General features: G+C 37.6%; 1 protein-coding gene across 9 annotated transcripts; it reads left to right on the top strand.

Moving 5' to 3' along the window:
- Positions 1-25,491: 25,491 nt before the first annotated feature.
- Positions 25,492-139,473, top strand: LOC149792377 (uncharacterized). 9 transcript variants are annotated; one of them, XM_089970960.1, is made up of 16 exons: positions 25,492-25,586; positions 26,280-26,377; positions 51,420-51,517; positions 57,437-57,535; positions 62,675-62,832; positions 63,415-63,453; positions 64,224-64,330; positions 65,759-65,897; positions 70,088-70,225; positions 71,025-71,213; positions 73,419-73,691; positions 84,438-84,509; positions 93,534-93,606; positions 100,182-100,232; positions 112,471-112,651; positions 138,528-138,590. In XM_089970960.1, exons 5-15 carry the CDS (start codon positions 62,781-62,783, stop codon positions 112,610-112,612), a joined length of 1,275 nt encoding a protein of 424 aa, XP_089827086.1. In that variant the 5' UTR covers positions 25,492-25,586; positions 26,280-26,377; positions 51,420-51,517; positions 57,437-57,535; positions 62,675-62,780; the 3' UTR covers positions 112,613-112,651; positions 138,528-138,590. The 9 variants fall into 9 exon arrangements, with proteins under 9 accessions (XP_089827086.1, XP_089827090.1, XP_089827085.1 ...); XM_089970959.1 differs by lacking the exon at positions 25,492-25,586 and having other exon boundaries at positions 26,124-26,377; XM_089970962.1 differs by lacking the exons at positions 25,492-25,586; positions 26,280-26,377 and adding an exon at positions 26,413-26,528.
- Positions 139,474-144,179: the final 4,706 nt, after the last annotated feature.

The raw sequence follows: 144,179 nt of genomic DNA, 5'->3' as shown, positions 1-144,179 counted from the left end.
GACACTCCTCAGAGATGCTCCCGAACAGCTGTACAAGAGACAGGCGAAGAAATCTAAGATGTAGTCAATGACTTGATTTTTTATAGGTAGGCTATTACAGTTGACCTTTTACTATTGGAATGCATTTCGTTATGTAAACATTAATTTCTTGCAGATTACAAAAAAACTAGAGCCAATTTTGCAATTTGACTGTCATATTCGTGTTCAGCACATAAAAATTGATAAGAATTGACTAATTTTATTTCAGTAACATGACTTTTGTAAAAATTTGTTGTCCAGTGTAATCTGTTTATACACTGTCAGAATGGGCTATTTTCAGACATAGATTATAAGCGTATATATGGTATTACGGTACCAATTGTTTTTCCATATACCTCAATGTTAATGTTTTGTGAAATAAATATACTTTCTATCCTACCTCAGCATGCATGTCACACACTGTCATAGCGAACAGCGCTAGATTGTCAGTTTGACAAGGACAAAACCAGGTACTCCATTGCATTTAAGAGAGATAACCCTGCTGGAACTAGACAGGGGTAAGAGTTATCTAGTCACAACAGACACAGTTTCAGCCAAGTGTACCACATTTTAAAAGAATCATTAAAAATACAAAATATGACGTAGATAGGAATTAACATAATCTCACATGTGGCCAAGAGGCTGAACCTTCTTCAAGCCTAACAGAAAGTACAACTCTTACATAATGAACCAATCACAGCTAGTGTTGTTCTTCATTTCTGAATGCAATGTTCCTTACACGTTAAGCTCCGCCCACCTGGACTTGCGCATTTGGTACCGTTATACCATATGTATGTCTTCACATGTCTAGGTCGCAAGTGGCAAGTAGACGAAATGGATTTCACAGCCGTCGATAATTCGAGTACATGTGGGCTATCGCTTTATGTCGCTGATGAAATGCAAGGCTTAAGTTTATGACTCATGTATGGGTACTAAAGACAAAAGGTGAATATTACAACCGATGCGCGTGCTTAGCTGTTACTGAACATGAACAGTCATCAACTCAGAAAAATCAAAGTTGAACAGGAATTAAAGTCATGAACAAGGATCTCAGTATAAATACATTCTAACAGTTGTTCATTATTATCAACTAATATTTACAATAAATAATAACCTTAAATTACACTGCATTATATTTTTAAAACATGTTGATTAAATAGTGCTGGTCAAATAGAATTCTTGCTGACTTGTATCTGATAAAGATAACCACAAGTTTATAAATGTCTTATTAGAGACAGTTAAAGCTAAATAAAATACTGCATTAGAACGTTAGAAAGGTTAGACATTTTTTGTTTAATGTTGTTTCATCTATATACACGTGTACAAATAGAATTCAGTTCTAGAATAATCTAAATACTGTAATTATGGGATACAATCGATTCTAAAACAATCATGATCCATCTAACGCATTCAGTTTTAGAATCAAAACAATCCATCTAATTACGGTAGTTATTTAACGCATTCAGTTTTAGAATCAAAACAATCTATCTAATTAAGGTAATTAAGTGACGCATTCAGTTTTAGAATCACAACAATCCGTTTAATTACGTTAATTTTTGGATGCATTCAGTTTCATAAATCATTATAATCAGTGGAAGTACGGTAATTATGAGAAGCATAGAATAAAATTAAGGTTTTTTCTTCATTCAAAGAGCATTTCTGAATTTAACGTTGTGAGATAGAAATGTCCTACTCTTCCTTAATCTACGAAATTATAAAGAGTCAGATAATAAGATAGTCATTGACGCCCTTTGGCAGCAGACAAAATAGACATATTTTTTTACCTCTGAAACAAACTGAATTTATTAAAGCGCTGAACATATATTTTAGTAATTTCCATATTTACTTTATTGTTTTCAAACATTGTCAGCATGAAGAAGTTACCATAATTTAACTGTGCGATTTTCTTGTCAATAACGGTTAAACTCAGATTCATATTTTATTCTATAAATTAATCTTTTTAATCATTTTCATGCAATAGCCTCAAAAAATATCGCTCAGAAACTAATTTCGATTGGTGTGTAACAGTGGTGTATATTGTGGTATGAAGGCGATTGATTTCGACAGACCCTTGAGGCTGTTTGCCAGGTAAACAAACTCAGTTTATTCTAATTCTCATCGAAAAAGATACCAATTATGCAGGAACAAAATTATATAAGACAAGGTACGTTCATAACTAAAACTGTATTTTCAAATCAACAATAATAAGACAATTAAATAGGAAACCCGATGTCAGCCTATTATGCTTGGTTCTTGGTTACCACACCACAAATACTTTCTAGACAAAAACAATAGGTCTTTTCGTTTTTCTCGCGGTGCAAACCACAAACAGATGTCACAGTCCAAAAATAGCAGATTTACCTTTCTAATTCAAATTCAAAGTCATGATTTCAAATGGTTTTACTTCTTTTACAAAATAGTACGAAAGAAAACTTTTTTGTTTGCTTCATTCGTAATGATGACTTAGGACGACGAGTTCGAGTAGATCAATTGAACAGACAGACGGGACATTAAACTGGAATGGAAAGGGGTTGTATAATTATACTCCTTCTCATTGGCATTTCAACGTATGGTAAGTGATTTTTCTTCTATAAAAAAAATACAAATATGTATTTTGTGAGATCTAATTTCGCCGTGTTCTCGTTACTTGAGCAGTATAGGTAACTTGCACGCGCACGCTTAAGTGATGCTTGCTCCAGGGTGAAGTCCAACAAACTAACACCACTCTACCTAATGCGTCATAGTTTGGGTGACTTCAGAGACCTGGACTAGCGACGACGTTTACTAAATTCATAATCTTGGTTCACTTGGACTAACAGTTTACACTGACACCGGGTGAGATTCAAAAGCTGCAATCGGCATCAAAGAAAAATCATGGGGCAAAAATACCTCTGAAATCGGCAGCGTTAACAGGCCAAAATAACTTGTCGTTGATTGAACGTCAGCTCAAACACTATCTTGACGCAAAGAAATCAAAAACTAGCGTGCAACTTGATCTTTCCGTGAATGCGATCAACAGCACAGCCAAGACCGGTAGAATATTTTCCCTGCTAACGGCGATACCAGCGTTGATTGCCGCCTCAGCTCTATCTGTCCCAAACGCGGTTGGATTTGGTACCGTTCGAACAGCTGCCGGTATGACGCTGACAAAGAAGTGAAACTGGATTTATAGGTCTTTTCTCTGATAGACGAAAATTGGGAAATATAAGCGACAGTAGCATATTCTTGTCTACAATTGTGAAACACATTGATACGAAATGTCAATAAATCGGTATTGGTAAGTTTTAAATCGCTGAATAAATTCGCATGGAGTGGCTTTACGCCGTAGACATAATTTAGCCAAAGAATACATTTATACTACAATATGTCATAAAATATGTCTTTACTTCATGCTAGATAGCATTTAGGTATGTATGTATGTATGTATCTTCTATCTATCTATCTAAGCATGGTGCGTCTTCAAGCATTCATACACTTGTGTGATCGTATTGTATGCTTGCGTGAGAGTATAGCATGAATATAAACACTCATAGATAGCAGGGGGTGGGGGTGGATAGTATACAAGCAAATTTTAACATTACATTTCCCATACAGCTCTAAAACTTTTCAATATACAAGCGACCTTTACCAATCCCTAAGGTAACATAAGATGTTCCCTCTGGCTCTCAATTAATATACAAATGTTAAATATTTCGATACTTTTAACATAGGATTTCACGTTTGGATCTCAATTTGCCATATTTTGATGTCAGCTATTGCATTTTTATCATACAATCCCATTTGAAGTCCACCACATTCTAACAATGCTGCCGTTCATCCTCGATATTAAACCTATGAACAATTTTAACCTAGGAAGCAGCCGAGAGGGTGAGCAGACCTATTGCTAAAACGTCATTTTCGAAACAATAACAAAATGAAAAATATAAACGTAATAACGCTAAACGGAAGCCTCTAACTTACATAGATTTTCTCTAATTGGGTTAGACCTTTTGTTACTTTATCGTATGTCGTTCGTGTTTTTTCGGTTCGAGTCTCAAATTCAGCCAGTGTGGGTATGTTAGAAAGCTTGCCGGTAGCTTCTCGTGGGTCGGTGGTTCTTTCTAGGGGTTTCCCGGGATCTTCCTCCACCATTAATACTGGCCGCCATGTATAGCCAACCGTGTGCTGAAAAATGCCGTTAAAACCCAACAACAACAACAACAACAAAAGTATGCGCGTTTTCGTTTACCTCCCGGACGTTTCACTGAGGTCGCACCTTCTCTACTGCTATAGTTAAATCATTATTATATCAATAATGACACAGGGTATGGAATCTTATACAGCTAGATTCGCTAGACAAAGATTACAATCAATCAAAATGTTTTACCTGTTCATGATTCTCTTAGAAAAAAAACTTAAGGAATGCTAAGAAGCACAAGTTGAATATATAGAAGGTACAGAAAATTATCTAAACCTATTACGAAGGTCACTGAAAGAGTCGCAGAAACTACTGAAACACTTATTCCAGCAGTAAAACAAACTGTTGAGCAAACTGAAAAAATTCCAAGAACATCTAAACAAACAAAACGAATTTTAAGAGATCTTCCAGCTGAAATAGCTGCTGTTCAGCCTGCTCCTCAATTTGACAAAGAACTTGAAGGTGCTGTTGGAGTAAAAACAAAAACGAAAAACAGAAACAATTGAACTATCTGATAAATTTAATGAAGGAACTGTTAAAGTAGTAAAATAAAGGGGAAACCATCAGCAGATTTATTTGCTGTTACGGGTTTTAGTAATATAAATACAATTTTGAAACCTGTATATGTTGATAAACCGGTTTCAAGAGATACTTTGGAAAATTTGATATTTTGATTCTACAAAGGAAGTAAGCAGGCTAGGGCAGGTGATTTTTGTATATATAAACGAAATAGGAAAAATATCATCCTTTGGACAACAACTTAAAAAATATTCTAGACCATGTCCTGTAATTGATCTTCAAAATGTTCGAAAACAGATTTTAATTCTATTGCGAATGCTAAAGCAGAAGAAGTTTATGGTATTGCTTTAAAATATAAAAGTAGGGGTAAATATGTGAGATCGAAATATGTTGATTCTTTGACAGCAGATGATTGGGTTAGAAATGTAAGTCTCATTTCCACTGGACAAAGTTCTCTCAAGGCTGGTGACAATAATTTTCAAAGATTTAAAAAAGAATTAAATGAAAAGGAACCATCTGGACAATTACAACAAATTATAACTGAAGATCGACCAATTCCTCCACGGAAAAAAGTATTAATTGAACCTGAGTCTCAACCTCCACAACCTCATCCACTTCTTCCACAAAGAAGAAAATTATCAGTTAAACCTGAATCTCAACAACGACTTATTGGTACTGAAATTGAATTTGGTCTTAAAAGTAAATTTACAGATAAAGTATGTAGAAATCTCAAAGCTATAGAAAATGATAAAATATTAGAATTTGCTGCTTATTATGATCAAAGAGATAAATATTTAAAACCTGAATATAAATCTTTAACAAAAGCAGAATAGATTGATGAAATAGGTTCAATTGCACGTGTTCATAGATATAAAGATAAAACGCTGCGTCAATCATTTCATAATTATCCAAAGTAGTGAAGTAATCAATGTATTAAATGATGTTTCAAGATCTGATCTTCCTCCAAAAGAAATTGTTAATTTGTACACTAGCAGTAGATATAATGATTGATATTTACGGAAGAATTTCTTCTGTCTAGGACAATAAAAAAGGTGATATTGATTTATCAAATTACGCGACTAAAGAAGAACTTGCCGATATTATGAACTTCTCTGGAGTTGACCGAGATGAAGTGGCTATTTTTCATTATAAATACCGTGTTTTAAAGACGAGTAATATCAAATGAAAAGACATAGATATTTGAGTTATCGGTGCTACTACGGATAATATTCCAGTATTTACTGACGGCGGTAGAATCAATGAAATTGCCGAGGAATTCTTTGGAAGTCCGTCAGCTGTTGACGTAAAACTCTGAAATTAACACAAAACTCGGCGATATTAAAACAGCTATTCAGACATTGAAACCGATATTTTTTTTTTCTGGAACCGTGTCTATTATGTTAAAGGAGACGAAGAAAGATTTATGCTGGAATCATTTGATAAAAAATTAACCGCAGCGTCTTACTGGTGGAGTCTGGAATTTGTCGCTGAAACACCTCGATTTAATACTAAATAAAATATAATGAGTATTTCGATCAACGTTCAATATTTTAAATACAATTAAGCACGTGAAAGGCAAAAAAAACTAAAAAATATCGTTGACAAATATACAGTAAATGTAAAAAATATCGCAAAAATGTAGTTGTCGTTGACATAATTGTTTATTCAGCGTCTGATGTTATTGCTTGAACCGGTGTATTATTATCAACAATAACACCATCGCTAGGGATGGTATCAGCAGTTGTACAATGTTTGTTTCAACTGCGACAAAAATTGCCGGTATTCTTAATATCATTGCAAAGAATATGCACGTGTACAAACACAAAATTGCATGCTTATATAATAAAATTACATACAGCGACGTTAGCATACACAAATTATCCTCTTTATTATCAACAAGTCTTAGTGATGGAAAAATATCCGATTTTGAGTTCACGGAGATGATGAAAATCTACAAAGAAGCAATGACTGTGATAGAATTCACGCCCGATTTAAAAAATAATACTAATGATAATGTCAACTCCGAACTAATTACTAGAATAGAATGTCGTTAACAAAAGTCTGTCAAAAACAAAGCTGATATCGGCAAGCTCACCTAATCCAGAATTTAGAGTTAACTTTCCAACTGCAATTTCAGTGATAGATATCGCACTAACGCAATTACGAGCATATTACAACTGGCCAAATATCAGATCAAGATCATTTGGTGGATTACAGGCGAATGATTCGCTTGAATTTGCAAATAAAAATAAAGATGAGCAATTTCAGATGGATATCCATGGCGTTTAGAGTTCACGGAGACAATTACATTCTACAAGTAGGTAATGACTTCGATAGAAACAACGCCCGATTTAGAAAATCAGGATTTAAATAATAATCCCAACATCCAAACTAATTACTGCAACAGATTGTCGTTAATACAACACCTTCAAAAACTACGATGATATCGGTAAGCTCAAGTAGTCCTGAAAATAATATTAATTTTCCAACTGCAATTCCAGCAAAAGAAATAGCGCTGGCTCAATTACTAGTAAACCATAGTTGGCCAAATATCAGATCAAAATTATTCGGTGGATTACCAGCAAATAATTAGCTTGTATTTGCAAATAAAAATAAAGATGGCAAGCTATCGGAATTCCAACAGGCAATTGTCAAGTCGTACAAATCAATGATGAATGCCAGCGCAGAATAAAATCTATGATGAAACGAGAATCTAAAATAGCTATTACAGTTCATGAGCCAACCTTATCATGTGCAATTGAAATAAATTATCCAGATTACGTTTATCAATCAACCAAATCCGTTTAATCAATAGGTATTATATAACGTACCAACCAACATGTGAGAGTTTTCACACACGACAAAGAGGTAGATGAAAACGCCACCAAAACAATAAGGACAACACCCTCAGTCAATACAGAACAATTTAGTGTTAATATAATTATTGACGAATACGACAATGAAAAATGTTTATTGACGCAGGAACAATTAAATAAACTGCAGCAGGAACATATTAGTATGATTACATGCGATAGTGATCAGGTTATGAATCTACATTCTTGTACTGAATTAGATCAGCTCAAAATATTCTCTAATTCTTCAGATTGATGGGTATATTACAATAAACTAAGACAAAAACAATTGTACAAGTCAAGTGAAAATTTTTTTAATTATTTCTCAGTTAGAAAAAAGTCAGAGGATAATTCACCATGACATTGCCGAAATTTTCATTTTCATCAGTGACATTGTTATTAAAACTTTCATTTTCACAGTCCTCTTTACTACTTTCACTTTCGTCACTACATTCCAAATCTTCTTTATAATTTTCATTTTCATGATCAAACTATACACATTTTAAACTCCTCACACGTGTGTTAATAATTTTCTTCGTTTCGTATTCGTGAGCTAAATATGATTAAATTTATTCGATCACGCGTGAGATACAAATGTTATCTTTCACAGTAGCCCAAGATTGGAACATAGCTTGGTGGATAATCTTTATGAATCCGTACTCTGCTGGTAGGGTATATCTCTCTTCAAATTTACTCGTTTACAGTAATTCAAAATCACAAATAATTTTTCTTGATCAAGTTGAATTTGCATGGCTCGTTTAAAAATATTTAATTGCAAAAATGATATTAATATTTTCGTAATTCATTATATAGATATAGATATATATATATAGATATCTATATATATATATAGACATATATATATATATATATAGTTATCTATATATATCTATATATATATATATATATATATATATATATATATATATATATATATATATATATATATATATATATATATATATATATATATATATCTATATATATCTATATATATATGTATATATATATATATATATATATATATATATATATATATATATATATATATATATATATATATATATATATATATATATATATATATATATATATATATATATATATATTCAAACTATATTTATCAACCAAGATGGTACAATACAGTTGTGTAATATAGCGCAAACACATCCTCTAAATTGGGGTCCCCGAGTGGGCGAGTGGTCTAAAGCGCTCTCCGTTACGGATCACTGCCACCTCACCTCTGTCTGCGTGGGTTCGAGTCTAGGATTCGGCTAATGTGGGTATGTGAGAAATCTTGCAGTAACTTCTCGTGGGTCGGTGGTTCTTCCTGGCGTTTTCCCGGGTTCTTCCTCCACCGTTAATACTGGCCGCCATGCATAGCCTATCGTGTGCTGAAAAATGGCGTTAAACCCCACAACAACAACAACAACAAATCCTCTAAATTCCTAAATAAATATTTCACTATTACCCTCTTAGAGATACCTGTGACTGACTGAAATAATGTTTTTTTTTAATTAGTATTGATCATGAGATAACCAGTATTAGTGGCATTACCAACTGTGTTTTTTTAGTAGCCGTTCCTGATTACACCATCAAGGGATATTTTCATAATACTTAATGATAGGTTGTCTAACAAATTCCTTTTTCTATTTGTATAACAATATGATTTGTTTAAATAATTATTTGTCTAAATTTTTATTTTAAAAATATAGCAAGATAGTCTTCAGCGTTTCTTATAACTTTATCATTATTATCAGTAATATTTTTTATCATGATATCTGTTGAGCTCTCTGTATTCTTTGATACAACATTGCACACATAACTGTATTTTTCCTTTGACTCCAACACCATACTTCAGACACGGTTTTAGTCCATAATTCTTTTACACAAACTTTGTCACAATGACCTATCATAAGCAATCTGCATTTGTTCTTTGTTTGAATCATTATATATAATCTATCAATTTAAATATATAGTTGCCTTACTTATATCATGAACGAATTGATATAGATTACAATTAAGAATTCTAAGTTTAATCTTGACAGAATATCCCCTAGCTTACAGATGCAAGATCTGGTTGATCCGACGAACAAAAGTTTGATTAATACTATTCGTGACGCCAAGAAAGAATTTCACAAAGATGGTGCATCTCATATGTGGTCGACGTTCAATATCATACGCAACACCGATAGTGTCGACAAAGTCGTCGATGCTACAATGAACGACAAACGAGCGGCAACGATTTTTAATTATCTCGACGATCAAATATGTTTTTTCAGAGTACAATTTATTGTATTAGCAGAAACAAATACTAATACTTGGATTATCGGTGTCCTTCATAATGAAAAAGTTGCTGTATTAAAGAACAATTAAAAACCAGGAATTTTGAATGATATTGACAAACCGTATTATGAAAGAGCGTATCCTGTAACCGCGGTTATTTATTGAACATATCCGATAAATGATAAACCCAGCGTCAATGATCTTAAGCCGATAACATTTTCAAAAATAAATTGTGTAGCCGAACGAGTAGCGGAATATTTTACAAAAGCGATATGTGGAAATGGTTTAACGGATAAAAGATATAAAATAGGAAACGAGTGGGGATAAATAGTTAAAGATACCGGAGCATCTGTCAATGACGTCGCTGAGCTAGGAAGGAAATTAAAATTGCCGATAACGGATAAGAACAATAACCGGAGAGATTTATACGAATCAAAGAATAATTCGAAACGAGCTTCGATTGAAATTATTGATCATAATGTTCATGCGTACACTAATTTAGAAACAATATTTCCACGAAATCGAACTGTTAAATTTTTCCAAGGAGATATATTTGATTTATTAACGGAATAAGTAAAAATAATCATGTATCCGTTAGGATGTTTCAAAGTTCAGATAATCTAAGTTATGATCAGTTTGTACGGCCTAATGGAGATATTTATCGAACAGAATCTCTCCATGAAGAAATGAAAAGTCTTGGGTTAAAGTATACCCATGTCGATGCTGAACAATTACTGAGTAATTGTTTACTGTTCCGTCAGTTGCTGCTCATTTTGCTAGAGAAACAAATTCGTGGATACCAGCATGATTGGATTTTCTTGAAGAAATACAACACAGTTGTGTCGAATACGGACCCGGTGGATTATGGAATACTAAATACGATTATAAGGATGTTGATATGGTTGCATGTTATCCGGGAAGGTCTCATGGTATGACAGAGTGTTCTAAGTATTTTGAGCGATTTGGACATCCCAAACACGATGACCAGAATATCGATAGATGGACCATCAACGGATTTTGATTAGACTGGATTTGCTCGTATCGAGCCGTTTAAGGTTGCTGAAAATCTTCATCCGATTTGTTATGTCTGGTTTGGAAAACATCTATTTTCAGAAACTATGTGGGCACCAAAAGTATTATTACGGTATATGCTCGACGTAAAATACTATTTTTGTTCATTGTAAGTGAAGCAATTATATCATATCGTCCGCAGAAATTAGTTTTGTTACCGCTTGAAAACAGATTCCGATGATATAAAATCCTGATATATCTGAGTCTGAGAACAAAATCACAAAAGATCTTGGCAGAAAAATAATCTGTAAATTCACCCAAGGAGGATCATATGACATTGTACAAGATTGATTATAGATGATGCTGTACTAGATTTTATAACTGCTGATACAACGAATATAAACATTTATAAGTCAAAGTAATGCTTATTTATTAGGCTGAACTAAATTAGGTACAATTGTGAGTTATATTGATGGTAAGTCACCACAACAAACTCATTTAAGATCTTCAATGCTCGCGTATGCTTCGATGCATCTATTATCGATGATAAACAGAGTTTCTAAGTTTGTTGTTTATTATTGTTGTTAATCCACTTGTGAATGTGAATGTTCCACATCGAACGCAATATAGATCTATATTATTTATTATATTTCAACAACATGGATGTCATTGATTTCTCAGGGACACGAAAACAAAAGCCAGTAAAACATATTTCAGCATTACTGGATTCTATCAGAATCATGATAATAGGTCCATCTCGGTCTGGTAAAACGCAATTATTACTTTCTTTGATAACGAGATGGCTCAAATGGGATACCTTATGTGTGGTTGCGTCAGTTGATGATCAGAGATCTTAGGATGTACTTAAAGATTTTAATGAAAATGCAAAGTTATTAAATGAAGATGGCGATGACATTATTAATTTTATTACGTATATTAATAAAGCACCATCCGTAGATGAATGAGTCGGACTTATATGAATAATTTAGTTGTGCATGATGAGGTTGTGCATGACAAACAAACAAATCCAGCAAGAATATTTTCCAGTGGAAGGCATAAAAATACGGATATTATTTATGTTGCCCAGAGATATGTACAAATACCTAACGTGATAATTGATAACTGTAATATTTTAGATGTGTTTAATGAAGTCGATACACATACAATAAGAACTATTCATCAGACTTGGTGTAGTGTGGATATGGACATGACTAGGTTCAAAAGCCTCTTTTCAAAAGCACAATCTACTCCACAAGGATTCATAATACTACATTTACACGATCCCAGATATCGTATAGGGCTTGATCACATATTTGGTTGTTATAATAATGATCTAATTATAGCAGCAGACAGGGTGCGACCTCAATGAAACGTCGGGTGGGTAAACAAAACCCACATGCAAATTTAGAAAAACACGAACGATAACGATAAAGTAACAACAAACAAAACTAACCCAATTAGAGCATCTCTCGGTCAGTTAGAGGCTTCGATTTGGCGTTATTACGCTTATATTTTTCATTTTCGTAAGAAGCTTTATTTTTTCAAAAATGACGTTTCAGCGAAAGGTCTGTTCGCCCTCTCTGCTGCTTAGGATTTCCCGTTTGAGTAGTATATGTGGTGTATCACATATCGTGAACCTACGGGCTAATGTTAATTCCAGTTTAGATCCAGGCTTCCCCATATAACTATTGCAAGTCATGTCGTCTGCCAAGTTATGTAAATTCAGTCAAATGTACCCGTGTTGGCATCTGTACTATTTTTAGGTTCTTTCCTATTACTGGCGGAAAGACCTGCTGATCAGTTATTAATTACCACTAAAGGCGGATTTTAACAGTAGTTTTCTTCAACCCTATCGTCTGCTAACGGATAATTTCTTCTCAATAATAAACGCCAGTTTTATACAAAGGAATATAACTTGATGTTACATTCTCCTCTCCACCATCTTCTCAATTTCTTCAATCCTATCGTCTGCAAATAAACTTTAGCTATATACGAAGGAATGTAATTTAATGTTAAATTGTTCCCCACCATCTTCTTCATTTAAACAAGATGTGTTGTTTCCATCGACATGGATAGAATATAGTGGAGAAAATAAATAGCAAAAGGATGAGACCAAGTATAGCTGTTAAAAGTTTTAATGACTACTTTTGAGTAATTTGATTGATGAGTACGTCACACTAACGTTGATGATAAATATTTCAGCGGTCTCAAATAGTCATGTGTTTGATATGATTTGCTCAGCTAATACTGGTATATTTGTACTGGAACACGCTGTGACAAGCTTTTCAAACCTGATTCAGCTGAGAACGACGTCTCAGCCGTTAGAGTTTATTTTGTATCAGTGTTGTGTCTTTTCCAGTAGAGCTTCATCCTAGTTTTAACAAGGGTGCTAGGTATATATAAAAGTTTCTTTACTTAACAACACTGAATTATAGTTATAATATCATCCACTAAGACTCACTTTATAGGTAACATCTTTTGCTGGCCTAATTGTTTCATCAGGGAGGATTGCTGGTGTTGTCAGGTACTCCATTTGAAACTGGTAGCATCAACGTTGAATTAATAACTTTACGCCTGCCTCAAATCCCATGTTTGTATAGGAACCTACTGACATCATTGACTTCATTTAGAGGATGTTGTAAGTATTGTAATCGGTTCCTTTCACGTTGCATAATAATCAGTGATAATAGTATGTGTCTCACTTATTTATATAAACGTTCGCAATACGTCTGCTATGTGATTTGTCTTTTGCTTTGTCACAGAAGCATCAACAGGTTCGGCAAAAGAGACATATGGGATGTACATGAGCACAACAGTGAAACGATTACTCTTACCACCTACTAGAAAATACAGTCTTCTTGAACTTTGTGCTTTATGGGCCTGGCAAGCTGATGCAGTTCAAATATAAAAAGCGCTCTTTTCACCGCCGCTGAGCGAATCTGAAGAATCGTACCTTTCATTACCGATGGTGGACGGTGTCTCTCGTCGCCTTTTGGGCAGCTATAAGACTAGCCTCGCCAGTTGAGACGAGGGCCGCTGCCATGTTAGTGGTCTAGATACCCCGCGACATTGGCAAAAATCGGCCTGGAAGGTAGATGGACCAATAGTGAAAACATGCCACTTTTATTGGCTTTGGGGCCGCAACGGAAATATTAAAGTCGACGTACTTTTGTCTTGCAAACCGCTCGGTGTCACTTGGCCATGGCAGCCGTTACGTTTGTAACATTAACATATGGCACTCTCGGGTGCCGATTCATAACCTGGCACCGCAATGGGTTCTCTGGGACGTGAAAAACATATCCAGTTGCATCCAGATTTGGGATGAAACGTGTGACAACGAATCATTATATGGAGATGCCTTGAGCTTTAACTTCGTATGATCCTGACAAGCTGAAGATGGTCGTGCCAACACTGACATGACCTAGGCAAACCTACAACTGAGGTTTGACAATGAGGTAATCGGCGATATAAACCAGTGTCACAGTACCATTATAGACGGGAGTTACATTGTCAGCCACAGAGTAGGCGGATTTGTCCTCCTTCGAGGTCAATCCCACGACCTCGGCGTGGAGGAAGTAGATAGACGCGTTCTGTACCAGCTATTCCGACAGGCCACTTTCTCTTGGGATCGCGGGTAACATAGGAATAGTATTGCAGATCACGTAAGCTACGGTTGTTAGTAGTGTCCCTATACCGATGATTGGATTCCTGAATGTCCTGAAACGATGACATTGTGTACGTTGACCTTGTATTGACTCTACTTAGTAGAGAAGCCTGTGGAGCCCATGGCTAGGTTAGCGACAAGGGCTTTGCGTGCCCTCTTGGCCTCTGGGTCTGCGACCGTTTGTCCATCCACCTCATTGACTATGTCACGCACACTATGCGCCGTGCTATCGCCAAGACCCTTACCACTATATTGTTGCGCCCTTGGCAGCGAGAACCCTTCCTTTAGAGCTACTATCTTGATGGTGTCGAAAGCGCTAAATCACGGCCTTAGCTATCATGGCTGTTGTCCATGATGCCCCAGTGCTGGACATCACTATAAACTGTCACACTGCAGACATCGTAGCGATATCAATGGAAAAATGTTTTAGCTACGTGAAAAATCTTAATCACACACACACACACACACACACACACACACACACAGTTCTTTAATATTTTTAAGAATGCAACATCGGCAACTAAAACTATACGACCGAGTCGACAGCTATTTAATGTATGTATGTATGTATGTATGTATGTATGTATGTATGTATGTATGTATGTATGTATGTATGTATGTATGTATGTTGAAACAATTTAAGCGTATTAAGAACAGATAGGTAACAAGCTGTCGACTTGGATTAGCAGGCATGCATACACGCGCAAATACATATAGGTACGTATGTTTGTCTTTGTGTAAACTTGCTTGTTGTATAACAACTTCAAACATATATGCCTCGTCTCCTACGCAAAATTCTAATCCTCTGATGGAAGGTACCCATCCTATAACGATACATACGAATGAATCTATTAATCATTCATCACGTGATTGCTCTTCTGCCATCATTTGACCTTGATATGCCTGCATAGTATATCTTGACTTGGGCATTCTTTCACAATAATCTAGATGACACATTCATTTTAGTTCTAAAACAAATAGTGTTTGTAGTTAGTGGCCTATAAAGAGGATATTTCCAGTGACCGACCTAGCTACATGTATTCCTCGTTCGAGGCGAAACAGCCATTACTTTGACTGTTGATGTTGCTCATGTTTTTTATCATTTTTTCATTCTTGTTCTGACTGCTAACTCCTTTCAAGATCCATTGTGAAATGATGACAATGTCATTATGTATTGATTGTCTCAATTAATCTTTCGGATAAAATTAGACTTGATTATTTAACCTGTTCGCATCTGTATCATTTCTCAAGTTACCTGCATATACATTTCGGATCCTTATTGTCATTAGCGGTCTCAAAGAGTATCCTTTATACGATAGCGTGTTATACGATAGCGTGTTGTTTTTGTCACACTTAATTTATTTTAATTTATTTGGGTAAATCTATATTTTTACAATGAACATTTCAAAGGTTGTTTTTCCGTTTGATCACGCTGTTTTGACTTCGACCCTTATTTTCGTTCAGAAATGCTATGAAATCATTAATTAGGCGTCGGTGTTGCACAGACAAATTTCACTCTTAGGATTAGAATGTATCCATTATTTATAATTTTCAGGTATGTGGGCGGATCTTTCTTTTTGAAATAATAAGTGACTTTCAGGCAGCATACCCATCAGTCTGAAACAGACTCGTACTTTGATAATTAAATACACGTGTATTTTGTAAACTACCTGATGTTTTATTCTGGATATCGTTGTATAAAAATGGTTGGGGTAAGTTCGAATTCCAATTAACCTTACATGTACGTTTTAACTTTCGTTACATAATACAGTGTGTAGTAAATATATAAAGACTTGAGCAATAATAATGGTAAGGCATTTAATTCGCTATTAAAATGTTAATAATCTGACGGAAAGGATTCAGGTTTTACAAAAATATCATGATATTGGCATCATAAGAAACTCACCACCATATCCATTTTAATCTCGTAAATATGAACATTTGATAAGTCACATCCGAATATAGGCGAAGATATTATATTTTACTTAACATTATAAGTGTGCGTGTGTGTGTGTGTGAGTAGGTGGGTCACCAAAAAAGTGGTGACCCATTTTTTCGGAGGGGGAGCATCGTGTCACCCATTTTGCTTTACAAAAAATTATGTTCTCGCCAGGTGACGTTGACTCATTAAACTATCCAAACGCCAATCCGAGACCTGTATAAAAGACCCCCCAAAGAAATACTCAACCGACCTGGAGAGGGACCCCGTCTTCAATGCCCCGGGGGCTAACAAATGCTGCCTTTAGCCAAGCAGCATTGACTGATTCAGGCTGGTATCGACCCTACAAAAATGGCGTCGACCTTGGCCTCTCCATCTCAGTCAGAGCCCTGTACGACAATGACAAAAGGAAATGATTGCGACCAGGTTGAACGACGTTGAATATCTATTTTTTGGGGTAATTGTTTTATATTTTGGTTCGTGAATAAGCACTCCTGGCGAATCGCTAAGTCTAAGTGCGAAACGAAATTATATAACTAAATATTACAAATTCAGAGGGCTGTCCAGGATAAATTTTTCAAATTCCTTAATCAAGCACACACACACACACACACACACACACACACAGATACACACACACAGCGAACCCCGGTACTATAAAATGAACACCGTTATTTGGGTTCTGGAGAGGACCAGGCAAGGGCACCTGTTTTTAGTTTTACAATTACTCATTCAAATGAATTTCATCTGTATTATTCGTCTCAGGCACCATAACCCCACCCCACCCCCACTTGTAAATAATTGTTCTTTCTTCAACACCGACAATATGTCAAGTCGCGCTCTGGGACTGAACATGAGGTAAGTTTCCACATGTCGATCGAGATTGTCCCTACACGCTACCACTACACCACAATCTGTGTTAAGAATATACGGCTGAATTAATTTACACGAACCATGCCAACCCGTTGATCCGCACTCTTTGAACAGACAGACATTCCGATAGATCAGAAGTAAACGCGTACACCCATTTATTTAACACTGAGCAGATGACTAAAATGTATAATGCCTGCCGTATAATCGTTACAGGTTTGCCTGAGAGAACCGTCCTGTTTATTATTAGCGGCTTAGCGCGTCACAAGTGGTTTCAGCAACTTGCCCAGGGCAATGAGCAAATTGCGTATCGAATTGTAATCCCGGCATTAGTTGAGGCTAAAAAATACGTTACTGATAGACGGAAATCTTTTATGTCAACTGACTAGTGATCTGTAACTAAATCGTCGTTGTAACAATTATAATGAGTTATTCTGTGCTAACTACGGAATCTCGTACAGTTAAATTAGCAAGAGAATGACTGCAGACAACCAAGAAATATCTTCCAGTCGTGATTCTATAAAACAGCAGCTGCAACAACACCAGGAAGCTCGTGTGGAATTTGCTAAGGGCACAGAACAGTTATTTAAACCAACTGTGGAACCAACCGAAAAATTCATGCAGCCAATGAGGCAACAAGAAAACTCTTGAGACATTATCTGCTTATATTGCAGGCCCTCTTCAACCACTTACACCACCATAAGTTCAACTACCATTACCGGAAGTTAAAACCAGCATGATAGAAAAATTTATCGAGAAAAGTATTGTCGCTATCATGGATAAAACCAAAATATTTCATACTGCCGCATTTGGGTCGGATGAAAGGAAAAATATATGAAACCTGGGAACGTTAGTGGCGTAAAAAGTCGTACTGGTTGACTTAAATATACATATCGCATTTTCTCGGTGCTAAGCAGCTAAAAACTGATAATGTAGATCTAAAAAATATTTAACAGGCAAGGAGATATCCATGCCGATAGAGTAAATGAAGAAATGAGACAGTCACAATAAACAATTGAGAGTCAGCTTGTAAAAGCGAGAGAAGAAAGAAGATCAGGTGTAAAAACAACAAGGAGAAAGAGAACATCTGTGTCAGAGACACTCTAGCGGCGCTCTCCAGATCCGAAACCAGAATCACCGAATCAGCAACCGAAAGTATCTTGCCACTCAAGTAAATAACAAACCTCGCCGATGATTCAGAATAAACTTTGTCCAAATAATATCCTCGCTGATGTTGATCTACTGGAAATTCTGATTGGTAGAAGAGGAACCGGCAATAATTCCCACGAACTCATCAATGAATAATTTGATATTTCCCAGCGTTTAAAGACCTGTGGCATTATTGACAGCAGCGTTAATCGGGCAGCTATAGATGCAATTACCGAAGATTACTAAAGTGAGTGGTCAAGTAGATCGGCGATAACAAAATAGCGTGATTATATGCAATACCCAATGTGGACCTGAATTAGTCAGGGTGATAAATTCACGATTACCTGTTTACATATTACTGACCATCCTGACAATACATGGTATGACATAAGACTACCAAGAAACTTCACTGACGCGACGTAGCATCTGTAGTCCATGGTGCTAATCCAGAATTTAACCTGGGATTTGCAGCCCGAAGGTCTCAAATTGATGCTCAAGGAAGATTAATCTGTGTGATACTTCTGTCACATATCTTTGGATTCTGCAGACATCTTAGGAACCTTATTCTTGGGGCCAAACATACGGCTGAGCTAGTTCGAAAATCCACTGACAGCAATGGAATCTGGCGAGATAATTCTGTAGATGCTAGTAAAGTAATACTAACAAAACTTGAGCTGTGATGCCAACATTAATTCCATCAGTAACAACAGAAGTGCGGTTGTTATATGTAATGGATAGTGGTGGTAATTTAACGTTGTCGTGGGTGACAATGACCACAGAATCAGTTACAAGCCCATCAAATTTATTTACACAGCAGATAGCATCACAACAGGGAATTTCAGCACCAAGGCATATATCCGTTCCGTTTCAATATAACACAAGATAAGAAAATCAAGAAAGAAACCCAATGGTGTTTGACAGATTTGCAATGTCTGCAATTGCACTCAGAATACGTGGACATCACAAGAGATAATACTGACTTTCGAACAAAACAGCGTAACGTATGCGCATCACAGTTTGGAGAGATTCATGGGGCGTTATCAGAATGTTGATTCTGGTTTTCAGATAATTCAGCGGGATTTCTAAACGCTGTATTCAATCTATTATTTTTCAGTGGAAAATCTTCAAAGAATCTATCCATGATATACATGTGCGAGCTACTGTGAACGATATACCGGCTGGTCTCGGTGGTTACAGAGCAATCGATTCCATAAAGTCAGACAATACAATGATGATTGAAGGTGTTGGCTGGCGAATGAGAGTCGTTGATGCGCCAGTATAAGATATGTAATTAGATCATTCATGATATTATGTCATATCATCACGTCAACGTTACACTGACACCCGGTGAGATTAAAAAGCTGCAATCGGCATCAAAGAAGAATTCTGAGGCAAAACTATCTCTGAAATCGGCAGCGTTGCAAAGCCCCAATAACGTATCAGCTCAAATACTACCATGACTCAAAGAAATCAAAAACTAGTGTGTGACTTGGTGTTTCCGCGACTGCAATCAGCAACACAGCAAAGACCGGTGCCATATTTCCCCTGTTAGAGGCGATACCAGCGCTGATTGCCGCCGAAGTTCTGTCTGTTAAGAAAGTGGCTGTACTTGATGCCGTTGAAACAGCTACCGGCATGGCGCTAAAAAAGTAGTGAAACTTGATTTATAGTGATTTTCTTCTCAGTCTAGAATTGGGAAATGTAAGTGACATAGCATATTCTTGGCTACAATTATGAAATAAATTGGTACGAAATGTCAATAAATCGGTGTTGGTAAATTATAAATCGTTGAGTAAATTTGCGCGTGGCGTTTGAGTGGCATCACGCCAGAGTCATAATTTAGCCAATGAATAAATTCATACTTCAATATATCATAAAACACTGCTCATGTTGTCTTTCCTTCATTATAGATAGTATGTATGTATGTATGTATGTATGCATGTATGTATGTATGTATGTATGTATGTATGTATGTATGTATGTATGTATGTATGTATGTATGCATGTATGTAAGTATGTATGTATGTACGTATGTATGTATGTGTGTGTGCATGTATGTATGTGTGTATGTATGTACGTATGCATGCACGTCGATACCTACCTACCTATATATCTCTCTATCAACCTATCTATCTGATATCTAAGCATAGTGCGTCTTCAAGCATTCATACACTTGTGTGATCATATTGGATGCTTACGTGAGAGTATAGCATGTATATAAACACTCATATATATCAAGGGTGGTGGTTGGATTGTTTACCAGCAAATTTTGACATTACATTTCCCATACAGCTCTAAAACGTTTCAATATAGACGCGTCCCATATCAATTCCTAAGGTAACATAACATGTTCCCTCTGGCTCTCAATTAATATCCAAATGTTAAACATTGTGATACTTTCAACATAGGATTTCCCGTTTGGCTCTCAATTTGCCATATTTTGATGGCAGCTCTAGCATTTTTTATCATACAATCCCATTTAAGGTCCACCACTTCTAACAATGCTGCAGTTCATCCTCGATATTAAACCTATTTACAATTTTAATATAGGATTTTTCTGTTTGAGAAGTGTATTTGGTGTATCACATAATGTAAAACTAGGTTACAGTTAATTCACGTTTAGCACCAGGTTACACCATATAACTACTGCAAGTCATGCCTTCTGTCAAGTTATACAGATTCGGTCAAATGTACCCGTGTTGGCATCTGTACTATTTCTTATTACTGGCGGAAAGACTGTTTATAAGTTATTAAAGGTGGATTTTAACAGTAGTGTTCTTCAATCCTATCGTCTGCTAATGGAAAATATGAAATTTTCTTTTCAATAATAAACGCCAGTTTATGCAAAAGAATGTAACAATGTTACATTCTCCCCTCCACCATCTTCTCAATTTAAACAACATACGTTGTTTCCATCGACATGGATAGAATATGCTGGAGACAAGAAATAAATATGGGATGAGTAAAATTATGGCGGTTTAAATGTTTAATGATAACATTTGAGTAATTTGATTGATGGGTACGTCACACTAACGTTGCTAATAAATATTTCATCGGTCTCAAATAGTCATGTGTTTGATACGATTTACTCCGCTAATACTGGTATATTTGCACTGGAACACATTGTGACAAGACAAGAGAACCTCATCTCAGCCATTAGTGAGTCTGCAGCTTTTATTCCACCAACACACAAATGAAACCGCAAACCTTTAATCTGATTAGTTTATCTCTATGTTTTATCAGTTTGACGTACATAAGGAATGAACGGTATCAGTTGTGATCAGGGGTGATTCTAGGAAAGGAAGTCAGTTTCAAGAAAGGTGGTTGGTTGGAGTTGTTTATCAGGTAAGCCATCTTCGAAATTTCGTGTTATCGTCCAGAGTAGTAATTATGCAAGAATATAATATCAATACACACTAGAAAATATCCAAGCAATAATCTAAAACCATCAGTTAAAGTTTTGGAAAGGTTTAAAGTGGAAAGAATGAAGTCAGCGTACAAAGATTGCATATGGTTTATTTATGATGAATAGTGTTGATTATTAATATACAAATATCAAGAACACTTTATAGTTTTTCCAATTTTTATCAGATATACACAATATTTCAACCTTTTCCTATCATGTATAAACCTAACAGGTCATCAAACAAAAATCAAAAGCATCCCAACCTTTTCTTTAACCTCTGATGCCACCGAGTGAGGTTTTAAAAAGCAATAATTATTTTACAAACAATTTCATTCCAAACTGGCGTAATTATATCACAAGGACATTTGTAACAAGTATTTTGAGTGTTTAACGTTAGATCAGTAACAAAGATGATATAAGAAGCATACTTTTGATAGAGAGCTCTTAAATGAAAAAGCTTGATTTTTTAAATTAAAACCTCTCTAATCATCATCATCATCATCATCATCATCATCATCATCATCTCTCTTCCTCTTCTTCTTCTTCTATATCGATAGCTCTTTCTCTTTCAATCTATAGAACAGGCCATTCAATATGAACTTCCACCTCGCCCCATTTTTTGCTAAAATAATAATTGGCAAGTGAACAAGTTCACGTCTAAGGAAAGCCTGCGTTTGTTGAAAGAATAACTAACAATTTTCAAGAATTAATGATGCTATGTATATTTTATATGCATTGTTTGTTAGTTCTTTTTCCAATTTTGTTTCATTTATTTCATTATATAGTATTGTAATGTTAAATTGTATGTTGAACTTGCCTTTGCCTAAAATTAAGTTCATTTTTATTTATTATTAATTTTGCTTTTGTAACAAATACGTATATCTCATTCTGTGAATTGAACTTTGGAAATTCCTTCTCAAATACCAGGTCTACTTGTTGCTTACTACACATTTTATATCACAAATGTATTAACAGACTGATAGTTATAGCTAACGTTTTATTTTGTAAACTTTAAGGACTGTGCAGGAGTTTATTTTCCATTACATAATGTGGTTTTGTAAAAATAAAGAGCTAATTGTGACCTGAGGTCAAGTAGAAGAATATATAATCTTGTTACTGGAACAAATATTCATTCGTGATTAAAATTTAGCAGAATCAATTTGAATTATTGTTGTGTCCAAAGGATATTTAGGGTTGAAATTGATTTCTTTAAATTATTCAATTCAAGTGATTTTTCTCTGGAAAATACAAAAGTGCTCGAATAACACTCTTGAAAATAGAGACTTGGATGTATAGTGAAATACGAACCAAAGGACGTATTCTTGGATTCTATTTATATGATCCAACAAAAAACTGTTGGCACTTCAGCATTATACAGGTCATCACAGACACATCAACAATTACAGCGTTGGGCTTAAATTGGATATATACAAAGGTTGATTCAGAAATTTAAATTAGTAGGACTTGTGTCTGTAATTCTATGATTATTTTGAGATTTAGTTCGCAATAGCTTAGTTCTTCTTTATTTTCACTTTGTGTTCTAGGGAAATAAAAAGTTATTTGTTGAATTTTACACAGGTCTTGGCTTTTCACTATTTTCTGTCACTTTTTTAGGAGTGTATAAAAGTAACAGAAAGTTTGGGGCTCGTCCTTGGGAAACGAATTTATCTAAAATATTTCACAAAGCTTTGTTTTTGAAATTTACATTCACCTTGATTTAGAATATTCTAAGTCTCATGTATTATTTCACATTTTGGAAATCTTTAGCGCAACCAACAAGCTTTTACAATATTGTCTAAAGTGGAAATCTTTATTTCAAATTCTACCCAGGAACAGTTATACTCCTTGAAAAAGAATGAATTGATCCTGCTTGACAGCATATGTGATCTTTCTGAGGCAAATATTTCTTTTGCAAAGCAAGAAATAACAATAACCTGGTCCAATATTCGGTGGAAAATACATTTTTGGTTAAGGCGTTTTGCTCAGTCAGGCTCTAACTTACAAGTTATGGAATTTAAACTAAAATACAAAAATAAAACTGAGTTGGAAAGCTTGAACTTTAAGGAATACAATTGCAGCTACAGAAGCAGAAAGAGGAGACTTAAATCAAATTAGAGAGAGAAAGGGAAAGGGAAAGAAAAAGAGAAAATTAAGATAGGGAATTTGAATGTCGAGCAAACGAATTATAGCTGGCAAGTGGAAAGCACATTCCCACTTTACATACATACTCGAGTTGTTTTTCAGCACAAGATAGGCTATACATGGCGGCCAGTATAATTGGTGGAGGAAGAACCCTGGAAAACCCCGGGAAGAACCACCGACCCACGAGAAGCTACTGGCAAGCTTTCTCACGTACCCACGTTAGCCAAGCTTGAGACTCGAACTCACGAAGACAGAGGTGAGATGGCAGTGATCCGTAACGGTGAGCGCTTTAGACCACTCGGCCACTCGGGGCCCCTGAGTAACATTATATACAATAGGGTCTGGAAAATGGAGAGAATATGAACTAGAATAATGAAAAAAGTAAGATTTTGGCGTGGAGCAGTCATATTTCCTAAATCACTTGTCCTGTACAAGTGGATGGAATAAGGACTGTACAGACCTATTCCGCCCTTATTATCAAAACAATATATCTCTGTAATTTATTTCACAATTTTTCTTGTCATGAATATAATTATTAGCTTTACGAAAAATTACAAAATAATCCCTGTATAGTAAAGACCTACTTAGCACGTATACTGAAATGAAGAGACTTCAGATTTCAGATTTAGTATGCAAAACAAACATCTATAGTAGAATAGAATTATTTAACATGGAAATTATTTAACACGGAAATGTTGGGATCGTTTCTTGTGGCTGCTCAACTTGGTGCCGTTTTTCAACAGGAGCATGATCTGTTGATGCTCCTTTTTGTTTATTTCGTCGATCTCGTTTTCATGGGAGATATCAGCTTTGATTTAATAGTTTCTATGGGCATTTCCGTAACATCACCGATATAGCATTGGTCTCTCACTCTGTCCTTACAGAGCCGTTTTTGGCACAGGTGATATACCTTAGAGGCTTCAAACGCAGCGATGTTGTCTGGTGTCATCACCAAAGGACTGGCTAGAATGGTCTGATTACACTCGGAGACATATCATCGATTTCTCAAAGGTTTCACTCAGCTGGATTCCTGCGTACATTCCTCTATATATCACAGGATATATGGTTATACCATCATATCCATTGATGATATGATTCGCATGAGGGCTGGTTGTAGGTGTTATAGGTATCTCTGTAGGTGGACTCAGCCTGTCTCTTTTCATAAACACGTTAAGGACTCAAGATCAGCATAGATAAAGAAGGCTACGGCCATCGGACGAAAGAGATACTTAAAATAAAGCTTGTTCTTTATTGACTTTGGAATTAAGGTCAACTGCGGTTTTAAGCCAATATCCTGAGAATTTGTGGCGTGATATACGAAGGTGGGTAATGGTTATAGACAAGCAGGAACTTGGCGAGGATCCTTTGGTTCATTGGATGCCTTTCGCCTGACCTGTCGTTGGACTGATTTAGATAGCCTCGCTGTATATGTGGTTATCTATCTAGAGCTGGTATGGATCGTTGCAAAGATGTTGACTGTAACCGCCTCGGAACCCACGTTTATGGCTGCCTTGGAGCCGGTGCCTAGGTACCTTTTCTGACTGCCACGAGAGGTAGGTGACGTCGTGACGTATGAAATATGACCTCATATTTTATGTTACGCCTCACGATCCACAGAACCAATACCATGATTTGTGTGTATTAAATTTCGTGTAAGATCCTCCCATTAATGACACCAATTCTCTGAATCTAACTTCAAAGAAATGTTTTCTGCATTACATATAGCGCCTAAAGTGTTAATATCCCCCAGATACGTTCTTGATTCTCAGTAAAGGTGGATTTTAACTGAAAATTAGTCTTATTTGTACAAATATGGAATATCTTCAATCGTACCCATTTGGTAGCAGGAAAATCATACTTGCAGCAGAGTAATGTATTTTAAGAATTATTTACCCTATTAATTGTACGTTTTATGAAAGTCATGTTATTTCCGTCGTCATGGAGATAATGTGGCGGAGACCAGATTAAATATGGGGGTTTAAATGTTTAATTACTACTGAATGCGTCACTTTAGACTTACTGATAAAGATGTTGTCAATCGTGTCTCCCCTTTCGCAAATAGGTTTGTGCTTGATACGGATTGCTATGGTTATACATGTACATTGCATTGGTACATCCTGTGACATGACAAATTATTTTAAGCAGAAAACATCGTTTCATTCTTCCATTCTGTAGAGTGCCAAGAAATTGTTAGTATGTTGGTTTAAACCTCACATAACAGAAACCTTATATCTTTGTCTTATCAGATTCACTACGCGTAAGGACTGGTCGATATTAGTTTTAGGTGTGGAGATTCGATGAAGGGAGCTAAATTTGATCAGCTGCAGTTGGTGTACTTTATCAGGTGAGCAATCTTGAAAATATCTTTTTCGATCCACCATTCTAAATATGTTACAATGAGAAATAAAGGAGATCTGTGTCATTTCTCCTCTGAGAGGTAGGTGGGGCCACAACACTAATTTCTTCTAATCAAAACTGTGAGAGATTATATAAAGGTAAGAAATACATCTTTCTGAGATGCAAGATACGAGCAGATATCGAAATCCGAATAGATTGTTAAATTTTTAAACAGTCACGTTCATATTTAATAACTGGAATTGCTCGTATACATAAATATGTTGTCAAATGGGACCACCTGTCACACAACATCGCATTTTGTATTTATATTTAATATGATTTCTGAGACAGTCACGCTGACATATACGTCTTTCAAATTGATAATCCGTCATAATAAACATGGTCAAGACATTATTATAAGTGCCTTCTATGTCAATTGTAATGTTGATACGACCGAGGCCGAATGAGAGGGTTGAATATAAAGGCCACCAAGATCTCGTTCGATGAACCAAAAGCCTCCAGTATTTCATGTATAAAATCATACACGTTTTATGAAATTCAAACTTTATGCAGAACTCTGGCACAAATTTGGAAATTAATGACCAATCGAAAGAGCAAAGATATACTCTCACGTGGTTTTGTAAGGCTTAAACGTTTAAGTGATTTCACTGTATGACAATTATTCTTAGATATTCGAATATCTTTACCATTTATTTCCTCAAAACACTTCGGACTTTATTGTGTTTACTGTTATTCCTGTGTTTTGTTTGTTTGTTTGTGTATTGGTTTGTTTGTTGGTGTCTTATTTTTCTTTTTCTTTTTGTGGCTTTGTTTTTAAAATTATCGTTTAGCTAGAATCATATAAAACAATCACTGTAGTTAAAGAAAATATTATGAAATATTTTTAACTATATTTAGATTGATGGTTACTTCCCAAATAACGAAAAGGAAGAAACTGATGTAGGTCAAACATTTGAAAATCAACTGGACTGAAGTTATACAAGTCTGAGCTTCAGATTCAGTTTCACCGTAAAATTCAATTTCGGAAATCAAGTTTAACACAAAATCCCAAGCTCAGAAGTTTTATGACTTCCAGGCCCGTATCTACAATGAGTTTGGCACGGCTATGTTACAAAGGTAAATTGCATCAAGGCATCAGAGGATCGCCGAATGGTCCCTTGAATCGAGTGGTTGGATTCTGTTCAATAATTTAGTATGTGTAATATAATAAGCATATTCTTCGAGACAAAATTCCTCCGAAATGAAATAATTTGAGTACACTAAAGCTTGAGATATATGTTGCTGTAAATTTAGTTGTGCTTTGCTTGCTCACGAGTACTTACGTTTCAGACGATTTTCGACCCGAGTAAATTTTAAAGACTAGTATGTGATTGTAGAACTAAACTATCACATGAAAACAGATAAATTATTTCATCTAGCTACCCCATCTCTCTCTCTCTCTCTCTCTCTCTCTCTCTCTCTCTCTCTCTCTCAGAATCAAGGGCTTAACTGAGTCCCAGCAAAGTCGAGAATTTGACAAACTGTGTATTATTTCTTGTGACTATAAATTAATGGCAAAAAAATAGTATTCTGGTAAACTGATATTCGGAATCGATGATTTCAATTTCATTTCCGTCTGGTCCAACGTGTATCGAGTACTGTGCATGTTTGAGATGATCCTTCATATGTAAGGCTATACCAAAACTATACTAATCATGAAACATTGATATACCAAAACTATACTAATCATGAAACATCGATATACCAAAACTATACTAATCATGAAACATCGATATACCAAAACTATACTAATCATGAAACATTGATATACCAAAACTATACTAATCATGAAACATCGATATACAAAAACTATACTAATAAAAAAACATTGAGATTTAACACCAACTAATATGATAACTTCAGACTTTTAAAACAATATAGAACTGACTAGGAAATGTATGAATAATGCCTTTAACATACACAGATTATTCATGGGAACGTTTCGTGAATTTTTCTCCTATTTGCCAAGGTGTTTCAAAACACCATCATTGACAAGATATTCGGCCTTAAGTACTAGCCGTTGAAATAAATAATTCATTGGAATATTAAGATCTAATGCACCGTCACCTATGTGACCTTTACCATATATCTAATGCACCGCCACCTATGTGGCCTTCACCACATATATAATGCACCGCAACCTATATGGCCTTTACCATATGTCACAAACAATGTAAAATGGTCAAACAGCTTTTTTAACATCTTTACTCGAAGTTTTCGTGTATATGTTTAACGTTCATGTAACCTTTAATTCGGGATCAATGTCAAACTTCTATTTTTAAAATGTCCTGCTGACGACTGGACTTGGTTATCTGGGCCCTGACTTTGGGTCTTTTATATACATGAATACGTGTTAGTTTGAAATGGATGGGGAGGAATTTCTCCTTGCACAAGTTAATTGTGGAGATAAGTGGTTTGCATGAATACATGTAAGATTATCAAATTTGCTATCCTGGCTTAAGTGTTCTGATCTAACATTTTAGAAACGTCTAAAAAAAATACTTTGTGATCCGTCTTAGATTGTATAGTAACTGTATATTATTTTATTGTTTTCATTTTCCAGCAAGAATTGCCAAAAGATACTTATAGCTCAACTATCATTATTTATATTATTTTATGCGTACCATTTATATTAAAAAATACACTTAGAATTTTTTTTTTACTGAATCATTCTTCCTGTACAAAGTTCTTTGACCGCTCGGGTGACCTAGTGGTTAGAGCGTCCGCCTCGGAAGCGGCAGGTCGTGGGTTCGACCCCTGGCCGAGTCATACAAAAGACTTACAAAAATGGTAGTAACAGCTGCCTCGCTAGGCGCTCAGTATTAAGAGGTTAGTGTTAGGATTGGATCATGTGACTAGGTGAGACATACTACATGTCTGCGGCATGATGCCTCAGTGCTAGACATCACTATAAACTGTCACACTGCAGACATCACAGCGATATGACTGAAAAATTGTTAAAGTTACGTTAAAAATTCTAATCACACACACACACACACAAAGTTCTTTAATATTTTTAAGTATGCAACATCGGCAACTAAAACTATATGACCGCTTCGACAGCTGGTGTATGTATGTATGTTGTATGCATGCATGTATGTATGTATGTATGTATGTATGTATGTATGTATGTTAAACAATTTAAGCGTGCTAAGAACAGATAGGTAACATGCTGTCGACATGGATTAGCACGCATGTATACACGCGCAAATACATATACGTACGTATGTTTGTCTATGTGTCACCTTGTTTGTTGGATAACAACTTCAAACATATATGCCTCGTATCTCACGCAAAATTCTAATCCTCGGATGGAATGTACCCATCCTATATCGATACATATGAACGAATATATTAATCTTTCATCATCTGATAGCTCTTCTGCCATCATTTGACCTTGATATGCCTGCATAGCACATCTTGACTTGAGCATTCTTTCACAATAATCTAGATGACACATTCATTTTAGTTCTAAAACAAATAGTGTTGAAGTTAGAGTCCTATAAAGAGGATATTTCCAGCGACCGACCTAGCTACATGTATGCATCTCTATTCCTCGTTCGAGGCGATACAGCCATGACTTTAACTGTTGATGTTGCTCATCTTTTTTATCTTTTTTTTTTGTTGTTCTTGTTCTAACGGCTAACTCCTTTCAAGATCCATTTTGAAATAAGGAAAATATCATTATGTATTGATTCTCTCGACTAATCTTACGGATAAAATTGGACTTGATTATTTAACCTGTTCGCATCTGTATCATTTCTCAAGCTACCTGCAATGTACATTTCGGATCCTTATTGGCATTAGCGGTCTCAAAGAATGTCCTTTTTACGATAGCGTGGGGATTTTTTTTGTTACACTTAATTTATCTTAATTTATTTGCGCAAATCTAATTTTTTACTGTGAACATTTCAAAGGCTGTTTTCCAGTTTGATCACGCTGTTTTGACTTCGACCTTTATTTTCGTTCAGAAATGTGATGAAATCATTCATTGTGCGTCGGTGTTGCACAGACAAATTTCACTCTTAGAATGTATCCTTGATTTATAAGTTTCAGGTATGTGGGCGGCTGTTTCGTTTTGAAATAGTAATTGACTTTCAGGCAGCATATCCATATCTCCATTTCTCTGAAACAAACTCATGCTTTGATAATTTTCAAGACTTTCAGTCGCTATTATAAAATATACACGTTTATATTGTAAACTACCTGGTGTTGCATTATGAATATCATTGTATAAAAATGGTTGGGCTAAGTTCAAATTCCAATTAACCTTACATTATATAATACAGTGTTCAGTAAATGTATAAAACTCACCACCATAACCATTTTAATCTCGTAAATATGAACATTTGACAAGTCATATCCGAATAAAGGGGAAGGTATTATATTTTACTTAACATAAGAAGGTGTGTGTGTGTGGTGGTGGTGGTGGTGGGGGGGGGGGGTGACCAAAACAGTGGTGACCCATTTTTTCGGTGGGGAGAATCATGTCCAAATTTTGCAAAATGGGGGCTAAAAAAAAGTATGTTCTTGCCAGGCGACGTTGAATCATTAAACTATCCAAACGCCAAACCGAAACCTGTAAAAGTGATCCCCGCCAAAAAAAGAAATACTGGGCCGACTTGAAGGGGCACACCGTCTTCCAGGCCCGGGGGGGGGGAGGGCTAAATGCTGCTTTTAGCCATGCAACGTTGACTGATTAAATTACCCAAGCAGCAGGGAGGGCGAATCCGACATTTTGTCCAATCGTCATTTGGCTTAATTAATACTTTCTGCACTCAGCGGATCCGGTGTCGTCAGCGCCTGGTAAAAAAAAAACGACGTCGTCGTCGGGGGATCGTCCAATCGTCATTTGGTTTAATTAATACCTTCTGCGCGCCGATCCCAGCGTCGTCAGCGTCCGGTAGAAAAGCGCGACGACCGCGTCGATGTCATCGCCCTCCCTGCTGCTAAGTGGCTACTTACAATGATTTTGCAAACAGAGTGATCACTAACTCCTCCTCTTGTAGATCAATTAGGTTATTTGACTGATCGGTAAGTTTAAAATTAATTCTTGTTAAAAACCGATTATGGCATCGCATATAGACGGGATTAAACGGACTCTCAACGATTAAAAATCCCGGAGGGGCTGTTGGTGAAAATGAATAAAGGATATACCCCTGTTGAGCCTGATTTGATTGCTTGGTATTCACCTGGTAACTCCCTTCGATAACATCACACACTAGATTGATTGCTATCACAGACGCAATATTTACGTTGTATGGAGCAATATGCCTACCATCCTCTCCGTTATCGTGTTTGAGGATAGTTGATGGGGCGAAAAAATCATTAAGAGATTTTCTTAGTTCTGGTGCGTTGTATCCTGGAAACTTGAAATCGGGTAAATTGGCTTCTGTGATATTATACCCGGTTAGGAATTTTTGTTTATCATCATCGCTGTTAGCGGATATTGTCTTAACGATTCGTTCATTAATATATTCCATGTCTGATATAAGTTGATTTAACACCTCAACGTGTTTTCGTGCTTTTGTTTTCCGTAGCTGTTCTAGTTGTGATCGGTAATTACGATTAATCTCGGCAAACGCACCAGTGATATCATTTAAACCAACTGTGACCACGGCGGACGATTCAGAAGTTTGCTTATACGGAAAATACCATTGCATGGTATTCCTGTTTTGAAATATAAACCTACTGGGTAATAACGCGCTTTTTATAATAGACAAATCATCTCGATAACTGGGATTAATTCCATGATACGATTGCGCATTCGTGCGCAAGTCCGCGGAGATTTCATGAGGTGGATTCTTAGGCCATCCTAGTATGGTTCTTATTGAACTGTTATAAATATCAACCATATACCCCGGTGTGCTTATTTCAATCGTCGACGATAACGTCGGTTCATGAACCGTAATAGCGATTTTTGATTCTTTTCCTGTGATCGATTTTATCCTGCGTTGAAATTCTTTATTGATTTGTTCTATTTGGTATGACCCAGTTGGTATTGTAACCTCCTTCCAGTCTGGGGTCTTATCGGGTTTATTTGTCCATGCAAAAACCAGCGAGTTATTAGGTTGTTGTCCGTTAAATGCGTCCGCTCGGATATTAGGCCAACTGTGATATACTCGCAATTTTGCCAGCGCTATTTCCTTCACTGGAACCGGTGATGGGAAGTTCACACTGAATTCGGGTTTCGTTGATGTTATCGATATCATACTTGTTTGTACCGGAGTGGTGTTCTCCGCGATCCGTTGAAGTAATTGAAACCCTTCGGGGGTCAGCGACATTATTATTATTCGTTGTTTTTAGTGTTTAATTTCAACAACCTGCTTGTTTTCAGGAGAATGTTTTAAGCCCATTGAAGTGGTTTCAGCGACGTGGTTTCCGGCTTCCAGTTGAAAATTTTCGATTTTTGACATCGCGGAGCCATACAACTGGACCATCGTGGAGAATTCAACATCGGATATGAACGAATTATCAATCGACAACGAGATCAACCCGGATAATTTTGAGTACGCGTCGGATATTATTTGATGTTTTTCTGTATACTCGTTGAGTTTTTTCTGAGAACACGATGATATCTTTCTAGTGATTGCGTTGGCGACTGCAGCAATTGTTGTCGCCGCGGAGATAGCGATTGAAACAGCGATCGGGGCTATCATGGTCACCGTGGATAAAATGACACCGGTACCAGCTACTATACCGGACACCGAGTACACGGCCACGTTGATGGTGGTTATTTTACGACGGTATTTTTTTATTTTTGCACGGTATTGTTCGGAAAGCGTTTTCAAGTTCGCGGAGAATTCTTTTGCGGTATCGAATCGATATTGATGTGACGTCGGTGATACCTCTGATTCAATTACCCTGGTGGTCATTTTATTTTAAAAGAGCTAGTGTTTTCAATTACCTACTTAAATTGTCACCACGAATTCCACATACCATGTAATGTTTGTCCTAAATAGACCGCTATCAACGGCTCTAATTATAAACCGTTCGGTTGCATCCTTGTCAACGATTGTTGATATTGTATTGTTAAACCCGGATGAACTGCATCGCTGAAATCAATGTCAATCGATAAATTCCCTTAACAGTTGCGGTGATATTTACTGTATTATTCGTAGGAGTCCAATCGAATGATCCATGCCGAATTGTGTATACTGTGTTGATGGCGTTCTCATGAGGGATTTTTATTTTTTCGAGTTGCTCTGTCATTCTCGGTAGTCTGTCTTTAATCGCCGCAACATCAGTTTTGATCGTTCCTATTTCCCGTGTATTCTCGGTCATACTTTTTTTGTTCGCTGCAACATCAAGTTTGATTGTTCCTATTTCATATGTATTCCCGTCTATACTTTTTTTGTTCGCTGCAACATCAGTTTTGATTATTCCTATTCCCCGCCAATACGCATCTACATTTTTTTTGTTCGCTTCAACATCAGTTTTGATCGTTTCTATTTCCCCTCCATACGCGTTTATACTTTTTCTGTTCGCTTCAACATCAAGTTTGATCGTTCCTATTTCCTGTGTATGTTCGTCTATATTCCTTTTGCTCGCCATAACATCAATTCTGATCGCTCCTATTTCCTGTGTATGCGCGTTTACACTTCCTTTGTTCGCTTCAACATCAAATTTGATTATTCTTATTCCCCCTGCATGCGAGTCTATATTCCTTTTGTTCGCTGCAACATCAGTTTTGATTGTTTTTATTTCCTGTCCATGCGCGTCTATATTTCCTCTGATCGATGTAACGTTTAATTTTTCCGCTGCAACATCAGTTTTGATTGTTCTTATTTCCCCTCCATACGCGTCTATATTCCTTTTGTTCGCTGCAACATCAGTTTTGATTGTTCTTATTTCCCCTCCATACGCGTCTATATTCCTTTTGTTCGCTGCAACATCAGTTTTGATTGTTCTTATTTCCCCTCCATACGCGTCTATATTCCTTTTGTTCGCTTCAACATCAGTTTTGATCGTTTCTATTTCCCCTCCATACGCGTTTATACTTTTTCTGTTCGCTTCAACATCAAGTTTGATCGTTCCTATTTCCTGTGTATGTTCGTCTATATTCCTTTTGCTCGCCATAACATCAATTCTGATCGCTCCTATTTCCTGTGTATGCGCGTTTACACTTCCTTTGTTCGCTTCAACATCAAATTTGATTATTCTTATTCCCCCTGCATGCGAGTCTATATTCCTTTTGTTCGCTGCAACATCAGTTTTGATTGTTTTTATTTCCTGTCCATGCGCGTCTATATTTCCTCTGATCGATGTAACGTTTAATTTTTCCGCTGCAACATCAGTTTTGATTGTTCTTATTTCCCCTCCATACGCGTCTATATTCCTTTTGTTCGCTGCAACATCAGTTTTGATTGTTCTTATTTCCCCTCCATACGCGTCTATATTCCTTTTGTTCGCTGCAACATCAGTTTTGATTGTTCTTATTTCCCCTCCATACGCGTCTATATTCCTTTTGTTCGCTGCAACATCAGTTTTGATCGTTCCTATTTCCCCTCCATACGCGTCTATACTTTTTTTGTTCGCTGCAACATCAGTTTTGATCGTTCCTATTTCCCCTCCATACGCGTCTATATTCCTTTTGTTCGCTGCAACATCAGTTTTGATTGTTTTTATTTCCTGTCCATTCGCGTCTACATTATTCTTGTTCGCTGCAACATCAGTTTTGATTGTTTTTATTTCCTGTCCATACGCAGTGATATCATTTATAGTTGTTGTAATCTCATCCAGCTTGGTATTTTTTTTACCAAAGAATTTATCAAAGTTGTCATCGATCCTGTTAACATTTTTTCGTAACGTGTAAAATTGGCCCAACAGCGTTGTAAACTCCGAAATAGTATTTTTTATTGTTGTAATATTTGGTTCGGTTACCGTCGGGGTCCCAAAACAACTAGCGGTAGTGAGTTGTATATCGGTGACAGATTTTTTCACCTCGGTGACAGATTTTTTCACCTGCGTGTCAAGTTCGGTTACCAATCTATCCAACCTTATAAAACCGTCTTGGATTAATGTTACCCTATTCGTTATCGTCAGTAGATGTTCACCCGGTTTGAGTCGTCCGTCGCTGGTATACAGCGCGATAGCGTTCTCGACGGCATCACGCTGTCGTGTTAAAACGTCATCCAGCGACACATTACTGGATTTTAATTTACCCTGGCGGTCTTGAAATACAACTATTTCGCCCGGGTCAACACTGGTTAGGTTTAACGTTTCAGCGATTTCATCCTCGATTAGTTTTTTTATGTCATCGGCGGCGGGCGTTTTTGTGGATTCTTTCAGCGCCGAAATAGGTCGTCCCCAAATATCAATCATCGTTATTGTAAAAAAAACGGTGTTTTTAATTAACCCGCCGGGCCTCTACGACCCCACTAGTGTATTCGTTTACAACCACATGAGGTGGTTTCCGCGATGATGAAATCGCCGCGAGTACGTTCAATACCTCACGGCCACATATCGGTGGGTCACTTAATCGCTGTGTTGGCAGCGTGGAATAAAAAACCGGGGCTGAACACGCCCGGATATACCGCATGAACTCGTTCGGCGGGGCTAACCCGTATGAATCAAAATAGACGATCGCACGCGGATCAATCGCGTATGCAACCCAATGAGTTCCCGCTCCGGAGGACCCATCGAGGTTAATTATGCCGGTTTCAATATTCCTTGGTGCCGCCGGTAATTGATCCCTCATAAAAACACCCCTGAAGTTTTTTATCGCTAACGCGTCGGCGGCATCTATTAAATCAAAATTAGACATAGGAGTCATTAAACGGTTCCCGGTAGTCTTAGACCCTTTCCCGAGTACCATGAATACGGGGTTCCCGGTAGTCTTAGACCCTTTCCGGCCACGGATCGTCCTTGTTTCTTTTTTTTTTATAGCCTTTCCCGGTTGCCTTCTTCAATGCCATCCCCGCCGCGGTTCCAACGGCCCCCAACGCCGCCGCCTTAGCCACTGCTGGTGCGGCCGCGGCAATCAACGCTGCAATCGCAGCTAACAGCGGAAATATCCCACCGGTCTTTTCCATGTTTTTAATCGCTGCGGTCGAAAAATCTATTTGAATACCCTTTTTATTCTTCATTGCATCATTGAAATGTTTTATTTGACGCGCCGTCAACGATATCTTATGATTACCACCCGCCATCTGCGACGGCTTCAGCGTTATTGTGGTCCCGCATTGTTTAGCTGACTTTGATCGTAATTTCTTGACTTGACCATCAGTTAGTGTAACGCCGACAACACTATACGACATTTTATTGCAAACGCGTTTGTGTTTTCAATTACATGTTTTCCACTGGCGCATCAACGATTCTCATTCGTCCACCAACACCTTCTAGCAGCATTGATTTATCGCTGAGAATGACAGCAACCGCTCTATAATCGGCACCACCCGGGGCTATACGAGCTCGGAAGTGTATATCAACGACGGATTGTCTCGTTAAATCAAGATGTTCCAACGAAAAATAATAAATCGGATACAGGTTTTTAAAATCAAGTTGTGATATTTGCAAACCAGTGTCGACGTTTTGATCACGACCCATATATGACAGCAATCGATGGTACACACGTGCGACATGATTGTCGCCGTAATTAAGCTGTATATCCTCGGATGGTTCCTGTTGTCCGTTTATTCTCAGCGAAACATCCCTGACTCCTAATTGATCAAATATCATATGGCTGCGTTCTTGATTACCCAATCGATTCATATTCTGTAGCGCTATAAATATGTGACGCGGGGCTGAAACGCCTTGTTTTGATGCCAAGTGCCATGTAAATGTATCAGCAACATTATCCTCTTTAGCATCAGTTGTTACCGCTAGCCAACTCAACAACGATTTCCCCCCCTGTTCCATAAATGATAACAATCGTGCTTCCGTGGTAACTGATGGAGTCAACACCGGCATCCACAATGCTACTTTAGTTAAAACGACTTTACCGTTATCGACGGCAGCAGCACGCCATATTGCATTGTTATCATCGCCCCTTCGCGTTAGCGCGATTGTATGCTTAGCCCCATAGATAACTTTTCTGACATTTCTGCAAAATCCGAATATGTGATGGAGTGGAATCGCGCATGAAAACTGTCGGCGTTGTCCTTGCAACATCCCTACTCGTGTTGCGAATCCTAGATTGTAATTATCGTTAATACTTTTTATAACAGTGAAATCAGCGCCTGGTCTTGCCCTGCGGTCTGGGTTATCTGCTTCAGCTTGATTAGCAACTGAAGTATCTTGTGGTGTCAGCACGTTAATGTACTGAAGATGATCAGCGTTATTAGTGGCGTCCTTTGCGAACATCATAGATGGGCCCGCCGATCTTGTATAATCATCCGAGTATCTTGCTAACCCAATTATCGTCGTTGCAACATCAACCTCGCGTTCTATTGATTCAATTTCTCGCCCGTCAATAAGATATCTGGCACTTTCAAATAACGCCATGATACCGTTGTTGACGAAACCAACTCGAACACGATCGTCATTTGCGTACGGTGTATTAGCGGCAACATTTGTTACGAGTTCTCCCTCGATTTCGATAAACGCTTCACACGGCAAAAAGTATTTACTGGTATCTTGGACTTGAAGTTCAATTCGCGATCGTAGGTCGGCTTGTGGTGGTTGATAGGAATAATATTGATAATCGCGGACAGAATCATCCCTGCGCACTGGGGCATCCATATCAAACGCGGGATCAGCGGTTCGCGCAAACATTTTATTATTTATCATGTTGATGTTTTCAATTGCAATTCATCAACGTCGCTTTCGTCGTAAATTCTTTGAATTCTGTTTAAGACCACTTCCCGCTATCGCGTTCATGAGCGCGTTGGTTGTTGCATCGGTGGATGGCGGAGTCGCCATTGGCGGAGTCGTCATCAATGACTGAGCCGCCAACGACTCTAATTTTTCTTCCACGGTGTTATTTATTACTTTACTGACATTTGCAGGCATCACTGTCGTTGATGGCATCACCGGTGGTTTCTGTTTTTTTCTTCTCACCAACGACATTAGTTTGTCCTTTGCTGCAGAAAACGCCTTTCCGGCAACATCTCCAATAGCACTAATACCCCTATCACAAATAACATCAATAGCCTTCATTCCTAATTGTTTGGCTAACGGCGCCACTTTTGGAGCCATGCATGTAAATAACCCCGCAATGGTGCTACCGAGACCATCTCCATAGTACGCGCGGTAAACAGGCAATCGCGAGTTTACCACGTAGACGAGTACTGGTTTATCATGGTTGTAGTGTATGATCATCTTTATTATAAAAACACCAGTTTTCCAATTAATCATCCACGAGCTGGTCTATGAGCGTTCGATATGCATTAATGTCCATGATACCGCCTGCAAATAAACGCCTGCAAATATCAGCGGCCTCATTGATTATTTCCGGAGAGTTATTTCCGGCTCGTTTTCCTCCGATTAGTACTTCCAGCCGTGATATATCACTGAGAACACTACCAGGACAAGCGTTTTCAACCACACCGCTATATCCTTTTCCTTTTTTTGGTTTTGTACTTTTAACCTTATCGAGGAATGCTTTGTAATCGGGATCACCACGTGGTACCGCATCTTTATATTTACTTGCTAAATACACCATTCTTGTCCAATCCTTTAACTCCTTTACATTTTCCTCGTAACCGCTATTGATATGCTTCTTATCTCGTGTGCTCTTAGCAAAATTTGTGACAGTAAAATTAACTAATTCTTCCTCGCTGTCGAAGCCTCTAATTTTATCTATTGTGTCCTTTTTAAGTACATTACGGGGTATATTCCCCCCTTTCTCTTTTTTTTTCGGTATTTCTTCCGGTATTTCTTCCGGTATTTCTTCTTCTGGTTCTTTCGCAGTAGCACCTAGTTCTTCTTCGTCGGCCATTGTAACATAGGGTTCTTGTGGGTCCGTTATAGCGAGTGGTGGTGGCCTCCGTGTTGTAGCAACCGCTATTTCCGCAGGAGGTGTTTCTAAAGACCTTTTTGTTTGTTCGGTCTGAGCCGCTATCTTTTCAAGTACGCCAAGCAGTGGCGCCTTTTTCTTTCTTTCTTCGTCGGGAATATCCCCGTATATCGCTGTTTTCACATCCTTGGTTGCACTCGTTATTGGAGCAAAGAATTGTTCACTTCCAACAGTAAAATCAGTTTGTAGTTGCTGCCGCGTTTGAAGTTGTTCTCGGACCCTGTCTCGTAACGGTATGAATTTTTTAAGCGCCGCTAGCCGCTCTCTGGCTAGCCGAGTAGTAAGTGATTCACCTACCATTATTGCAATTGCTCCGCAATTTCTAATTTCCCGCCGAGTGTGGCAGGAATGGGGGGGGGAAAATATGTATACATTTAATGTGCCATCGGGGGCTCCACGGAGTTTTCGTCTATAATCCTTCTAATGTTTTTGATCTTACTAGAAATCTCCCGGCGTCGTTCATAAACACGTCCAAGTTTTTTTCGTATTATTTCAACGGCAGTAAATAGTCCAATGAATGCATTTACGTCATTGTGGTACAGGTTCTCATTAATCGTATGTTGTAATCGTTTTATAAAAACGTACTCGCGGGCCAGGGTAAAACGCCCCCGTTTCGATTGTTCGTTAATAATCTCATAATCGGATAATATTCTTTCGCTGTTGAGACCATCAGATAATTCAATTCCTTGATTTTTTAATTTTGAAATCTCGGTTAATATATTATTGATGTCTTCGATATTCATATTCTTATAAAACATCTTATTTTTAAATAAAAAAAAAAAATTATTTTACAGAATGACCCCCGCGCATCAATCCCGAGGTGTGTTATTTAGTATGAAGTATTACAGACAATTCGTCATGGTGACCTTGTCACTCGCTGATATTTGTGTACGAAAATCGAATTCTGTGTCCGGTCCTTTTTGAGATCGCTGTTTGATATATTTGTTCTGCAACAAATCGTACTGAGGCGATACAAATGTCGAAATATTTTCCTGCCTCATTCATCGACTGAAATATTTTTTCCTCGTGCGTTGATGTATTAAACGATTTGACACCCTTTGCTTGCTTTGAGCACTTACCAGTTTGGCCTTTTTTAATATTTTCGCTTTGAGAGATAGCTTGCAAATTACACAGTCTGTTATCTCGATAATTAGAATTAATGTGATCAATAACGAGACCATCCTTGATCAATCCGTGGAAGCATTCATAGATAATTCTGTGACAGAGATGGTTTTTCCCTCCAGCATTAAATATCAAATACCCCTGATTATTTTTCCATCCAACTGGTTTTTTTAGTCTACAATTTCTAACAACACCGTCGCGAGATGCCTCGTAATTAACGAGCACAGGATGCGGCTGAAATTCTTGGTTCATTTGTATAATAATACTACTTGTCTAATTCATTATTTGGTTTAATTATAAACCTTTCAATGTAGTCTTGAGGAGTTTTGATGATTTTGTCCTTGACGGAGTCAGCGGTGGGGTCAATGACGGCGTTTTGTATTCGTTTATCGTAATAACGCTTTAACTCTCTGTATCGCTTTCCGCCACAATTGATACACAACTGCGATTTTCCTCTTACACCAACGTGGCAAACCAAGCACGGGAGGGGGCCAAGAGAACCATTACGAACGCTTTGTAAATGATACCCGCAGAATTCACCTCTACATGATTTATTGCACGGGGTTGTCGACCCAATCACCAACCATTTGCAGTGATTCATTATACTATATTCTTTCATTTAAATACTTGTTTTAATTATATGGAGGAGTTCGAGAGATTAGCAGCAATTAAGCCCTGGAAAAATATTAGGTTTAATCTCGACAGAGTCCTCAAGGATGCACCAAAAGCGTTAATAAACGATAGAACCCTGTTGAATAAAATACGCGATTGTATCAATGAATTCAAGCGTGATGGTGCATCTCATAGTTGGTCAACATTTCGAATTGATGGCGTTGTTGATGCTACCATGAACGACAACCGCGCAGCAACGATAATATCACAACTTGACGGTAAAAAGTATTTCTTCAGAGTAAAATTCATTGTCCGGGTGGAATCAGGTAATTGGATCATACGTGATAAATTTGAACCAGTTCTCAGCGACAAGAAAACAGTCATTGTTAGCCGCGACTCCAAGCCGGGGCTGTTAACCGGAATTGACAGACCATACTATGAACGAGCGTATCCTGAAACAGCAGTTGTTTATGGAATATACCCGTTAAATAAGAAACCTGATATCGGAAAACTAGCGCCGATGAAACAGTCAACGGGGATAAATTGTGTAGCAGAACGAGTAATAGAGCATTTTACAAATGCGCGTCGAGGAAACAAATTGACTGATTTACGACGTAGCAAAATCAACCAGTGGGAGGAGACAGTGCGCGAGCGTGGAGCAACCATCAGCGACATAGCGAGATTAGAAACGTCGTTGAGATTTCCAATAACCGTTACAACAATAACCGGTGAAGTATTATACGAATCGAAGTATAAATCAAATGGAGCCCCAATCAAAATTATTGATCATAACGAACACGCGTGGACGCCCGCGATCACAGTGTTTCCACGGGATAGAACAGTAAAGTATATACCTGAAGAATTTTTGGGAGAAGAATTCTCCCGGGATGGTTTTCTCGCGGAGAGGAAACTATTTGATGCTATTGCTTGTTTGTGTAAAAACGACCTGAATCAGTGGGGTTACTTCGCAGCGCTGAAAACGATGCGGATACCTTTGATCAGTTTGTAAGACCAAACGGTGAATTATATCGCACTGAAGCGTTTCACAACAAGATGAAAAAAACCGCCATGGAATTTGAGGAGCATGATGAACAACTGCTAACAAATTGTTTTACGATTCCATCGGTTGCGGCTCATGTTGCAGCAAGGAAAAATGCGTGGAGCCCAACGCGCAAGGAATTTCTACCGGATGTACAATCCAGTTGTTTGGAATACTATCACGGTGGACTATGGAACACTGAATACAACCGCGACGCTATGATTTCCGTTGATATGGTTGCCTGTTATCCAGCGAGTTTTCTCGGGTATGGATCCGCCGCTGAGTACTTTAAACGATTTGGACACCCCAGACATGAAATGACTCGTGTTGCTATTAATGGACCACTGCCTGATTTTGATTTAACCGGATTCGCTCGCATAGTATCATTTGAATTCGCGGCAGGACTTCATCGCTGTTGCTATATTTGGATCGGTAGACACATGAATGAAAAGAAGTGGTTGCCAATAGCGCTGCTACGGTATATGATTGATTGTAAAATGCTAGTTTCGTTGATTGTCAGTGACGCAATTATATCATACCGGGCGCAGACTGAAGTCTGGTTACCAGAACCGGAGCGTCTAGATAGCATAATTGACGAGTCCAGAAAACACATTGATGCCGACGAGGAATATATCGTCGAATGGTCCAAAAAGATATTCAACCAACGAAACCGCGAGGCAAAAGATCTCGGTAGAAAAATAATTGGTAAGTTCACACAAGGTGGAAAAAACTGCGATTACAAACGATATTGCTCACGGCTGATTATAGATGACGCAGAATATGATTTCGTAATCAAGGACGCAGTGGCGAAAAATAGATACGTGAACTGCAAAACAGCTTTCTTGTCCAATGGAACAAGGTTGGGTACAGTTGTTACCTACAGCGATGGAGACAGCCCAGCATACCCGCATTTGAGGGCGTCTATGCTGGGTTACGCCGCTATCAATTTATTCTCGATGATAAATAGATTTCCCGACACCGCGGTTAGAGTTGCGATTGATTCATTTTACATAGACGTAAAGTATAAGGAAAACATAGCCGAGTTTACTAGTCCGGACGAGAGTTGGGGTACATGGAGAATTAAAAATGAAATACGACGCGATTATTCCCCGTCAGCAGATGTCACCGTTGAGAACAACTACTTACGCGGTGATAAATTGTCAGAATGGTCTAATGCACCACCGTGTTCTGATCCAATTTGTAGGCACAAAACAGTTTATTTAAGCGGCTGTGGCGGGTCAGGAAAGACGACTCGGGCAATTGAATTATTTCGAACGCGGGCAAGTATAATCGTGCTTACACCGACCCATAGACTAGCGCGAGAGATAAAACAACGAAATGTTTACGCCGTTACTTATCACAGCTTTTTTCGATACAGCGGCGGTGAGTGGACTCCTGATCGAATGGGCGAAAAATTTATTCCTGAGGTTATCATCTGGGATGAGATGTGTACTGTTTCGTTAGATGTTTTACAAATGTTTCTTGATTGGTTGCTGCTCGCGAATACAGCGGTGATAATGTGCGGAGATCATGGTCAACCACCACCATTTGTCGGCGAGGGCCCACATGATTGGTTAAAGGGTTTTGTGGACTATTATGAAGAAACCGATACTGATTACCGAGCACTTGATGAACAACTGCGCGAGGTTAAAAAATTAATCAGATTACAGCCGAATAGAATTCAGTGTGAAATAATCCGCGAGGTGATTCCGGAAACGCCGTTAAATGAATTCTGGGAAACATGGAGACCAAACGATTTGATTGTAGCGAGTAGAAAGATAGTCAGAGACACACTTCAGCGGAAGTTGTTTACGTTGCATAAGGAAAAGTTTCCAATGCGCCCAGTGCCGTTATGTTATAGACCCGCGGATACACGGCGGCAGAACATTGAAGTTGAAATTCCAGGCCCAACAGCGTCGGGGACAAAAAAACAAATTCTCGTGCTGAATGATATCGTGCTCGTTGATATCAGCGTCGTCGAGGACGCGCTACGTGCTGATAAATCCCCGTGGACGCTGAGATACACAACGACAATACATTCCTCGCAGGGACTGACTATCACGGACACAGTTGTTTGGATGGTTGATAATCGCATCGAATGGTCAAATCTAGTCTATCTTGCAGTGTCCCGAGTACGGAGGATAAATCAGCTTCGAAGAATTGTTATTGACGGAGTCAGTGACGGAGTCACCAACGACAACGACATCATCGATGCAAGCGTCATTGATAGAAAACTCTCGGGTTACCGCCAACAGGATAGAAAAAAACAGCGGCGTTTTGATATTGATGCCGAATTAATAATTGCGTTACGACAACAACAGAATAATCACTGCGCGAGTTGTAATTGTGTAATGCGTTATTCGGATAAAGACGCTCGCCAATTTACCGTGGACAGGATCGATAACAGTCTCGGTCATGTCAAAAACAATGTGAGGTTGACCTGTCTTGAGTGCAATAGACGCAACGGCGCTAGTTAAGACCACGCGGGGGCAATTGAGTATCGTCAGGTATCACTTGTAGTCGCTCGCGTGTAAACCCCCGCTGTGGGGCAGTTGAATCCAGTCTATAGATCGGTGGTCTATCAGTTGATCGTGTTATCGTTGATATGTTATGCGTGGTAACACTCCAGATAGGATCAGTAGCTCTTTTTTTACCGCCTTCAAGCTCTCCTGGTTCATATAGATATCTAACAGTGACATCGCCGAGAATCGGCTTGGAAACGCTATCTATTTTTGATCTTCCGGGTATATACTTTTCTTTAATCGCGTCGCTGGGCTTCATGTTGATTGCTCGGGTAATCTCGTTATTTAACGCGGCAATTACGCCTGGCAACCTTTTGACCCATTCACGAGATCGTTTTTCTTGGATGAATTCCTTCGCGTATTGATATCCAAATAACCGTTCAGCAAGAGTCCGATTGAATCGTTCAACAATTGCCTGATCACGATGTAGCGCAGTATGACCTCGTCGTACCGCGACGCTATGACGTTTCAGCGTTGATAAAACAGCGCCGCGAAATTCACTACCAGGATCAACTTGTAATAGATTTGGCCAGCGCAGAGGGCCTCTTCGATAAATCCGCTCAAACGCATCGGCTACTTCAGTTGCTGACTTTGTTTTTAACGGCTCCGCTTGTTTGTATCGACTCGCAACATCAACTACGGTTAGCGCTTATTTGTAACCGTTGTCATGCGGCAGAAATAGTATATCAGCCTGATGAACTTCATTAGGTACGCTGACATCAAAGCGCGAGAAGTTGATTTGTTTAGACGCTGGTAGATAGATTTGCCATATAGCCTGTTTGGACAACCAATTAGCCGCAGTGGCCCTCGTTACTTTTGCAGCGCTTGCAAGCTTACCAATTGCGGCCTTCCCCTTCCAGTATCCTCTCGGAGAATAATAGATGGATTCCATGTTGTTATTATAAACGCTAGCGTTTTCAATTACCAGCGCGAGAAGCTCCGCTTCCAATCATTAATTTACCTTTCATAGCCGATTTTACCAACCATGAAGCCAATTTTTCCTTGAAGGATTTATCAGGAATAGCATTTAACGCGTGAATTAATTTTACGTCCGCGATATGACGCTGTTGCAGATCGCTACTTTTGTAGTAAGCAACATCATGAGCATGACACGCCTTATCGATAGCGTTTATTGGATACTCGCCGGGTTTGGGCTGATTTTGATCATCGAGTCTGATATCTAATCGTGTTCCCGGGCCACAGTAGTTATATCCTGGAAGGTGCTTTTCTCCTGGATACTTTGCCCACGGTGTTCCGGGGAGTTTTGATAACTTGGCTGCAATATCACCTCCTCGCTTTTTTTTAAAACATCTCCGGGTCTAATAGAAATAAATCTAAATTTCTTTATACCGCATTGTACACACTTACCAGTAAGCGCCGATCTGTTATTTCTTGTTGTAACGGTTGTCATATCATTTGTGCCAGTACGCACTCTACACTTCACACAATATAGGTCCATAATTTATGTATAGAGATATGAATATAATTGATTTTTCGGCGACTAAAACAAGAGAACCAGTTAAGCATGTTGCAGCGTTACCAAACTCGATCCGGATGATTATCATTGGACCATCCGGATCCGGCAAGACGCAATTGTTACTTAATTTAATAATGAGATGGATGAAGTGGGATAAGTTGTATTTAATCGCCCCTAGCGTAGATGATCAACGATGCTACGAGGTGTTGAAAGATTTCAACGAGAATGCATCAGCGATCGCTGAAAAAAAATGTTATTGAGTTTATTACAGATATCAATGATGCACCAGGTATTGATGATATTGATGGCGACGTTAACAATCTAGTCGTGTACGATGATGTTATGTTAGACAATCAAAAAAACCCAGCTAGGATATTTTCCAGAGGCAGGCATAAAAACACTGGCGTGATATATGTCACTCAACGATACACTCAGATTCCAAAAGTAATCAGAGATAACTGTAATATTTTTGCTGTATTCAACGGCGTTGATACACACACGCTACGAAATATTTGGCAGACATGGTGCGGCGGTGACATGGACTTTAATGTTTTTCGAAACTTTTTTGGTCATGCTCAGTCGACCCCACATGGATTTGTAACGATAAATTTACATGATCCTCGGACACGATATCGTATCGGACTTGACCAAATATTCGGTTAAATTGTAAGTAGCCACTTAGCAGCAGGGAGGGCGATGACATCGACGCGGTCGTCGCGCTTTTTTACCGGACGCTGACGACGCTGGGATCGGCGCGCAGAAGGTATTAATTAAACCAAATGACGATTGGACGATCCCCCGACGACGACGTCGTTTTTTTTTTACCAGGCGCTGACGACACCGGATCCGCTGAGTGCAGAAAGTATTAATTAAGCCAAATGACGATTGGACAAAATGTCGGATTCGCCCTCCCTGCTGCTACCCAAAGGACAGTCCGAGGCTTGTATGGACTGTACAAAAATGGCGTCGACCTTGGCCTCTCTATCTCACAATCCGAGCCCTGTACGACAATGACAAAAGGGAATGACTGCGACCAGGTTGAACGACGTTGAATATCTATTTTCATGGGTAATTGTTTTATATTTTGGTTTGTGAATAAACACCCCCGGCGAATCGCTAAGTGCAAAACGAAATTTAAGAACTAAATTTTACAGATTCAGAGGGCTGTCCAGGATAAATTCTTCCAATTTTTAATCAAGCATGCACAGACACACACAAACACAGAGAACACATGTGCTATAAAATGAACACCGTTATTTGGGTTCTGGCGGGGACCAGGCAAGTGCACCTGTTTTAAGTTTTACAATTACTCATTCAAATGATATTTCGTCTTTTTATATGCGTCTCAGGCACCATCACCCCACCCCACCCCCACTTATAAATAATTGTGGGTTTTTTCGACACCGACAATATGTCAAGTCGCGCTCTGGGACTGAACATGAGGTAAGTTTCCACAGGTCGATAGAGATTGTCCGTACACGCTACCACTACACCACTATCTCTGTTAAGAATGTGCGGCTAAATTAATTTACTGAAACATACCATCATCAGCACTCTTTGAACAGACAGCCAGGCAAATAGATCAGAATTAAATGCGTACACTCATTTATTTAACACTGAGCAGATGACTTTTATTTATAGTGCCTGCTGTATAATCGTAACAGGTTTGCCTGATGGAACCCTCTTGTTTATTATTAGCGGCTTAGCGCGTCACATGTGGTTTCAGCAATTCGCCCAGGGTAATGTCTTAATTGCGTGTCGAATTGTAATCCCGGCATTTGCTGCGGCTAAAAAATTCGTTACTGATAGACGCAAATCTTTTACGTCAACTGACTAGTGATCTGTAACTAAATCGTGGTTGTAATAATAATAATGAGTGATTCTGTGCTAAATACGGAATCTCGTACAGCTACATTAGCTAGAGAATGACTGCAGGCAATCAAGAAATATCTTCCAGTCGTGATTCTGTAAAACAGCAGCTGCAACAACACCAGGAATTTGCTAAGGGCACAGAGCAGTTATTTAAACCAACTGTGGAACCAACCAAAAAAATTAATGCAGCGACTGAGGCAACAAGAAAATTCTTGAGACGTTATCTGCTTATATTGCATGCCCTCTTCAACCACCTCCACCACCCGAAGTTCAACTACCATTACCAAAAGTTAAAACCAGCATCATAGAAAAATTTACCGTGAAAGGTATTGTCTCTATCATGGAAAAAACCAAAATATTTGATACTGCCGCTTTTGGGTGGGATGAAAGAAAAAAATATATGAAACCTGAGAATATTAGTGGCGTAAAAAGTCGTACTGGTTGGCTTAAATATACATATCGCATTTTGTCGGTGCTAAGCAGCTCAAAACTGATAATGTAGATCTAAACAAGTTTTAACAGGCAAGTAGATGTGCATGCTGAGAGAGTAAATGAAGAAATGAGACAAGCACAATAAACAATTGAGAGTCAGCTTGTGAAAGAGAGAGAAGAAAGAAAATCAGGTGTAAAACAACAAGGGGAAAGAGAACATCTATGTCAGAGACACTCTAGCGGCGCTCTCCAGATCCGAAACCAGAATCACCGAATTAGCAACCGAAAGTAGCTTGGCACTCAAATAAATAACAAACATCGCCGATGATTCAGGATAAACTTTGTGAAAATAATATCCTCGCTGATGTTGATCGACTGGACATTCTGATTGGCAGAAGAGGAGCCGGCAATAATTCCAATGAACTCATCAATGAATCAGTTGATATTTCTCAGCGTTTAAATACCTGTGGCATCTTTGACACAGCGTTAATCGGGCAGTGATTGATACAATTACCATAGATTACTACAGTGAGTGGTCAATTAGAACGGCGATAACAAAATAACATGATTATATGCAAAAACCAATTTGGACATGAAAGAGTCGGGGTGATAAATTCACGATTACCTATTTACATTGCTATCTATGGATATGAACTCGGCGATATTATTCGGCGTTTATTCAGAAGCACGGCCCCAAAAGCTAATCCGATTGCAAAACAATTAGGCACGAAAGCCATCGAAGTTGTTCGTGATAAAGGTATTGCAACTGTTGGTGATTTTACTGGTAAAGCATTCACGGCGATTAAAGAGATCTCGCGTGATTAGTTAGTAGACCACAAACAGTCCAACCACAACCGGTAAAACTGCCCAGCATCGAAGTGTGGCCAGCAAGTGTCAGTAAAATGATAAATCAAGCTGCAAATGAGCGGTTGAAAGAATTAGCTGATGGGCCGTCTGTAAGAAATCAAGGAACAGACGAGATCTAAAACAATATCACCTCAAACCTAATAGCGATTAATGGTTTGACGCGTCGTAGTCGGCGATATTGATCGGTGTTAGAACATCGTTTTAGACAACAACCAATTATATCAAAATGTTCAAGCGTGTATCTGATCCCGGATATGACATGGACGTACCAGTACTCAAGGACGAGCCGGTGCGTGATTATCAGTATTGTTCTTGTGAAGTACGAGAACCAAATCAGATTGGACGAATAGAACAACAAGTACAAGATACGTAAGGTATTTGTTGCCCGCCAAGGCATTTACTGAAGTCCGGGTAGATTTTATTTTTGAGAGATAACAACAATCCATACGCTGCAGGTTACAAATGTGGATTCGTTAAAAATGGTGTTATGGCGTTATTTAAAAGTGCAGTGTATATGATTGATAGTAGCTAAATCGAAGCATGTCACAATGACGTCGATGTTGAAACGATGATACTCGGTCTTGCAAGCTATTCCTACGATTATTCAAGGTCTGCTGGCCCATCAATAATGTTCTCAAAGGATATTACTGACCATCCTGACAATGCACAGTATGACATAAGACTACCAAGAAACTTCGCTGACGTGACGTAGCCCCTGTAGTCCATGGTGCTAATCCAGAATTTAACCTGAGATTTGCAGCCGGACGGTCTCAAATTGATGCTCAAGGAAGATTAATCTTATATATCTTGTTATATGTTATGGATAGTGGTGGTAACTTAACGTTGTCATGGGTGACAATGACCACAGGCTCAGTTACAAGCACAGCAAATTTATTTGTTTAACAGATAGCATCAGAACAGAGAATTTCAGCACCACGACATATATCCGTTCCATTTCCATATAACACAAGGTTAGAAAATCAAGAAAGAAACCCAATGATGTTTGACAGATTTGCAATGTCTACGATTTCACTGAGAATACACGGACATCACAAGACATAATACTGACTTTTCGAACAAAATAGCGTAACGTATGCGTATCACAGTTTGGAGAGATTCATGGGGCGTTATCAAAATGTTGATTCTGGTTTTCAGATATCTCAGCGGGATTTCTGTATCCAGCCTATTATTTTTCAGTCGAACACTTCGATTTGTTAAGACAATCTATCTTTACACTGACACCCGGTGAGATTAAAAACCTGCAATCGTCATCAAAGAAGAATTATGAGGCAAAACTATATCTGAAATCAGCAGGGTTGCAAAGCCCCAGTAACTTATCAGCTCAAACACTACCATGACCAAATAAATTAAAAACTAGTGTGTGACTTGGTGTTTCCGCGACTGCAATCAGCAACACAACAAAGACCGGTGGCATATTTCCCCTGCTAGCAGCAATACCAGCGCTGATTAACGCTGCAGCTAGCTGTTAAAAAAGTGGCTGTACTTGGTGCCGTTGGAACAGCTACCGGTATGACGCTAAAAAGGAGGTGAAACTTGATTTATAGGGGTTTTCTTCTCAGACGCAAATTGGGAAACGTAAGTGACAGTAGCATATTCTTGGCTACGATTGTGAAACACATTGGTACGAAATGTCAATAAATCGGTATTGGTAAGTTTTAAATCGTTGAGTAAATTTGCTTGTGGCTTTTGAGTGGCATCACGCCACAGACATAATTTAGCCAGAGAATAAATTCATACTTCAATAAGTCATAAAACACTGCTCATGTTGTCATGCTAGATAGCATGTATGTATGTATGTATGTATGTATGTATGTGTGTGTGTGTGTGTATGTATGTATGTATGTATGTATTCATGCATAAGATGTTCCCTCTGGCTCTCAATTAATATCCAAATGTTAAACATTTCGATACTTTTAACATAGGATTTCCCGTTTGGATCTCAATTTGCCATATTTTGATGTCAACTCTAGCATTTTTATGATACAATCCCATTTAAGGTCCACCACTTTCTAACAATGCTGCCGTTCATCCTCGATATTAAACCTCAGTTTATCTCTGTTTTATCAGTATGACGTACATAAGGAATGAACGGTGTCAGTTGTGATCAGGGGTGGTTATAGGAAAGGAAGACAATTTCAAGAAAGGTGGTTGGAGTTATTTACCAGGTAAGCCATCTTCGAAATTTCTTGTTATCATCCAGAGTAGTAATTATGCAGAAATATAATATCAATACACACTAGAAAATATCCAAGCAATAATCTAAAACTCTCAGTTAAAGTTTTGGAAAGGTTTAAAGTGGAAAGAATGAAGTCAGTGTACAAAGCTTGCATATGGTTTATTTATGATGAATAGTGTTGATTTTTAATATACAAATATCAAGAACACTTTATAGTTTTTCTAATGTTCATCAGATATGCACAATATTTCAGACTTTTCTTATCATTTGTAAACTTAACAGGTCATCAAACAAAAATCAAGAGCGTCCCAACCTTTTCTTTAACTTCTGATGCCACCGAGTGCGGTTTTAAAAAGCAATGATTATTTTACAAACAATTTCATGCCAAACTACTGTATTAATATCCCAAGGATATATATAACAAGTATTTAGAATGTTTAACGTTAGACCAATAATAAAGATAATATCAGATAGCTGAAGGTTAGATATGTGCTAATTTGCTTGGCAAATTTATTATGCAAATGCTGACCTTCCTCAACTAAAACGACGTTATTGTGGGTAATAAAACATGCAACTCAATGTCCATTTTAAACTAGTGAAAACAAAAATGTATTTTTGTTGATGTTCTTTTTTTCTATACACAATGCTGCTCATCGTCATCATCATCATCATCATCTCTCTCGATCTCTCGATCTCTTGCTCTCTCAGGATATCTCCTTATAATTCAGAGACAAACTAAGTTGTCTACATTGTTGACTTATTTAATTAGATGTATTTATACAATGAAGAATACATTTGATTAGAAGCTCTTAAATTAAAAATGCCTAGCTAGATTGTCTGATTCAAATCTCTCTTATCATCATCATCATCATCATCATCATCATCTCTCTTTCTCTCTCTGTTCGTTTTCTTCTTCTTGTCTTTCGCTTTCAATATATAATACAAACCATTCAGTATGAACTTCTACCTCGCCTCATTTTCTACTCAAATATTTGGCAAGTGAACACGTGCACCTCCAAGGATAGTCTGCGTTTGTTGAAAGAATAACTCACAATTTTCACGAATGTATGATGCTGTGTATATATCATTTTGATTGTTTGTTAGTTTTTGTTTCTTATTTTTTAAAACTTATTTCATTATATGCTATTGTAATGTTACATTGTATGTTGGACTTGCCCTTGTCCAAACTTAAGTTCATTTTCTATTTGGTCTTTTTTATGAATTTTGTTTTTGTAGTAAATATGTTTATCTCACTCAATGTATTGAATTTTCGAAATTCCTTTTGAATTGCCATGTCTATTTGTTTCTTGCCATACGTTTGTTATACTAAATTAACAGACTGCTAATTATAGCTAACATTTGTTAATAAAAATTGAACTTTGGAAATTCCTTCTCAAATACCAGGTCTACTTGCTGCTTACTACACATTTTATATCACAAATGTATTAACAGACTGATAATTATAGCTAACGTTTTATTTTGTAAACTTTAAGAACTGTGCAGGAGTTTATTTTCCATTACATAATGTGGTTTTGTAAAAATAAAGAGCTAATTGTGACCTGAGGTCATGTTGAAGAATATATAATCTTGTTACTGGAACAAATATTCATTCGTGATTAAAATTTAGCGGAATCAATTTGCATTACTGTTGTGTCCAAAGGTTATATTGGGTTGAAATTTATTTCTTTATATTATTCAAGTCAAGTGTTTTTACTCTGGAAATACAAAAGTGCTTGGATAACATTCTTGGAAACAGAGACTTGGATTTATTGTGAAATACAAACCAAAGGGAATATTCTCAGATTGTATTTATTTGATCCAACAAAAGACTGTTGGCGCTTCAGCATTATACAAATTATCACAGACACACCAACATCTTCAGCGTTGGGCTTAAATTGGATACATACAAAAGTTAATTTAGAAATTAAAACTTATTAGGACTTGTGTCAGTAATTATATGATTAATTTGGGATTTAATTCATAATACCTTAGTTCTTTTTTTTTTCTTTGTGTTCTATGGAAATAAATAAATTATTTGTTGAATTTTACAAAAGTTTCGCTTTTCACTATTTTCTATTACTTATTTTAAGAGCATAGACTAGTTACAGAAAATTGGAGGCGGTTCGTCCTTGGGAAACGAATTTCTCTAAAATATTTCAGAAACATTGTTTTTGAAATTAAATTCACCTTGAATTAGAATATTATAAGTCTCAGGTATTATTTCACATTTTGGGAATCTTTAGTGCAACCAACAAGCAGTTACTTGATTAGTGGTGTTTAGCCAAGAAAGTTGGTCAAGATTACGAAAATCTCAGACAGCCTATATGTGTTGAAGAGATTAAGAATTGCGTTCATAGTGACGTCAAAACTTACCTTGATGAACATGAATTCGAAACTGAAAAATACTGTTAGTACTGCTGACGAGTATTCCTTAGCTCATATAGTTTCTTTTGTACGTAAGTCTTCCACTCAAAATGTGTTCTGGTATAAAACTATTTCAGCCTAATAAAACTTTTTTTTTTAAATTTCAATCTGGCCCTACCTTTAGACGTCAAAGTTTCTGATAAGATGGATCGCATTTCTGTATCTCTTCATACGTGTACCTGTTTCAAGAAAAAAGACATATTTCTGATTCCTACAAATTGAAAAAATAACAGAATCAAGACAGATCTATTCCGAATGCTCTTATTTCTAAGAGGTCAAGGTCATCGTCATTTATTGAAAGCAATCCATTTGTTTTGTCAAACAAATCCCAGTCTGAATTTATTATGGAGAATTAGGAACCATTCATGTCGAAGGTTTCTATATCACTAATGGGTAATTCGGCCGATCATATTTCTATTAAACTTTTAAGGGACACAGGAGCTTCTCAGAGTCTTTAAATGTCAAGTACGTTGCCTTTTTCTGTGACATCTCCTCCTAATACGAGTTTTCTTATTCAGGAAGTAGAGTGACTCCATTGTGTAAATTTGTCAGATTTAGTTTCAGGACTCATGACAGTCAAAACGGAAGTAGTCTTTTCTGATCAAGGTATTCATTTATTACTAGGCAATTACCAAGCTGAAGATAAGGTTGTTGTTAATCTACTTGTAACTGACAAGAATTGTTTGAATCATATAATCGATCCTACTGAAAAAGAAATCCATGATTTATATCCAGCTTGTGCAGTTGCTAGATCCATGGCAAAGAAAGCTCTTGAATATGATGTTGACGTGGAAAGTATTCCTTTAGGTGATACATGAGGCCACGTTTACACCTCAAAAGGCATTGATCACAGTGATCTTCCTTTAACTATTCCTTCTCGTTTTTCTCTTTATTCAAATCAGTTTGACAAGCGATAATCAAAAGCCACAGAGATACCTATTTGTTATTTGTTTAATTTGGGTCCTTACCAGCAAACGGCGACCACATGAGGTACCTACTGGTTACGATAGGTCAGTGAAAAATAAAACTGTAGATCAAAATCGTACAGACAGGAAATTCTTACTTTGGCCCATGAAACTCGTTTGGCTGGTCATTTAGGGATCAGTATGATTTATAACATGATCTTGAATCACTTCTATTGAACATAATTTAAAAAGTTATAAATACTGTAGATCTTCTCATATTTGTCAAATAGTTATAAAAGAAACAACAATCAGAAGATAAATAAGTTTCATCGGCAACCTATGTCTGCATTTAGCGAACCAGTCAGCAGAATAATGGTAGATTGTGTCGATTCCTTACCTAAGACAAAGTAAGGCAACCAATACTTGTTGACCACAATGTGTGCGTCTACAAGATTCCCAGAGGTAACTAAGGAATTTTAAATCTAAAACTATATTAAAAGCTTTAATAATTTGTATTGGTGTGTTTGGTACGATTGAATGTGCTAGTGCATGTATATTTGTATTCCATTACATCATCTCAGTCGTCTAATTGCAAGTAGAATTGAACGTCACGAAACTTCTATCGTATTACTTACTTTCAGTTATTTGTCAGAATGACTCAGAATAAGAAATAGCTTTCAGCAGTACTGGGTGTATTGATTCTCTGAGCGGAGATTGATTTTTTGAAAAACTATCTATGCAAGAACGTACTTTTGCGAAGACAAATTATGTAATCACATAAAGTTGGATTTTCAAACTGAGATTATGACAATAGAGAGAGAAAGAAGATGTATGTTTTTCCCCTTTCGTAAGTCATATCCATTTAAAACAATTGTACCTCTTGATTACAACAAAATGTTTTCTCTAAAGGAGACATGAGTGATAAAACATTGCAACTGGGTGTTGACTTATATAATTTTATTTGTATATTTTAACGGGATTTTGTTTTGGAGATGGTCTGGTGCAAGAATAATTCCTTGATTTTCCTACTGAAATAAACTTCCATTTCAAGAAATATGTTCAAGACATTTTTATTTAGCGCCCTCTTCACCAATGAAGTTTATACGAAAGAAGGCGAATTCGAGGATTCGGTATAAACGTCAGCATGTGCTCGAACAATAAAAACAAATTCCTCGAGCGTTTCACTGAGTTCAGGTGGTGGTGCAGTGCCATGAGATTTGAAGTAGAATAGACCAGAAGATGACCCAGTGATTAAGGCTTTTCTGTAAAACATAAAGGTAAAAGATGCCGGAACGGTGTCCGACGCGTCCTGGTTTACTCTGAAACTTGGTTCGCATGTAAACGCACGTAAAGTGCTTCAGGGGCCTGGCGAGCTGCAGCAGATTAAAGCTGGAAAGCGCTCTTGTCATCGCCCCTGCGCAAATCTGAAGCCTTGTACTTTTCTTTAACCATGGTGGGTGGGTGGTGTCTCCCTATCGCCTTTTGGGCGCCCATGTGAATAGCCTCGCCAATCGCGACGAGGACCGCTGCCTTGTTAGTGGCCTTGATACTTGGGATCGAAGCGACATTGGCAGCACTCGGCCAGGAAGGTGCCTGGACCAAAAAAGGAAAGATACCACTTTCTTTCTGCACGATCTTTGAGGCCGCAACGGAAATATTAAAGTCGACGTAGGCTTGCCTGGCGATCAGCTCGGTGGCACTTGGCCATGAGGGCCGTCACGATAAGATGTTGCAAAGATGTTGACTTTAACCGCATAGAATCCCACGTTAGTGGCTGCCTTGAAGCCTGTGTGGGTGCCTGTCTCGGAGCCGGGATAAGCTATGTCCGCCTAGGCGCTGTTTCTGACTGCCACGAGAGGTAGGTGACGTCGTGTCGTCCGAAATATGACCTATTTTACGTTGCGTCTCAGGATGCACAGAAATAATAACGTGATTTGTGTTTATTAAATTTCGTGTAAGATCCTCTCATTATTAACATCAATTTTCGTAGTATAACTTTCAAAGAAGTGTTTTCTGCATAATATATAATGCCTAAAATGTTAATATCCCACAGATGTTTTCTTGATTCTCGTGAAAGCTGAAATTTAACTGAAAATATTATGTGCAAAAATATGGAATTTCTTCATTCGTACCCATTTGGTAGAATAAAAATGAAATTTAATAATTAGTTTTCCCATTAATGTCAGTTTTATGCAACTTATAATATTTCCATCGTCATGGATACAATGTGGCGGAGACCCAAATTAAAAGAGGGATGCGAACAAATATGGGGGTTTAAATGTTTAACGACTACCTTCAAGTAATTGTATTACTGAATACATCACTTTATTCTTGCTGATAAAGATGTTGTCAATAGTTTCTTCTCTTTCTCAAATATGTTTGTAATTGATACGGTTTGCTGTGGTAATACATATACATTGCACTGGTACTTCATGTGACATGACAAATGGTTATAAGCAGAAAATATTGTTTCATTCTTCCATTCTCTAGAGAGCAAAGAAATTGTTTCGAACGTTATCAAACCTGACACAAAAACGACCAGCATTTTCACCGGTCACTTCATATCTTTGTTTTATCAGATTCACGCAGCCTAAGGACTGGTCGATATCAGTTATAGGTGTGTGGATTCTATGAAAGGAAGTAAACTTTGATCTGCTGTCGATGGTGTACGTTATCAGGTGAGCAATCTTGAAAATATCTTATTTTGATCCAAAATTCGAATTATGTAGGAACAGACGTACGCAGAGACAAATTATCTAAGTACATAAAAATGTATTTGCAATGTTACAATGAGGAATAAAAAAGACGTGTGGCATTTCTGTTCTGAGAGGTAGGTAGGGACCACAACACTGATCTCTGCTAACCATAACTGTAGGAGCTTGTAATAGGATTTGAAATAAATGTGAGTGCAAAATAAGAGAAGATATCGAATTCAAAAGGATATTTTACCTTTTAAACAGTCCAACCCTTGTTTAAAAAACTAGAACTGCTCGTATACATAAATATGTTGTCAAATGGGACCGTCTGTCATGCAACATCGCATTTTTTGTTTACTATGATTTCTGAGACAGTCAAGCAACCATACGCGTCTTTGAAATTGACGACCCATCGTAAGAAACATGTTCAAGACATTTTCATAAGTGCCCTCTATATCAATTGTAATGTTGATACGAATAAAGCCGAATGAGATGTTCAAATACAAAGGCCAAATGAGAGGTTCAAATACAAAGGCCGAATGAGAGGTTCAAATACAAAGGCCGAATAAGAGGTTCAGATACAAAAGCCGAATGAGAGGTTCAAATACAAAGGCCGAATGAGAGGTTCAAATACAAAGGCCAAATGAGAGGTTCAAATACAAATGCCGAATGAGAGGTTCAAATACAACGGCCGAATGAGAGGTTGAAATACAAAGGCCGAATGAGAGGAATGGATATGCAGGCCATCAACAGCCCGATTAATAAATCAATAGCCGAGCATTTCATTGATAAAATCATACACGTTTTTCGAAATTCAAACGTCATGCAGATTTCTGGCACACCTTTGGAACCTAATGACCAATCGAAAGAGCAAAGCTATACTCTCACGTGGTTTTGTAAGGATTAAACGTTATGACTCTTTTTCATATATATTCGAATATCTTTATCATCTATTTCCAAAATACACTTGGGACTTTATTGTGTTTTCTTTTGTTTCTGTGTTTTGTTTGTTTATGTGGTTTTTTTCTGTCCTGTTTTGTTTCTTTTTTTACCCTTTATTCTTTTTTTTTTTTTTTGTTTGTTTGTTTCTTTTTATAATTATCGTTTAGCAGGAATCATATAAAACGATCACTTTATTTAAAGGGAAGAATCATGAAATATTTTACCTATCATTAAATTGATAGTTACTTCCCATACAACGAAATAGAAGAAATAATTTAGGTGAAGCATTTAAAAATCAAATTGACTGACTGACAAAAAATCCCACGCTCAGACGTTTTATGACTTCCAGGCCCGTATCTACCATGTGCTTGCCATGCTTATATTACATATGCAACTTGTACCAAAGCATCAGAGGATCGCCGAATGGTCCTTTGAATCGAGTGGTTGGATTGTGTTCAGTACGTTGTTATGTACAATATAATAAGAACATTCTTCGAGAAAAATATTCCTGCAAAATAAAAATATTTGAACACACTAAAGCTTGAGAATTATGTTACTCTAAATTTAGTTGTGTTTTGTTTACTCACGAGTACTTACGTTTAACACGATTCTCCACCCGAGTAAAATTTAAACAATACTATGTAGTTGCTGAACTATCACATGAAAACAGACAAATCATTTCATCTAGCTACTCCCTTCCTCCCTCTCTCTCTCTCTCTCTCTCTCTCTCTCTAGCTGGAAAATGTAAGAATATTAATTTTAAAATACAAAAGAAATTATTCTTGGAAAGGTTTATTGAGTTTGTCTCCCGTCTGTGGTATTCACTATATCATAAACAATGTAAATAGGCAAACAGATAAAAAAAATATTTTTTTATGGAAGTTTCTTGTACATGTTTAACATTCATGTTACCTTTTATTAGGGGTCAGTGTCAAACTTCTATTTTTAAAATGTCATTCTGACGACTGGGATTGGTTATCTGGGCCCTGACTATAGGTCATTTACATACATGAGTGTGTCTTGGCTTGAAATGGCTGCGGAGGAATTTCTTATTGTAAAGTTTATTGTGGAGATAAATGGTTTGCATGCATACATATAAGATTATCAAATTTGCTCCATTGGTTTATGTGTTATGATCTAACGTCACATTCGTTTAAATTGTTTTCTGTCTTAGATTAACTGGTAATTGATTTTTATTAAAAGAATTCCAGCAAGAATTTGCATCTGTCAACACATGTTCAACAATAAATATTAACAGTCTTTTATGCGTGCAATATATAAAACAAAACACACCCTGACAATATTTTTTTTTACTGAATTATTTGTTTTGTACAAAGTTCTTTAATATTTGTATGTAAATAACATGGGCAAGGAAAAGATCTGTCGACTCAGTTTCACACATGCACACACATACACACACAAACACACTCACAAACACACACATACACACACACACGAGTCGACAGCTGCTGTGTGTGTGTGTGTGTGTGTGTGTGTGTGTGTGTGCTGAAACAATTTAAGTGTGTTAAGAAGGGAAAGGAAACATTCTGTCGACTTGGATTCGCTTTTATGCAAATACACTTGTGTTTGTGTATGTGTAACCTTGTTTTGTGTTAAAAAGGATTTCAAACATCTAGGCTTGACCTGGTACTGCCAGCATATGACATCATGACAGGAGCATTCTTTCACAATTATCAAGATAACATATTCAGTTGAAGTTAGTGTCCGATAAAGAGGACATTTCGTAGTGATCTACCTACTTACATGTATGCATCTCTATTTCTCCATAGTCGAAATAGCATTTATTGTAATTATTGATGGTGTTTATCTGTATAAGGTATCTTCTCATTACTACCTGTGAAAGGTAAATCAATTCAATGTCCAAGCTGAAATGTGGACAATATCATTACGTATTATTTGTCTCGATTAATCTTACCGATAAGCGTGAACTTATTTTTTTAACCTGTTCGCGTCTATAATATTTCTCAAATTATTTGCAGTACATAGTTCGGACCCTTTATTGGCATTACCTTAGCGGGTCTCAAACAGTGTGCTTTATATGATAACATGTATTAGAACGTTATTCAAAATTTACACTTAATTTATCTAAATTGGTTTGTGTAATTCTAACTTTATACGTGGAAGATTTCAAAGGCTGTTTTACTGTTTGATCACTCCATTTTGTCTTCCAGGAATGTGAGGACAACATTGATTATTCGCCGGAAGCGCATTTAAAAATTTCACTTTCAGGATCAGAATTTATTCACTATTTATAATTTTTCCGGTCTGTGGGCAGATCTTTCGGTTAGAAATGATAAATTACCTTTAGACAGCATACCATGATCCCCATTTGTGTGAAAGAAGCTCATACTTTGATAATTTTCAAGACTTTCAGTCACTATTATAACGTATACCCGTGTAGACTGTAAACTACCCGTTTTTTACTCAAGATATCATTGTGTAAAAATGGTCGGGCTAATATCGAATTCCGATTTGCTTTACATGTACCTTTTAACTGCCATTACATAATATAGTATGATGTAAATATATAAAGACTTTAGTAACACTAATTTTGAAGCAATTATTTCGCTGTTCTTAATCTAACGGACTCGGAGATGTCACTCACCTATTCATCATCGGTCTGTTAACAACAGACAAAGAGATGAAGAGTTGAAAGGTCACGAGTCTAATCGTATATGCTAGCTTATAAATCGTGTTCAACTGCAAACAACACAGACTCTGGGCTGCCCGTGCATGAGTAACACGAACATCAGGGTCTATATTGTTTGTTCTACCTATTATTCCCAGCCAATTCCATTCACCCAGATCTAACGGCCTTAATGCAACGGCAGATCTGGGTTTTGCGCAGTTGGAAGTTTATCCGTACGTTTAGTCCAGTATTTATGATATGATAAATTAATGATCAGTTTGTTCAGTGTCAAATTGGGCTATTATTAGACATATATGTGTATGCAATATCTGTACATTTACAGATGTGAATATGCGTGTGTATGCATGCGTAATTGTGTATATGTATGTCTGCACATATCTGAGGTTGCAAGTCGCAAGCCCAAGAAATAAAACTGGTTTCACAGTTTAAGCTAATGTGGGTTATCGCTTTATTTTGATGATACACTGCAAGGTTTATGGCTATACCTCATGTATTCGTACTACAGACAGTGGTCACTATCTGAACCGAACCGTAAGCGTAGCTGTTCCTGGGCACGAGTAATCCTTAACTGAGCTAAAATAATATAATTTCAATTAGAATTAAAGTCATGAAAAGTTTATCATGAGAAATACTTTCTAACACACACACACACACACACACACACACACATATATATATATATATATATATATATATATATATATATATATATATATATATATATATATATATATATATATAAGCGCAAGCAAATTGCTGTTCATAAAATTGAATTACCTATACTAAAGCAACCTTTAACGTTTGTTAATTATTATCAATTATTATTTACAATAAATAACCACTGTAAATTATATTACATTTTAGTTTAAAATAAGCTGATTAAATATCGCAAGTCAAACATAATTCTTGCTAAATTATATCAGGGAAAGATAGACGCAATTTATAAATGTCCAGTTTGGGCTCATCATTAGCTTTATGGAGTATAGCTTTCACATAACACAGTACGTTATAAGGATAGAAGAACAAAAAATTCATTTAATGCGCACGTGAAAGGTCGATGTATATTATCTACAATTTCGCATCTGTTAAACAAGATAGAACGTGCTAAAATATATAAGAATGCTAAATTAATTATACAAATGAAACAAGTTGGAAATGTCTCATGTATTTCAAGTAAGTTAATTAGAACTTCGATTAAGGAGATACTTGATTTAAACTACCCGATCGTTTTAGTTTTTAGTTAATCATGGCTATGTACTGTAGTTAACTGAATGATGGCTGAAAGATATGCAACAAGTGGAGCATACGTTGAACGTTTGAATTCATATCTTAAAGACATATTGCTAACCTAAAAAATACTCTAAAGCGGTTTGGCATCCATGGCATTTAACCCACCGTATTAATCCCCAGCTGTCAAAGTATAGCTCGTTAATATGGACATTTCTAATTCGTCTACAAATAAAACAATTGACACAATCTTGAAATCTCCCTTATTCTTTACTTTGCAGATAAAATCCGCGTGTGACACAACTCATCCCAGGATATCGTGCTGATAACGAACATCTATAATGCAGATACCGCACAGATCAATTTAAGAGGTACCAGTCTGTTGCTATGGAAAGGAACATCATAATAATACTGATTCTCTTCAGCGTATTGAAGTCCGGTAGGTATGCTTTAAATTCATAGATTACCAAAGGATACCACATGCAAAGTATTAATGACATTACATGCTAACTATTTCTATTAGTACTTCTTTTAGACTTTGGGTTAGGACGCTATATTCAGCAATTTTTAAACTGATGTCAGTCAGATTTTATTGAAAACCTATGGTTGTTATAGTTAAAGTTACAAATTCACAACTTTTAAATTTGGATATATTTGTTTTTACTGTAACCGTTACTTATTAAAGCGAGCCCGTAAAAGAGTCATCTAGTCTAGAGTGCTGTACCAAAATATGTACCCCCCTCATCGTCAGCACCAAGATTACCGTGGTCATCAGTAATACCATGATGACATTAATTATTTTTAATAAAAATATTATCAAACAAGTGACTATTGTGCGGATGATGGTGACATAAACCTTTTATTTTCTTCTTCTTCTTTTTCTTCTTCTTCTTCTTCTTCTTGTTTTCTTCTTCTTCTCCTATAATAATAAAATTTGGCATTCATCAAAGACTGAAACTTTAAAGAACTACTATTATGAATATTATGACTATTGTTATTATTATTATTATTATTATTCCAGATTTAGGATTCTCCATCGCAGATTGGTTTGAAATCGATGGTAAGGTTAAAAATTAAATCAAAAAACATTTTTGTAAAGAAAAGTACTTTATTGTCTACAGCCTCAATGGGAAACCCATACATTACAAACCTATATTAACTTTGGAAGTTATAAATAAAAACCCTGAATTATTTAAGAATTGCGTCAATGGATCTGGACGGCCTCAAATACAAACATCATCATTGACCGCCAGAACCAGAAATAACGAAGAATATATAATTAGGGCAAAACAATAAAATCATATTCAAACAGAATTCATTTAAAAATTTAAGAAAAGTATTCCTATTGTTACAAAGTGAGAGTGAGTTGTAACTCTGCTAAGATCTATTTTGAAATGTAAAGACTGAATATTGTTTTCCAGGGCACAATCATAATGAATATTGAATATAATTTTCCAGGGCAGAATCGTTATGAATATTGAATACAAAATAAGATCACTTGTTTCATTCAAACTTGTATCGTTCCATGACTGATTGTTTCGATCTAAAAATCTTAGATTTACACAAAAAAATTGGCCCTCATCAAAGACTGAAACTTTAAAGAACAAACTTAATAAAAGATATATATATATATATATATATATATATATATATATATATATATATATATATATATATTGAAGGCACAATTGTAAGAATTATTGAATAAGTATACAAAAACGTTGTCAATCTACGGTTTAAAATATGACGAATCACGACGGTTTAATAACATGGATGCATTCAACTTTCAACTACAAGTAAGTGTTGCATTTAACAAAAACTAATTCACAGGATGCCATTCACTTCGATCCGCTGCCATACAAAAACAAACAAGCCTTCCTGCCAATGAGCCAGGAGGTTGTTTACAGTGGTGTGGGACCAAGACAGTAGCTCTTCAGGTAAAGATACTAATTATTTTGTTAATTGATCAATATATCCAAGCTCTTTGTTTATTATCGTTATAGTCCAAATGTTTTCAGTATTCTTCTTGCGCTGCAAAACTTATTCTTAAACGCCAGTGCCGTGTATTAATCAAACCATCAAGTTATCGTCAAAGATTATTCGACACCTGTCAGTATCTACCTACGAGATAACTACATCACATAGTGAGGTAGGTTCGTGTATAAGCTTATACTCTCGTAATAATGAAAAATAGACATAAATACGATAGGCTATACATGGCGATCAGTGTAACTGGTAGAAGAAGAACTCGGGAAGACCCATGTAAGAACCATGTACCTACGCGAAATTAGTGGTTAGCTTTCTCACATATCCACATTGTCCGGACCGGAGACTAGAACCCACGTGTAAATCAAATTTGAGTCAGTTTAACGAAGACAGAACTTTACAAATATCGTTACATTTATCTAACTTATGCATAGCATATCTGTTCAACAATCTCGGCCATCACAAAATCACCACAATCTTTACTAGAAAGATAAAAAGACGGTACATGATTCAGTTACTATCTAAAATGATTGGAGGGGGCGGGGCTCAACCTCCGTGGTCAGTTAAATTTTCCAGATTCTATCATTGATCTTCGTCATAAATGACATAACATATAACTTAGGCTTACTTTTGCTGGAAATTGTATGCAGTCTGTACAAGGCGGCACCTATTTGACGAGACAATGCAAATATAAAAAGTTATAGGTACATGAGAATGTGCACCCACCCCCACCACCCGTCTTCCTTAAGAATTTATTAATCTAGCCTGACAGTATATGATTAAATACCTTTCTCTTGAACTATGAACACACGATTGGGTCTCAGTACGTGAATAACATTTGGCATACCGTTTTGAAAAAATGACATTAATCAAACAAAATATTGGGTGCAAGATTACGGAATTGTACATCTGTCATGCCATGGGTGTGTTTGAGAAAGTACTTTACACTGCAAGATCAGCTAGTTTCATCAAACGTCATTTACACTTAGGAATGGGGTAACTGGCAAGTGCATGAAGGAATGAGGTAACTAATATGTGCATGAAGAAGTGTACGACGTTAAGATTCCTGTTGTACATAATTAGGTTCCTCGTCTGGACACTGATCAGAACCTACGTATCCAAGGAACTACGTAGTTAACCACTCACTCACCATTCCATCCCCCAAAATATTTGTTCGGAACATGCCAGAATCTAGAAAGAATTAGGGTGTCAATGGCATACATCCAGAATGAATGAGCAATTTGGTAGTTACTTATTATAACTTGTCCAATTAAATGCTTAAAGCACAGAGACTGTTGAACTTTACGTTTCCTCTTGGTGTACACGATATGGAGGAGTAGGTGATTTTAAATTTAATGTTATATTTTATATGAATCTAGAAATCAACCTGTCACTGTATCAACGATAACCAGACGCTGAACAGAACTACAGAAGACAGCTGTTCGCAGAATTGCAGTGACAAAGATGAAAAATTAAAATGTGGAGGAAATACCAGTGACGTTGTTTCTGTATACAGAGGTAATTCTCAGATTTAAGAAACATTGTATGAGTTACTTACGCATAGAGATTGGACAACAGTATAAAAATATGATCTGATCCGACCAAGCCAATAAAAGCAAGATCGTACCGGTATAAAAACATGTCCTTTCTGAACAAATGAATAAAAGCAAGACCGTAGGCGAGCTCTTTGCTACAGCGTGCGATAATGATAAAAAAGATGAATACAGGTTAAAGCGAATATTTAATAATGTCACTTCAACTGATGGCCAAATTGCCATCTAACGGAAACCAAAAAGGTGATAAATGTAGTAACATAAGAAAAGGGACAACCAGCCTTTCTTTATCTTGTCAAGGAACTGACTCTTCTTTCGTCAAGCGTTGCAAGGAGGTAAATATATTTTATATTTATTTGATTTGATTATTTTTGTTGCTGTTGGTTATCTTCTAATCTTGATATATGCAACGGCTTTTCAGATATAGTTCATGAAGCCAACATAAAGTAGCAATCTCAGTGTCAAGGTATAACGACCATTTGTTTACTCTTTTGAGTGAGATAAACGAGTGGTGTAAGCTAGCTGTGTTACAAAATAAACTATCAGAGAAAATGAATAATAGATTTGCTGATCAAGACATAAAAATGCAAATGATATAGACTTACAAAATATATGCAGAGACGATAACGCTGAAATAAACTTCATAAATCCTGAAAACAAGATTGTTAACACAACATGGAATAAAAAAGAAATAAATTACAAATTAGATGTAGATAAATATGAAACGTTATATATGACTTTTGCAGTGTAGTTCTAATACCTATTAATCTTACATGGTCAGTGTACCACGATTCAACAAAAACAGCTGACAAAGAATAGTTTTAAAGACGACTTTACACTCATGAAAGTTCAGTTGTTTGTACTAATATCGATCAACTGTCAGAAGAAGTTCAACAAAAATTAAAATACTGAAAGAATGGTTAACAGGACAATCTACATAGCATTACACAAGGAACGATAAAAATAAGATTGTCCCACAGAAGGTTCTATGTTAGACACCTGTATGACCTGACAAGAAAGAATAAAAGATACAGCGATAAATACAAACAAATCTTGACATTAATAGGTGTTTTCTTTAAATGCGGCTAGGCTGAAAATTTAACAACAAAGAATAAAGACGACATTTACGATATTTTGCGAACAGTATTTAAAAAGCAAAATCAAGAAAGGATACCGTTGAATGAGAGAAACTAATTTTCCAACAGCATTCTTTAGGATATGTTGGACAATTAAACAATTGCGTGCTTTTTAGCTTGCTCAGGAAACAAACAAAAAATGCATCAATATGCACGGCTCATTTATATAAGTTATTGGCGTTAGGAACATGATGACCTTAGTCTTGACCTTTAGTACTTGAGATAACTTTTTTTTACATTCATATATATATATATATATATATATATATATATATATATATATATATATATATATATATATATCCGAGTAGTACTGGCTATTGGATTGTGCGCATCTATTAGGTATCATCAGTTCTTATTCCACCTTTGATCGTCATAAATATGCTATAGTCAATCAAATGTTCAAGTTTTTTACCATATTTCTTTAAACTGACATCATGAGCTAAACCGGGTTTGCTGAAATAGTGCGCGGTATGTAACATGTAGTAGCATCCTGGTTATATTCGTATTTGTCATCTAAAATATTTGAGTCACTTTGCAAGCTTCGTTCTTTGCATCAGCGTACAGCAACACCATGTCACCAAAGTGTTGCAAACTTTCTGCAAATGTATTCGTTGCGTACTATTTTTCCAGCTGTTCTATAAAATATCTCATGAACCTATCTAAACTCGAAATATCCTCTTTACAGCCATTTGCTTAAGATCCTCCATGAATCCATTAACTCGGAAATCGTTGCTGAATTAAATATTTTCTCATAGCTGTTCGGTTTGTATTTTATCTCTTCATGTCAACATTTTGTACAAACGTCTTGATGAAGATTAAATTATGAATGGATAATGTAATATATTTATTGTCGCCGAAATTCGAACTGGATTCTTTGTGATCAGCTCGACTGTTCTCATGTGTTATATGCTCATAGCCTCTAACCTTATATTTAGACGTGAATTTACGTTTGGTGTTTTGACCCTTTTTCGTCTTGCACAGTTTTCACGAACATTCAAAACCATTTGTAAAACATCTGAATGCAATCAGAGCTTGTGTAAACGATACGTTTGTAATATCCACTCTTTGACTCGAGGTATGTACAAAACCCTATTATGCCTGCAATGTCCAGGATAGATTTGATTGTTGGATAGCACTTTTACAAATTTGTTGCAGAATGATACTTCCGACATCAAAATACAGGTATATCAAACATCCAACCTTTTTGCCGTAGTGATATAACCAAGCTTTATTTCTGATATATGTATTTCGCTAGTGTTTATTTATTTGTGACGACACCTATTTTGATAAATGTGTATTCCGTTGTGACGGCACATTCTGTTCTTGGAACTATTAGGATTTTTGCGTGAATCGACTATGGCCAATATACACACTAGAGGTGTTCAATGTTACCAATATAACGTTTTACCACGGTATTTTTCTTCAGAGGTATGATCAACGATACTGTTTCACTATATCGTAGTTAGTTTTAAAATTGGGGATATTTACAGAACTTTTCATTTTTCAGGACAAAATAATTAAACATATTAATATAATTATGGTTTCGCGAACAACTGTATTAATGACAAATTAATTTTGTATACTAAAATATATTTATATTTATGTTCCTTAATTACATGCTTGACACGTTTCATGTATGTCAAACGTGGTGGCCAAACGGGACATTGTGAACGATGTTCTGGTCATATGTAACTATTGGAAAACGTTCGGAAAAATATCATATTTAGCTATTTAATATCTTACGTTAACTTGCTAAGTATAAGTATTGCTTGGTATGACTGCAAATCATCCTGAAATTTTCAAGATATAAGTTGTTTTCTGTTTGGAATAGCTAAACAATGCAGGCTTTGGTGTGCAATACTTCCTGTTTTTATCTACAAACTCTGTAATATCAGTACCTTGTCTTTCACAGTGTATTATAAATAGTGTACGTTTAATCATCCCCATTTGTTACATGTTTTATATCACAACTTGCTCAACAATTAACATACGCACAGCAAATCTATCTGCTATAAGGTATTGACCAACTATTTATCGGCGGGGGATGGAGATAGTGCAATTTTCCTTGGAGCTGACATATGTTATTTTCTTTAATTTCATGTTAGTTCGGGGGTTTTCTTATATAATAATATCTATATCAGATGGTGTTATTTTGCTATAAACCCGTGAACGATATTTTTCCATCTATTGACAGACGGATAGTTTTCCTATCAAATTCGAGGCAGGACGTGATCAAGAACATTCAATTTTAGAGTCTAATATAATTACGCTGTAACGTAGTACGTATCGTGCAGAGGTACAAAATGTTCTGGCTCAAAATAAACACACTCGCTCGCACACGGGGAGATTGATAACGGATCAGAATTAAAACAGTTTCCAGACATGTTGAGTTATTCAAGCTCTTTGTTGGAGAAAGAAACAACCTGCACGTAATTAAAGAAATGAGAGAAAAGCTGAGCTATAAAATGAATATATATACATGTATGTGTGTGTGTGTACCTTTTGTGCGATATAGTAAGCTATACATGCATGTACATTAACCTCTGACTCTGAAACATTTGGCATGCATCAAACCCTACGGAATATTTAATATAAATAATATAAATAATAACAACTTTATAACTTAAGTCAGGATATAATTTGATAAGTAAATGTTTGTATTATAAACACATACGTTCATAATTTCACAGCATTTTGTCACGGTAGTAAAATATTGTTGATTACCTATTTTGTCCCTTATAAAATGAAAACGCACTGAGTTCAAGAGGTCATTTATCTGCAAAGAAAGATGTTGTGGTGCATGTTTTGTCTGTAAGTATTCTTTATTTTAATTTTAGACACGCTTTAAAAAGGATTTATCCAAAATCTTAGGTATTCCTTCCCTATTACTTCTAACATCGCCTTTGAATTTACTTGATATACTTTAACACATCACTGATAGATACAAGTTTTAGTTTGATCTCTTGGAGTTGTTATCAACATTATATATACACGTATGTGATTTTCGTTTTCACAGAAAGCAGGGATATAAGCTCAAAGTGGAACTTTCTAAATGGCTCACAATGCTTGACTTACATTTATCCAGCTAATGAAATGGGTGACAAGTTTGTACCAGACAACTGTACAAAGAAACATCAATATTTCTGCTATTCAGGTAAATACGTGCGCAATATCGATAAATGTTTTAGTCTTTATGTCTGCTCACATATTTTCATTCTCTACAGTCACATCTGAGTTTTTCTAACGGTAGGAAATCATATAATTTGACACCGTCTTTCTCATGCACAGTGAAAGCCCATGTCGACACAAACATAACAGAGAAGTATAATGTTATGCATGGGATGGTCATCAATATTAGTGGCGGTGTTTCTAGAGATTAACACAGTGGATATTGTTTTAGGAAGTGACTTGGCCAATTCATCCTTTGTATCAACAAAATTTAATAATAACGCCAACTTGTCTTTTTCGGATGGAGCCGGCTTGTGCTAATCTTCAAGATATGTTGACTTAAATTTCATAATTTTTTAAAATATCATTGCATGGGTGACCTATAAAGCGCGTTTCCGCAGAATGAAACAGTCGTCGTAGGAATCTGTTTTAGTTTCTTAGAACGTGATGCAAAATCAAGTCTTTCATTTCATTTCAGGATCCGTGTGTGTGTGTGTGTGTGTGTGTGTGTGTGTGTGTGTGTGTGTGTTTGTGTGTGTGTGTGTGTTTACAACGCCGCTGAACATGCTGTTAAGATAATCAAAGGAAAAATAAATTTTATATTCACATATGTTTTCAAATGCATTACGAACAAACATGACGATTGGCAATGCGAATATAATAGGCTCCAATGGTCAACCATCTAGCTATTCTCTAACATAAACTATATCGAAAGCAATGTAAATGTTTAAGTGTACATTATACACATTAGGCGAAATATATAATGTAAATGATTGGTTTTGTAGAACTAACCTACCTTCAAAAGAATTGTTACCGAGAAGCGATTAATGTAAAAGTAAATTGGTATGAATCGCTGGAAGACTGCAGGTCATACCGCACTCGATTTCTATGGCCTATCCAGTTTTCCAATGACTGCAGTGAGAGCTTTATTAAAGAAGGACAATTCTGGGTGGCAGTTTACCAGTGGACAAACGGTAAAAAATTATCTTCGGAATAGTCATTCCTAAATCTGTCTCTGTCTCTCTGTCTCTCTCTCTCTCTCCCTGTGTCTCTCTCTGTCTCTCTCTCCTTGTCTCTCTCTCTCACTCTGTCTCTCTCTCTCTGTATGTGTCTCTCTCTCTTTCTGTGTGTGTCTCTCTGTGTCTCTATTTCTGTCTCTGTCTGTCTCTCTCCCAGTCTCTGTCTCTCTCATTCTCTCTCTGTCTCTCTGTGTCTCTCTCTGTCTCTCTCTTTGTGTGTGTCTCTATCTGTCTCTCTCTGTGTCCCCATCTCTATTTCTCTCCATATATGTCAATGTCTCTCTGTGTCTATCTCTCTCTGTCTATCTCTGTCTCTCTCTATATATATATCTGTCTCTCTATCCCTCTCTCTCTATGTCTGTCTCTCTCTCTTTCTCTCTCTATGTGTATCTCTCTGTCTCTCTGTCTCTGTCTCTCTCTACGTGGGTCTCTCTCTGTATCTCTTTCTATCTCTGTCTCACTCTCCCTGTACCTCTCTCTCTCTCTCTCTGTCTCTCTCTGTCACTCTCTCTGTCTCACTCTGTGTGTCTCTATCTGTGAAGCTCTCTGTGTGTCACTGTGTGTATCTGTGTACCTCTATATATGTGTCTCTATCTGTGTCTCTGTGTGTGTCTCTCTCTCTGTCTCACTGTGGGTCTCTCTCTCTGTCTCTGTGTATGTCTCTATCTGTCTCACTCTCAATCTCTCTCTCTTTGTCTCTCTCTGTCTCTCTCTCTTTCTCTTTGTCTCTCTCTCTTTGTCTCTCTCTCTCTGTATGTCTCTGTGTCTTTCTCTCTGACTGTGTGTGTCTCTCTCTCTCTGTCTTTCTCTCTGTCTCTGTGTGTCTCTCTGTCTCTCACTCTCTCTTTGTCTCCATCTCTCTCTGTCTCACTCAGTCTCTCTCTGTCTCTGTGTGTATGTGCGTGTCTCTCTGTGTCTCTCGTCTCCCTCTCTCTCTGCGTCTCTCTCTCTGTCTCTCTCTGTATTTCTCTACGTATCTGTGTGTGTCTCTCGCTCCCTTTGTCTCTGTGTGTCTCTCTCTCCGTGTCAATCTGTCTCCTCTGTTTCTCTTCCTCTGTCGTTGAGTGTCTCTATGTCTCTTTCTCTCTCTCTGTTTTTCTCTATGTCTCTCTCTCTGTGTCTCTCTATATGCGTCTCTCTCTCTCTCTCTCTCTCTGTATCTCTCTATGTCTGTATGTGTCTCTCTCTCTCTCATTGTCTCTGTGTCTCTCTCTGTGTAAATCTCTCTCTGTCTCTCTCTTTGAGTGTCTCTATGTGTCTTTCTCTCTCTCTCTCTCTCTGTCTCTCTCTATGCCTCTCTGTGTGTATATTTGTATGTCTATATGTGTGTCTCTCTGCGTCTCTCTCTCTCTGTGCCTCTCTCTCTGTCACTTTTTGTCTCTCTCTCTCTCTGTCTCTCTCTGTCACTCTCTCTCAGTGTCTCTCTCTCTGTCCCGCTTTCTCTGTCTCTATCTCTGTTTCTCTTTCTCTTTCTCTCTCTCTCTCTGTTTGTCTCTCTCTCTCTCGTTGTGTCTCTCTCTGTTTCTGCCTCTCTGTTTGTATCTCTCTCTCTGTGTCTGTGTGTGAGTGTCTCTCTCTCTCTCTGTATCTCTCTCTATGTGTCTCTCTGTCTCTCTGTCTCCGTATCTCTCTGTCTCTCTCTCTCCCTCTATGTGTGTCTCTCTCTGTCCCTCTCTCTGCGTGTCTCTCTTTCGCTCTCTCGCTCTCTCTCTCCCTCTCTCTGTCTCTCGCTCTCTCTCTCTCTGTCTCTCTCTCTCTGTCTCTCTTTTTTTGTCTATCTATGTGTGTCTCTCTCTCTGTCTCTATCGCTCTGTCTCTCGCTATCTCTCGCTCTCTCTCTCGCTGCGTCTCTCGCTCTCTCTCGATCTCTCTCTGTCTCTATCTATCTCTCGCTCTATCTCTCGCTGCGTCTCTCGCTCTCTCGATCTCTCTCTGTGTGTCTCTATCGCTCTATGTGTGTCTCTGTCTGTCTGTCTCTGTCTGTCTGTCTGTCTCTCTCTCTCTCCAATATAAGTTTCTATGTTTCTCACTTAAGTATGATAAAACTATATAATGAAATTAAGAGTCTTTGAAGACGTACTTCGTAGGATGGTAAAAGTGTCAGTCACATATGAATAATTTTTACACCATGCAGATTATCGTATTTCAATGTCCCAACAGTCGTACCGAGTTCTTCTACAACTATAACAAGTTCCACCACTGTCGCGTCTTCTACGATATTATCAACTTCACCGTCCTTTGAAAACTCATCAACTACAACAACAAGCCCATCGACCACTTCAACGACCTCATCATCTTCCACTTCTGCTAGGTCCACGACAAGAGTGCCAGCTACATCGATATCAATGACAACCTACACAGCTACTTCAACAAAATCAACGCCAGCCCCGTTAACGACCTCATCATCTTTCACTTCTGCCAGGTCCACGACAAGTAATGTTGAAATATTCCTAATTTTGTTACGTTGCTATAAGAATCTATGTAACCATAGGACTGGAAATAATTAAATGAACCAGATCATGAACAGATATTTTGACACGATGAGTTGCTTAAGGACATTTTCTTGACAGAAATACAATCAAAACTTATACCACTTCAATTATATGTTTTAACAGTGTCATGACCTTCTGTGTTACGTTGAATTTTGCTTCACATGTATTATTGCATAAACTGATTTTTTTCCCACAAATTTTCAATGTCCAATCCGAAAGTAAATTTCAATATTTTTCTTTTGTACATATGTATAAATTTCACGCTATAAAGTGAAGTGAGTTGCACCATTACTTCTAATCTGAATTTGGTTTCATTGAGAATAAATCACTTTATTAACAAATTTTCAATGTCCAATTCGAAAGTAAGTTTCGATATTTTTCTTTTGTACATACTTTTAAATTTCGTACCATAAAGTGCAGTGAGTTGCACCTTACTTCTAGTCTGAATTTGGCTTTTGTTGAGAATACATCTTAAGGTGAAATGCTTGAGTGTTTTACGTGGGAAACCTCCACAGACTGTAATTAACAGGTGAAACATAAAAAACCTAACTGACCAACTGTTAGGGTTAAATGACATTAGATTAAGACTAATTTGTCAGTTATTATGTGCACCACGAGACTGACCAATAGCTATGTTCTTCTTACATCTTAATTTACACGGCTTGATAAGTAAGTTCAACGTATTCAACTAATCCTAATTTATGTGTACCATGTGCAACTCACCCCTCCATAGCAATCGACTAGATTTTATTTTTTAGTCTTTCGCTCTATCGTCAACCAAAAGCTTGTCCGTTTCGCTTTTTCACTTAAAGATTCAAACTATTATATACTCGGTGAGATAAACGTCGAGGGAATTATACCTCACATCATGCAATACATATAGATAAATATTTTTTATATAAAATGTGCTCTTTTGTAAGCGCTTACTGGACCTTTTTTAAATGCAGTTTTCTCTGGCTTATACCTGCAACGTGGGATTTCGTCCCTGATTAAAGAAAGGAGACAAGAAATAAGTTTATTATGCTTGAACCTCTTCCTTTTATTATTTACCATTCCTGTCGGTTGATTGTATATACATAGAGCATTATGAGTCAAACCCTTGTAATCCCTGTTTCCTTAATGAATTAGTTCCCTCTTTGTCAGTAGTCAAGGTTTTAAAAAAAAGGCTATGGGATCACCCGTGTCGTTGTTACCGCCATCAGTTCACGTCAAGAAACGACTTTTGTCAGTACAATTTTGATATCTGAATAAGTTTTGTTGTATCTATTGTAATGACTCACGGGAAGCGCCATTAGCCACCATTACACCTGCTGCCATTTAGAGTTGCCTATATTCGTGTTTACACAACAAGGATGGCAAACAATTAGTGGTTATACAAAAATATGACGTCCAATCAGCCAGGCTTGTTTCGTGAGAGCCGAAATGATTAATTGATTTTGTCCATATTGTCCATATTGACGCGGTCAATTTGTATGTTGCTAAATACTATCACAGTATATTTCTCACCATTAAACCCTTCTAAGGGCATTTTCTCATCTGATTCAAAAATTTAAAACGTGAAAGCATCAAAGCTAATTATATCATCATATTTAGATATAAGTTATTCTTGACTCGGCCAGCTGGAACCTACTATACTATAATGGCAATCAGGAAACAAACAATTGTACCGTGATTTTTTTCAAATACATTACCTAATCACAGTACCATATGGGAACTACTACTTATAGTAAATCCAGCCCTCTGTGATTAAAACATTTCGGTAAAAAAGCTAAAAGGTACCTACCCACCTATGTGGCTGTTATGTAGAGTGATCTCCACTTGATATCGAGACTGGCGTCAAATTCCGCGAAATCGTCAGTTACTACTTCCGCTCGTGCCGAGTGGCAGACTCTGTACAGACAAAGAGATCTTGCAAAAAGGAAACTATACCACATCCATAAATTTCCAACTTTTCTCTTATTTCTATCTTCAACGACGACGTTTCTTACTTTCCAGTGTCATCATTTTGCCGTCTTCACACACTTAGGCGCATTTGGTACAAGCAGCGGTCGCGATGGCGTCCCCTCATATTGCTATAACAGTACTAAAAAGTAAAGGTCTGGTGAATGATGCACAAAATTCTTTTAGTATTAATTTATACAGCGTCATTGGGGCTTTCCAACAGGTAACATTGCCTCACAATGGATATTGTAGCGTTGACTTTGTAAGTATCAGCAATAATGCTTCAGTGCCTTTTATATGTAGGTTTTGTTTACTTTAGAAAACTCATTTATGTTACTGTATAGCTTCCGCCTTAGTAGAATACATTCAGGCAAGTTTTATATACATGGTTGACTCATAGCGCCCACTGCATACATGTAGCTACTAGACGCGACGTTTCTGTGATCTTACGTGTATAAACAGTCAGACAGATTGGCCTTCCTACTGGAATCTTGCTGCTAGAATCGATTTAGCATCCATTTCGTAAGTATTAATAGCGACATTCTAATTCCCTACCTATATAGGCCACAAGTGACCTTCCACGTGTATTTATCATAGTAGTAACACCTCACGGACAGTCCTAAATTCATAAAGCAAGACGCACGTTACACTTTTTTCTGCTCTATTGTCTTAGAACATAGGCGAAAATAGTCTGACTACTACTCTACATGTGTAGTTTTCTTTGGTTTTCATTCTTTGAATGTCCGTAATGCATATTACTGACCGAAGTCAAAAGGCAGCAATTCTATGGGTAAAATCAGCATCATATGTTGAGGGGTAAAACATCAGCTTGCATGCTATTGTTCGAAACCATATCATTTTCTGATCATCGAGATGGCGACAGAAAAACAGCATCAGTTGCTGTCTGGCATATCTGAATTACGGACCGGCTACATGGATCAATATTCCGTAAGCCGCCCATACCTCAATAACTGGAAAACGTCATTCCAACAACAATGGTCACGTTTCGTCACGACCGGACTTGGCCATGTATCGTAATGGACCACGACCACAATCGAACTAGAGTATCTGCCAACGAAAACAAACTTGTCCATTTCTACGGGAACCTCCCTATCTCAAACGACATACTATCACTTCCCACCGCCACATCACAGATCAAGGAAGGGGGAATCCTCCAATCGTTCGTTGCCATTTGGGAAGGATTTACCAAGACAACATATCGATAAGACAAGTAGTTTCCGGGGGAGTGGGGCTCGATATCACGTTCGGTGCACCTCCTCTTTTGCCAAGAATCTCTTCAGCTTCAAATGCTGCAATCATCATCATCAAAGTGCATTTGACCAACTCCTTTACGCCCTGTGGTTCAGGATGTAATGCATCAGCGGGTTCTTAATGCGATATATTTGCAAGACTATGCAATCGGTTTAGACTAGCAAGAGGCATGTTGTAACGTACCTCCTTACACGACTTCCAGAAGTCCAAGAATTCACGAAGAAAGAGCAACAAGCAGAAAAACAACATGCTAGTTATAATTTATACACAACATATCACGTGCTACCCTCTTTTTTGTTCACAGTCTCCTTTTCAACAAGGAAATCTCCGACACGCTTAGAGTATGTCTCATCCAGGAACGAGAACTGAATTATCAATGGCACATCCCTTGCCTATACAGAGCAACCGATCAGCTAGAGAATTCCTTCATCTGATAGGTTTTGCGCAATGCAGTAGCGGACGTCTTTGGTTGCCATTACAATGATTCTATGGTCCAAACGGACGCCGAACATTTGATTATTGGACCAACATTCACAATCTGCACGATATGAGGTTGCATCTGGAAATCACACTGGACTCGCCTCGGGGATACCTCTGCAAGTAACAATCTCTGGCAATCATGATCGGTACGGATACGAGAACAGAGGACGTGGTACAAGTTTTCTATTAGTTCGGTAGTCTCCTGTCACTTCTGGATTCCAGAGGAACGTGGCAACCGCAAGATTATTATATACATATCAATATTCTCGAGATGAAAACCGTTTCGAAAGCTTTTCATTGGTGGCTAGAGAATTCAAATGGGAGTGGAATTCTAATTAAGTCCAGCAAATACACTGTGGTGATTTATCTCAGATAGAAACTACCTTTGTTTTGTTGTTTGGGAATTTCTAAAGTGGTGTCCTAAACGATAAAAACCATGTCCAGGTTCGGTATATCCTAGGATGGCTATTGTATTTGCGGACTCATTGTCGACAATCTTTGACGGATCTATTGACGACAAGATGGAATACCAAAAATACAACCCTTTTTGCGCCAGTCCCCAATTCAAATAGTCTGGATAATCAATAAACTCCTTATAGATTGGAATAGTCACATTTATTCACTCCTCCTCCTGAGTATTTCACTCAAATGGGAACTCTTCCATCAACCTCGTGAATGTCACACAGAATCGCCAGGGATCGAGATATTTCCCACCTGCTTTAAGTAACCACGGCGGCAGGTGATTCATCCCATCCCAAAGTTAACGAAACCGGCACGTCTGGATCTTATTTAAATATTTCCTTTGGAACAAACAGATCTCACAACGTATGGCGAAGAATCCCTCAAAGGCGTACGAAGGATATACACTTTAAAATACTGCAGACGTCCATGGCTCAATTCCTAACTAAATATGACTCTTCGACAAGAACCAAATTTTACCAATCACAATTAAAACCATCCTTTCCATGATCACTGGCACACTGCGTTATCATTGAGGAGAGGATATCTGAAAAACCAAAGACCAATCCGATTTTATGTTCATTTTGTTCAAGTAAAGTTTATCATGGATACTAAACTAGATAAAGAAGATAAAAGCTGAAATGATCTCAATAGCTTCGTTGGTGTACCTGTCATGTAAACCTCTCAAACAAGCCATGGCTCCTCACCGCATTTGCAAATGGCAGGCATAATCACGAATACATGTCTTGTTGATGGACTCAGTATGCATGCAGTTCCAACAAGATGGGACACCGTCACTCATGACGCAGCTTTCTTTCATTGCGAAGAACGGGCTACAGGTCATGGTAATCATAATTTGGTAATCATTCTTATCAACTCTGGACACTTCATCTCAAGGAAATATAAATGACCCAATGCGAACTCTGAAGTGGTACCTTCGGACCTCGTTCTGTTACGTCGAGGGAGATCAAAACTCTTCTTGCCAGCAAAAGATGGAAAGGATTATAAATCAACACAGTAACTTTGGTTCTGGATAAAGTGGGCTATCTTTTCCGCATATTAGAAATAACCACACATATATGAATTTGCTTCGCATCTCGGCTCATGACGTTAGGACAGTGTCCACAGATATGGCACATGAGCAAACGTGTTCTCTTATTATCCGTGCCATGGTATGGACATTCAAGTACACTTCTCCAGTTTTTATCTCAGAGATTGTTCATCCTAAAATGCAGGACTCGATCTGGTGGTAACTTTGCCCATATTGCAAAAGGTTACCTTTTCGTCTCTTTCGACAGCTTCATAAGGACTCGACTTTCACGACTTCCGCAGAATTTGAGAGAGGAGATATTTTTCCCTTTCGAATCCGCACCCCGACATATGGAGTCTATTTCCAGTCGGGTTATTCACCACATACTTTCTCCAGAGGTATTATAATTGGTTAACGTATTTGAAGAACAAAATCATTTTTGTTTCTTGTCAAAATCTGTTTCCTCGATATTACTTACCCAATCATAAGACACATACACCCTCACGGCATCCCCGCAGTAAATTCCATAAAGAGAGCGTGCCTTGCGCTCGAGTAGTGGCTGACGATTTCAAAGGATCTACAGATAAGAGATTCTGCAAACAAAGAATATACTGACAAATGCTAGTTCAATATTTTACTGACTGCGGCTACCATACTTTTTTTCATGGCGCCTACCTTCGGCAGGACAAAACTTAGGTTCATTAATTGTTGGCAATCAATTATGCGTTCCGCACAAATTGTGTTACCGCTGTCTGTCGGAACTATAATATGCGACATTAATATGAGAAGCGAACAAATACCGAATTTTGTCGCGCCAATATCACGCAGAAGCGGCAAACAAGACGTCTGTTGACTCCAAGAGGCATACGGGACGTTTGGTATGAATAGAGAACAAAATGACGATACTGCAATGACATATTTTGTTATAACCCTGCGATAGAAATGTATTGTGATACACTAGTAGATTCCAGCTACTCTTCTATTACTTTTAGAGCAGCAAGCGGCTTCATAAAGCAGATGCCTTCCATACATAAATACGGAGCGGAGACAAAACAAAATATCGATGTCAAACGAGTGTAGAATGACTCCAGCCATATTCCCTCCATGTGCAAAGATTCGGAAGATGGTTTCAGGCCTCTGTTTCGTCTGAATACTCGACTATTTACAATTCTTAGCACGCACTTGCTGACCATGAATGTGCAAATGTTTTTGGTTACAAATACTTTGTCCCATATCAGTAACTAGTAGGCGATTTTAGTTCAAATGCAGAATGATTGTAGGCAAATTTATAAACATTTGGAGGCTGGAAGAGGCATCCAACAATACGAAATCTGGACTACTCTTTATCCTAGTCTGGTGTAATACAAGTTAGGGTGCATGTGTTTGACATCCCAAATAAACAGTAAGCTGAAAGCTTCAAAATAGGTTGAAAAAGAACATAAAATCGTCGGCAAAGGAAGTTTATACAAACAGGTCAGTTCAGATTATGATGTAGAAAGAATCATACAGATAATGAACCAGTCTGCCAAAGAAGACGGCAAACCAGATGGTTCTAGATGCTGTTTAAAAAAAAAAGACAAATGATGCTGCACTTAGTGTGCTTGATCATGTAAAGCTATGGAAGCAATATTTAGATTGCACGACCCCTCCATGACCAAAGTGTATCATGACATGGTGACACTCAAATTCTTTTGTTTTATACGCACGGTACAAGCATCTACAGCCTAATTATATATGATGAACGATATCGCAGATTTCTATCACGTCAGAAGACACTTTGAAAATGTTACAGCGCGAAGAACGTATCGCGTATTATCAGAACCATCACAAACGAGTGTACTGACTTACGAACCGATATTACTAGTGTATATCATTTAATTGACAACAATTCCAATAATACTTAGCGCCGCAGATTTTATCAGCACAGGCTCTTCTCTAAACCACTTTCTGTGACCAGTTTATGGCATTGAAATCTCAGCGCTGACATCCTTCTCAAAAGCAGAGCCAGATCTTCAAAATAAAATAGCAATATGCTAGTAAGCCTATGTCACGTATACAACAATCAAAAGGAGATCAGTACCTTCTTGCATGCCGCACAATTCAGCATTGGCAAATTTTGTTTAAAAAATTCCGTATAGTAGACAGACCTATCCCTATGCAAATATGAAAAACATTGTGCCAATAAATAACATTGCAATTTTCAAAGTTAACAAGCTGGCAATGAGCTGATAGTGATTTTCTAAACTATGGTGTAAATGCATCCTTGAATTCAAATTTGGTGCCATATATACTGTTCTTAATAAACTCATACAAATTTTCTTCTTATAGTATGCCTCGGGAGGTTTCCAGCCTTATGACAATCTCTGCCTAAACATCAAAGTGGACCAGGTGTTCCTTTGACTTTTGATACATTATTTTGAGAGAGTCAGTGGCAAATTTCTAAGTACCATTCAAAAACCTGATTTAATATGCCATCCAGCTGATGGAAAATTATACTTGACTTTGTAATTTTATGCTTGCTCGTATTCTGTCATTATTCGTTCTGCAGATTTGACCAGTTTGTGAACAGTTTTTTCGTTACCATCCCTCATGCTTTTATCAACAAAGCGAATGCAATGTAAATTTGATCGGTGGTGGGTGTTATTTTCACATCATCGCAGTCAAATTAAACATTATATTATTATGTTTATTTTCTTTCTAATTCCAGTATAATTCGATACAAATTTGATATGACGCTCTTGATTGTTTCATCATAGCCAAGCATACGAGCTATGTAATTGTAAGTGTTCTTAACACTCTTCCAAAACAAAACACAACTGGCTTTCCCTTTGGATACTTGTTAGTGATATCTTCTGTCACAGCTGAAATACGATTATGTTGGTCTTCAACACTTGTTATAGAGTATTCTTTATATATACATATTTTAGGAACAATTGTACTTCTTCCTCGATGAATTCGCCGACGTCAGTAAAATCATCGTGGTGGCCAAAGAATCATAAGATGCCTATTGCGTTGGGATCCCTGTCATATTTCATAGGCTCTGTAGTATAATGTATTGCAGTACCATGGGTAAAATTCACGTTATCGTAGCTAAAACGTTCCAAACATCGTGTCAACAAGCAAACCATATGCTGCTAGACAGAAATCTCAAGACAAATAATAATCAGACAACTTGCCGGCGTCTTTAAAGAAGGACACTTAAATACAGGAGGAAATATTGAATTCCTATCTAACATGTAGCGATCTGGACATCAAACCTTCACTATTTCTAATGAAGCCAATATTGCCAATACCTTGCCTTTAGTTATCTCAATATATATTCTGATCACAGGTTCATATAACAATCCCCAAAGACAAGGCAAGGTTACATAATCCTTTTAAGTCAGGTTATATTCTGGCTACATCTTCTGGCACGCAAGTGGAAATATACCAAGAACAGTAGCCAGCTCAAAACCGCCTTCTGATGTCTGTATGATCTAGTACCTTCTGCTGACTTCTGTTTCATCTGATGTGACTTAATAAATATATCTAAGATAGCATTTTCTTTTATTTGATCAACTTTAACAAACGTTTTAGATATAACTTACAGATCCAATACTATATAATTTCGTCATTTCAGCACATAATATATGGTAGCAAGGTCAAGACGGCTATTGGCAACACTAATATGCTGCTATATGTACACAAAGAAATGGAGGGGTTGCAAAAGCCTACGATAAGACCGAATGCTAACCCTGCTAAACCTTTATGTTCTTCAGCAGACAAGGAACATCGTAATCGGTGTCGCTCTGCACCAGGTCGCAAGTGTAAGCTGCTTATGAGGCTGGTCCGCTCATTATCTTTTCAAATTCATGCTACCTCTGGAACGTGCCCGTAATAATTTCAAATTCCTGAATTCTCTGTGACGTGTTCACATCTGAAATTAGGTTGTATCTTATAACTGAAAAGCTTTAGAGTTCAACATCTGTCAAAGCAGATTGGCGTATCCCGAGAGACACCCGATATTTCTTCAGCTATTATTACACATACTTTCGGTTTTATATAAATGTGGACTATGCTATGTTGCTAAGTATGTCATTAGCAAAACTATCATATTGTCTGTTACTAAAAATAGAATGCAAGCGGGGAAATAACTCTTGTTCGACTGACATGCAAAGCAATTCTTGTGCACCCTACATCACTTTTGTGTATAACCATCATCATTTACCAATTGTTTGCCATAGTTTTTATTTATAAGAGAATACAGATAATTCAGACGGTATACGGATAAGCCGAGTTAGTGGGTTCTCTAGGTTGGCTATTACAAGAACTACTGAAAATCTGTACCCAATAAGAACTTTGCGCAGACACAGATCTGTTTCACTGATGTGAGAATAAATCGCTTTTTACCTTACTAGTGTTGTGCCAGTTAAATATATTTAAATATGTACTACTGTATGTTCCCATTGCCTCGGTATTTTGTATGTGTGGAAATGCCGTGAAACATTCAATCAGCAAAGCAAACCTTTCAACAATATCACTGTTTGGGGAAACACTAGAACCACTTTCTATATATTGATTTTTATACATAGTATTGTCCTAGCCAACGAAGTTCGATGAGGATATAGTTTTGTATTTTTGTTCATTTTGTGATTTTGCGAGTTCTTTCTGTGTTATATATTCCCTACAACCTGAGAATCATGTAGCTTATTTTACCTACACTCATGAATAATGGCATGTAACTGCTTCAGCATATGGATTATTCAAGCATAAATAAGGTTCGTCTGAGTCATCTAAATACATTCTTTAGTGAGTTATGAATGTTCAGATTGTTTGGACTATATAGAAGCTCATTGAGCGTTTTGTGGCTGGGTGCACCTTCGATGGAGTCACTCAACCATATCAAAACAATAAAATTTTTAAGCTTGGGCTACTTTCGTGGTGTCCGTGTTTTCTTTATTACACCATCAGTATCTTTGCCACTAGTAAAAATATGCTCATCAAACCTTTGGGATGGACCATCTCCAAAATAGTTATGCAACCACATGCACACTTTGTCAATGTATCCCAAATTATAGGGTTGAACGACTTATGTATTTTAGCTATTAGTTCATTATGTTCCTAACTTCTTTGACCCATTTCTAAACTCGCTGTACCTTTTGTGTACATGCTACACCAAACTAGGTAGTAGTGCCCTCGTTTTCACTTAACTCCCACTGTCTTAGTATCAGTAGTCCATCAGTACTCCAGACGCGCTCCCTCAGCTGAAGCATTTATGTATTTATGTACTTCCTTGTCTTCCACATCAGTTTGATGTATACTAATTTATCTTGATACAAATTACTGTCATGTTCATCATAATGGCTAAAGGTGGGTGAATATAACTTTATCAAATAATTGTTTTCACATTCACACACTCATGAAATAAATCACAAACATTAAAGGCAAATATATGGAACAGATAATAGCTTCCTAATATTATTTTTAATATAATTTATATATGTTGATCATTCTGGTTTTCTCTAGTTTCAGATGGAACCATGACTCCAAGACATGAGGCAACAAGCTTCCAGGTGGACCCACCAAATATAGGATTAGGTTAGGTTCTTTAAACTTTACTCTATTTGTTTACCATTACAACTAGTATCACCATCTCCTGTACCAACAATGCCATTATTATCGTTGTCGTTATCATTATAATAATCGTCTGTATTACCATCGTCAGCGTGATCTGCGTCACTAAAGCCACACCCATCATCATAATCATATTGTATATATCCGTGTCATCAACGGAACTAATTATATCTCATGTAACAGATAGGGATAATATAAATATAGTTTATCAATCTATTTTGGTATAAACGTATGCACGAGTATGTTTGTATGTATGTCTGTATGCATGTATATATGTATGTTTGTATGTATGTATGTATGAATGTATATATATATATATATATATATATATATATATATATATATATATATATATATATATATATATATATATATATATATATATATATATATCAGTTGATCACATCAGTTGATATGCAGCTAGGCAATGTTCGTCATCTAAATGTAACAAACACCGGTGCTCTCAATGTACAAACATAAGAGAAAGTACTTCTCTCAGTAGTGCTAATACAAAAAAATGTATTTTCTCTACGTTATAACACTAACTGCATATCAACTGATGTGATTTATTTGATAACCTGCAAAAAAATGTAATATGCAATATGTTGGACAAACACTTCAACACGTTTATAAGAGACTGAATAATCATAGCTTTCATATAAACAGTTATATAGATCCTCAGTTTTCCTCTAATATTTCAACACATGGTAATACCAAGAATCACTCTCTACTCGATTTTTCTTTCATGCCAATAGATAATGTGCATGGAGACATGAATAAACTCATAAAAGAGACTTAATGGATTGATGAATTATATATGTTTGTGTTCTAATGGCCTTAATACCAATGCATGATATACACTTATATAAATTATTATTTTATTTTTAAATAGATAAATTGTATATCCTGTGTAACATTATAATTATTTGTATGACTGTTTGTCTCTATTTCATTATATAAGTGTTGGTATAAAGCAATTTGATTTACCAGTACTGTTGGTATATCAAATTGTGATCCGCCCATGGCGCAATAATACGCATATATATACATTCTCACGACAGTGTGCATTTGACTCTAGATTAATGATGAATTTCCCCATTAATGATTAGCGACGTATGAAAATAACGATAAAAACTATTAATAATCACCCTTTTCTAAATGAATTTAATATAGCACGCATTTTCTTCGCATACCTCCACTTGCATGCATAAGAGACAATAACGTAAAAATGCGAAGTGAGAGAGTAAAGTAATTTGGGCTGAATTAAAACCATGAAATAGAAATTACACTAATAACCTACAAAATATGTAACGATATGTGTGCACTTTCCTTAGGATTTATCAACAGTGTTTATCAATGATACAAATTTGCAAACCATGTCGACATTATACGGTAAATCGCTGGGTTATGTGGTACATTTACTGTGATGTATGTAATGTTTATTTCTTGTTTTTTTAACATATTATAATGTTCTAAAAATCGATTATTATTTTATGATCATTTTCTTCCCCGTTAACTTTACATTGTCAGAATCGTGCAATATTACCCGATATTGAACCCGCGCGACAATACACATATAGCATTCACGTGCAGAAAGAAACTACTTCCTATTGTAAACAAACAATGGACGCAGACGCCAGAACTTTTGATTTGTACACAAATCATGTACACTCGCGTAAGATGCTCTTTACTTGTGGTTGTTTAAATTTGTTTCTGAATGAACTAAAACAGATGTTTCGTGGACTGCCACATACCAGCTGTTTTGGCACATTCCGCGTTGATACAATGTTACGAATTTAGGCTAACTACAGTATCTAACAGACGCAAAATAAGGTCCTTACAAATAACATACAAGTGACAAGTCATATACTAACTTCTTTAGCTGGTGATAAGAATGGCAAAATAAAATATACTTACAGTTTTACATCCTGACTTTCCTCAAAATGTATTTTCTTAATTCGGCAAATCCGAATTACTTGAGCCATGTTATAGGTTCTCAATCGGGATTACACATTTCGAAATTGTACTATAATTTCGAATATAAGTGCAATTACATCCTCCTTACTGCACTCAAAATGAAATAAGCATTAAATTCGATAGCGTCTTTTTCATAATTGCAATTGAAAGACTTCATTTGTTTTTCCACACATAATGATTTCAAACATTCATTGACAGAAACAGAAACACCTTTGCAGATGTCAACACGTTTCTCCCTAGCTTCTTCAATCTGATGTTTTTCATGTTGAATTGTCGCCTACAAATCGAGTCCCTAATCATAAATTTTCCTAGAATCGAGAAAAATACCAAAATCTATTCATTCTAGATCAAATGGAAAAGTTGTTGCAATGCACATTCATTCACAATATGACTCCAAATTTCAATTTTAACTGGACACGCCATTTTCTTTCGAAAGATATGTTGAGCGCGCGACTAAGTTCAAATTTATCTGGGCGGAGTTATGTGCGCAGTAATAATGTTGATTTGTGTAATGATGAATATGCGCTTGCGTATTTAGTCTGGCATGCGGCATACGTTCATATACGTTGCTTATTTTAGTGTAGTTTGTTTATATAATTAATCATTAGGTAAATAAAAAATGAGCATATAATAAAATGGTTACTGCATTTGTATGGGAATATATTAACTCGTTTTGTCGGAAGGATATATTGCACACCCAAGGTCGTGCAGTATTCCATCCAAAAACTCATTCATAATTTCCCATACAAATGCAGTAACCTATAATTATTAATTAAATATGAAATTTTCCAAATGCCGATCTCTCTCTCTCTCTCTCTCTCTCTCTCTCTCTCTCTCTGGACATAGCAAGATACGGGCTAAAATCTATGAAATGACGAGCGTAGTGGAATTTCGTATGTGTCATCCCATGATGTGTCTGGACTGAATGATGATAAAAGTTAAGTCAAACCGACCATGAGATGAGAGAGAGAGAGAGAGAGAGAAAGAGAAAGAGAGAGCGTTTTATGGTCCGTGGTACTGTTACTAAAGCAGAATAATGGCTTAGATCAACTGTAAATATATTAAGATATTTTAATTACCCCATGCTGATTCGCCATTTCGCTTTTTCCTATTCCACATTAATTTCCATGTGCCAGAACGTGACGGCTAAGCGTTCTTTTGAATGTTGTAGCTAACCAAGCATTTGTAGTGCTCTAATGTCATCATTAAACCATCATTCACGTTTAAATCATAAGTGTGTATTATATTGATTTAATGAATTTCAAGAAGAAAAAAAAGAAACTAAAGAAAGAAAACAATCAACTTATCAATATGCAAAGGTGATTGTGAATAGAAATAAAAGGCATAGAACTACATTTTAAAGTGGACACACTCAGATGATGTGAGTTCATTCACTCGGTCAATACACAGCTGCTTGTAGTAAATATTACGTCCGTTCAAATGACAAATATGTGTATTTGTATGTTATATAAATAAAATATATGCATATTATGTACGCTGTATCAATGATATATACCACTTGTTGAACAAATATTTCATTAAAAGGAAACTCCGCAAAAATCATTTCCTTTTAAGGAAAAATTTATATATCTCGTGGTATATCATTGATACAGCGTACATACTATATATATATATATATATATATATATATATATATATATATATATATATATATATATATATATATAGAGAGAGAGAGAGAGAGAGAGAGAGAGAGAGAGAGAGAGAGAGAGAGAGAGATCATTGCCTTTGACTTTTTTTATATAAAACAATCTGATTTTACAATGCAATGGGTATATAAATTGTTATTCGTTCGTCCATGGCATATATTTACGCATATAATTATGGTACCGAATGTAGATCCTTACTTCATATTCTCAAAACAGAGCGATACATTTATAATTCTTAGCCATCAAATAAATAGAAAAGAAAAGAGAAAAAAATATAAATATTCACCGTTTCACTTTTAAAATGAATCCACATTTTCATCCATATCCCCTCCAATCCCCTGCTTGGTCTGTTTGTGTCATATTTATCATCAGAGAAAGAGACAGACACAAAAAGAGAGAGAGAGAGAGACAGACAGACAGACAGACAGACAGACAGAGATGTGAATCGATGGAGGTAAAACGTATAGACCACGTTCGACCTACTTTTATAGGGAGAGAAGTAGGAGAGATAAGTCGATAAAAAAACAAGTCTTATGCTCAGTAGTGATTAATATGACTCCGGTAAACTCTATACAACTTTAAATGCGAAATCGCCTACCGTTTGTTTATTATTTTGTTTGGCCTGTTCCCCGCTCTGTTCAACGTACTTATCTAAGATTTGTGTTGTATATGATTGTCTGGGGTTCATTAGCGGGTAATTACAATGTCAAAACGTTCTTCAGTGGTTTTTATTTAAGCCAACGTTACGTTTAAATCTCAAGTGTCTATTTAATTAATCAATATAAAATAAAATAAAAATATTTAGAAGACGCATATAAACACTGTGCAGCCAGATTTGGCATGAAAAACTATATTTTGTAGCAGACACACTGTGTGTTTCGTCGGTTTCGTTAATAATACATATTCACTATGAACAAATATAATTAATGTGCCCTTTAGGAAATACATTCTCTCTGTGCCTTATCTTCTCCCTTTCTTGTCCAGTACGTAAATTTCTCTTCAAGGTCCTCTCTATTTTTCCTGCTTATTAACTTTGATACAGACAACAATTGTATGTTCATGGATTAATTGTAAAATGTCTCTTCAAGCAAATTCGCTGGGATTTATCCCCCTCATTCATATAATTTTCGTTGAGTATGCCATCTGTTATGTATATTCGATTTAATTTATATTTTATTTAATTTAATTGTTTGTTTGTTACTTCTTTTAAAAATTTCATGCTATTGTAATGTAATTTTATTTGCTGGATTTGACATTTTCCAGAATTTCATTTTCCATAAATTCAGTTCCGTTTGACCTGACTCTTTTTCTTAAACACTAATAATAGAAACCTTGTATCTAATGATGATCTAGTTCCTGACCTTGATTCAGAATCAGCAAGATTTGAAGTAAACAACTTTTTAAAAACATTATGCTTTTTAGTGTAAGATTAATGAAGAGAAATCGAGGACATACTAGGAGTACGTAATGTTAAGAATGTTAGAAGCTTCTATGTTGTTCTAGAAGGGTCATCATATGGCCTTCATACGGGAATCTGTTTTGCGTCTTAAATTAGTGTATAACTGTTTTCCATAGAGAATTTGGGCAGTCGGGCTTTACATTATTGACACTTAAAGGTTTTTTGTTGTGACCTGTTTGGTTGAATTTTTAAATTTTTTAAAATAATTTGGATTCCAAGAGATTATTTTTCCCTGGAAATACTTGTGTACCAAATAAATTCTTAGACAAGGACAGTTATCAAAATTTACACAAAATGAAAACACTGGAATATTTTTTTCTGTGATTAAACAAAGAACTGCTGACACACCAGTACGACGGTGACCACAGCAGACTTCATCGCCTTCCATTTTGGATTTCAGAACTCAGTTTCATTAGGAGATTTTAATACTAGGGTTTCTATTTTTTATTCTTGGATTATTCTTTGATTATTTTTGGATATGAATCGTAGAACCGTAAGATCTTTTTCTTATCTTTACCTTGTTTTTCTAGGGAAATAAAATATTTGTTAAATTTTATAAAGCTTGTTGTCTTCGCTCTTTAATTGTCACGTTCTGTAAGAGCCAACACGTAACACGTCATCTATATAATTTACCAGCAATAGTTTTCTGACCCATTTGGCCAAGTCGCTCATTAATTTTGTCAGTATTAAACCACCGTCTTATATGTAAAACCGAAACACATTGTGAAATAGTCAACCTCATTCATTTTACCTGAGCCCAGGTTGAATAAAACCAAGAATTATTGTTGCCACTCCGTCTCTTGTTGTGGATCATGAAAAAAGATTTCTTAATAAGGCGTGGTACAATCTTAATATCACGAGTGTGCGCGGATGCATCTAAGACTGGTGAATTTTAAAATATTCAATTTAAAGGTGTGGTTACCAATCAGTATACTGCAGACCACCCACTCCATTCCCCAGCCACCATGGCTGCGGTATTATTCCAAGGAAGCCACGACATTATTCCAAGGGGTATATATGTTTTCAATTAAGGGAGGCTAAAAGGAGAACTATCAGCATATGGGAGTAAGAGAAATTTAAGTTAAGAAGGGACCCTCATACTCTAAACCAGGGGCGCGCAACCCCCGGCCTGCGAACGTGTTCTATCCGGCCCTCAGGGCAAATTAAGTCAACACAAGAACACAGTAATTATATTTTTAAAAAAGAGTTTTTGCGGCCCTCTAGTGGTCTTAGAAAAATGATAGGAACCACAGTTCTAAATTAATCAGTCAACAAACCCGTCATAAGGCAATAACGTTTTACATACCAAAATGTATGTAATATAAGCGTTACCACACGTAATCTGTTCATGTTATACCGACCAAACCTCAGCCTAGAAAGTATTTCCTCTGAATACCGTTACTTGTTATCAGGTTAATATGAATTTAATTATCATATCAGCATGTGTAACTAAATTTATTTCAATTGTCGTTGTTTGTTTTTTTTAAAAAAAATTAGTTTTATCACCATTGACATACTGAATTTTTTCCTCGAGGTCCAGTTTCATTTTGCAATCAATGTCAGTTTATCACCATTACATAAAACAATATCCACACATGTTCTGCTTTCACTCGTTGTCATTTTTCAACGTTTTCCCATAATTAAAAAGAGTATACAATTTTTGTTCGTAACTGAGTATTTCCTCGTTTGTAGAGATTATTATCAACTTCAGAGGTTTCAAACCCAAATCGATCTCTCCGATGGCCTAGTGGTTAAAGCGTCCGCCTCGGATGCGGGAGGTCGTGGGTTCGATCTCCGGTCGAGTCATACCAAAGACTTACAAAAATGGTACTAACAGCTGCCTCGCTTGGCGCTCAGCATCAAGAGGTTAGTGTTAGGTCTGGTCGGCCTGGTGTCAGGATAATGTAACTGGGTGAGAAATCATGCTACATGTCTGCATCATGATGACCCAGAGCAGGACTTCACTATAAAGTGTCACACTGCTGACGTCGTAGCGATATGACTGAAAATTTGCTAAAGCTACGTTAAAAAAAAAAATCCAAATCACAAATCACTCAAACCCAAATCACCACGAGGGCTTCGTGAGAACCTGTAAATTTGTCCCGAGTCCGTCTTACTAAAAGCTGTTCATACTGCGAAAAAGGTACATCTAAAGGTAGTCAGTTTAAATGTTGGACACAATACATTAACGATGTTACAATGGAATGTTTATAAAAACTGATTGGCTGTGAACAAATATTTTATACTACTAATTATTTTATAAATTAGGGTGCCGTTGTGGGCCGAAGGAAATAATTCCACGGGCCGCGTGTTTGGGACCTCTTATCTACTACCTGTTCATGTTTGAATCCTTACAGTCGTCCATGATGTCATAGAAACATCATTCCGTACAAACCGACTCGTTAACATTGCATAGGAAGGAGAAAAAGCCATTCCTCCACGGCCTTTTCAATAAGTGGAAAACAGAATCTGCACTTTGAACATCAAGCGAAAAACAAACTCAAACAGAGGGGACTGAATGATGGTTTCGTGCTAAGATATTAAAGAAACTCAAATAGAAGGGACTGACAGATGGTTTTGTGCTAATATAATATATAAAGAAAATCAAACAGAAAGGACAGTCACAATGTCGTGCGACTATAAAAAGAAAATCAAACAGAAAGAGCTGACACTCTATCATGAGAGTAAAGTAAAGAAAATCAAACAGAAAGGGCGGACGGATCATATTCGTACGAATATAGGAAGACATTGAGATAGAAAGGTCTGAGAGACGCTATCGTGAGATTACAGAAAGAAAACCAAACAGAAGGGATTAACATCCTCTATCTTGAGAATATATAAAGACAATCAAACTAAAAGGACAGACACCACTCTATCGTGCGAATATGCGAAGAAAATCAAATTGAAAGGGCTGACAGACGCTATCGTAAGACTATAAAAACGAAAAGGTGCATTGAATAGTATAACACTCAAATTACTTCCCAAGCAAACTAAAACTCAAAAGTACAGTCTTAAACAATAGCGTGTATAATTCAATAGTCAAACAGGCTGCTGGCGATGTTCGAAGACGAAACTGCAGTAGAGCTTTTAAAATACGGCGAATTAAATATGACCAGAGCGTGCAAAAATAACATGCAACAGTATATGCAGCCAAAAATATATACGATAGTAGACAACGATCTGATACGGTCGTTGATAACTAGAATAGATGGAACAGCAAAACAAGGATAATATGTGTCTGAGACAGCAATCAGCTGTGGTCTAAAGTTTTGACTGGGACCTACCGCAGTCTGTACCGCTCTCTAGATGTGATTAAACCGAACTATAATATTTCCAACCATTTGGGTGATAATTCGATTCCGTATCAGAATACCAAGTCTGTTCTATCCGTTTCCTTTGAAGTTATAAATTTCATAATGTTCATCACTCGCCATCTAAAATCCTAATGAATGAAAAGTTTTGCGATGAAAAAAATCATCATACGTTAATAATTCTAGACCAGCAAATCAGTTTGCGCATACCTGAGTGAACTATTTTGGTCTGTTCTTATAACATTAACCCTTTTTTCCAGTATAAAGTTGGATCAAGATAGTTTTGATCAAAAATACCAGGTTTATTCAACAATGCGCGGAATAGACATTACGAAAGCGCTGGCACTGAGGTAATGACGGTTATGTTTAATGTGTTTAATTTTAAAATAAGTTGGGTAATGTTATTTCAGTGTTTTTCAAATATTGTGTAGTAAAGTCAGTATAAAGTCTCGTTTATATTGTTAATATTCACACAAAATTTATTTATGATACAGGATCATTTTCAATATATGTACATGTAATTATATTCGGAAGATCTTTTAATCAGTCTCCTCCAATGATTTCCTTTCAGGTGCTGGAATAGGCTTTTTAGTTGGGATTCTAATTTCAATCACAATAGTTTACCTCCGGACGAGGAATCAAAGGTAATATTATTTATTTTGCATAATATTTTTATTCATTTTGTCACGTGCCTCCTACAATACTATTTCTAACAACGGAGAAGGTGGACAGTTTGAATTTAAATGGCTACGAGCCTCCAGTCTAGGTGCATGAAAAATGAAGGTGAATGGTACAACATTTTAATAAAATAAATCAAATATATTTAACAATTTTATAAGCAACTTTCTCAACCACAATTTCTTTCGAAAAAATACAAACAATGACCTATTCATAGCTGTCAATTAGCATCATCATATAAAATTAAAGTCTTAAGTGAGAGTGTTTCCCTTCGGTGTTGATTCTGTTACTCATCTGTCCGCCTCTTGTTTCTCTTTTGATACTTTCGGTACCCTTAACGAGGTGATCTACTGGCACTTCCGGATCCGTCCTTCCGACACTTCCGTTACTCTCTTCAGAGTGTTCCTTCCGGCACTGCGCCTCCCCACAAACTACTGACGATACAATAGACCCCCCCCCCACGTGCTCTCTTTCGATCATCGGGTGCCGCCTCTCACACTCACCCGGAAAGGTTCCTCAAGAAGTCTTTTGTTTGCAATCCAAACTTAGAATTTCACTAGAATTCCTTGCCGCCTTTTAAAGAGTGCACAACTTCGGCACTCGGTGTACAGTCTCACGTCTCCCAGCTTCCCTATGATCCACCTTTAGCGACTGTTACATATGTACTAGCGGAAAAATTGACTTTGTCCGAACAAACTGCTTATTGAGACTCTGTCCTAGATTTTAATTACTCGGTTTCGACTCGATCTGGTCTCTTTGAAAAATGCCCTGTGGTAATTTAGCACTTTCCTGTTAATCTCGGATTTCCACTCCCGAAAAGCCAGAATTTGCTCCAAGCCGGTGGTGACATCGCTGACTGAGTGCAAAACAAACAAAGGCGTCTCCACCTAGTCGTATAATTCCATTTGAATTTAATTTCGAACCGGTCGTTGCATAATGGTTAAAAAACAGACGGCATTTTCTTTATCCAGAATCGGGTCTATAGTCGTAGTCTTACATAATACATAATAACATTATTCCATATGCTTTTACTAATTAACTGTTTGAAAATATATGTATACATGAAGCATGAAGCATCAGCAAATTTTCCCCACAACGTGACACACTTAGCAGTGAAAAATAGCCTTGTTTACAAAATCGTAAAAATTCAGTAGCGAGCAGTTGGTGGAATTTAGCCTTCGTCATGGCTATCACTACATTGATTACGTAAGTGGCTCTAAGAGTGACGTACATAAGATTTCGTTGGGCAAACCTATGCAACTTGCGTCCCCCTCTTACCCTTGCAGGACAGCAAAGATCTCGTCCGGTTCTTGTTCATGCGTTGAAATTGCCTCTCCTTCTTCTCCTGCTCCTTCACCATTCTCTCCTAGGCCCAAGCCGTTTAATTTTCTCCGCTTTCTCATCCATCACCTAACGAACTGGTTTGCAATTCTAATAGATATGGTTTCCCTCTTCGGGTTTTTGGTGTATGGGAATCACTCCAATTCATCTATCCACCTCATGAGGCGCTGTACACATTTCAGCAAGCTGATATCAACCTCATCTTACCCACTTAACATTGTTCGTTTCCTGTTACTTTTGTACTCACGAGCCGACAATAAATGATATGACTATCTCTGTTAATGACGTGTTCGACCATTCGACCGTTTACATAAACTTGTCGAGTGGGAATAGAGTCGCCATATATGTTTGTCATCACATGGTCTTATACATTCCGTCGGGTATGCGATGAGTTGAGTAGGGATGCCAAACACTCTATTCGTCTCATGGTCTATTGATATCACTACAGAAACTGGACGATTGCGGTATTCAGAACCTGGTTAATTAATGTCTTCAGCGCTATGAAGGAAGTTGATTTTCTCTCTTTTCGACAATTATCCCTCCCATTCTTGTTCCTTTGCAGCCACCATGGTAATTCTTAGGTACAAGACGTGTCTTTGGTCTGACAGTGTATTCTCCATTAAATGTTAAATATCCCACTCTTCAACCTGGAAGCACAGGTACTCCGCCACTTCTGCCATCTGTTTCGCGGTTTCTCCATATTTGTTTTCTGTTTGAGGTGGGGCATTGGTTTCTTTTTTTTTCTACTCTCAGATTGGTCAGAAATTGAAGTTGTTATTGTCGTTGATGGTGTTGAAGTTGATGCTGACGCTGTGGTTGTTCTAGGTGGTTGTTTTCTCTCTGCTTCCATCTTCATATTAGTTCATTATTTGGTCTCTTTTCTTTCTCCTTTTCTTTCTTTTTTCTTTTTCTTCTTTTCTTCTGTTTCTTGCGTTGTCCTCTGCTGAGTAAGTGTTGCAAGTGTAGATGGCTTAGAGTGTTCCTTTCCCTTCAACATTTAGGGAGGAACTGGTGATGCTATTGTTGAGGTGGGTGGAATTGTTATTACCAGATTTTCTCAGTATTGAAGTTCGGTAACTATTGAGTCGGCGTAGATCACTCATGCTATCCTTCCGGAATTCTCTCTCCTATTCTCTGCTGTCTTATGTGGCTGCTTACTTCGTTTATTCTTTTCTGTCGTTATTTTCTCAAATCAAAAATATCGTTGTCATCTTCTTCTGCACTTTCAGATTTCAGCCCTTTTCAACCGTAAAGGCATGATCTTCAAATGTACGCAGGGCAGTGGCGGGTAACAATTGCGTCGCTGGCGTCATTCTATTGCTTCTGTGCTGCTTTTTCCTATACTCACTGTGTAATATGGCATGATTGTCTGTGTTTCATTTACTGCGCTTTCGCCCATTCGGTCTTGTGTGAAGGATTACTGCTAGCAAAGCTAGCTACTCAGTTTCTCGTCGGACTGTAAGTAAACAAATGCTTCCATCCGACACATTACACATTACACATAGTCAGGTGGGCAAGGAACCATGCACCTCAATCACGCTTTTCGGGGTTAAGTGACGAGTGGGAATATGAACAAGTATTCGTATATAAGGCATGACTGTTTGTTTACATGGAATTTAAGTTGCATTCACATCTTCTGGCATCTGATTAATGCCTGTAGAACAGTCAACTTAATTTCCCAACGGGTGGTGTACTGCAACCACTCGTAAATTTAATGTGCTCAAAGCGTACTGCTTAGTCGTCAGGTGGGTAAGGAGCACACAGTTGACAATACCACGGTTCCGTCGGTATTAGAAAAGAGAGAATCAGAACACGCACTCTTTTGAAAATAGGATGTCAGCATTGCAACTGTTAAAGTCGCCCGGTAAGAAAATACAACACACACTAGTCCTAGGTTTAAACGAATTGAAGAACGTCCACCTCTCACTATATACCACCCACTGCATGGGGCCGAGATTTTTTTAAGAGAATGAAAGGTCCTCTGTTTCCATTCTGCATTTCTCATCTTCTAAAAGCCTATGCTGCCCCTCTGTGTCTCTTCCCATTCTTATTTTTCTCTAAACATTTGTTCACACTTGACATCATATACAATGTCCCGAGTTATTTCTAAATATATGGTGAGGGTATACTATCAACATATGACGAAGTGTCAGAACATCTTGAAGTTTTTGCATGTCAGGAATGTCATGTACCATTTCGTTGGAAATATCTGCCTCCTGGAAAAGGAAGCTGCTTCTCATTCATTCGTTTTTCGTTTGTTGGCTCTGTCCGATTTTCGGATGCTTTCATATGATCTATTCTATGCTGAGGACTTGTTTTCTCTGCTTAGCTTCCCCTATGATGATGGCACGGGCTAAGCACATCTCGTGTTTTCGTTGTCAATTTGGACTATACTGCGCTTGGTACTGCACATGTCATCCAGCAATAACACTTTTCATGTGATCCGCTGCCTCTAGGAGGTGAAACGTGAGTCGTGTGCAGAGTGGTGTTTCCGTCGGTCATTATATTAAACTCGTCAGTAGCATGTATAACGTGTTGAATTGTGTGGATGTCTTTGGATAGTGTTAATTCTTGTGGTGTCCTAAACTCAATTCAAGCCGTAGAATTCAAACTCTCGTAACAACTGGAGTGACTTTCAGACTTGAATAGTATAAATTTCATAGTATACTTATATGAAGTGGGTTTTCAATTTTCTGGAAAATAGCTATTGCGTCTCTCAAATGTGAAAAAATTTTTTTATCAAGTTACTGAACGACTTTCGTTTAATTAGATCTGGATTCATTTAGTCAAGTCACAGAAGTTGAAGATGTTGGTTCAGGCTCATTCCATATCATCATTGAAATCACTGGCTTGTACTTGTGATAGCACTTCAGTTAGCGCATGGGGAGACGCCGAAAGTCCTTGTCGTTTCTGTGAATCTCCTGGCTTTGTCTCTGCAGAGTGAGATCGTTTCATCATGATTCTAAATATTGATTGGAATATATATATATATATATATATATATATATATATATATATATATATAGAGAGAGAGAGAGAGAGAGAGAGAGAGAGAGAGAGAGAGAGAGATCTTCTATATCCCTCACGAGAAATGATTTTAGGCTCCAGAATGAACAAAGCGTCAGAGAAATGGAATGACAGGGCAATAAAGGGACAAAAGGTAAAAATGCATTTTATCGGTGCGAAGAAGAACTGCGTTGGTCTTCAGAGTGTCCCAGAAAACAGAACGAGCAGAAGAAAACGCGGCATTCTTCATAAATGATGAACAAAACGCCCATTACAGTCAATAATTGCAAGGCCAAACAGTGAGAAGAATGAATAGGAAGAAGTAAGATCAATGACGAAATTCAAAAAGCAGATGGTAAAAGAAAGAAAGAAAGAAAGAACAAAGAGAAAACGAAAGAAAGAAGGAATGACGTAATCAACTTTTGTGATGGTATTTTATTGTGATTCTTATTCCAAGAGAAAATACCAGAACACGCGCATCTTTGTACTTATTTGTTATTATATGGCTGCAATACTGAATCTCATTCACACACGCACATCATCAAATCATGGTGGATGAGATTTATATTTTTATTTGATTTGGCAATCGTTTAGTAATATCTCTTTAATACAATATATATATATATATATATATATATATATATATATATATATATATATATATATATATATATATATATATATATATATGGCCCTGTAAATGATCGCATGGTGTTGTTAAAATTGTAATCACATCTGCTTTGTCTGTCTCATCCCCTATCCACGACCAAGTCCCACTTCTCATGCGGATGATTAGGAAGTGGTAGTAGTAACTGCTTCTGACAGCTCACTGGAAGTGAGCGTAGTAATACTGTAGAAGATTAGAAGCTGCACGACGAGAAGGCATCTTTATTTTGGGTTATGCAGTCTCATTTGTCTCAGATACTTTAATTCCTCAGACTCTTGTAACACACGCACAGTTTTGTTTCCACTCACCTCCTTCTGTCCTTCACAATTCAACGTTTTCCTCTCTTCCTTTTGTTCTTCTTCTTCTTCTTCTTCTTCTTCTTCTTCGCTAGCCTATGTACAATTGGCTGATCGAAGAGACATTTATGTGCTTCGAGTCTGTGAATTTCATCGGATGCGGCGACAAAACATCGCATCCAATCAAAACACAACTTTAATGGACTGGTAAATAAACCATTTTCCACTGCCTGCCCGTGCTTGTACAAATACCTTTCACTAAAATACACCTGTAATGGATTACATCTAGTACATATTCATACTTTCGATGTTAAACTTACAACGTATCCTTTTTAGGTTTCACATGGACGATTTTAACAAAGGAGTTTCATAAAATACACTAGAGGGCAAACGAATGATATTGGTCCATTGCCTCCCAATCCCCCTATATACAATTACTAACGTTTCAAGACCTAAGATGTATTTATTGCATTGTTACTCTCTAGTATATACCAATATTTAATGGCTAAAATCTTCCTTGATTTTACAGAGAAAGTTAACATAAACATTGTTTTTATCCGATTAGCTGATACTTAATGTTTGCCATTTTCCATGTTTTACCCCAGTGCTGGTATTGGTCACAAGACAGTTATCATACGTTAGGTATTTAATGGATTGAAACTAAAAAGGCTAATATTTGTTTCATTTTTTTATAAAACACTTATGCATTGTAAATACATTATCTAATTGACCGATGGTGACACACATTCAGAAACAGTTCTAAGTCCTTAGGTTGCTCATATTTTGTGAGAAGGAAAATAAACTCTCTTGTAATATTGACTGTAGGAGTCAGCATGCTGAACGGTCACACATCGTCAGTAGTTACTGCTACTTAGTTGTAAAGCGATGCATGCAATATCAGTAGAGGTAATGGAAACGAATGGACTGGATTGATTCTTTCTCTTCTACTTAATGCAGTCTCCCGCTATTGCAGATATCTTGGAGTTGTTATATATTTTCAGATGGGGTAATGCTTCGTGCTTTGATTCCGTTCCAGATGTTCAGAAACATAAAACCCGCCTTTTACCAGCTATTCACAATCGATGAACGTAGGATTTATACTATTTGAAACGAACTCTCGTGAACATACCTTGTTTACGGTTGGGAAGTCATTCATATTCTCTGTTCTTTTTTCATTCTTTTCTGTTTTAGCGCAACAGTACATGGTTATGCTTTTCTTTTCCACTTCCAGCCATGTCAACAGAGAAAAGATGAGCCATTCAGCTTCTTCGAATGAAAGGAGGTATGTTCCAATATCAATAAATCATGAAAACATGTTCTTGCAAAACCGCACCAACTTACGTAATCGAATGTCTTGTAACAGAATACGCCTTTAAGAATACCCAAGCTTGCCACATTCAACAGTACAAGATTATGGATAGTATCATTTGTATATTTATACGTCTACACAGAACAAACGATGCACAGGTTTTCGAACACCTACGAGTCAGTCTTCTGTCCACAGAGTACTTATGTAGAAAATAATATATAAACAAATAGTCATACATACTACAGTATAAAATTCATTAAGCATAATTAGCTAGTATTACAGGTTTACACAGTTGATAATTCGATGTTTTCTAACATGGGCAAGCCATTGTTTTTGTGAACAGGGGACATACACCGACCATTTTATATAACCAATAATTAATTCATTTTACTAAATTCATTTACACAGAGTAACGGGATAAATGAAAACAACGTATACACATAATAATGCGTGTATTGCACTTGCAACATTTCCACTATTCTACATGATTCAATCATTTGCACGTGCATAAGAGTATATTTGTAACACATGTCGAAAAGTTCTACACCCTTTTTCTGGATGATCCCTTCTTTGGTCATATAAGTATTTGTGTTTTGACAGAATCTATATATGTATCCCCATGAAAAGCTAAAACAAGGAAATCGTGGAGTCTACAATATATCATATTTGTAGGAATCATTCATGTATATTTGTTGGCATTTGTCGTTTACGTATAAATATGAAGCACACTTTCTCCAAATTATCCTAGGTGTTTCTTGCATAAGTATCACAATTTCGACCAATCCTGGATGGCGTAAGATCTATGTAGGTGTGTATGAAAGTGTATGAGCATGTCTGTGTGAATATTGATCTTACGAGGAGTTTTAACTACAGAATTACATTCTAGATATTTATCTGCAGGGGTCAAGTATTAGGAATGTGGAAACCAATAATTGTAATAGTCACCGGTAGTCTGTATGTTATTATTCAGGTCAAGGACGAATAATCTATATTCACATTGTATTTTGTAACCGATGGCTAAAAGGTTATCACGTGATGCTTGGATCGAAACGTTTAAACTTTTATTATCAATTCATCATCTTTGGCACAGTTTCTGAAAACCATTGAATTTAGAAGTCAAATTTCAAAAGAACAATATTATCCAAATTTTCTATCAGAATATTTTATATGGCCCATACAACAAAATTATCACATTGAATGACATAAGGAGCAGGCACAGAGACATTTGCAATTTCAAATATATTACGCTTCAAAGAATCGCAGTACGACCATTGTTCAATCAATTACAATTTCTCTTCTTTAAACATTATAGATTAGTGCAAACTGAATTCCTTCATTAAAATAATGATGACAACTCTAACGGGAATGCTCATTTTAGGGGGCATAGCCATCGCTATCGGTATTTGCATAGCTGGTAGCATTTGCCCTACACAAAACTACATCTGTACTTTGTTCCGAGTCATCGGTTACAACAGTGTTGATGTGGTGTAGAATATCGTTGAAGCCATGAGGCCGTGGTATAATCACAAGCCAAATCAAACAAGATGTTTTTCTCGAATCACTATAAAACAAACACTCACATATATATATATATATATATATATATATATATATATATATATATATATATATATATATATATATATATATATATATAAGAATCTTTGGCAAGTATTAATAATATGCGCACATTCCCTACTCAAACATAACTTAAAACGACTGCTAAAAATGTTATCTGTTTAAAAACATCGTGTAAAAAAGCACAGTACAAATACACCTGTTAAGTCAAATGTTCTATGAACAAAATGCATCAACAATATTCACCTTAGTGACCGTCGTTTGCATTTGCTCAGTCGTTTCGGTACATTTGACAGCAGTCTCGAGATCGACAGTCACGGTCGATACTGTTTACTTGTTGTATTACCTTATTATATATGGAGCACTTCTCAATATTCTGGTTGAATAGGCGCAAAGGATCAAAGCTGAAATCTAGGGTGCCATATAGGTTGCGGCAGCGGTACTTGGTGTGCGGAGACATCGGTGCTTCATATGGGGTATGTTAACAGCATTATGTAGTGCTTAATGTCCACGGTCTGTTATCACACTGTGTGGCATGTACGACACCACGGTCTACGAAGCAGTTTCGAAGCGCTGTTTAGCTTTAAGGTCCAGTTTACACTATCGGTGAGGTGGTGAAGTGGATCCTGCACGATATACCGAACATTTGTACTTATCTGGGCCTACCACACATGCGGCCGAACAGATCATCTCCTATCTGCTATTTGGCTGTTCCAGGCAGAATGTTCCTGGCGCGGAAGTTAAATCGGTCCACACTATATGAGTGCAAAGGCATAATTTGTTTTCTCGTCTTACCTTGTTTGGAAGAGACGACCGCAGCTCGTTCCATGTCACATGTTGAAGACAATATGTTATACACACTGCAGAAGCCTGGTCCTCCTCGTAGGTCTAAAAGTCATTGTAAGTTACAGAAGGTCTTCTTTGGAGTAGCGCTTAGGTTATTAAAGCACAAGGCGGTGTTGTAAGGCCGCAGTGTGGGCTTCATCATGTTGCTCTTTGACGCTAATGTCAACCGTTTGATGTATGTGCCATTGTTGGCAAGGATAATGGGTCGGTGTATTGTGTAATTGCGTTGTAACTACCGACATGAAGATAACGATACATCAATCAAGCAGTATGTAATGAGTAACCAGTAAAACATCATTAATATTGCTCCAGGGACGAATACATATAGCTGCTTGGCTGTAATCTAGTCCAGGGATTAGTAATGTTGCTTTTCTCTGTTCCAGGAATGGCTGCTCCCATGATCTCGAGATATCAACCATACGTACACAAATGACATGAATGAGTCAAAGTCGTGTCTTTAGGGAAGGTGTTTTCGGTCTCTAACAGGTAAAAGAGTAAAAGAAGGCGGGCCAGATTGAGTCACCCCATGTCTTCTTTATCAGGCGGAAAAACTTCGATAGCACAGACCAAGGTACGGGCCAAGATTAGATTAGCCATCATAGCAGTGCATGTGATTCCGAATTACATACTACTGACCCAGATGCCCGCTTGGCTGCATTGAGCGTCACTTTGTTGGAGGTCTTTTACAATCACTCCATAAGACCAGCTGTCAGCGCCTTTTGGCCAGTTTCTTGCTGTTGCACTGCTGATCGCCCACAATGTTGCCAAACAGAGCACGAGCACATACAAGCGATGAACCTACCTGAATGAACAAGAAGTCCACTGAAACACTTTGAGCAAATTATTCCTCTTGACCTTTTCTCTGCCCATGGTTGCGACCTTGTTGCGGTTAGAGGCTGAATATCAAAATAGTTATCAGAAAAATCATAACTCTGCCTTGAACACATTTTTCGTTCCAACAACGTCCCGCTTGTTTTTGGCACATTCATCGACTTGAGACACCGTGTCGCAGCAAACTACTTGCTCTTGTTTCTTGTACTAGAGATAAAGCGCTTGTTGCTACCATAAATAACAGTAGACGGTACTACCCGTGACTGTTGACCCAGATTGGACACCTACACATAATCCCTCTGGAAAGTCCTTTCTAGCAGCCGAGCAGGTATAATCATTCCTTGGATGTGCAAGCAGATTGTAAAAGTTGTGTGGGAAACGCACGGCATCAGCTCAGTGCAGTAGTATGTTTCAGCCACTACGTCCAGAACTGCGTCAAGATGCCTCATTGTCGTGACACTGAATTCAGACACGCCTGGACGAAATGGTGCGGGCGACTATGCACAACTTTCTCTTTCTTAAATCCAATTCACGGGGGAAATCATGAAATTACCAACCTTCCTGACCCATAAGCCTCGACGTTCAGCGACGATCTGCAAAGCAGCATGTGTGGATAATCTGGGAACTGTAGCAGCAGACCTGCAAACAGACGGCTCAGAGCATAGGTTCGCTTTTCATTCGCAGTCACTTTGCATCAACTCTCTTCAGTATGATGTTCGATGTCATGTTTGCTGATGCCTTCCGCTTCCGTGACTACGGAGCTGTGATCGACAACAGATACTGCACTAATGACAAGTTCTTCAATCTTAGGAGGCTGTAAGAAGTGGATGATCGTGATTTCTTATATGCTGACTACTGTTCTCCGAATGCAAATTTGAGTTTCACATGCATCAGAGTATAGACAATTTTCTCTCATATTTTGGCAAATTTGGTCTGACAGTCAGGATCGAGAAGACAGGGGTGATGCACCAGGAAGGTTTTACGTAGATTTTACAGCTACATTAAACTATCAAACCCTCCTTGCAGTGGACGAGTTCACCTTGTCCCGGAAGCACACCGTCACTTGACGTCCACTTTGTTGACGACACAAACGCCAGACGTATTAAAGCATTTTAGGCCTTTGTGAATCTCAGTACTGAAACACATCCTCTTTTGATCACGCAAACGCATGCGGAATATCCTGTCAAGTGTGCCACAGACATTTCAAAACACACATTGACCTGATCAGCCACTCACTTACATAAACCAAACCATTTAGTGGTGTCATAGCCATCTTCGTACTCGATTCACGAGCAATTTATATTTCTTTTCCGCAAAGCTCATAATGAACAGGCCTTTAAAAGCACGTAGATGGCTCTAACGATAATACTGAGGCCTGTGCCTAAAAACGACAAATATTCCTTAATGAGTTTAAGCAATTACGTTAAGAAAAAGTAAAATTACTAAGAACAATTTTATTATATAGCATATGTTCTTCCGAATGTGTTTTTTATAAATAAAATGAGGCAGACATTGCTTTCCAATATTATAAAAGTAATTAAAAAAAATTGTTACTTTTTATTCACTCTTAAATGAGATTTATTAATTTTAGATAAATATTAACCTCTTGAAAATTCACTGCGTTTTTGTTGACTCGACTGTACTTTATATAACGAAAACAATATATGTAATGTTAAAACGTCGTTGAATTCTCGTGCTTTAAATTGACGATTATGTTTTCTTTCAGTTGCGTTCAATGGGATTATAACAATAAAGATACCAACTTCTAAAGAATGATGGCCGACGTTTGCAAGATATGCATCATAGCATTTTACACGAAATATTAGCCTCCACTCATCTTTGTTAGGATAAGAAGTACACTGAATGTACGTGATAACGTGATAACTGTAGAAACTATATATATATATATATATATATATATATATATATATATATATATATATATATATATATATATACGAATACATATCAAATTACAATTTGCATAATATTTACAAACGAACACATGCCAAATACAACTTTTTCGGCTATCAAGAACGCGAACAGATTAATAATTTCCGAGAAGCAAACTTCAAAACCATAAATACGGGTTTGGACAAAATATTTTTTGGCACCAAAGATGGACACATTCATGGCATTTCATATTTAACTGTACCTCATAAAAATGTTTTATAAATTGATCATTACTTTCCATGTTTCTTTATTTTACATTTTTAATAAACGTTATTTTTTCCATATGGAGTATAAAAGAAAGACATTATAATATTCAATATTTTCGATGCACCATGTGTATTTGCGATAGGAAATTTATGTCCATTGCCAGCAAACACGCACTCACTCGTCTTCAGACGCTTAATAGTTTAAGTTCCGAATGATGCAAGCAAAGCAAATGATTTAATATATAAAGAGCATTTGCTTACCATCATTCGTACAATATCGAAAGACGTTCGATTTTGTCTATAAATAGTTTATGAATGGCTACTTCTCATCGCAGTCAGTACATACTAAAATCAAGATATATGTCAAAACAGAGGTGACGATAGTGGATACATTGGAAGTATTTCATGCTACATTTTTAATTTAAATAATAGCGCTTGCAATCGATAAGTAAATGTTTACCATACTACACTTACATTTATAGCTATGTTGAAAGTGTCATTAATGCGTTCATAAGGTACGCTATAGATGCCATATTTTCCTAATAGTCATGAATCATGAAGTCAGGATGATTATTAAACATTCTAAACAAAACGAGGAGATTTAGAGTGCAACTCTCAAAATTGATTATATTTCATTTGTCTTTCTACACCATTATTATCACAATAGTTCATTATGCGCAGATTGATTTCATTACGGCAAATCATGTTCGCAACTAGCAACATAGTACGGATATAATCATGTTTGGATGTTTCCTGTCCATTAGTTCACTTGTTTCCGCACAATAACATAAGTATCTACTATCTACCTTTACTAGCCTTTAACAGCCATTGTATGTGGATTACATTTGGGGCAAGACACAGACCTATCGATGTCGAACTCAATAAAAAGGTCAAATTTATACTGAAAGAACGAAAAATGATGTCACGCAATAACTGTTATATCATATATCTTGACAAACTTACAAGTAATCTTGAATCTGAGATGAGAAACTTATTAATTTTGGGATCAAAAGGTCATTGGTCAAGATCGAAGTGTCTATAAGAATACAAACATGGCTTTCACGTGATATCTTACTATAACCAAACTTTATTAGACAAGGAAGATGATATTCAATTTGGGGTAAGTCGGTCAAAGATGAAGGTCACGTGGACATAAGAAAGGAAAACAATTTCTAAAAATTTAGTAGATGAGTTTCATTTGAGAATAAGTAGACACCTATTGACCTTGGGACTGAAAAGTCAATGTCGAAGGGATTCCGAACGTAATTACATTATCACATGGCGGGTGCATAATGTACCGTTTTCGGTACTCTTGCTTGAGAATGATGTAAAAATCATTTGTAATCGCACTGAAAACATGTATGTCACTTAATCTTCTTGGAAACAATATAGCATTTAATGTATTTTTAAATCTTTACCCTTTTATTTGAGGATACATATTGTAAAGACATTCAGCTAAGTTTCAGCCAAACTGAAAATATAGTCCTTTTTACGAGAACTATGTAACATGCGCTTATGTTCATTAGTATACGTACACTGCAGACATCATAGCGATATGACTGAAACTGTTAACGCGTCGTTAAACATCAAAACACACACACGGACATATACACGCTATTAGGAAAGTTGGTTATAAACACTAAAACAAAAGCATAATAACGTTTGTCTCGTGTCTTTTGCGTGAATATACATTCGCGTATAGACACCAGTACAATCAATACAAATGCACGAGTACTTGCATGTGAATGTTCATAGATGTTTTTAAATTAAACTTTCTTAACGAATGTATTAATATATGTATATATCAATATATTATATTTGAGTATAGTTTTATTGATAAATGTATCATATCCTGTATCAACTGTCGTGTTTTTCTGTTTAAAATTATCACATTTTGCAGGTAGTATAACCAAATGAATGTGTGCGTCACTGAATCCCACGGTTTATAATTGTGTTACTACCCCTGCCTTATGAAATAAATAAATAAATTTGTCTGAAAGAAGTTAAATCGTTGGCTTTATCTTTCAACATCGTCATTCATCCCTTGCACTCTATAATACAAGTTACATATCGTTCTAATGACCTTCCTCACTTTGAGAACAACTTGAATTCAAACTCGATTTGTTGTAACATCGAATGCACAATAATTCATATCTAGATATATAACCTGCCTTTGACAAGTTCAGTTCGGTTATTGTATTGTGCTTTCGGTTTATAAAACAAAAAGGTTTATATGTCGTTCTATTTTCTTATGCTATCCAAAATTTGTTTCCTCCTTTCCCTCCCCCGTTCCATTTATTATATTGTTTTCAAAAACAGTTTTTTTCTTTAGCACCAATTATTGTCCGTGTACACAAAGGTATCATGCCAAAATGAATCTATAAAGAAGTCAGTAAACGCTTGTATCGTACATTTCCTAACTAACAATTTTAAATGATAAATGATTTGATTCTCTATTGTCAAAACTGCATCATTCTTATTGGAATTATTTCTTACATCCTATGAATTTTGTCCAAAATAAGTATTTAGTTGTCATTCTTTACTTCGCCTATTAGTTTTATTTTCTTAATGGATTTTTTGCTTACTCCATTCTTAACACACAGTTCCAAAGTACTTCCAATTTCTTTTGTTCTATATCTTTTCGTATTCGTGTCCTGACTTTGAAGCAACATTTTGCACATATTGCGAGTTCGATTTTCCTTATTACATTTGTGGACTAACATATTAGAACTGCTTTCTATGCCAACGTGCTGTTACGTAATCACTCATTTGAATTGTTCTTCATTAGACGAACATTTTCAATGATTATCATAACGTCTTGGACAAATATATGTTTCATATGCATGCACACGCGCATTTGGTATGTAGTGCCTTATTGTATTCAATTTAAATATGTATACTTAAGTTTAATCACTCCCTACAGGCTTTGTAACCTTGTAAAACTTTAATACTGCCTATAATGAGGTAATGAGTTTGCTATATTTGCAGCTGTATTTGTGAAACAAATATATAGTTAGGAATCAATGCAAGTAGATTATTTTTTCAATATCTGTTACTGGAAACCAGCCCGAACAATGCAATGTACGCTTGTCCCTCTATACCCTCTATAACAAAACGTTGGATGGCATCTTACGTTAAACACCTTAACACATCAGTGACTGCAGACAGCCTGAACTGATATTGTATCAGTTGTAGCGTCCGTTCCACAATACGTTCTATCCATGAGTAAGATATGTCTTGGACAACGTAGATGTGGTTAGTTTTCAGTACATGCATCTTTTTTTGAGTTTAGAATGAAGAAAGATGCAGAGATGTGCAACTCATTGCACCTTCTTATATCCTTTTTTTTGTTCTCGCTCATTTTGTCCTTTTCTCTATTTCGTATGTTTGCCACGTAGCTTCATTCATTCATCTTCTTTTCCGTGGTTCCGGTTGTTGAATTTACCAGGCTAATAAATAATGCATACATGAGAATCTTGTATAATTATTGAAATACATCACACGTTATAAGTGAATTATAAAGATGGCAGGGGTGTCTTCTAAATTTAAAGAACATCAGTAGATTCAGAAGTCAATCTAAACTGTGTAAAAGATGTGTACGCATACTAGGGTCTCAACACCTAGTTATGTGCCCCTCTTATTTCATAACTGCCTGTCTTTTGTCAATACATTTACACATAATATCCATTTAGCACAGAGAGATTATATTCTAATTTTCCTTTACATCAGCTATCAATGTATTTCTTGAGAGATTCTAGTTACTCTATTCCAAATACAAAGTTCTGCACATATCCCTATTATATTCATGCATATCCTCGACGTTACATTTCATTTACAGTACGAATTCGATTCTCCTCCTTCTACCTTTTGTTGGATTGATATAATTAAGTTGCTGTGTCCGACAATGTCCGATAATATACATACCTCCATACCCGGCCTAGAAACCTGACATAAACATGTCCGGTCTCTTTCCAACATTATTTTGTCCTGCATACTCGGATAACTCTATTTTCAGAAATATAAGAATTATTTACAATGATGGCACGACAGTCATCATTTTTCAGTGACTCAACGGTCTTCATGAACAAAGGGGAAAAGAAGAAATCAATAAACGTTTCATCAGCAAAGTAAACTGCATTACAAAATTTTATTAGTTCACTAATTATTTAAACAATGTTTCGTTTATCATTTTCCACAAGTAACTATGGCTCCCTTCCCTTGTTTTCCTACAAGACTATTATCAAACTTAGCACATCAATTACCCACGTTCAGAGCTTGCTCTACTTTGTCGCAAACACATGCTAAACATAGTTACAAACGCATGCTAAACCTTGTCATAAGCACATGCTAAACTTAGGCATAAACATATACTCAAACTAGTGATAAACATCCTCTAAACCTAGTCGTTAACATTCTCTCAACCTAGTCGTACACACTTGCTAAACCTAGTCATAAAACGATAATAAACCTAGTCATAAACATACGCTAAACCTAGTCATAAACATCCTCTAAACCTAGTCATAAACATCCTCTAAACCTAGTCATAAACATCCTCTAAACCTAGTCATAAGCATCCTCTAAACCTAGCCATAAACATCCTCTAAACCTAGTCATAAACATCCTCTAAACCTAGTCATAAACATCCTCTAAACCTAGTCATAAACATCCTCTAAACCTAGTCATAAACATCCTCTAAACCTAGTCATAAACATCCTCTAAACCTAGCCATAAACATCCTCTAAACCTAGTCATAAACATCATCTAAATCTAGTTATAAACGCATGCTAAGACTAGTGATGAGAACGAGCTAAACAGTCACAAACACATGCTAAACCTAGTGATAAACACGTGCTAAACTTAGTCATAAGCTGCCTCTACACTTAGTCATAAACATCCTCTAAACCCAGTCATAAACACACGCCAAACGTAGTCATAAACACATGCTGAACCTAGTCATAAACACATTATAAATCTAGTCATAAATACATGCTAAACATAGTCATATACACATGCTAAACGTAGTCATGAACACACGTTAAACCTAGTCATAAACACATGCTAAATCTAGTCATGAACACACGTTAAACCTAGTCATAAATACATGCAAAATCTAGTCCTAAACACACCCCAAACGTAGTCATAAACATGTACCGACCATAGTCATAAACACATGCTAAACATAGTCATACACACATACTAAACATAATCACAAACACACGTCAAACGTAGTCATAAACACATCCCGAACCTAGTCATAAATACAAGCTAAACATAGTCATAAATACATGCTAAACATATGCATACACACATGCTAAACATAATCATAAACACACGCTAAACATAGTCATACACACATGCTAAACATAGACATAAACACATGCTAGCCATAGTCATACACAAATGCTAAACATAGTCATACACACATGCTAAACATAATCATAAACACATGCTAAACATAGTCATAAATACATGCTAAACATATACATACAGACATGCTAAACATAATCATAAACACACGCTAAACATAGTCCTACACACATGCTAAACATAGACATAAACACATGCTAGCGATAGTCATACACACATGCTAAACATAGTCATACACACATGCTAAACATACACACATGCTAAACATAGTCATACACACATGCTAAACATAGTCATATACACATGATAAACACAGTCATAAAGAAACATCAAAACTAGTCATATGCATCCTCTAAGCCTAGCCATAAACACACATTAAATAAATTGAGTATCATTTAAATTAAGTTCCTTATATATTTTATTTTTATTTTTGCATATGTTGATGCGATTCAGTACATGTTCACATGGACCAGGACTACACATTTAATATCACATCTTGTACGCAGCAAATAAAAGTACATTTGACTTGGTTATTCTGCATCTACAGGACATAATTGTTACTTCGCAACAAGATATTTGGTTAATTCTTGGTCCTTTTTCGTTAACTATCTTTTCTTCGTGCTTTTCTTCAATCACACTTGATTGATTTTGACAATTAGTAAGGAATTACCTACAGTTTTGTTTCATTGATTTCATGCAGGATATTCCTTTCCTAATGGAGAGATAATTGCAGTATCCCATACTGCCACTGTATATGCACGCCATGGACCTGTGAAACACAATGTATAAAGTGTTGATTTATTGTTGCATTCTTTCAATTTGCTCTAATTCATTGATAACAAACTAACTCATCTCTTAAGTTCCCACCTTAGTAGAAAGCGTGACATTTTTATTTGGTCCTATCTATTCATATCTCTGTCTTTCTGGCAAAGATTATAAGCACAAATATGCAAAAAACATTGGATACAGACAAATGAAAAATATGTTGTTGCTTACGTTTGCATGCATAAGTCTTTTTTTTATAGTTAAGGCGTATCTACTATGTTCAGGGGATGTGGGAGAATAATTTCTATATTGCTTTACAAACACATCTAGTTGGCGAATAGTTCTTTGGAAACTCATAAATTTCCCAACATGCATAAACATCTAATTTTATGATATTAATGGATAGCCTTAACTAGTCAAGACCTTGTACTTGCCTTAGTGTTTCCAGCAGTATAAAAGATTATAGAGTCTAAACTTTTAATAAGTAAGGAATCTATTTTTACATTTGTGTTGTTTGTATAATGTTTTCTGCATTTGGTAAATGATACATCTTGTGTGTGTGTGTGTGTGTGTGTGTCTGTGTCTGTGTGAATTTGTATTTAGATTTGTTATCACCGTTGTTTAAGTGTCAATCGGGAATGTGATATATCTTATTTTATATGTAGATTTGGTATCGCCATTGTTAAAATGGTACTAGGAATTGTGACATGGGTCCAAGAGAAAGAGGCCATCCAGTTTCTTACCAGGGATACTGGAGCTGGTGATGAAACTGGCTGGGACTTTGTATACCATGTTGTCCAATCATGAATAACTTCTACATATGAGTCAGTCATAATTATGCTTCTGGTATGTCAAATAATACATTTATTGCATGTTTTTATTCCTCAAGTAAGTTCAATTTAGGTTATAGACAGACATGTTCCATTTGCAAATATATTCCAAAACTGTTAGCTGTTGATAGAACGAAGATAGGCATCAACATTCGACATTCAACAGTTGTACCAATAGAGACTCCAACGAATGACTTCACAATAGATCCTTGTCATCAAAGGAATAAGAGGGCTTTCATTAGCTTTGCCCAGGGTGATCATGATTCAAAGGATAAAGCTCAGAGTAGAAACTCTACCTTTCTAAGAAAGTGCTTGGTACCTTGGGCAGTGCTAATGAGCTACCTTTAGAAGAGGAAAAAAACCGAAATGATATTCTGTTACAACATGTTGATATAATTTTTTTACGCATGTTGTATATTTTTCTACGATATGGTAATATTAACAGAGTATTGAGAAAGTTAGCAGTTCTTTTTACAATAGTATCTTCAAATCATTCCATTTCGATAATTATTCCCTATCGATTTGTTGATGACTTTCAATCTATTTTGAACTTACTTAGGTACATTTCAAATTTAGACAATATGTTACAAACAGAGCTGCCAAGTTTTCTTCTGAAATTAGAGATGCATTATTTGCAGTCAAGAATACTGATATATGTTTAGCAACGTTAGAATTTTTTGAACTTCCGGTTTGAAGAATGAAACAGCTTTTTTCAAACTGTAACTGTAATCCTAAATCAGATAGTTATAATCCTGCTAAATTTGGGAAAGCATATTACTTCACCCCCACCCCATGGTATTCAGTTACGAGAAATTCCAAAATACACAATTGATCAAATATCTTATAATAATACGTACGATGATGAACCTGCCAAAGCTGAAGAAAAATACCACAAAAGATGAGTGAAAATGAAGGATACAACATACATGTTTCACTGGCTGGGCATTGCTGTGGGTATCATATTACACCAGGAGAGGAAGAGAGAAAAGATGCAGCTTGCGCTGCTTATGCATACATGGACAATGCCCCAGAAGAAATATTCTACGATTTTAGTTGCCAGTTTGACGAGTACTGTTTGAATCGAGAACCTGTTTTTTTTTTTTAATTTTAAAAAACACTCGTTAGTAGTAATAGGGGATACATTACGGACAATGGGAATTAGCATTACAGGGACCCCTGGGTCAGATTACGGACAATGGAAATTTAACATGGCGAAAAATCGTGGGTCAGATTACGGACAAGGGGAATTAACATGGCGAAAAATCGTGGGTCAGATTACGGACAAGGGGAATTTAACATGGCAATAAATCGTGGGACACTCTACGGACAAGGGGAATTTAACATGGGATTTTTTTTAAAAAAATTTTTTAAAAAAGGGGTAGGCAATTCAAAGACTATCTCTTTTCGAGAAATATGGGGGCCCTGAAAAGGGCCTTTGGGTTTTCTTTTCTTCTTCTGCTTCTAATTTCTTCTTTTCCTCCACCAACTTCTTATTTTATCTCCTACACTCTTCTTCTCTTTCTTTTTTTTCTTCTCCTCTTCTTTCTTCTTCTCTTCCTCCTCTTCTTTCTTCTTCTTTTCATTTTCTTCTTCTTTTTCAATTTTTTCGTTCCAATTGCGTATTCTTATTCTTTCCTCTTCATCCTCCTTCTCCTCCTTGATCTCTTTCATGACACCACTAATCTTGTCCTTTGCTTTCCTTAAGTTATTAATTTCCATCTTCACACGATGGGGACTATAGGAATAATGGTCTTCAACCAGTCTTAATAGCATCTGTTCCATTATTCCTAAGTTGTCTAAAACGTCTTGCAAGGTTTGTATTTTGTCCATTTGGTTTGACGCCATCTTCTTTGTATTCTTTGCAGAATGGTTTGAACAACTAATACTGTGGGTTCTTATACGAAAAGCGCGAACGTGAAGGAAAACATCCCCCTAAAACATAAAATGGATCTTACCTAGATGATGACCCAACATCGCGCGGACGTGAAGGAAAACATCCCCCTACTTTCTCATTTCATATAATAAAACCCTAACTTTACTCTTCACATACGCTAAGAAACCCATAATCTACTATTCACACAAACATACCTAAGCTCTTACAAACACAAACACACAAACGCATACCCTCACACTATCTTAAAAAAGAGTTAGTGTTTATATACACACTACTCTACCTACACACATTGGCAAATCTATCGTTATTTCTTTTCTAGAGTATTGGGTAGCCCTGAAAAGGGCTGTTTTTTTAAACTCCAGATGCACCTATCTAATGGTTGCACCTTCCTGGCCTGGCGCCGCACACGCATCTTCTTCCCCAGTCTTCTTTCACCTTTCTTCTGGGGAGCGCAGAGGGAGGATGATTCGCTTCAGCACCCCAATCCTCTGTTTCAGGAATATTAAACGACATCATCTCTTCTCTTTTCTTTTCCTCCTCTTCCCTCTGTCTTCTCTCCTCTTCTTCCTTCTTTATTCTTGCTTCTTCTACTATAGCCTCCGCTGATAGTTCGTTTACTATCCGCCTGTCATATTCCAGGTGCATCTGGAGTTCTAACAGTTTCACTATTCTGCTAGTCATTCTTCTGGCTGTGTTGATCAATCAACAAGGGTAGCTGGACTGCCGAACGAGTTTCAATTTATACTGAAAGCGCGGACGTGAAGGAAAACATCCCCTTAAAAACATAAAATTCATCTTACCTAGATCATGACCAAAAAACAACAACGCGCGGACCTAAAAGAAACACTCGCTCACTTTTTTATGCTACCCATCACTTCAATAGACTATCCACATACGCAAAGCAATCCAATCTAACCCAAAATATACACCTCAAACAGCCCAAAAAACAAACATCATTTTAATCTACTATCCACACCAACCTACTTTATCACTTACAAACACAATCACACAAACACATACCCTCACATTTTTTAAGAAAGAGTTAGTGTTTATTTTCACACTACTCTACCTACACACATTGGCAAATTAATAGTTATTTCTTTTCTAGAGTATTGGGTAGCCCTGAAAAGGGCTGTTTTTTGTTTTGCTATGGCATTCTTTTTTTAGTTTCTAAGAATGCGATGTCCTCTGAGGATAGACTTTCTGGCAATAGGTCTGCTTCTTCGGAAAGAGAAGAAGAATTCTTTGGTGTCGATACGACAATCGACAAAGCCTCTGTCAGCTTCAGGTTGTTGCTGCTGCTGCTGCTATTGTTGTTGTTGCTGCTGTTGCTGCTGTCTCTGAAGTCTGTACTTCTCTGTCCATTCTTCTTTCTCCTTGTTCATTTCTTCTCTGAAGAGATCTTCTATCAGGTCTTCAGTGATTTTTAACATTCTCACATTCTCTATTTCTTCTGGCTTCGGTATCAGACTGTGTCTGACCCTATGCAAATTCACGTAGGCTTCGTTGAGCTTAGCTAGTTTGGAGCACATCTTCTTAGGAGGATGAGTCGACAATGGATGGCTAGACTGGGAACAACCCGGTTCTTAAAGTCAAAGCGCGGACGTGAAGGAAAACATCCCCCCACACGGTTTTCGAGCTGCAACGTTCATGAGAGGGATAGTAAGAAATGAAAGAGCATCAATCCAACATTCTTATAGCTAAACAAACCACAAAGGCATTTTTTTCAAAACACAATATTTTTTATTAAAAAATCACTTAACACTAACTAACAACAACTCTAACAATAATCCAACATGATAACATCTAACAATTTTTTTCAAATCACAAACATTTTTTCTTCAATTACTAACTATTTTGAACAGGGCTGACAACCTTGTGAATGAAATTGTGATTTCCACTGTTGGAAATCATTAGGCCATTGACGGACACTACGTTTCCTAGCTTGAGACAAAAGATAAGCATAATGGTCACAAAACCATCGATCTACTTTCACATCATTTCTAGCAGAAGAACGAGGATCAAAATGAGTCACTAAATGTTCTAAGGAATAGCCCAGGCTGCGATGATGCAGAAAATACACACAGTACTGTCCACACACCAAGGAATCTGTGCCTTGTAATTTCACATTATTGAATCGGGTGGTTTGAGCATTTCTTCTCATAAAGTCGATGATATCGTCTTCCAAAGGGGGCAATCCATACGAATCGAAATATTCCACACAGCCTTCTTGAGGAAAGTAGACGGCTACCCAGTGGGTTCCTGGGAGATGACTGTCGTCCGTGTTGATCACGTAAGCTTGATGGTCTTTAGGTTTGCGATGAGGGAGTTCATCTTTAGCACAGACGACGGGATTCCAAGAAGACGTATACGAACTGTGGTTCAAAAGGTAATAAAGTTCCCAGGTATCCATTGTTTTGTGTTTGTTTTCTTCTTCACAGGTAATAATACGTCGTCAATTCGATCCTGACTTTTTGCTTGAAAATGTCTGACGAATAAACGGTTATTCGTTCTGTTTCCTCACTCTGATTCAGGAGAGCTTCGATACGATGGATCTCTTGAGTGGTTAATGGTGGACAAGAATGTTCACGCAAGTCTTTATACCACTGGTGCAACACGTCTTTGTTCGAGATGAGGCTCCAAGCTTCGTCCAGATACTCGTCCAATTTTTCTTCTTGACTCAGCATTAGGCATTTATCGTGTTGAATTTGACTGGGATGATCGTTTTGACATCCATAGCAGTTTTTCTTGATCAGTTCTGTTATTTTGTCGACCAAGTGTTTGGCAAAACAGGAGACTAAATGGGCTTCTTGTTCTGGCCATCTCGACTTCATCATGACAACTTCTTCGTCTTTGTCTTGAGATTCTTCTCCTTCCACGGTCTACTTACATTCCATCTCCAAAGTTTCTCCACTAGGTAAAGAGGGATAACAGTCTTCCATGGCTTTCTAATAATCTAGAATGACTTCTCTCAAACTGTTGATTTCTATGGTATTATCGAATTCTGCATACAGGATGACGTTCACTGTCGCTGGTAGTTCTTTTGCAAACTGAAGTTCCACACGAATCTGGCCTGATTTTATAGGGTGGAAATGTCCCTCGTCGCTGCCTTGGTCTGGAGTGAAATCGAAAGCCCACAAAGCATAGCCTCCTGCGTAATCCTCGTACTCAATGCCGTGACTGGTGTTGGTTCCTAACTGACCCGTGGCTTCGTACAGGGACAAGTACGATCTCAAGTAATTCGCCTTATTCTTATCGATGTCATTAAAGACAGGTTCGAAAGGTCGGGTACACAAGGTCTTGCCATCGCGACTGACTTCGATTTTCTTCACGTTGAAGTGTTGAAAGTTAAAAGGATTTTTAGCGATAGCTCCGTTGAAGGCTGAATTCTCGACCATACCAAGGATTAAACGCTTGGGTAGCTGTCCTTGAAACAGATGATCTTCAATCATGGAATGCTGTCCAGCGGGAATGGTGAACGTTTTCACTTCCACACGTCGTATGGGATACTTGGCGGTCGTTCTGCTCAACGTTTGACTGATGTCGTTACCTACTTTGGGTAACACTTCCACGCGTCGTACGTAGAGTTTGGCCTCTAAAATTGTGCTTTTAGGAGCCTTATCAAGATTAGTAGCCTGCAAATGGAAAGTGGTACTGCTGCGATTCAGTCTCAAGCGAACATTCACCCCGTTCAGCAAATATTTCTCTTGCAACCACATGTCCAAATGCAAACGATCCATCAGTTCTAAACTGTTCTTGTCTAAGATTTTGCTTTCTCTTGCCTCAAAGCCGGAATTGCTTCCATCTGTTGTGTCGAACTTCTTCGCTTCGTCATCTACCCACAGCACACAGGCATTGAGATGACTTGTCTTGGCATCTGTTCCGTACGTCAAGAGATTTTCCAGGTAGGCACGGTAAGGGTATGTATCCATGCTGCTGCTGACCAGTTTGTTATTCAAGTACAAATCTACTGAGCTGAACAAGGAATGCATGAAATTGTTGACGGGAGCTATATTATCATCGTCTTCTACTCCTTTATCATCTTTTTTTAGAACTTGGACTTTCAAGTACAAGTAACTGCTATTCAGATCGATGTAATCTTCGGGCTGCCCCTTGATTTCAAACTCGATGGGAGCGGAATCGGTCAATGAGGAGATGGGATTAAATTCCACCCATTGGGATTCTTGCATCGTCATCATGGTGGGGGGCATGGCAAACAGATCCAGTTCCGTCTTGGAACAAGCGCAAGACTCTCGGTGCATCATTTTTTGTTGTTGCTGTGTTTCAATAATCGAAAACGTCTAAGTCTCGAACGGTTCTTCTTTTCTTGGCCTTTCTCGCTTGAAGTCTGGTGAAAGGGTGTTTTCTTCTTCGTCGTCTCTTTCTGCCTTGTCCTTGCTGAATGCTTGACTCGGTAGCGTGCAGGGCATTTATAGGTGTGTCTCGTCGGCCCAAAATGTCTTTGCCCGTTTGCAGCAAGACATTTTTACCTGCCCTCATGAAGGCTTCTTTAGGGTTTTGTTTGTCGATGATGACATTTTGGAGAAATTCTTTGCCTTGTGTCAGTGCCGCATCTTTCAAGGCGTGCAATCCGCGTGTCACCATCGGTTTCAACACCGGGGCCACCGAACGAAAGGCCGATTTTAACATGTCTCCTAAACCGTGTCCTCGCTGTCGAGCCACCCCTTGGTACACTGGATACATGACTTACTTACGAATCGTGAGAGAACCGTTTTCGAAAATGGAGTTTCACCGTGACTTTTCCTTTGGTGAATGGAATATTTTGTCCCAAATCTCCTTTTATAGTAATGTTGACCGTGTCCAAATACGACTTGCTGACAGGCAAATAGTGAGCATGGACAAATTCGCGGTGGACGTGGTAAGTGTTTCCACCTTCCTCGTCAGCGTTCGTGGCAGAATCCACTTTGAAAGGAATGACACGCAGTAACGGTACGGAGGTGTGTCCCACCACGTTGTATTCCACTACATCGGAGTACACAAAGATCAAATTCAGTCCTTGGTTCAGTTCTACCGGGGTACGAAAATACTGGGCAAAAGTCACGTTGTCGTAAATGATGGGTAATTCGGGTGGTGTTTTTTGTTCTAATTTCTTCCTCATCTCCATGTCCCCGCCCAACATGTCAAACAATTCAGGACAAAATTCAATGGACACGATTTTACTTCGCTCAAATTTCATCAAGAAGCGACGAGCTACTTTGTGGTACTCCATGGTGACACTTTTGTTCTTGATATTGTCCTTCTTAAAAGCTTCCCCAAACACGCCATTAAACTTGGAGGCTATGGCGCTGACCAAATGATGACCACTGAAATAATAGCCTGGCAGAATGGACAAGTTGTAGGTCCACGTTTTAGTTCTCTCATCATAGGTTCTATTGGTAGATGTGCCAATTTTATCCAACTCGTCTTGCAATGGTTTGTCATGAACTTCCACCTTAAAATAATTTTGATTGGGAAGGACATTGTGGACTTGGGTCGGGTGAATCATTTCCACTAAAGCCACTTCCCAATGGGCTTCGTGATCTAACGCGATGGCTTGAGGTAATTTGGCCGTGTAACAGCACAACGTGTTGTTGGGAAACACCTCCATGGAACTGTCACTGGGTAAAGTTAAGTAAAATTGGTTTTGGTGACTCATAATTCCAGAGTTCTGTGGCTGTCCGAGGGGTTAGTGGATGTCAGAGGCGTGTCTCCGCCCAAAATGGGGTTTTGGTTGTGGATGTTGGAGTGGTGACTGGCACTGGCACTGGACACAACGTTCCCGTTCGAGGAGAATTTCAGGGAGGGATTGGGAAGCAGGTAACCGATGCAACTGCTCAATAAAATGGTCCACAATTGTTTGTCTCCTTGTTGCAAACTCAAATTGGCGATGGCTGCCCCGATGACACAATACACCACGAAGATTTGGCAGAAAAAGACGATTTGCGTTTTAGGCACACGTTCTCCACACCACACCCACAAGGGTTGTTTTTGTAAATCTTGCACAGAAGAACTAGGGGAAGAAGGACTGGTCGACGTAGCTGCGTCTGCTGCTGTGTGAAAGGGCATGATGGTCACTTCTTCTTTTTATAGTCGATGACTTGCGAAGCGTCGATCCAAGAATCGAAACTGGGTGGATATCCTTTCCAACGTACTTTGACTTCTTTGACACGTCGTTTGCCCACTTTACGGGTTCTGCGTTCGAGAATGCTTTCGATGTCGTACACGTCGTCTTCTTTTTTGGTGACACGTTGTAACTCGGGCAAATAAAACGTTCCTTTGAGTACTTCTCCGTTCATGTCTTCCAATTTATAGACGGCAGGATGACGGCCATGTACTCGTCCAGTGACGCGAAACAGTTCGGTCGTCCAGTTAGGTAAGTAACCTTTGTCGAAAGTGCGTTTCGTTTTGCCAATGCGCACCCAATCTCCTACGGTCAACTCTCCACTTTTCTTGGGGACAGCCCTCGTCGGGGACGTACCGAACAGGCGCTCGAACACCAGCACTTCGTTGTCGGGAGTCACGTCTTGCGGGGCACGTCCGATGCTTCGATGGTAAGATTGGTTGTACGCTTGCACCAGGTGCGGTAAGATGTCGATGTACTTCAGAGTGTGGTGATGCGTAAAATATTTCCACATGCGTTCTTTCAAAGTGCGTTGAAAACGTTCCACGATGCTGGCTTTGGTTTCGGGATTCTCGGTGGTAAAAAAATGAATATCACGTTTCTTTAATTCTTTTTGGAAAGCTTGGTTCAGAAATTCGGTGCCTTTGTCCGTTTGCCATCGAAGAGGGCGACGACCGCTTTGTTTCAACACCCGTTGCAGGGCTCGCACTAACTCGCTGCTGGATTTGGAAGTCAAAGGCACGACCCAGGCAAATTTGGAAAAGACGTCGATGACACAAAACAAATATTTGTAACCACGATTGTAGCTGGCCAAATGAGAGACATCGGCTAAATCGGCTTGCCATTGATGATCGATGCCTTCCACTCGGGTGCGACTTCTGGCAAACTTGCGTCGAATGGGTTTGTGTAAAGTGTAGGTAGCTTGTTCTTGTAACCATCGTTGCACTTGAGGTAAACGGAGACTTTTCAGTCGCGTTTTGGCAGCACGATACAATTTTTGAACTCCTGCGTAACCTGCAGGATGCGAGGGATCGTAGTAAATGCTAGCTAAGACTTTTTCCATTTTTTGTGTTTGTGTGTTAATAAGGTACCCACTCTTGGAAGACGCTACTCTTTTTCTCTTGGGGTATTTTCTTGGATTGCAAGGCTTTGCGTGTGCGACCGGCAATAGGTGTCGAAGAGGAGGATGTCTGAGCAGGGGATATCGGTTCTTGTTTCACTTCTGTCTTCACTTTCTTTTTCTCTTGTGAGGAAGAAGGGGTGGCCATCATCTTTTTAATCCATCCGATTCTGGAGGTAGGTGGTGTTGTTAACTTGCGTACTTTTTCTGGTGGAGTTTGAAACCCTTCTTCTTCTTCTTCTTTTCCATTTTCTGTCTTGACCGCTGGTACCGGTACTGGTACTGGTACTGGTGATGGTGCTGGACTTTTCATCAAGGTCTTAAAATCTTTCAAAGTGGGTAGAGCTGTTTCGTCTAAAGCTTTCTGGTGAAAGAGTTGTAGTCGTTGCAAGAGTTGACCGTACTTTTGCGATTTTTCTGTTTCGGACAAATCTTGGCGATCCATCAAGGACTGCAATTCGTGTTGTAACTGGGACATCTCGCTCAAATTGGGATTGGGAGGTAAATACGGGGTGCGTTGTTCTTGCCACCGATGGTATTCCATCCATCGTTTGTAAGGCACTAAAGCTAGTTTTCGTCCTTCCATGGGGTTGTCAGCGGTCGATTCTGAGATCTTGGGACTTCCGAAGGCCTTTTTATCTTGCTCCCATCAGTCCTCCCAACATGGTTCCCAAGACTCCTTTCAGTATGGGGCCTAACAAGAGAGGTAAAATGCCTCCACGTTGGACCAACATCTTCTTTTTTTGACGAATGGGAATTTTCTTTTGAACCATTTTCCGAAGAACGTGACGATGTTTGCCTAAGCATTGTTTCTGGTGTTTGGACAAAGGGATCGTGCCTTTCAAAACGTTCAAACAACATTCGCACACGGTATCGATGACCTCTTTGGAGGCCGTTTGAATGAGTTTTTTTCGTAGGGGTGGAGAAGCTTTGGACAGGACAGATAACAGGTCCCCATGTTTGGCTAAACGTGGTGGTAGTCCTTTTCTTTTCTTTCCTTGGGGTTTTCTGGAGGGTGACATCTTTGAGTCTTTAGGAGCACCTAAAAACACTGATACCCTACTCGGTCACAGGCCTTTTTTATACTGGAACGCGTCGCCACTGATTGTCTTTACGTTTTATCAGTTTGAGGACAGGCATGACACGTCGTGCAGGGGTACGTAACGGACTAAATCGAGCCAGTTCTTGCTTGGACAAATCCAGTAAACTTTGTAACATGCCCGATCTTTCTTGAACTTTGATTTTGGGAGAAGGTACTTTGTGAGCAGCAGCCACTGCCGCTAAATTGGAAGGTCCTGCCACTGGGGAAGTTCTTTTGGGGGTCATCAACGGAGAAGTTCTTGGTGTAATCAACGTCTCCAAGTACTCTTCAGTTCCTGGTGACATCAACGGAGAAGTGGACAAACGTGAGGCTGCCGGAGACGTTGTGGCAGGTCGTGGCTTGCGAGTGTAAGGTTGCGTCCTGGCCGAAGTGCCTCTCTTGCGACTAGTTTTCTTCTGTGGACTTTTCTTTTTTTGAGGACTTTTTCTCTGTTTCTTTTTCTTGGGGCTTCTTTTCTTTTTCCGGGGTGATGGTGGTGGTGTCTGGTAAGAGGAGGGTCCCGCCACTGGAGAAGTTCTTCTTGGGGACTTGGTCTTTTTCTTTTTCTTCTTGGGGCTTCGTTGGACTTTTGTCTTAGGGATAACTTTGGGGGCATTAGGATCCCATCTTAAGAGTGAGCGAATGATGACCCCTCCTAGAGTACCGCTCCCTCCAGGTTTCAAAATGATTTGTTTTTTGGTTTGAGTGTCGATGCGGGGATCGGCCAGTTGGACCAAAGCGACTTTGTTTCGATCGAAAAAGCGTTGGGTTTGATGAGGAATCTGAATGATTCCTTGGAGTAATTGACGTGCCGTCACCGTGAACCATCGTAAGACTTCTTTGAGACTAGCTTCTAAGACACGAGCTCGTGTTTGTGGATCTTTTTCTCGACTGATGCCATACAAGGCACGAATCAATTTGACGGGAAGATGCGACTGAAGGGACGTCATGTTCACACTGTGTGAGACAGACGAAAAAGGGTCTGAGGTTTTTATAGATTTTTTTCATGGGAGGAGTGAAATGAAGTCGAGGACGGAGACGTGTACAGGACAGGCCCTCCGTCTTGGCACCAGTGGTGAAACAAGTGGGTACGAAATCGCAAATCCTCGGGGGTCGTAGGTTTCAAATCGACGAGTAAATAGGCGTGTGGAGTTTGAGTGGCATCGTCGTACGCCTGAGTCAGCCAAGGCGTTCCTAACTGTTTGGCTAAGACTTGCACTTGCGATTTATCTCGAGGGCTTTTAAACAAGACCACGTAATGCGCATTGAGACTGATGGTGCGATGGGCTTTACTTTGTTGAAACAAATTTTGGGTGATGTAAACGACACTGGCATTACGGTGATGCCCTTTGCGCGTAAACCACAATTTAATTTCTTCTTCGTCTTCTCCTAACATGTCGTCGAAAATGACCAAATGGGTTAGACGGGAGTCAGAGACGATGCCATCGTCTTCTTTAGGAATGCCTTCCACAAACACGATGGAATCGCCTTGACTTTCTCGCAAGAGGCTGTACGCCGATTGCCACTCTTTGTAACACCACACGATCCGTTGAGGGGGCCGATCGATCAAATGATGTTTATGTTCGATCAAACGTTTGACGAATTCGGTTTTGCCTGAACCGCTAGGTCCAGCAATGAGCATGTTAAAGGGATGGCGAAGATACAAAGCCTCCCAACTGGCACGATCTAAGTGTTCGTCGATGACTTTGACAGTAGAGGAAGAGGGAGCAGAGACAGCAGAGGTAACCATGGTATGAGAAATGTCACTTGTGACACGAAAAAACAAACAAGACAAGAGTTTATATACTTTTTCAGAACACGTTTATTGAATGTTTCAAATATGAACACGAAAGACAAAAATACATACAACCCAAATAGTGATGTACAGGAATATGAAACACAGCAAAGCGATCAAAGTGGAATATAAACAAGTGTCTGTACAACATGTTTTGGGTAACCAAGATGTCCTAGGGACAGTGTGTAATGTTCTTACAGTCTCTACATGAGGTATTGTCACACAAGTGTCCTCCCGGAATGACCTTTCAGGCATGTCCATGACAGTCCTGTCCTGAAGCGAGTGGTTGTTCTCGGTGACGGGTTCTTCTGGCACCGTCACTAACACAGGTTGAAAAGTAACTTTTTTCCTTGAACAACTCTTGTGCATACTGGACCACTTCTTGGGTCCAAGCCTCAAAACCCCCCTTTTTCCAATCACGAACATCTGTCCAATGGGGATGTAAGTCACAAGCTACACACACATCGTCATACACGTCTTGGGTCGCTAAAAGTTGACGAATCTTTTTTTCCTGTTGAGGTCGAGAAGTATCCAGATGAAAACGCAAGGCTTTGAGCAAAAGGAGTTTTTCGTGACCATTTAAGGCCATGGAGGTGGTAAGTACTGATCGTAAAGAGTCCACAAGGAATCGGCTGGTAAACGAAATCCCAGAAAACAAGTCACTAAGACACACACCACTTGTCGTCCCAAATTGAGTGGATATAGTTCTTGTAATAATTGATGGTAATGATCCACGGTTTGAATATGGTCATTGAGTTCCTTCCACGGAATCTGTTGGATGACATGTGACATAAACCGTGGCATGGCAGCCTGTTTTTATATTCTCTTTTTTTCGGATGCAATAGACGTACTTTCTAGCCAGAGATCTTCGTTCTCCAGTAGGGAATCTAAATCTTGCATACTGTAACCGAAACGTCAGAGTTCGTTTAGGTGTTTCCTCTTCCTCTAAGTAGATTCCACGTAAAATATGTTGGTAATCCTTTAACTTGTCTTCCTCAATGCATTGCACTAGGTGAATCTCGAAGTAACCATAATCATGAACATGTCGATCATTAGCGACCTCAAAGTTTTGAACAATGTCTGACCATTGAAAGAATTTCTGACGAATCAGTTCTCTTATACCCTTCAGGTACCAGTGGTTAAAGATCTGGTGACGTATCGGATGCAATTGTTCTTTACGTTTCACTTGTATTTTGACCAGCTCTCGGTAAATGCGTTCTCTCAACTCCACAGGCAAAGCACGAATGTTCTCTTGTAAAGTATCCATGAATAGGTCATACTAAATCCTCTTTGGTCTGACACAAGAAATGTACTCTTTGCACAAACATGGTTTCACTTCAGTGTCGAATTTAAAACGTTGAGTCACTAATCTACACATTACAATTCGTTCAGAAGTTTCCTCTTTCACCAAGTTGACATTGTGTTCAAGATGTTGGTAATTCGTTAACTCTTCCTCTGGAATTCGATGCAGTACGTTTACAATGTAGTAGATAGAATCGTCAATACCAAACCATTCCTTTTTATAACCAGGAGGTCGTTGATCAATGTCTGTCCAATGGAACACTTTCAATTGAATCAGTCCTTGTATAGCCTTCAGGTACCAGTGGTTCAAACACCGGTGACGTGTCGGATGCAATTGTTCTTTACGTTTCACTTGTATTTTGACCAGCTCTCGGTAAATGCGTTCTCTCAACTCCACAGGCAAAGCACGAATGTTCTCTTGTAAAGTATCCATGAACAGATTATTATGGTAAAAAGTTACTTCAATGTCTCGGTCCCACTAAAGGTAAGTAATGACAATTCGGTGACCATCGAGCATGTTCTACGTAGGCCGAATCTTGCGGTTCCCAGTGGTGAAGTGACACACCGCAACTGAAGCACTTGACTTTATCTCCTTCGCCCAAGTAGAAAAATCCGGCTCTGGCTAATTCTTCGGGGGTCGGTCCTCCCAGATACTTTGGCCATTTTCCTTTGAACGATTGAAGACGATTTTCAAAGTCGCAGTATTCCGACAAACGCACAGGAAACGAATATTCGTTTTTCACAGGTTCGTTTCGATGAGGGTTGAGTGAAATGGGCAGGAGTTTGCTCAGGGCTGGATGACATCCGTAGGAAGGTAAACGTGAAGGTCGACATTCCCCTTTAAAACGAAACCCAGTAAAATGTCCAAGAGGACGAGCAGCATCGCTTTCGCATCCCACAGGTTTGACACGCACAGCATCACTTTCCATGACAGGGGTAGGGGCACTAAAGTTCCCATGATGCTTTACGGCATCGCTCAGGTCACAAGGTACAGCATCGGTCCCATCGCAAGGCTCACAATCGCACTCGTCTGCAAACTCCGTTACGCAATTACAATGGTAACCACATGGACAATCGCAGTTTCCTTCCGGACATTTTCCGTCGCAATGTCTGGGTCTTATCCATCCAGTATTAGTCACACTAGAGAAAGATACAGCTTTTTTACAATGCCCAAACTGGAACGATGTCTCTTTCAAAGTATTCATCTTGTTCGCTCGGTCTTGGTAGTCACAATGAACTATCGATCTTGCCTAGGGTTCCTTTTTTATATACAGACCAATACCGACGTGACCGTACGGTAAGGTGAAATGATTGGGAAGTCGAACTCGCTTCTGGTACACGATTTGATAGACTTTTTCCAGGGGTCGACTGACGATGTGGTGAGTGGGTAAACGTACAATCTTGTTCGGTTGGTGAGTGGTCACTTTAAAGTTTGCATCCTCTCCCGATTGCAAGGCTTCTTTCAATACCCCAAAGTTGACCACTCGACTGGTACGATAATTCAGAGTCAGTCCTTTCACTTTGCACGTCGTGTGCACTTCTCCTTGTTTGTCCCGGTATTCGTAGCCGTAATTTTTGGGACCACCACTGACGAAACTTAGAATCTTGTCGTCGGGATGCTCGTCTGTCCAGGCTCCTAAACGGTCTCCTTCGATGTTAGGGTGATGTTGAATCGGGTGATGGATGTAAATGCAACTGTCCGTGTCAAAGTACAGGACGCGTTCTTCTAACAGTTCTAAAGCTTCGTACAATTTTAAGCGAGCATGGGCTGTCACGTAAGCCGCAATGATGACATTTCCAAAAGGGTCGTCTTGTACAAAGTCCAGATCTTCTTCGTAATTGACCAAGATCAAATTCTCTCGAACGACGTCCACGTGTTTCATGTATTTGGTTTTGTCGTGAATCATCTGGAAGTAGCGGGAAGGTTCTGTCAAATATTCCGTCTTGGGTAAACACGGTCGTTGTGCCATTTTACCCCACAAGCAATTTAACATCACTTTGGCAAACGATCGCCTGCCTTCGTTTTTCTCGATGTGGTCTAAAGAGATGCCTTCTTGTTCGTAGTATTTCTCTTTGAATTGTATTTGGTCTTCGGGAGTGTGACACCAGGACGGATAGCCGCTGGCTTCTTGCTTCAGTTTCAAAAAGGCATCCACGTAGTCGGCGAAAATGCCTTTCTGAGTAGGGTCACCCTTGCAATACTGTTGTGTCTTGGGAAAGTGGCAAATTTCGTACACTTCTAACAGTTGGTATCCCATGTCCAGAGCTTTGAACAATTCTACGCTGACCCAGGTTCCCGTCAAGGCCCGTTCTTCCTGGCTGTGCTGACAAGGTTGGTCTTGGTTGCACGTTTCGGCACAAGTACGGCACAAGGGAAACATCAATTTGCCTTGACAATGGTGAGGTAAGACGGGATGGTATAGGTTCGTGGGAGGCAAAACTTTACACTTGATCAAGCCTTCGTATTGTCGAATGTTTTTCAGGTCGATGTGTTCCGTTAACAATTGCGGGTGCCCTACAGGAAAGCGACAATATTTGCACACGTAGGGATACAGCGAACACACGTCCAAGTATTTGATTTCTTCTCCTTTCTCTTCGTCGGCTTGGTACAGCAAACAGGTGGCATTGGTCCTTCCTCCGTACAAACTATCCCTCGGGTTCAAGGGGTCCATGAACTGGTAACTTTCCACGGCACGTTTAAACTCGGGATCGGTTTTCAAACGGTGATCGTATTCGTGTTCCCACATTTCCACCACTTGGTATCCTTCCTGTTCCAACTTTAGGCGTCGCTGACAAGTGTCCTGGTACAGGTCTTCCATGGTTCGTTGTAAAAACTGATTTTTAGTGTCACGGTCAGGGTAGCAGACGGGACATCCGTGAAATAAGCAACCGTTAAACTCGTACACGATCTTGGGGTTTTCTAAGTCCCAGCCATCGACCGAATACGTTCCGATGGTCTTTTCGCCCCCTCCGTTGCGGGCATGCTGAATCCACTTGTCTTCCTTGTCGCACAAGCAATGTAACCAGCGTAGGGCTTTGACCGAGTATTGACGTTTGACAAAGTGGGTCGTTTGAGGACTGATGACAGCCACGGTGTTTTCAGGCATGAATCGTTGTCGATACACTAAGGAACACGCTTTGGCAATGGTGCAAGCTTCTTTCAAAGGATCGACCCCTCCGTCTTCCATGAACAGTTCTCGAAATTTTCCACAGCAACGCCGTAAAATGTCCACGTCGGAACGACAATACTTTAGCATTTCTTCCTGAAAGTCGAAAGGGTCCGAGGCGTGAGCCTGGTACCAAGCGTAGAAAGCTTCTCGTTGTTCGGTACGCATGTTGTCGGGGTCGTAATAGTGAGCCTCAGGTAAATGGGGTAGAACGGCGTGTTGATTGGCTTCCGTATTGAAAAAGTGTGGAAAGTACCCTTTAGCCATTTCTGTCATTCCAAACGTTTTAGGCATTCGACTCAAAGGCATGGCCAAGTAGCTCATCGAATCTTTAAACTGTACTTGTCCCACTTGCATGAAAATGATTTTGGCTCCGTTCAAAGTCACTTTAGGACGTTCGGTGCCATGTTCAGCATAATATCTGAGAAGAAACTGTCCATCGTATCCGGAGAAATTGTGAGCCATCACCGTGGCATGACGATGATAATCTCCGTAACGTTCGATGTCCTCTTGGCTCCACGTCTTGTCGATGGGGTCTAAGACCCATCGAGCGAAATCGGCTAGCGTGTTCGGTCCCCGAAAGATTTTTTCACGTCCTCCAGGAATCTTGCTGCAGTGAGGGCAATGACTGAAGATAGGTTCTTGAATGCACTTCTCGCACGCTCGATGAGCCACGCAGAAATTAGGAATGTGAATGCCAGTCTCTTGCATGCATTCGAAATCGAAAAAGATGAAATTGCCTTTCTTCTTGTGACCGTCCTCTTTCTCTGGTGGGGGTTGGTATTTTTGCACGTAACATTCGTGTTCCAAGTCCACGATGTGGTGACAAATGTGACATTTTTTCTTTCCTGAACATACGTGTGTCTTGGTATTATTGGTACGTATGCTTTGTCCACACGCGGGGCACAATCTCAGGAGTTGACAAGCACATTTCTGCTGTGAACCTTGCGTCTTCAAATGTTGTTGGTAACAGGTAGGGCTGACAAACGTGCGCAGACAAGTGGAACAAGGCACTGGTTCTTCGCTCAGACAGGGTGGAGAGGCCAAACATCCTGAGCATTTCCATCCACAATGTTTGTGTTGCTCTCGATTATTATAACCATAGTCACATTTCTCACAGTAATAACCGTATCCCAGGAATCCGGTGATACTGGTAATGGTATCGAAATGGTCATCGTGATGATAAACATGAATGTATTTTCCGTCCTTAAAATCTTGGCCTCGAAACAATAGAGGCCCGCGCATTTCTTGAGGGTGCACTTTCAAGGTGTATCGTGGAGCTAGGACATCTTGCAATTTTTGCATCTCAGGAATGCCGCAGGGTGTGTCTTTGGGCAGTCCGGCTTGTTGTAACAGGAGTTCTGCTTCGTTTCGTTGTTTGGCTCGGTCGGAACGTTGAATAGTGTCCCAGGTTCTTTTCCATTCTACCGTGTTGTTCTTGTTGGCATAGGTTCGTCCCACCACGATGGCACGGGCTAAACACATCTGGTCTTGAGGGTTGTTAATTCGGACGAGACTCTTTTTGGTGTTGCGAAGGTCGTCCACCAATAACATCTTTTTGCGTCCAGTCCCTTGAGGAGGAGAGACGTGGGTCATGTCCAGTGTGGCTTTTCCATCGGTGATGTCAAACTGATCATTAGATTGTTGTACGTGTTGAATCTTGTCCATGACTTTGGAAGCAGTTAATTCTGCAGGGGTGCTAAACTCGATCCAAACAGGGGATTTCAAACCGTCGTGTTGTATGGAAAGTCTCAAGCGATCGTCTTCTTTGGGTTGACATTGTCGCTTGAGTGAAGTGAGCAAAGAATCCCACACCTCGGTGATGAACACTTCTGCTTTCTCTAACGGCACGTCGGACTTGAAATCTTTAAACTTCACCGTATATTTGTAAGCCGTAGTTCTAAATTTTCTAGAGGAGCGCTTTTCCGTCTCTCGAATGGAATAGTACTTTTCAGGGTTGACTAAGGGTGATGAACTTGGTTTAGAGGGTTGGGATTCTGGTTCACTCATGTCCTCTTCAAAATCACTGGCATGAATTTGTGCCAAGATTTCAGCCCTGGTACGAGGCGATAGATCACGTTTCTGCCTCTTACTTTCTTCTTCTTTCTTCTCGAATGAATGGGATCGTTTCATCTTGAAAGCAAAAAGTCAAATGACTCAAGTTCAAACACCATAAACTACTTTATAGTCATAGCAGACGAGCGTATATAAAAGGGTGTGTGTCTTGTCCTTTCACTATTCATTTCACTCTCAAGCCGAGCACAACGATGGAAGAGACTAACCAGATGGAACGTTTCGTCAGAGCTTTGCGAGGGGTCATTAGAAAATTCTCTTCAGACCAGCCTACGGACTACTCTCCTTCCTTTAGAGATAAAAGTCAAGATACTTGCTATATCTGTCAGAAGAAAGGGCATTGGTCTTCAGAGTGTCCAGACCGTCAAAAAAGAAAAAAAACAGGGGATAAAAAAGACAAAAGTCAAGATACCTGTTATTATTGTAAAGAAAAAGGACATTGGTCTCCAGATTGCCCAAAAAAGAAACAAGAGGAGTCAGAAGAAAAGAGGAATTCTTCAGAAGAAGAGAGGGATTCTTCAGAGGAAGAAGAGGAAGAAAAAAGACAATTCTATTTAAATGAGGCAAAGAAACACGAGAAGAAAAGAAGAAGGGAAGAAAGCGAGGAGAAAGAAGAAGAGGAAAAGAGTGTGATGGTGAAGAAATTCAAAAAACAGAGAGACTAAACAAGGAGAAATCAATGAACTTTTTATTAAAGTGTTGTGCTGTGAATTGTGAATTGGATTGTAAAAAATGGAGAAAAGAATAAATGAATGATATAAGGTAAGAGTCTTTGAGTTTTGATTTTAAAATAAGAAGCTACACTCACGCACTCATACACAGACACGTACTATAAGGGTAAAATGGGTGAGTTTTTTTTTTGAGTTATTGGCAAATTGAAATTGTATTTCTTTTCGAGAAATGTGGGTGGCCCTGAAAAGGGCCTTTTTTTCTTTATGGTGCAGGGGTGAGTTTAAGCAATCAATTTTAACTGCCTTAAGCCTTTGCCACGGCCAAGGCCTACTTCTGGACTGCGTAATGATGATAATGATTGGGTTGAAATCACTAAGGGTGGTACGGTAGGCTTAGTCACAGGGTTGACATGTTTGGCTCGGGAAGGTCGTATTCTCTTCGGTCGTGATAAAGAAGTCTGATACATTTGTTTCAGACTTCTTAACTCCGCTAAAATGTCCAACAGTACCGTGACCGTTTGATTTTCACCCTCTTGTTTCTTTGCTGCTACTTCTTCTTGCTGTTGTTTTTTTCTTACCTCTTCTTCTTGCTGTTGCTGTTGCTGTAGGAGAAAAGCCTGTTCCGCTTCCTTTTGTCGTTGTATAAATTTCTCCAATTCTTCTTTCTGTCTCTGTCTAAAATTCTCCACTTGCGGTAATGAAGAAGGTAACGAAGGTTCCGGAACAAATTCTTGCGAGGAGAGAAAATCCACAAAATCCCAATTCACCTCTTCTGAAAGTAAGTCCGGGTTCCCTTGGGCGGTCTCCCCTGCTGGTGCACCCCACTGGATCGTTTTCTGAGTTTCCGTCATGTTGAATCACTATCGCATAGATTGACTGCACACAAGCGCTAGCGAATCTATATTGACTACGTGACGTCACAGACTGCTCTCTTCGGATTGGATGCGGGCTGACTGAATTCTGTAACGCGTGTTCGGATTGGTGAATGAACTCAATCCGTTTCAATCCTTCCTGTCCCTATAAATAAGCGCCGTTCACTGCATTGATTCACCTATTCTCGGAGCCTCAACATGTGGACCGACGTTGAATCTTCAACCCTTGTGTCAACAATGATGTTCAGGACGGACATGCTCATGTATGTCCGATCCAAGTGGACCGTTGTCCACAGGACCAACAGCAGCCTGTGGATAAGAAGAGTCTATATAGAGAGACAAGGTTGCCTCAAGAGGACTCTAATGTATGGCCCTGCTGTAAGACGAAGTTTGAGGAAAAGAAGATGTCGCAAATGCCCTTTATGTTAAGGGCATATTAACATAAACCAAAGGCCCTTTTCAGGGCCAGCCATATTTCTCGAAAAGAGATAGTCTTTGAATTTCCTACCCTTTTTTAAAAAAATTTTTTTAAAAAAATCCCATGTTAAATTCCCCTTGTCCGTAGAGTGTCCCACGATTTATTGCCATGTTAAATTCCCCTTGTCCGTAATCTGACCCACGATTTTTCGCCATGTTAATTCCCCTTGTCCGTAATCTGACCCACGATTTTTGGCCATGTTAAATTTCCATTGTCCGTAATCTGACCCAGGGGTCCCTGTAATGCTAATTCCCATTGTCCGTAATGTATCCCCTATTACTACTCTCGTTTTTTCATGAAACTTTTCGTGGCTTTTCCCATAAGTGTCACCAGTGTACAAGTTATCACGTCTCATGTTGTTACCAAACATTAACACTGAAATATGTGAGCAATGCTTTTCTTCAGCATATGAAATATTCAGCAAGAGCTGTGGGAATGGGTTAATTCAATTACTACTTGCAGATTTTTATGCACCAAGAAAAAGAAACATTTCTGCAAATAATGTAAATTAGTTTCCATTATGAAAGATGATATACTAACAACACTGTACTTATATCAGCCTAGTATAATAGGTTAAAAATGCATGATTTACTGTGCAAATGATTGTACCATATTTGAGCAAATTATTGTCCCTGCCTATAATATGCAGCGTGACACTTGTTAAGAATATTTTAAGGCAGTTCTCATACATACAGAACGGATTTATTTATATTACACGTTTTTTGGAAAATACAATATGTTGACAGCATAATAAAATGTATAGATCCTTCAAGTTTGACAATTTCTAGATAATTATAAATATTTTGATATGTTTGGTAAGAATGACAGATAGTGCTGTGGCTAGCACATTTACTACCGAGTCTGGATTTGGGTTGCTTAAACAGACCAGTGGTAAAACTGCAGTGATTAGTATTTCATCTATTTTCCAAGACTCTTAAATTGAGTATACATTGAACATGTTGTCCCCATAAATGTGTAACCTGTACAAGAGGGTCTGTGCTTAATTATAATGCAACCCATTGTCCCCATGTATTTGTTACATGTACAAGAATCTGTCCTCACTCACTTATCATGGGACAGATTTTTGTGCCGCATTTGTTTTTACAGTTAAGTCGAAAAGTTTATAGTCTTGTACATTATCGTATCTTAAATTTAAAATACAAAAATTCATGTGAAACCTCTTTGTATCATTTTCATTCCCAATTTTTTTTTTGTGGTCATTTTCTAAAATGTTTCGATGATTATGGATTTTGTAGACCTTTTTAGTTCATGAAAGTACCCAAGAAATGTTTTCTGTAACTACCAATATAATGCTGATTACGTCAATTATCAGGTACCAAGGAATTTTCGGTTAAGGATTTAAAGTGCACTTTGTTACCTTTTTTTCTAAAACATGAATACCAAGTTTACATATTTTTAAACAGGAAGTAATAAGCCTAGTGTTTCCTGTACATGTATAAGTTGCTGTGAGAAAAATGGAATTTTATGATATAGTGTGTTCTGCTTAAGGCAATTTTAGACTTTACTTGATTTGTAAATTACATGTCTTACAGTACATTGCCTAATGTGTGGTTTTTCCACTGTGTATGTGCGTGATTGTGTGTGTGTGTGTGTGTGTGTGTGTGTGTGTGTTAAAGATTTATGCTCCTCAACTACAATTCTTAGTAAGAAACGTTCAGATCCATTATACAGTAAATTGGAGCAGAATATACTTGATAACATGTTAGACCGATAACTTGTAAATATACATTTTTCGTGAATCATTTCGTAACATTTACAAGGCTGGTCATCTCTGGAAAATAATGTGTTTATGTTTTCCATAACAGTACTTGAATCCATGCATCGTTTAGGGTTTGACATGCATTTATAACTGAGATCTGTATTATTTTCTTCAGCGAATAGTAATTGTTTATATTTGATAATTGTAATCGTGTATCTGCAATAATTGTACCTGTTTTGTAGAACAAAATTCAGTCATAGATTAATACAGATTCTATCTCTAGTGAAATCATGTATGCAATTAATAAAGTATCAGTTACCTCACTACATGTCGAAAATGCGGAAAACGATGTAGGACAAGCAAACCCAACACATATGGGCAGATTAACAAAGCACATATTTGATATTAAGCACTATAACAATAAACCGGCCCGAAACTATTTTGATAGCACGGCATCATATGTTAAACAAGTGCTTGGTCCTTCCAACATAATTAGTAATAGATATAGAAAATCTAGTAGATTTATAAGGCTATGATGATATAATATTAACAACTTTAACATCTTTGGACTTAAATTTGCACGGATAATGGATATCACTACACATGACACAACATTAACGCAACTATTTAATTTAGTCAGGGAAAATCTACACAAAAAAATTACTCAACATCTACCGAATATGTTCCATATAAATCAGCGACGGCCTACTGCAAAAGTAGAGATTTAGGTTTCTTTTCTTAATATAAAATATTTAATGAACGCGATTAATTATCCCACCCTTACACCTAATCGTAACTAAAATGAAAACCTTAACTACAATGTGAACAACTTTGCAATTATTGCTGAAACTTTGCATACATGTAATCGTTTACGTGCAGAGCAAAGAATGCTAAAGACATTAGCTGGATTATTCTTCCTGCCTATCAGATCATATCAAATACTAATTTCAATATGCTCCTCGTGTTTAAAGGAAAGATTTATGCATGTGAAATGTACCGAAGTGTGCAACGTATATGTTTATTCAATGATGGTCTTCCATAATACCTAATTTATCTCTGCTGACCTCCTACACAATGCTACAAAGTTCAACAGAATAGATTAGATGCATGAAATTGCTTTGATCTGAAATAAAATCATATCTGAAATAAAATATGTTTTTATAAAATTTTCTTCAACAATTTAATAATACATTTTGGCATTCGGATGGTTTTCGGTATACCATCAACGGTTGCAGACAATTTATTTTTCTCTTAAACTACTAAACTGAATTGCACCATCCAGGTACCTTTTTATCGGTGTTGATGAGGCAGGTATTGCAGTAAAATTCTGTGATATCTGGCCTGTCCGTTCGTACGTTATCTCCAAAAGAGCTTAGCCCTAACCCTAATCGCTAACCCTAAGCCTAAAAGCCACATAAATCTACCAAACGACTGAACCGATTTTCGTTATCGAGGTATCGCTGGAGTCATCTTAACAATGCATGTCTTTTGGTCTATCAAGTATCACAATGAATGTATTTTGGTCTATCACGTATGTCTATCTAACCTGCCATTCGCAAACTCGAAAACCGGTGTCGCTTCCTTGACAACCTTGCCTACTTGACCTTGCATTAATGTCAACGATCATTGCTTACATTTGTGTACATCACTGAAGTTATGAACACAGCGACTCGTACATATACACGTGAAATTTGACCATAGTTCTTATCTATCTGCATTCAGTGACCAAGCTGATAACACAAATTTATTGGTTTTAAGGTCAATGGGCTTGTATCGGACATACAACTTTGTACTCTTGATTATGAACATGATAACACAAACAAAAACGAATGTAGGTTTTTTTTTTTTTTTTTTTTTTTTTTTTTTTTTTTTTTTTTTAATGAAACCAATTTTGTGGATATACCTGCTGAATATGTCTGAAAATGTGATTTTGCTTTATAAAACAAGAATCAAGCTAATAAAGTGATGTTATACTGGCTAAAAAGGATTTCAAGTATTTCTAGATAAAATATTTATTCCTTTTAACTGCTAAGTGTTGAAAGTATCTGATATTCTTAAGCAATAAGATTTTCAAATTCACTGCTGTGGAAGTCATATTGCATATCAGATTGGCACCAATTTCATTTCGGATAGAGTTGACATCAGCGGAATTCTGTTAGTGAAAATTCCATGTCAGAAAGACCATCCATCCATCCAGGGGGAGTAGTGACAACACGATTGTGAAGACAGTCATCATATCAGCGACATTGTACCATATACGAAGTCTTCAGATGAAAACCTCATATCAATATGACTTTTGTCCAGAAGGAGTAGCAATAACATGATTTTTAAGATGGTTGTTGTGGCGACAATATTCCACTAATTTGATTTAGGACCAACTAGCCATCATATTCAGTCTTTTAGGGAAAATCTAAAAGTCATATGAAGAAGATGTTCATGGTGGTTACTGGTAGCCATACTGGATGTCCAGAGAGCCCCATTTTCAAGTTGAAGGAACTATACTATGAGCCGAATGTGTAAAGCTTCATGGCAATACTCAGTGTAGTTTAGGACGGCAGTAACAAAATCTTGCCAATAGATGGACAAAGAACAAAAGACCACCATCCTCTCCTGGTCTATGATCAGTAGAGGCCTAAAATCTAAATTATGGATTAACCAAATATAGCATGTTGGTATATCTTGACACGGAAACAAGTTCAATGATTTTCTACCCATCAGATTCAAAGTCCAAGGCCATCACCACGAATTTTTGTACTGCACTTACAGAACTCGTGCGAACATGTAAATTCGGACATGTAGGTAAATGCTCTTTTAAGAGAAATTTGGTTTGGTGGAGTTTTATAATGCATCAGTGATGGTTATCATAATGGTTAACAAAGAACAGGACAGTCAAGAATTTGCCCGTTTGAGGGACTTTTCTTATTGTTAAATCAGATTATAAGGTGTGATTTTATCATGCACTTCACCAATCGGGAAGATCCGGGAAGATACTTGTAGAACAGCATACGATTTATTAATCCAAATCATCATATTCATTTCGTGAAGATTTCTCTGATCTCTGATACATACAAGTTTTTTCTATTGTCTGCATTATATTGCCATTAATCTTAAGATTTGCCAATATGTTATAGACAGAGTATTAAAAGGAAGATATCAACATGTAGCAAAAAACACTATTCACTGAAATACATTTTACGGCCTAAGAGACATAGAAGCAATATAATTAATATTTTTTTAGTTGCTGATATAAAATGAGGACTAGTGGTCAGCTATCCACCCTTGAAAATGTACAGGCATCCACATTGTTACCAGTCCAGCAGATGCTGTACACTTATATATCAAATGTATGATCCAAAGTATGTTTAGATATTGATCATGGAATCAAACTTTGGTCTAATAATGATTCTCCGGCTGAGAAAAGAGCTGAGGTGAAGAAATGTGAGGATTTCGGGATGATGAGCTGGTTGAAAGGCTTGTAAGTTAAAAGTTAAAAGGTGTTATTTAGCACATTACATGACATCATTAATGGAGCAAAATTAGAATTTCTTCAAAATGGGTCACATGTAGAGTTATTTTATGATAATTTTACTCTTTGTAGGTGTCAGTGTGTCAGGTTTACATCATTTGGACTTCAAAATTATGCCATCCAAACATTTTACATGTAAGTGAATTTATTTTCTCCATTTATTTTCTGCATAACATTTATTTAAGAATGATAGTTAGTGTCTCAAAATGGTGTATGATCTGCTGCAAGCATGTCAAAATGTACAATACTACTTCATTAAACGTTTACGAAATCATAAAATAAACAATGGGTGGATGTTATTCCAAATGATCATTTGGTGTTTCTCGTCAGTTATGCGGCAAATAATCAATAGAATAACCAACGATGTTCCAACAAGAATGTCATGCAGGCTTCACTTAAATGTAACAATGTGATGATGCTTTGTTTTGATCTCATTATATATTAATGCCTAAATGAACTACATTGTAGTATTATTTACACCTGTCAATCAGAAAGGAGTGCAAAACTTATTTCAGGTGAACATCTGTATCAAATCATGTATGATGCTCTTTTCTGTCTATATGGTTCACAATTATCTCCTTCTTTTTTATGGTTATAGCAACACATGTTCACTTTTCAAAGCATCTAGGAACTTCTGAAGAGAGGTTATGAAAAAAGTGAGAAAATAAATATAACTGATGCACTATGACATGTTTAATGAAATTAAAACTTTTTTCCAGAGTGATAATTCTGTGACTTGCTGATCTCATGCGGATTTTACTACAGAATATGACATAAATACTGACAGGGAAATGTCATCAACCAGTAGTATATATGGATGACATCATTATTACAAGCAACCTTTTACTAACTTACCATGATGAAATCTTTTAAGTCCATCAAAGCTTGATCTTATTCAAAGATACCTGGCATCTGAAGTCATTTTACAGATTATCCCTTTCAGTACTGGTGGCCAAATCTAATGATTAATCAAATTCATTTGAAAAATTTATAAAGAACTTAATACACTCGTGCTTTATCTGAAATTTCTGTTGCCCATTTTTTCTGAGAAAGTTGCTTACCGATTTTGCTATGATAAGTAAAAGTCGTGATATAAGGAGAGTGGATCTGCATGATGGTTTCATAAGTTCAGATAAATTTATGAAATTGTATTCAATGGCTTTTGAAAAGAAGTTGTTCAAAGTTTGATATGTTGAGTAAAAGTATCCATACTTATTGACAGATATTATCCTTAAAAATTTCAAAAATACACAGCGTACATGCTGTCAATTATTCACTTAATTTTTCTTGAAAATTAAGTTAATTTTAAAGCAACTGAAAAATTGTGATAATATTACAATATTACGGTTTAGCATAGAATTTCACATTAATATCTGGGTATAAAATATGCTGCTAATCATATATGCAAATGTCACAGTGTTTGCAAGCTAAAAGTGGTAATTTCTTTCTCTTATTTTCTATCTTTCTTATAATGTTTTAAACTGTATAATGCACAGTCAATTCTGTAGACACAAAAGAAATGCCTAAACAATGTGGGTGACTTTGGCACATTCACATGCTTTCACTGGTCTGAGCACAGATCACAAGATTAGATGGTCAATATACCTAAAATTGACAAAGGAAACATACTAAATTAGACAATATACCAGTTTAACTGTCAATTATACATTCTTTACTCATGTATACTGCAAGCTAAAACAAGAAGATTGTTTCTTTCATATATTCAAATACAATCAACACATTTGAAGGATTACATAAGCGAAACAAAATTGGAAATGCGTGTATTTATTATCTTATGAAGAACACCATAAAAGATAAAATGTAGCAGCACAGACATATCCCCGAATACATGATCAGGTTCAGTTTATATTTAACAGAAATTCATTGCAGTAGTAAAGTCAATGTAGATAATGCAATATCATCAGATCTTTAACTATATTTTATATGTATGTCTTCGTTTTCTGAAGAGAAAACCATTAAAAAATAATACAAAATCAACCTAAAGGAATCCAACTATTATACAATTTATGTCTGATTAATAAAATGAACTATTGGCTTCAACCAGGCAAATATAAGACCTTAGCACTCTAACATAACATGGTAATTGAGGTATTTTTCATGCACTTGACCGACTTGTCTTCCTTAATGTCCTTACACGTAAATAAATTAGGATACAATTACTCTGCAAAGTTAAGGAGTGTTTTATTAGTAGCTATGTTGTCAGCAAAGGTTTCATCATTTGCCGTAGCAACCAGGAACGTTTAAGACCATTGAAAATAACATTCATTTAAATAGCCTTTTCTGAATGTGTAATACTTTATTGTTTTTATTATTGAATAAAAGGATGGAAATTATTACACATTTTTTATGATAATATCATAATAGATTGATACGAGTTTTTCCAGGTATACACTTTATGTCGGATTCAAAGGTTCAGATATGACTATGCTTCACGGAAGTTGCTAGTGAATATATGTTGCAAAAATAATCAATCTGCAGCTACACGTTAAGGGAGGTAAATCATCTTATCTAACTGGTCATTAGGAAACAAACATCAAAATCTCTCCAGCACCATTTATTTCTTCAGTTTTGATAGAAAAACATGGCGATTTTTGCAATGTTCAGACATCATAATTATTCCAATGGCACTAATTGCTATCACTACAAACAGATCACAATGAAATATAGACTGTATATGGAACTGAAGAAACATCTAAAGTCATACAGTCTGAAATTGCAAAAGCAGAGTTGTATGTCACAATTATTCAGAATTTACGAGAGCATGACTTTACATACAAATTCAAGTTTTGATATTACTAAGAACATTAGTTTAGTGTCCCCTTTCAGAGAAAAAAAGTTGTAGACAAATATTTTCCTTATTTTGAAAAAGTTGCTGAAAATTTAAAATGGCCAAGGGAGTATTTGACTCAATTATTACGTGTGCACTTTTTGGCAAAGCCCGAGATATATTTGGATTCCTGAACAGCAGATTGCCAACTATGATGTGGTGAATAAATGCATATTAAAGAGTTATGAGTTATCCCTGGGGCGTATCGGCAAAAATTCAGGAACTATAAAAAGAAGCTGGACATACTCAAATCGAATTTGAAAGATAAAAATAGCAGTTATTTAATAGATTGTGCTTAGCATAAGGTCGAAACAGTGGAAAATGCTGCTCGTGCTGCTGACAAGTATTCCTTAGCTCATAACGTTTCTTTTGTAAATAAGACTTACATTCAGCAGTCTTCTGGCAGAAAAGTATTTCAGCCTAATACAAGCCCTTCTGAATCTCAGACTGGCACAGCTTCTAAAAATCAAGCTTCTGATAAGCTTGATACAATATCATTGTCTCTTCCTACGTGTACCTATTGCAAGAAGAATAGACTCATTATTTCTAATAGCTACGAATTGAAAATAAGCATTAGAATCAAGACAGACCTATTCCAAATATCAAGGTCACGCTTATGTATTGAAAACAATACTTTTGTTGTGTCTAATAAACTACAGTCTAATTTTATTATGGAGAATTATGAGCCATTATGCCAATCCCATCCCTATGATAGGTTTAAGGGACACAGTAACTTCTCAGAGTCTTTCATTGTCAGGTACTTTGCCTTATGTGAGGAGTCTTGTAATGAGAGTGTTTTTGTTCAGGGGTTAGACTGCGGCTTTGCTCATGTTCCTCTCCATAGTGTAAATATGTCATCAGACTTAGTCGCAGGACCCATGACAGTTGGAACAGCGTAGTCGAAGGACCCGTGACAGTCGGAACAGTAGATGCTTTAGCTGATGAGGGCATTCATTTATTACAAGGCAACAATCTAGCTGGAGATAAGGTTGTTGTTAGTCCACTTGTAACTGACAAGCCTTGCTTGGATCAGAAAGTTGATCCTGTGAAAAAGAATTCCATGATTTATACCCAGTTACTAGAGCTATGGCAAAGAAAGCTCTTGAGTATGACGTTGATCAAGAAAGTATTCCTTTAGCTGACACATGTAATCTTCATGCTTTTGATGCGGTCACGTCCACTCCATGTTTGAATCATTCAGAAGGTATTGATCACAGTGATCCTCTTTTAGCTGCTCGTTCTCTTTATTCTAATCAGGGTGACAAATGACAATCGCTCGTTGTCCAACAGGACAAAGACCCTGAGACCTCCGGTTTGCTTCAAAGGGCTATTAGTGAAACTGAAGCCACTGAAGTACCTGTCTGTTATTTCATTAGCAATGGAATTCTTATATGAAAATGGAGACCACCCGAGGTACCTGCTGTTGACGAATGGAATGTGAACTCTCAGATTTTAATCCCAAAATAGTACAGACAGGAAATTCTTAGTTTGGTCAATGAAACTCCTTTGGCTGGTCATTTATGGATTAATAAGACTTATCATAAGATCTTGCCGTACTTCTATTGCCCAAAAATCAAATCTTCACTAAGTGAAGGAATACATTCAGACTATTGATTGTGGAGTGACAAATCTTCGGAATTCAGAAATTATGAATGATCTGGACCAGAAACTTTCACATTTGCAACAGCAAGAAAGGAATGAACTTAAACAGTTATTATTTGAATATGATCACTTATTTCCAGATGTTCCTTCATGAACAAACAAAATTTTCTGTATGATGAAATTGTAAATTTCACACCTGTAAAGCAACACCGTTGCAAGATGAACCCTCTCAAATAGGAATACTTGAGAAAAGAAATTCAGTATTTGCTGGAGAATGATTTCATAGAGCCCAGTAAAAGTGATTGGAGTTCACCATGTATGCTTGTTCCAAAACCAGATAAAACTGATTATAGGAAGGTGAACAGTGAGTTTCATATTGAGCTATGTTATGTATTTCAACTTTCAACGTCTTGCATACTGTGACTGTGACGCTTGTTGCATAATTAAAAAGTCTAATTCGTACATGCTAAAATCAATATATGGGTCCAAAACAGGGGTGACTAAGGTGGATACGTAGTAAATGTTTAATGCCACGCTTTTAAATTAAAATGACAAGCATTTAAACTCTTGGAATCAATAAGTAAATTTGACTACAGTTAGCTTCCGTTATTTTTTCGTTGAACGTATCATTAACGAGTTCATAATGTGCATCATACATCATGGAAGACAAGAAATAAAGGCCAGGAAGACTATTACACCATCTAAACAAAACATGGAACTTTGGAGTGAAAATCACGCAATTCATTATATATCATGTGTCTTCTTAGACCATCATTAACATTTGATTTCAATTTTGCATTTGATACCGCCTTTGCAATCTTATTACATTTGTGGTAAGGAACAAACCTGTCAATTTCCAACTCCAACGTCCAAAACTGTCAAGCTGAAAGAACAAAAACTGCTTCCAAGCAATACCTTCTTTATCAGATACCTTGACAAAGTTTCATCTATCCTAAATCTGAGATGAGAAACGTATTAATTTTGGGGTTAAATGGTCGATGGTCAAGATGAAAGGGACTATACTAAGAAAATAATGATTACCACCTCAAACGAAAAGTGATTAAAGATGAAAGCATTATTTAATATAGGTGGAAAAGACTGAAGGTGACATGGACTTAAAGAAGGAAAACGGTTTCCACCAACTATCTCAGTTCTGTGCGATATGCCTTGACTAAACTTTGTAGACGGGTTTTTGAGACCGGGGAGACGCATATTAATTGATTATGAGAATGACAGGTAAAAAATAGATGGACTCCGAATGTAATGATCTTGTT

The sequence above is a fragment of the Sinohyriopsis cumingii genome, chromosome 9 (assembly GCF_028554795.1).
Source record: "Sinohyriopsis cumingii isolate HCF-2022 chromosome 9, ASM2855479v2, whole genome shotgun sequence".
Taxonomy (NCBI): Eukaryota; Metazoa; Mollusca; class Bivalvia; order Unionida; family Unionidae; genus Sinohyriopsis; species Sinohyriopsis cumingii.
The sequence above is the reverse complement of the archived record's forward strand: the minus strand, read 5'-3'. Positions and strand labels throughout refer to the sequence as shown.

What these genes read in the sequence shown, in the direction of transcription:
- LOC149792377 (XM_089970960.1), top strand. Translation starts at nt 62,781, where the DNA reads ATGGAAAGGAACATCATAATAATACTGATTCTCTTCAGCGTATTGAAG. An exon ending in CCAAGACAGTAGCTCTTCAG is followed by an intron (nt 64,331 to 65,758) that starts GTAAAGATACTA and finishes ATATGAATCTAG; the next exon opens with AAATCAACCTGTCACTGTAT. An exon ending in GCTTCTTCGAATGAAAGGAG is followed by an intron (nt 100,233 to 112,470) that starts GTATGTTCCAAT and finishes TTTTATATGTAG; the next exon opens with ATTTGGTATCGCCATTGTTA.